The sequence below is a fragment of the Camelus dromedarius genome, chromosome 25, assembly GCF_036321535.1.
Source record: "Camelus dromedarius isolate mCamDro1 chromosome 25, mCamDro1.pat, whole genome shotgun sequence".
In the NCBI taxonomy this organism is placed as follows: domain Eukaryota; kingdom Metazoa; phylum Chordata; class Mammalia; order Artiodactyla; family Camelidae; genus Camelus; species Camelus dromedarius.
The window spans coordinates 6133883-6278061 of NC_087460.1; the positions used below are offsets into that span (position 1 = coordinate 6133883).

At 38.8% G+C, this 144179-nt stretch overlaps 4 protein-coding genes and 2 long non-coding RNA genes across 16 annotated transcripts; 3 read left to right on the forward strand and 3 right to left on the reverse strand.

The window, feature by feature from the left end:
- Window positions 1–3616: 3616 nt before the first annotated feature.
- On the forward strand, window positions 3617–8282 carry LOC135319308 (uncharacterized). Its single transcript, XR_010377791.1, has 3 exons — window positions 3617–3764; window positions 4269–4495; window positions 7939–8282. It is a non-coding gene; the product is annotated as an uncharacterized LOC135319308 (long non-coding RNA).
- Window positions 8283–9676: 1394 nt separating this feature from the next.
- Window positions 9677–34195, forward strand: LOC116150361 (C-type lectin domain family 2 member D11-like). Of its 4 annotated transcripts, XR_010377790.1 has the most exons (7): window positions 9678–9901; window positions 26547–26673; window positions 28780–28952; window positions 29531–29637; window positions 30609–30723; window positions 32883–33028; window positions 33328–34195. XR_010377790.1 is itself a non-coding variant. In XM_064479029.1 (6 exons), exons 3-5 carry the CDS (start codon window positions 28896–28898, stop codon window positions 30721–30723), a joined length of 279 nt encoding a protein of 92 aa, XP_064335099.1. In that variant the 5' UTR covers window positions 9677–9901; window positions 26547–26673; window positions 28780–28895; the 3' UTR covers window positions 32529–32876. The 4 variants fall into 4 exon arrangements, 3 of the variants coding, with proteins under 3 accessions (XP_064335099.1, XP_064335098.1, XP_064335097.1); XM_064479029.1 differs by lacking the exons at window positions 32883–33028; window positions 33328–34195 and adding an exon at window positions 32529–32876 and having other exon boundaries at window positions 9677–9901; XM_064479028.1 differs by lacking the exon at window positions 32883–33028 and having other exon boundaries at window positions 9679–9901.
- Window positions 34196–45835: 11640 nt separating this feature from the next.
- Window positions 45836–59720, forward strand: LOC105098160 (C-type lectin domain family 2 member D). Its single transcript, XM_010990793.3, has 5 exons — window positions 45836–45965; window positions 51090–51194; window positions 53181–53365; window positions 55835–55938; window positions 57972–59720. The coding sequence occupies exons 1-5, from the start codon at window positions 45893–45895 to the stop codon at window positions 58108–58110; spliced, it is 606 nt and encodes a 201-aa protein (XP_010989095.2). The 5' UTR covers window positions 45836–45892; the 3' UTR covers window positions 58111–59720.
- LOC135319309 (uncharacterized) lies at window positions 51653–61296 on the reverse strand. The gene is made up of 3 exons (XR_010377792.1): window positions 61082–61296; window positions 53446–53742; window positions 51653–52840 (listed from the first exon to the last, which is right to left on the reverse strand). It is a non-coding gene; the product is annotated as an uncharacterized LOC135319309 (long non-coding RNA).
- A 29415-nt stretch (window positions 61297–90711) lies between these two features.
- LOC105098233 (C-type lectin domain family 2 member F) lies at window positions 90712–104681 on the reverse strand. Of its 7 annotated transcripts, none has more exons than XM_064479031.1 (7): window positions 104438–104680; window positions 103178–103474; window positions 103013–103069; window positions 100660–100800; window positions 99314–99483; window positions 98038–98141; window positions 90712–91207 (listed from the first exon to the last, which is right to left on the reverse strand). In XM_064479031.1, the coding sequence occupies exons 2-7, from the start codon at window positions 103224–103226 to the stop codon at window positions 90886–90888; spliced, it is 843 nt and encodes a 280-aa protein (XP_064335101.1). In that variant the 5' UTR covers window positions 103227–103474; window positions 104438–104680; the 3' UTR covers window positions 90712–90885. The 7 variants fall into 7 exon arrangements, 6 of the variants coding, with proteins under 6 accessions (XP_064335101.1, XP_031299995.2, XP_031299993.2 ...); XR_010377793.1 differs by adding an exon at window positions 97284–97477 and having other exon boundaries at window positions 91070–91207; window positions 103013–103474; window positions 104438–104681; XM_031444135.2 differs by lacking the exon at window positions 103178–103474 and having other exon boundaries at window positions 90713–91207; window positions 104438–104679.
- Window positions 104682–127349: 22668 nt separating this feature from the next.
- CD69 (CD69 molecule) lies at window positions 127350–135322 on the reverse strand. Of its 2 annotated transcripts, none has more exons than XM_064479032.1 (5): window positions 135148–135322; window positions 131315–131437; window positions 130045–130172; window positions 129579–129682; window positions 127350–128489 (listed from the first exon to the last, which is right to left on the reverse strand). In XM_064479032.1, the coding sequence occupies exons 1-5, from the start codon at window positions 135209–135211 to the stop codon at window positions 128381–128383; spliced, it is 528 nt and encodes a 175-aa protein (XP_064335102.1). In that variant the 5' UTR covers window positions 135212–135322; the 3' UTR covers window positions 127350–128380. The 2 variants fall into 2 exon arrangements, with proteins under 2 accessions (XP_064335102.1, XP_010989094.1); XM_010990792.3 differs by having other exon boundaries at window positions 130045–130244; window positions 135148–135310.
- Between the last annotated feature and the right edge of the window lie 8857 nt (window positions 135323–144179).

A 144179-nucleotide genomic window follows, 5' to 3' on the forward strand; every position in this document is an offset into this window, starting at 1 on the left:
CAAACTACATTCTTACCAACAGTGTAGGAGGGTTCCCTTTTCTCTATACTCTCTCTAGCATTTATCGTTTGTGGACTTTTGAATGATCGTTATTTTGACTGGTGTGAGGTGAAATTGTAGTTTTAATTTGCATTTCTCTGATAATTAGTGATATTGAACGTTTTTTCATGTGCCTATTGGCCATTTGTATGTCTTCGCTGGAGAATTGCTTGTTTAAGTCTTCTACTCATTTTTTGATTGAGTTTTTTTTTTCTTATTAAGTTGTATGATCTGTTTATATATTCTGGAGATTAAGCCCTTGTCAGTCTGATCTCTTGCAAATGTTTTCTCCCATTCCATAGGTTGTCTGTTTTGCTTATGGTTTCCTTTGTTATGCAAAGGCTTATAAGTTTAATTAGGTCCAATTTGTTAATTTTTGCTTTTATTTTCATTGCTTGGGTAGATTGCCCTAGGAGAACATTGCTAAGATTTATGTCAAATGATATTTTACCTATGCTTTCTTCTAAGAGGTTTATAGTGTCTTGTCTTATGTTTAAGTCTTTAAGCCATTTTGAGTTTATTTTTGTGTGTGGTGTTAGGAGGCATTCTAACTTCACTGCTTTACATGCAGCTGTACAGTTATCCCAGCATCACTTGCTGAAGAGACTGTCTTCACTCCAATGTATGTTCTTGCCTCCTTTGTCAAAGATTAATTGACCAAAAGTTTGTGGGTTTATTTCTGGGCTCTCTATTCTGTTCGATTTGTCCATATGTCTGTTTTTGTACCAATACCATGCAGTTTTGATGACTGTAGCTCTGTAGTATTGTCTGAAGTCTGGGAGGGTTATCCCTCCAGCTTCATTCTTTTTCTTCAGTATTGCTTAGACAATTCGGGGTCTTTTCTGATTCCATATAAATTTTAGGATTATTTCCTTTTAATTTTCATTCTGTAATTAAGTTTTTAATGATCTATTCTGATACAGAATTGAGATTTTCAGATTATGTCTGTCCATTTACCACCTTACTTAAAGTTTTGTGTAATTTTGCCTTTTTGTTTCAGGTAGAAGAGCTTCTTTCAGCATTTCTTTCTCTCTTTTCTTTCTTTCTCCCTTTCTCTCTTTCTCCCTTCCTTCCTTTCTTTCTCAATCTCTCTCTCTTTTTCTTTCTTTCTTTTGTTGATTTATTTCATCTTTTTTTTTAAACTTTTTTTTTTGACTAATTTTTTTTTTTTTTTTTGATGGAGGTACTGGGGATTGAACCCAGTACATGCTAAGCACGTGCTCTACCACTGAGCTATACCCTCCTCCTAACATTTCTTGTAAGGCAGGTCTAGTGGTGATGAACTCCCTCAGCTTTTGTTTGTCTGAGGAAGCACTTCTTCATATCTGAATGATAACTTTGCTGGATAGGGCATTCTTGTATAATAGGTTTAATCTCTCATTATTTTGAGTATGTCATTTTACTCTCTCCTGGCCCATAGAGTTTCTGCTGAGAAATCTGCTGATAGCCTAATGGGGGTTCTTTTGTAGGCTGCCTTCCTTTTTTCCCTGGCTGCCTTCAAAATTCTTGCTTTGTCATTAACTTTTGACAGCTTTAATATAATGTGTCTTGGAGTTGATCTTTTTGTTGAGGGTTGTTCTCCTAGCTTCATGAACTTGTATATCCAGTTCCTTCCCCAGGTTTGTGAAGTTCTCAGCTATGATTTGTTTAAATACTCTCTCATCTCCCTCTAGGATACCATTGCACTAACGTCACTCTTACTAAAAGAGTCATATCTCGTAGAATTTCCTCTTTTCTATTTTTTTTTTTTTTTTAGTTTCAGTTCTCTCCTCTTCTACCTGTATCATTTTGAGATTTCCTTCTTGAAGCTCACTAATTCTTTCTTCTGTGTGATCTGCTTTATTTTTCATGCTTTCTAATGCCTTCTTTGTCTCATTTATTAAGTTCTTCAGTTTCAGAATTTGTTTAGTTTTTTTTTTTTTTTTTTAGAGTTTCAGTCCCTCTAGTAAAGTATTCCTTCTGTTCATTCTTAGTTTTATTCCTGCGCTCATTGAACTGCCTTCCTGAGTTTTCTTGGAGCTTGCCGAGTTTCTTTATGACAGCTATTTTGAAATTCTATTGTTTAGATTACAGTATTCCATGACTTTAAGTTTGGTTTCTGGAGAATTGTCATTTTCTTTTTATGGTACCGTGTTCCTGTGCTTTTTCTAGGTGTTTGATGTATTGTCCCGATCCAGCACGTTAGAAGTAGCAAAGACTTCTTTAAGTAAATCATCTTTTCTTTTTTTTTCCACTTGATTCTACTAATTCAACAGGTTGGTAATAAAGTCTTTCTTTCGTTTTTCGGTAGGTGGTGCAATAGCACAGGTTTTGGTTTTTATTACCTGGGGTGCCTCTGCTTATAGTTGAGATTCAGCACGCACTTTCCACCCTCTACCACCTCTGCCGAATGTGTCACCCAGTGCCCTCACTCTCACTGCTTGTTCCGCTGGGATCTCGGGGTCTCTGGTGAGTTTCTCCTTCTGGCGTTGCTGCTGTCATTGGCATCGTCCCCTAGGGCACCAGGATGGCAGGCACCTCTGTCATGCAGGGGACCTCCTGGGCTAAGCAATGTGGGGAGAAGGAGAGGCCTGAGTCATGGGTGCCTCTGCTGTGTTTCCATTTTCATTTTTTCAAGATACTTTCAATTTCCCCTTTGATTTCTCCTTTCACTCATTGGTTGGTTGGGGAGTATTGTTTAATTCCAAATGTTTGTAATTTTTCCAGCTTTCCTGATGTTGTTGATTCCTGTTTTAACACTATTGTGTTTGGAAATGCTACTTGGTACGATTTCAATCTTCTTAAATTTACTAAGACTTCTTTTGTGACCTATCATATGGTCTATCCTGAATAATGTTCCATGTGCATTTGAGAAGCATGTATATTGTGCTGCTGTTGGATGGAATACGCTATAACTGTCTGTTAGTCCATTTGGTCTAATGCACACATCAAGTTCAACGTTTTCTTGTTGATTTTCTGCCTGGATGATCTATCTTTTGCTGAAAATGGGGTATTGAAGTCCCCCATGATTACAGTATTGTTGTCTATTTCTCCCTTCAGAGATGGTGTTTCTCTCTACTGCTGTCTCCATTGCATTCATTGAATTCTTCAACTTCAGAATTTCCTGTGTGATTCTTTTTTATGGCTTCCATCTCTTTGTTAGATTTCTCATTTTGTTCATGTGTTGTTTTTCTGATTTCACTGAATTGTCTTTCTGTGTTTTCTTGTAGCTCATTGCATGTCTTCAAAACAGCTATTCTGAAATTTTTTGTCTGGTCAATAACAAATCTATGTGTCTTTGAACTTTGATTTTGGATGACTATTATAACCTTTTGCTGATGTCATGTGCCTTTGATTATTTATGTTCCTTGGAGTCTTGCATCAGTGTTTTCACACTCAAAGTAGCAGTCACCTCCCCCAATCTTCACAAGCTGCCTTCAGGTGAGAGAGACTTTAGGCAGGTCCTGCTTATATTCTGAGGCTTTCTCCAATCTTGTGTGGACACACTGGCTTCACATTTCTTGCTCCCTCTCCTGGCCAAATTCTGAAGCTTGCATATCTTCTCTCGACCTCACAACACGCCAGCCTGAAGGTTGGTAACCTCCTTTTTCTCCCCTAGAAGGTAGCGCTGTAGCTCAAGACTGTAGTTTCTCCCTTGTGCTCAGACCCTGGCTTGTCTTCTGTGCATCCTGTTTATCCAAGCTTGTTCTCACCCCCCCCCCCCAGGAGTGCACGCCAGGAACCAGGTACAGAGTTTGGGGGAAGTGTGAGTTTGGCACATGGGGCATTGGGGGCACCCACAGACAGTTGGGGGATCCTCAAATGAAGTTTTCCCAGAGGTCTTGCATAGGTCTCCTGCTTGAGTGTAGAACAGAGGCAACAGGCAGCCCTTTAATGCCCTCCGATATTCTTATCTGCCTCTTTCCCAGTCCCTTCCTTCCCCCTGAGTCATGGGATTCTTGCTGTAATACTCTGAGCGTGGAGGGAGAACAAGAGATTCCTTTAGAAACATCCCAGGCAGCTGGAGCATCCAGGCACTCCCTCACGGCTGTCCCTTTTCCCCTTGGAAGTGACCCCTAGCCTTTTTCTTCTCTAAGCTGTGTGGCCTTGGGAAGGAGTGATGCTCACAGACTTCATTTTTTGTTGTTGGTTTGAGCTCCTGTGGAATTCTAGAACTTCCCCTTTAGAAGCCTGAACTCCTGTTAAGGCTCTCTTGATCAGAGGTGTCTGCCCAAACCGTCATTTTTCAGAGGCTGGAGCCAGTTCACAGGCTCCTGCGGGTTCCACAGCTGTATTGGGGTATGTCTGCCTGTCACCCAATGCAGGGGTGAGTGAGACCCTTCCTGAGTGCCTTGGGGTACGGTGCTGGGTACCACAGCTTGCACAGAGGCTCTTCTATTCATGCCTAGATGCCAAACTTTAGAAGTTAAAGACGGGGGAGTATGACTGATGCCGTATGCCACCATAGCATCACCCTGTAAGTGTTATAATTTGAATTAATGTTCTTAATTTTATATTTGTTGGTCAATCGAAAGTCTATTCAATGAATTTCTACCTTTGCCAGAAGAAGAACTTAGCCACATTTATGTTTCTTACATTTGTATCTCTTTTGAGGGTAAGAACAATCACAATTGTGGTTCAGCCTCAGGTCTAGACTTCTTCACATGGAGTGTAAGATTGGTTATGTGCTACTTAGTTTAAACTTCAATATTGGATACAGCCCTGAGCTCTAGTGGAGAATCTATAGTTGAAGTAATTTCTTCATTTCTTTCTGAGATTCTTATTTTCAACTATCCATTCGTTGCCTGGGTTTCTTTGTTAATTCGTTTACTTTCAGAAAGAGTCTTTGTGGGTTGTATTCAGTAAGTTCCTTGTGTTAAGTTTCGATTTTATATTTGCATGAGAACAGGATGGGTGTAAGAGCTTGGCTCACCCCGTTTCCTCACACAGTGTAGACATTCTCTTATATTCAGCCATTCGTGTGGCTGTGGCAAAGTTTAAGGTGAGCATTGTAAGCAGCAGACATTTTCTTTATGCTGAAAAATAAGAAACATCGTCAGGATGTGCTTTACTTCTTTTTTTCTTTTCTTTTCTGTAACCGTCACATTAGTTGTCCTCTTATTTGAGTAAAGTTTTTTCCTATTAATGCTTAACTTTTTTGTAGTGTGTTCTAGTCTTCAAAACACTCCTTTTATGCACGTTAGCTCTCCTTACTCCATCTTTCCTAACAATCGCCTTTTCAAATGCTTTAACTTTGGCAGAGTCAATTTTACAACATGATACTTCTACAGTTTTCCTCTCTTGAAGAGTATCCAAGGGCATTCCTTTCTTTCTGATAAGGGTGTCAGGGGTGTTTTTCACCCTCCTTTCCTGTGCTGAGTGATGCCAGCCCATTTTTCCTCAATTCTGTCCTACCCTTCTAATTACACGTGTTCTAAGTGTTCTCTTTACAGTCTAAGTTGTCCACGACTTCTTAAAGTACGAAGAATATTTATATGAAATTATCTTATTTCTTCTGAAATGTTTATTCAAATGCAAATTCTGCATCTGCTTTGGGGTCTGTTTTACCCTAACTATGGTGAAGATGGCAGTAAAACAGTGTGTGGGGAGCATCTATGTACAGGCCCCCGGCAAGTTATTTCTGGAAATTCATTCTGTGTGGGGGTAGCTTTCCAAGCCAGTCATTTGCTCAAAGATAGTTTTGAAAGGGACGGGCGCATATAGTAACATGGATGAGCCAGGAATTTTCACTTTTACACCTGGCATAATATGAAACTGTCAAAGAATTTCAGGGAACAGGTAAACTATATACACACACATTAGGAGCAATGGAAGTGGGGTTTGGGTGGGAGTACAAGAGGAGGACTTGTGTAACTAAACACAATCCCAGTTTTCCAACAATTGATAAGAAGAAGTATCATTTGCTGATCTCTAATCTCTCATGCAGAACCTTTCAATGTCAGCTGAACACTTTAGTAGCAGCCGATTTTCAGAAAATACTTTTCTGCTGGTATTCAGTCTCTACCTTCAGATCCCCTAGTGAAATTTTAAACATATATTGTATCATTAATGAGAAAAGTGTTTTAAGCAGTAGTAATCACATTATTCTAATGTGGAAATTTTAGCAGTCTAACTCAGTATCATTTGCATTTAATCCTCTTCTAACAACACCCCACATTTTCTCTCTATTTTTTGACGCATGTTGGATGGCTGTATTGGCTTTACTACTCTTTAACAAATTATCTCCAGATGTAGCAGCTTAAAACAAGAATCATCTATTATATTGTGGTGTCTGTGGCTCAGGAATCGGGGTGCAACTCTGCTGGATACTCTGACCTGAGGTTTCTCAGTCAAGGTGCTGTCCAGGACTGCAGTCATTTTGAGGCTCAAATGGGGGAAAATCTGTTTCCAGCCTCACTCACACGGCTGTGAGTTGGCCTCAGGTTCTAGATGGTTACTCCAGATGGATTGACACGGGGACCTCTCCATAGAGTTCCAAGAAATAAAGAGTTAGAGAGTTTACACAAGACAGAATTCACAGTTTTTTGTAACCTAATCTCAAAAGTCACCTATATTCGTTTTACAAAAACTGAAGTGCAGTTGATTTACAGCATTAGTTTCATATGTACAGCAAAGCAATTCAGTTATACATACACATACAAATATAGTTATATATTTTCAGATTCTTTTCCATTATGTTATTACAAGAAATCATTTACAGTTCCCTGTGCTATACAGAAGGTCCTTGTTGTTTCTTTATTTGTATGTAGAGTCATGTGTATGTGTTGATTCCAAACTCCTGATTCACCCCTCTCCCGCTCTAGCGCCTGGGGCGACCTCAGGGTGTATATTCATGTTGCTGTATTATCGTCATTAGAAGTCAGTTACTAGGTCCAGTCCAGACTCCAGCAGAGGTGACTACACACAGACATAAAAGCATAAGGGTGGAGGGTCACTGGGGGTCCTTAGAGGGGGGTCCCTGACTTGCAATGATGCACATCTTCCCTCCACGCAAAGCACATTCACCCTCTCAAGGTTCCCAAGCATCTAAACCCGCTAAATCATCGGTTCTAAGTGCAGAATCTTATCGAATAAATGAGTTTCGTATGTGGCTGTTTCCTTGGATTTCGTTGTCTGAATACAGGTGCTGCAGGTACGTGGATCTGAGAAACTAAAGGGACAAGTTATTTCTTCCCCACACGCCCAGTGTGCAACGGTGGGCTGTGGATAAGCCTTACAGACGTTCTTGTTCAAAAAGGGACAAAACAGTAGGCGCAGAGAGGTGACTGGTCCATGACAGCTTTAATATTTGCTTATTTTCTTGCCTTGGACAACATGTATAATCTTTTCAAGCTTGTTTCTAGATCAGTACAATCTGGAGATAGTGGTGCTTTGTGAAGACTGAGGCAATCTGTGTAATGGGTTTGTTAGTGGGTAGCGAGACCCCTAAATTAGGAGACCCAACAAAGTGTGCGTCCTTGCCTGCCGGCTGGAAAGAATTCACAGCCGAGGCAGAGGGACAGAGTGAAAACTGTTCTTATTTTTCAAAGGTGGGAAAGAAAGGAAAGTGCTCGACAGGGAGAAGGACAGAAAGCTCTCAAGTGGGGAAAGGAAGTGCTCGAATGAGGAGCCACGATGGTCGGGCCACGTGGACTTTTATGAGAGGCTTCCACCATCATGCCCTCCTTCCAGGTGTGATGGAGCCAATCGGTCCTTGTTTGAGTTTTGCAGTCCTCGCGTGGGCTTTTCCCATTGCTGTCATGGCGAATCGTCTGCTGTCATGGCGTTGGCGGGTGTGTCCCTTAGCATCTAACGCATTACAGTGAGCGTGTAACGAGGCTGGAGACCTGCTGGAAGTCACATCCTCCGCCACCTTGGCCTCTGTTGGTTCTAACTCGTTCTTGTTTTTCCTCACTGCAGCTGCCTCCCGAGACTGAGATAAGCATAACTGGTTCCTATTTGAGGGAGCGGCAGGCGTGTGATCCTGGGGCAACAGCTTTGGTGCCGAAAAGGAAAGCTGCTTTTAACCAGAGTGCTTACAGTTTGGTGGACTCAGCGTCCCCTCCAAAAATCCATCTCCAAAGATTCTGTTCAGCCATGAAAGCTTTGAAGGAACGTGAAGGAATGATCCCAGTTAATCAGTGAGACAGGCGGTCAGAGGCGTTGCCGTCCCCCAGTGCCTGCAGGCTTGTCCTCAACTCCAGGAGGCTGCTCTTTTCTGACTCCTGGAGGCCTGGGAGACGCCGGCTGCTCTAAGAACAAGAGGCGGGGGGTGGGGGTGGGGGTGGGGGCGCTACAGGGCCCTGTTCCCTTTCAGATTTAAGAGGGCTTCTGGCTGGTGGAAGCCTCACTTCAAGGTAGACCCCGTACATGTTGCCTACACTCTCCGTGTTATAGTCACTATAAAAATAAACTATGAATAATGTGTACAATGAATATGTGTCAGTGAACTCAGGTTTGGCTTCTCCCCACTCAAAAGTCTATGATTTGAGAGGCAAGTGTCCGAAGAAAGAAAAGGTGCTTTAATCAGAAGAGGCTGCAACCTGGGGAGATGGAGAGCTCAGTGTCTCCTAAAGACAATCTCTAAAGATTCGGCTCAGCCCTGAAGGTTATAAAGGGAAATGGGGAAGTGAGCTCAGTTAATCACTGAGACGGGGAGTCACAGTCATCCCCACACCCTCTGCCTGCAGCTTGTCAGCTTTTTGTGAACTTTTCTTTGGATGCTATCTTGTTCACATGGTTTGTTTGCAAGATGACTGAAGGGGGAGCTAGGGAATAGAGCTGGTTGTTAACGTCTTATTCTCCATTTATACACTCTTATGATCAAAGGAACAAACCCAACAAGTTAGGCAACTGGGAAGACAAAAGAAGCCTCCCGCAGACAGCGCTTTCCTGCAAAGAGCTCTTTCCTGCCCACGCTGCTGACAGATACAGCATCTTTAGTCGTTCCAAAAGTCATTGAAAAATGTTAGTATTTGTTTTAAGTAATTTCTGAAGTAGGAAGAAAAATATTTATTGTGTACGTCAGACTTTTGACCTGAAAAGGATTCTTATTTTCAGTTTTGCACAGGAAACACTGCACTTTATCACTGATCTGCTCAGGCAGCGTCTGCACTTCGGTCTGTTTGATATGGAAGCAGGCAGCTCAGTGGATTTATTATCCTGGCCACTGAAACTCCTACCTTCTCCTCTGACCTGCTCCCTGGAGACACTGTCTCATTGTCAAAAAAGAAGCTGAGGAATATTAAAAACTTTAAGAGTTTATTTGAGGAAAAATTGATTTGAATTGGGCAGCATGCAATCTAGCAGACAGAAAGGGGCTCTGAGGGGCTGTGCAAAATGGAAAACTTTTAGGCAGAAAAGGAGTAGCATCAATGAAGTTGCACTGGGCAAAGTTACTTTCCTTTAAGGGATGGCGGGGGTCTATTGGGCCGATGATCCAACTAGTGCTTTCCAGGCAATTGAATTCCTGGTTGACTGGTTTAAAATTCCATTTCTGGGGACGCCAAAGCTATAATTAAATGAAGTCTCATTTTGGTGAAGTTGTCACAGATGACTTGGCACAAGCGACCCCACGTGGGGCCTGCTGTCCTGTGTTTCACACCGTGAGCACCGCTCCGTAAGCCCCTGTTCCCTCCCCTGCTGCTGAAGTGCATCGCCCTGTACTCGCCGACCAGAGTCACCAGGGGGGAGGGACCCAGAGCAGAGAAGCATCTCTTTCCAAAACGGATGTCACCTCCTGTGCCCCCTTCAGTCACTTTCTAAGCCACTCAGTGCTCCTTTCCCCTTCCCCAATGCCAGGCTCAGAAGGTGTGGAGTTTTAGGAAGACTGTTCCCTGGGGCTCTGAGGACATCTGAGAAGAGATTCTTGAATCTGTCCCAGGTGAGTGTTCTCCCTCCCTTCCTGTAACTGAGTTTGCACAGTTAGGGCAGGGGGTGGGGGCATCGGAAAACAACAGCTGCTTGCTTCTGGGTGTAGGTCCCCCCTTTATGCTGTGTGACACCCCAGCCTTCCCGAAGCAAACTGCCCGTGATCACCCTCACCACCTCCTGCTCAGGGAGGAGACGCTCCTAAGGACTTCAGGCACCTGCCCGCTTTGCTGACCCAGCAGTGAGTATTCTGACTGAACAGACGCCAGGGTCGAAAGCTGTCAGCTGTCCCATCACCGGCAGCACAGGCCTCACCTGGGAGGTTGTTAGAAATACAGAACCCCAGGTCCTCCCGCAGACCCAGTGAATTCAAATGTGCGTTTTACAAGATCCCCAAGTGGTTCCCAGGCAGGCATGTTAAAGCGTTTAAAACACTGCTGTAAATAACACAGCCAGAATCAGTTATTTTGAAGTTTTAATTCCAAAGTCCCCCTGGAGATGTGGTGTGTGTGGGTGTGGGAGCCCGCCAGCACCGTGGGAGGTGAACGCTGGGGCTGCTCTTCAAGGGTTTGCATTCGATGTTTGTCCGCACATTTGAGGGTATTTGCATGTAGAGAAATGGAACAGTGATTGCCAGGGTGAAACGTTAGCTCCCCAAGAAGACCCAAGTTGTTTATGGTTTTGTTTTTAATCTGAGTTACTTTACCAATAGTTCCTACTAGGGGGCACTGTAAGCTTTTTTCTATTTTTCTTTTTTCTGTCCTTAAAATTTAGGTATGGGGAAGTCAGAATGTTAAAGTCATCAGTAAATGTTTCATTCTACATTATTTTATTGGGTACATCACTACCTGCATTATCCAGGTACTGCATTTTTGAATTTATGGATGAGTAAAGGGCAAGACCGACCATTTGTTTCCTATCTCCAAAACTCAGGCTCCTATGGCACCCTCTCACATCACTTGTTGCTCTTAGAATACTGTAATAACAAGTCATATAGAGAAAGAACTAAAATAAAATTTTCCCCAAAGCTGGCCACAGTCCTGGGAAAGGCAGCTCTGATCCTGTTTAAGTAGTTTGTCTAAGTTCGAGTGGATGAAAGCAATGTTTATTGGGTTGCTTTGCTAAGAGTCTCTTAACAGCTTGCAACACAAAACGTGATCCATATTGCAAGCTTAAACCAAATATTCTGTTAGGCCTTCTGCTAGAAACCTGAAGGGTGACGGAATATCAGAGTGCCTCTGAACAAGACGGATGTATGTATGTGATGAACTGCACAGCCCTACGTTCCTTACCTCCTTTGTCTTAGTGCGTTTACTTTGGAAAACTTGCAATTGTAAATTCTCTCTCTCAGCCAGTTTGGTCTGTCAGTCTCAGCCCCTTGCCAGTTTTACAACCTAGAAATGTCTTTCCCAAAGGCCTGGGAGCCATGTCTTTGGAATATAATCATCAAGAAAGACTGTTTCCTTTTCCCCTCAGTCTCAGTGGGAAAGTAGGTGTCTGATCTCCATAAGTACCCATCATTACTGATTCACTTTGTTAAACCACGTCATCTTTTAAGATATATATGTATACATGCGTATATATCTGTTACGTAACTTATATGTATATATGGCTTTTGTACATTGTCTTTGTTTTACCCTGTAAAGTTGTAATTGCTTTATCAGCTGCTATAATCCAGATGGTGAGAATATTATTGTGACCTTTCATTAGGTACCTTCAAGAACAGGTTGTCATGAAGGTTGCTCATAAACATAATCTGTGCATGCTTCTCCTGACCTTCTCCTTTACATTCTCTCTCGTCAGGCACAGCTATGTGGCTCCTCTGTTTGCTGCTGTTTGTTTTGTTTCCCCCACAGGTGATTCTGATGTACAAAGCTGGGAATCACCTCTTTGTTTTTTGTTGTTTTTTTTTTTTGAAATCACTACTTCGTAATCTGGGCCCGTGTTGTAAAATAAACATCTTTAAAATTATATTTACTCTTCAGCAAGGAGTGATGGATGCATGAAAAGTCTCTTCCAAATGTTGTTGTGGGCAGATCCAACCAAAAATACAGCTTTCAGTCTCCATCAGTTTATTTTTTATGAGTTAGAGCTTTTGTTTTTTTCGTGTTGTCTCCAGTGGTTTCTAAGGTGCCTCTTTCAAACTTGTGTTTGAGGGATTCTGACAACAAATCATCTTTGATGAGGATCCTTACCTCATGTCACACATACAGAGCATCACTAGGGGGCGCTGTGAGTTTAGTGCTCTGTATGTTTAACATCTGTAACTTTCAGTTCTAGGTTAAGGATGAGTGTAGGTTCCTGTATCACTGAGTGAAAAGCAATTAACAGACTGACTAAGAGTCATCTGCTTTTGTAAATTAATAGACTTCATTTTAGGTTTGTGGGGAAACTGAGCAAAAAATACAGAGAGTTTCCATATACCTCACTTCCTCCTACACAGCTCTTACTTTTACCTTGCGTTAGTGTTCCATAGGTTACAGCTGATGAACAAATTCTGGCACATCATTATTAACTGAAGCCCTCAGTCTACATTAGGGCTTGCTCTTTGTGTTCTATATGCTGTGAATTTTGAAAAATGTATATGACATATATACATCATTCCAGTATCAGACAGAATAGTTTCACTGCCTTAAAAATCGCCTGGGCTCCACGTTTTCATCCTTTCCAATCACCCCCATCCCAGCCCCTCAACAGATCTTTTCATTGTCTCCATAGCTTTGCCTATTCCTGAATGTTAGATAGTTGGAATTTCATAGTGCATGTAAATTTTCAGATTGCTTCCTTCACTTAGCAACATGCATTAAAGGTTTTTCCTTTTCTTCTTGAGTTGACAGCTTTTTGCTTCAAGTCCCTGAAAACTACACCGTTGCTTGGAGGCTCCACAGCTCTGTTTATACGTTTATCTATTGATAGGCATCTGGGTTATTTCTAAAGTTGGGCAGTCATGAGTTTAGCTGGTATAAATACACTTGTGCAGGCTTTGCGTAAAGATCAGTTTTCAACTCATTTGTATAAATGCAAAGTAAGATTGTTGGATCATTTGATGAGTATATTAACTTCTTCAGACACAGCCAAAGTGTCTTCTAAAGAGTCACTTGCTTTTTATTCTTGCCAGGAGCTGGAACTTTTAAATCATTCCAGGGATTAAAATAGTCCACGAAAAAAAAATCATTGAGTAAAGACCATGTGATGGAGACCAGTAATGACACATTTAAAATCATTTAAAAATCAAAATGGAGTAACTATGGTTCAGGCCACCAAAACAGAGCTGGGTGGCCATGGTGGATGTGAATTCAGACACCTTGCATAAGTAAGAACTCGAATTTTCTGAAAAGAAACAAACTCAAGGACACCACCAATCATTTTCAAAACAGTATCTGCAAGCAGCTGCCTGCTGCAATTCAGTCTCAAAGCCACCGCCAACAAACCATTACTATGTAACCATCTTGATCCCCAATCAATCCTTGTATAAAGACACAGCACACCCTTACTCCCTGCCAGAGCTAATCGCCAGTCATAGTTCTCAACAACTTCTGTAAGCTTTTAGTTTTCTTTGCCTTTATAAATTTGCCCAGTTCTGTAGACCCTGGGAACACAATTCAAGCGCTTCCTAATCTGGGTCTCCTGAGAGCTGCAACCCTAATAAAGCACAGAGCAACACATTTTTTTTTGACTGGTTTCTCCCCAAGATGCCAGGGCCTCCAACACCTTCTACATGGGAGTTTGCAGAAGTTCAGGGGGTCAGTGGGAGATTCCTTAGGACCACCCCTGATCTGGGATTAAGGTACAGTAAAGAGTGTTTTGGACTGGGGGAAAAATGCACAACCTAAAAGTTGAGAATTATGTTTGATTCGCTGGATTTTCTGAGGATTTCAAGCTGAGGACACAGCCTCTCAGACAGCTGTGAGGGACAGCTCCTGAGAGGTAGAGGATCCAGGATATACAGGAGTTTTTGCAACCAGGCAATCAGAACATCAAAAGATTGTTCTTAATTAAAGAAAATCAGGGTGGGGAGAAGCAAGATGGCAGAGTAGAAGGACTCTTGTAGCTCACCGTCTCCCACAAATACACCAAAACTCACATCTATGGACCCACTCAGCCAACCAGAGCACCTGCCATACTCCGACAGAACATCACCCTGTTTGAAAGACAAAGACGCCAAAAACCTGGTAGGAAAAAAGGAAAAAAGAAAGAAGGAAAAGCAAAACAGTGTGGGACCGATCCCGTTGGGAGGGAGCGGCAAAGGAGGACTGGCGCTCGCTCGCTGGGTCTCCCCTCCCCAACGGAGAGGCCAGGAGGATGGAGGGGGAGCCTCCGAGGCTCAAACCTGCCCCCAGCAGCCCTTGACCGACAGAACTGAGTTAAACGGGCACAAAGGGTCCCCGCTCCACGCAGCCCGAGACGGGAGCCGGTGGCTGGGGCCGGGACAGGCGGCCCGAGCCAGGCGGAGGGCCGGGGGCAGCTGCACTGAGGTGGCCCCGGGGGACCGCAGGGGGCTGCGCGCCGTGGCTGGGAGGGGATACGGAGCAGAACAACCTCGGCCCCCCATAAATTCTGAAAAAAGCAGAGCAACACGGCTGGTGTGCCCTGGGGGAGGGGTGCCGTAGCCTCCGTCTCTTCAGCCCTGCGCCGCCATCACTGGCGCTTCTCGCGAGAAGAGAGGCCGGGCTTGGCCACAGCCGCCGTCCCCTCCTGTGCGAGCGCCCGGGCGGGGGCGGGGCCGGGCCCTGAACCCGCCCCCGGGGGCTCCCTGCGGCCTCCTAGGCAGGACTGAGACTTGTTTACAGCCCGAGGCAGATAGGATCTTTCTGCCCCCACACCTCAGAGAACTCGCGCCGCCAAGACAAACAAGGAGCTGAGATTTGGCACGGAGCAGGGGCGGGGCCGTTCCGCGGTCTTCCCCGAGCCCGCCTCCGGAGCTCCGATGTGAGGCGAGGCATGCAGCTGAGCAGAGCGACCGGCACGGGGAAAGGGCGGGTGGCAACCTGCTTTCCTGGCAGGAACGCAGCCCATGACCACGGCGCTGGGAGGGGGCGCGATCCGCACACCTTCCTCCCCTGAGCGCAGCATCTGACTGTGGCATTAGAGGGGGAGTGACCCGCCCGCCCACCGGATAAGAGCTCAGCACCTGACCCAGTGCTGGGAGGGGGCGCGATCTGCTAGCCGACAGGCACTGGGAGCAGCACAGAAGAGAGTGCCAACAGAGGGCCTCTGGAAACAGCAAGCTGAGTTCGTGAAACAGGGCAAAGATGCAAAGACTTCTTAATAGAACTATTAAGAGCACAGCGTCTCCAGGAGAACTAGATAACTGATACTCCTTAAGCCACAGTGCCAGAGAGATATGAGCAATATGAAGAAGCAGAGGAACCACTCCCAATTAAAATATCAAGAGAAATCCCCTGAAAGCAAGATCAAGGAAATAGAGATTGATGGCCTACTAGATCAAGATTACAAAAAAGGAGTGATCAAACTACTGAAGGAACTATAAGAAATAGTGTTTTGAGACATAAAATATGTCAAAAATGAAATAGAAGCTATAAAGAAGAACCAATTAGAAATAGTAAACTCATTTGCTGAACTGGGAGCTGACCTGAAGTCTGTACAAAGCAGCCTAGATAATACAGAGGAACGAATAAGTGACCTAGAAGACAGGACAACAGAAAGCACCCAATCAGAACAGCTGAGAGAAAAACAAATAAAAAAAAAATGAAAACAATATAAGGGACCTATGGGATAATATAAAGTGTACCAATCTATCCATAATAGGGGTTCCAGAAGGAGAAGAAAGAACAAAGGGATTGAAAAGGTATTTGAAGAAATCATGACTGATAACTTCCCAAACCTAAAGGAATCAGATATCCAAGTACAGGAGGCTCAGAGAGTCCCAAACAGGAAGAACCCAAACAGACCCACACCAAGACATGTAATAACAAGTTGGCCAGAATCAAGGATAAAGAAATGATCCTAAAGGCTGCAAGAGAAAAACAAAGAGTGAGTTACAAGGGAACCCCCATAAGGCTCTCAGTTGATTTATCTACACAAGCACTGCAGGCCAGAAGGGAGTGGCAAGATATATTCAAAGTCTGAATGAAAAAAAGATGCAGCCTAGGATACTCTATCCAGAAAGGCTATCCTTTAGAATAGAATGAGAGATAAAGAACTTCACAGACAAGCAAAAACTCAGAGTTTAGCAACACTAAACCCATGCTAAAAGAAATATTGACAGGTCTACTCTAAATAGAAAAGAAGCAGGATGCTACAAAAATGAGAAACTCATAACTGCAAAGGAGAGAACAACCATGAATTACAAAAAGAATAAACACAAAATTGTAAAAGAAGACATCTAAATCATTAAGAGTGGAAGAGTGAAACAAGGAAAGCCACTGTGGAAAACAGTATGGAGATTCCTCAAAAGACTAGGAATAGACTTACCATATGACCCAGGAATCCCACTCCTGGGCATAAATCCAGAAGGAACCCTACTTCAAAATGACACCTGCACCCCAATGTTGCACTATTTACAATAGCCAAGACATGGAAACAGGTTAAATGTCCATCAAGAGATGACTGAGTAAAGATGGGGTATATTTATATGATGGAATACTATTCAGCCATAAAAACTGACATCATAATGCCATTAGCAGCAACATGGATGTTCCTGGAGAATGTCATTCTAAGTGAAGTAAGCCAGGAAGAGAAAGAAAAATACTATATGACATTGCTCATATGAGGAATCTAAAAACAAAACAAAACAAAACAAAAAACATAAATACAAAACAGAAACAGACTAATAGACATAGAATACAAACTTGTGGCTGCCAAGGGGGCGGGGGGTGGGAAGGGACAGACTGGGATTTTAAACTGCAGAATAGATAAAAAAGATTATACTGTATAGCACAGGGAAATATAAACAACATCTTGTGGTACCTCACAGTGGAAAAAAAAGTCACAGTGAATATATATATGTTTATATATACCTGAAAAATTGTGCTCTGCACAAGAATTTGACACAACATTGTAAATTGACTATTACTCAATAAAAAATGTAAAAAAAAAAAAAGAAAGAAAACCAGTTATCTCAAATTAATGAATTTAGTGCTTTTCTATGGATGGGAAGATGCAAAAGTCTGCACTCCTTGAAATTCTTGCTTTGATGTGCACCTTAGCTCTCTAGGGCCAGTGTGCATTCTTCCCATCTTAAGTGTCCTTTGCAGAGGGCACCGTGGGGGAGGCAGCAGTGGCTGAGGCTTGATGCTTGCAACACCCTTTGTTTACTGACGCAGCAGGCAGTATTTTTCATTCACAAGATTCATTGGCAACTGGCCTGGGTCCCCCTGGTTCCCAAGAACACAAATGCCTCAAATTTCTTGGAGAGGCTTGTTTTTAAACTGGGTCTGGGTATCCTCAAGCTCGCTGTGGCAGAATAAGCTGTCTTCCAGCTGTCATGCAGGTTAGGTGTGCCACTGTTTTTATAACACATTGCTGTTATTACCTGCAATTTCAGAAACATGGACCTGGGGGAGGGTATAGCGCAAGTGGTAGGGCACGTGCTTCGCATGCATGAGGTCATTAGTTCCATCCCCAGGACCTCCTCTAAGAATAAATGAAGAAGTATACCTAATTACCTCCCGCACACTCAAAAAAAAAAAAAAAAAAAGCCATAAGAACAAGATTTAAAAAAAAAAAAATGCTAGAGACCAGAGTGAGATAAAGAGGGCTTTTTTGGGACTTTGTAATTAAGCCAGGAAGCACTTGAATTCAGACTTGCCAGACTACAAAAGGGAGGAAGTTTATAAAAGCAAAAACAGTGAGTTACAAAACTTGTTGATGAAGAATTATAATTGGAGCTGGGAAGAAGGGAAAATGATTGTAAAACAAGGATTGCATTTGAAATACTTGCATAAGGACAAGGAGGGACCTTGAGATGATTAACACTGCAGCTGGAGGCCTTTGCTATGTCTGCGTTGTCCTCTTTTTCCTTGGGCCTGGTATAAAATAAAGGAAGTTCAAGTTCTTGAATTCTGAAGCTGATATAGGAAAAAATAGGGAACAAGAGGATGGCTGTGTCCCACATCTGGGGTGAGTCACTGGGAGGTGCCCTACCAAGTGAGGGTCCTTGGCTTCACACCGGAAATAATTCAAGAGTGAGCGATACTGAGTAGAAATAGATTTATTCAGAGAGATGCACACTGCATGGACATACTGAGTGTAGGCCATCTCAGGAGGCCAGAGAGGCCATGAGGTTGGGGTGGGAGGCGGGGGGTAAAGTAAAAGTAGATACACACTCCATAGACAGGGTGCAGGCTCTCTCAAAAGGTGAGGGAGTGAGAGGCCAGAGGCAGAGTGTGGCTAGTTTCATGAGCTCTGTAGCTTCGTATGCTAACAAGTGGGAGGATTACTCCAACTGCTTTGGGGAAGGGGCTGAGTTTCCCAGGAATTGGTCCACTGCCTGCTTTTTGATCTTTTATGGGCAGCCTTGGAACTGTCATGGCGACCATGGAAGTGCCATTTAGCACGCTAACATCACAGACGTACAGTGGGGTCAAGGTCGACTGGGAGTCAAATCTCCCACCATCTTGGGTCTCAAGGTCTACTGGGAGTTGAATTCTCCACCATTTTGGTGTTAATTCTTGGGTCATTCCTTTAATGGCTGTGCCTTGCCCCTTCCTTCCCGTCTCTAAACCAGACCCTCAGCAGCCTCACAACTGCATCTTTGTAGGCTGCAGTGAGATTAATCTATTATAATTTCAATTTGCCATCATTCTGATCTATGTTCCAGTTTTTGTGATACTATATAATCATAACCTTTTAAAACATCAGTCTCTTGATTCAACCCAGAAACAGACACCCACTTTGGCTGGGCCATTCAGGAAAATCCATCCAGACCTCCCCCCAAGATGTCCCAGGTGTCTGCTCTACCCTCTTCATCAGAATTTGCAGGATTTATTTCTCAGCACCTACCACAAGGGTAAACACTCTGCAAATATTTAGTGATTGGATACGAAATGATTAGGAATACAAAAAACATGTAAAAATGTGGCTGCCACTCGAAGTACATATGTTATATAGCTGCTGCTAGAAGTAAGCCCCCAGTTTCATTGACAGCACAGGATACATTTTCTTCTCACTCATGCAGCTGTGGACGATAGGAGTTCTTGGTCAGGATGCAGCTTTCTTCCACGTGGAAACTCAGAGACCCATATCTCTTATCTTGGGGCTGTGCTGTCCCTAAGGTCTCCTTGCCATTGGCACCTAAATGAGAAAGGGGAGAGAAAGCTTTTGTGAACATACGTCCATTTCTGGAAGATCAGTGCCCAGTGACACTGTGACACACCTCACCTTGATCCACGCTCAGTTAGATTTATTTCTGTGCCCACACGTAGCTGAAAGGGTGGGTAGAAATGTATATTTATAATATATAAGAAAATCCTTAAAACTTAACAGCAAAAACACAAAGAACATAATTAGAAAATGGACAAAAGGCATAAAGACAGATTTCACTGATGACAATACACAGATTAACAGATAAGCACGTGAAAAGACGCTCAACATCTTTAGCCACTGGGACAGCGCTAATTAAAACCACAACGAGATATCACTACATGACTCTCAGTATAGCTAAAATAAAATAGAAGGACATCAAATGCTGGTGAAGATGTGGGGAGCCTGATTCACTCCTATATTGCTGATGGGAATTCTTGAATGGTACAGCCACTCTGGAAAGCAGTTTGGCAGGTTTTTTGGTTTGTTTTTTGTTTTTTTATGTAAGTGTGCAATTATTATACAACCCAGCAAGCAGAATTCTTGTTACCAAGGCCAAGCTCATACTGCTTGCCACATGATAGGCCAATAAATTGAGAGATGGAGCCTTGGGGCAAGGAATAACAACTGTATTCAGAAAGCCAGCAGACTAAGAAGATGGTGGACTCTTGTCCCAAAGAGCCATCTTGCCTGAGTTAGAGTTCAGGCTTCTTTTACACTAAAGAGGAAGGGGGTGTGACTGGCTGTTGCAGACTTCTTGGTGCTGGCCTGACAGTGATGGTGACATGATAATCCTCTGTTCTTGCAGCCGTCCATGTAGGTCTGGCCATGATGTTTCTATAAACCTCCAGCAGGACAAATGTTATTTTCCGTTCTGCAACTCTATTTCTATGTGAATGCAAAGTGTTATGGCTTTACAGGTCAAGCCTGGGAGGCACAGCCTCGAGCAAGGGCTATCATGCATATTTCAGGATATAGGTAACATCCTTTGATGAGACAAAGGCGCAGGGCCAGCTTGGCTAAGCACGAGCAAGAAAGCACAGAGATTGCAGCTAAAGGACTAGATCCAATGTGGAGTCAGTTTTGTTCTTCTTTGTTACATTCTGAGTATTTATCCCAGAGAAATGAAAACACATTTCACACAAATGCCTATACACAAATGTTTCTAGCTATTTTATGCATGACAGTACAAGAGTGGGAAAAACCCCAGATGTCCTTCAATAGAGGAACAGTTAAGCAAACTAGGGGCTAACCACACCATGGACTACTACTCAACAATTAAAAAAAACCAAAAAGCAAAAAAACCCAGTGAAATCTAAATACCCACAACAATTTGGTTGAATGGCCAGAGAATTATGCCAAGTAAAAAAAAAAAAGCTCATCACAATTTTGTATTCTCTCATCTCTCAGAGGTACTTTCTGCTGTTTGTTATTAGAATGATCAGCATTCCAAGAGTAAGCACAGCAAGAAAAAATGGACTTGAGAAATTTAAACTTTAGAATTTAGAAAAGGAAATGAGCACATGGGAAATGTTTTACAAACAAAGTATGTTTTCATTATTTTATAGCTAGTTTCTTCCACCTGTAGTTCATTTTACAAGCCACTGCCATCTAGGTCTCCCCAAAGCACCATTCTCATCACTGATGCCTCATTGCAGAACTACCTTCCATGGGTCCCCCATGGCTATAGCCATGGCCATTTACTGTCTCTGATCTACCTTTTCAACACCAAACACCACTGTTACAATTTTTTTAAAGTAGGGCTTGGTCCTGCACCCAGAGCGCCAGCACTGCGTGGCAGGGGCAGCTGCCCCCGCCTCCTTCACCCCGCCCCCTGCACAGACTCCATGCTTATCAATTTGTAAACTTCTCTTATTGATGCTTTCTATACCAGTGGTTCTCAATATGGGCTCCGTTTTGGACTCATTTGGGTGGGGGAGAACCTCTTAGAAAAGATGAGTGCTCAAATACCATCTCCAGAGATCCTCATATAGTTGAGCTATTGTGGTGCATTAGAATCATTTTTTAAAAACTCCCCTAGTGTTTCGAATTTGTAAGCACAGTATAAAATCCTGATTCTACCTTATTCCCTAGAGCTGAGATAACAAGTTCAACTTTGTCTAAATCAGCCTTTCCTCTAAGGTTCAGTGCAAGTGTCCTCAACCCCCATGGGGTCTTTTCCCAAGAAAAATACTCCCTGACTCCCATCTTGGGCCACAAGCTGTACAGTTGGTAAGTTAGTTACAGACCAACTTGATGTCACACTATTCTTATTGATTCTTGTAAATCCTCTTCTACTTTATTTATTCTCATTTTAGTCTAATTTCCATCCCCCAACAGGCACCTATTCTTGTGTGCACTTTTTTTAAATAAAAGATATTTTCACACAAATAAATTTAGTACACATTGTTATCTTAGCATAGTGAACAGTCATGTATAGCAAGATGATACTTGGTTACCACGCAGTGATCACCACTGCCCCAAACATGAAAGTGGAGCCAGCAGCACTCAGAGCCCCCTGTGCTCCTGCCAGTCACTGGTCCCTTCTCGCTGTCAAAAGCATCTTCTTTCTTAAGCTCACACAGTACTTTTTGCTTGTTTCTGAGCTTTATGTAAATTGAACAGTTCAAGATGTATTCTATGGTGTCAGTCTTCTTACATCAAACATTATGTTCTTGAGATTTACTCTGCTACACACCAGAAACTGACACAACATTGTAAATCAAATAGACTTCACATACATACATACATACATGCATGCATGCATTTCCCTGGGCCCTATCAACAGAGACTCAGATTCCATAAATCTGGAGAGGATCAAGGAATGTGTATTTATCAGCAAGCATCCTAAGTGACTTTGGACCATGACCGTGGACCACACTTGCAGAAAATGCTGCTACCTAGTAACACAGAAGGGCCACAAACTTAATATTTTACCTGCCAATGGAAACATTCTATCCGATAGTTTGAAAAATTCCAAAGGCAAAGGATGTATTTGAAAGTCAAAGTGGAATAATAATCATTTTATAATTATATGTTTTTTCATTTTTTCTTGTATATTTTTTTTTATTGAAGTATGGTCAGTTTACAATGTTAAGTGTCAATTTCTGGTGTACAGCACAATACTTCAGTCATACGTGAAGATACATATATGTGTTTTCACCTTCTTTTTCATCATAAGTTACTACAAGATATTGAATATAGTTCCCTGCGCTATAAAGTATGAACTTGTTGTTTACCTGTTCTATATATATTAGTTAGTATCTGCAAATATCTAACTCCCAGTCTATCTCCAGCCACCTCTCACCTCCCTTCCCAGTAACCACAAGTTTGTCCTCTGTGTCTGAGAGTCTGTTTCTGTTTTGCAATTAAGTTTGCCTTTTTTCCTCCATATTCCAAATATGAGTGATATCATGTGGTCTTTTTCTCTCTCTTTCTGGCTTATTTCACTTAGAATGACAATCTCCAGGTCCATCCATGTTGCTGCAAATGGCAATATTTCATTATCTTTTATGGCTGATTAGCATTCCATTGTATAAATATACCACAGTGTCTTTATCCAGTCATGTATATAATGACACAGTTCTAAACGCCTGTAACAGACGTAGAAGAGCACCAATAAATGGCAGTGAAGGGGGTGGGGAAGGAGACCCTGTGTCATGACACTGTGGAATCTGGAGACACCTCCTTAGAAGTTTGGAAGTTCACTGTAATGGCATCCATATAAAGTGGGTGAAATGCCAAGCCACGGTATACGTTAAAAGCAAAATAAGATCAAGTGTCTGCATAGTTGCTAAAGATTCCATGTAGTATCATGATGTCATGTCTGATTATGTGAACAGGCGCTCAGGGGTAGTTGCTAATTTTCTGTTAATGTCTTTTAGAGTTAGTGTTCTTCCTGCTGAAATAAATGTACATGAATAAGAATAAAATGGTAGAACTGATTTTTATTTAAGAAGTAGCATGAAATAATACTATTGTCTATGAGTCACTGCGATGTTTTTAAATATAAACTATTTGAAGTAGGAAAAAATGTTTGTTACAATATAGATTCCGTACAGTGACAACAAAAGGAATTTCATGTTTACAAATCGCCCCTCACTGTTCCTCATCCTCAGGAAGTTATTCCATTCCCATGTGATTAGGGAGGGATTTTCTGTTAACTTTCTGTTATCAAGGCTCACGGCTTAGCCAACAAATTCAAAGTGGACTGTTTTCATTTTCATTGCTGCCTTTGCAACCGGGGAGTGTTCGTGTTGAAGCAGAAACATGAGTGCTGTGGAAGCATCTTTGGAAACGTTATCGACAGACTCTACCTTCAGAAAAGGCTGGGAGAAGGGGAGGCTTGGTAATGTAAAACTGATAAACTTTGACAAAACAAAACGGGAGTCGGGGAGACAGGTGCTCTTCTCCCATGGATGCATGATGGAAACTGCATTTCAGGGGTGTTAGTACTTCACAGTTCGTCTCTGTGGAGGGTGAGAAGTTTGGAGGGACCGAGGTGGGTGGGAGTTGGGTGGGTGGGGGGAGAGGTGTGTAATTGTTCCATCAGTTATTTTATTACTGTGTGTGTTACTTAAAGATTTTGGAGGTAGGAGAAAGCCACGAAAAGTTACAAGAGTTTAAGAGAAAAATGTTCTCTGGATTTCCATTGGCAGCTTTCACCCGGCAAGGCACATTATGATCTTAAATAACAGATAGTTTATATCCCAGAATGATGGCAAATTCAGACACTACTAATTGTGTAATATGTATATGATTAAAACTTGCCCCTAAAAACTGGGATTTTGGGTGTATAGAGCTTTTGAAATTTAATTTACAAATAGATGTGGGTGTTTGGGGGTGGGAGCTGGAGCCTAAACCTACCCACCAGTGAATCCTTTAGCATTTTTAGTTTATAGCAAATTTGATGAGAAAGGGATGTCTATAGTTTGAATTATTTTTTAACTCAGTACAATGCATTTGAAAGTCATCCATATGGCATTGTGCATCAGTAGTGTGGATTTAGATAAGGGGAAAAGTTATTCATGTAAGGGCTACTGCAGGAGTCTGAAAAGGGCTCTCTTTTTTCATGCTTTGAATGTTGATTTTCTTAGGAGGTGCGTCTGCTTTTATACATGTAAGTAAAATAGGCGATAAAAATAAATACCTCAGAAAGGCTCTGAGAAAGGCTCTCACTCTATAAATAGGGCAAGAAGGGGGACGACATCTGAGAAGCAAGAAAGCGTGAGCCGCGGGGAGCAGGTGGCACTGCCGTGTGTGACACCCGTGTTCACATTCTGTTAACCGACAGATCTGCTTAGGGGAGCCACGCGCATCGCTGCATCGTACTGGGTTTTTTTAGTGCTTGTTTACATTTTCAGGCAGGCTAGAGGCTGGCTGGATGTGGAGGGAGGGAGAGCGTGACTAAAATATATCAAGCCAAAGCAAAATAAGAAACGAGCAACTGGGACCATAGGGTCACGTTTTCCCTTTTTCTTAGTACCTAGTGGTAGTTTACCCTTTTACTAGCTGGAGGATACTTGGCTTGTTTGCCAGGTTTTGGTGATAGTGAATGAAGTTGATGTAAATGCTCAGGTAGAGGCTTTTGTGCAAAAGGAAGTTTTCATTTCTCTTGCATGCGTGCCTGGGGATGGGATGGCTAGGCCTATGGTAAGTCTGTGTTTACCATACCTCACTGCCAAGCTGTTTCCAAAGTGGCTGTACTGTTGCATTTGCAACAACAATGCGTGAGAATTCAGTCTGTATCATTCCTGCGCCGTCACTTAGTCTTGTTAGTTTGCTTTGTTGTGTTTGCCACTCTAATGCGCTCACAGGGCAGCACATTGTATTTCAATTCGTGTCTCCCTGATGGCTGGTGATGGTGGTTTCTTGATTCTAGGAAGGCAGCAGGGCAGACGCAGGAGCTGGCGAGGGCCTCAAGGGCCAGCAGTGTCCTGGGTGAAAGGAGGCCTGGGTTCCCAGGAGCCTGGTGACCCGGGAGCCACCTGGGGCACTGGAGCTGGCAGACACTGGGGTGAGGGGGAGCCTGCAGGGAGTCCCACAGGGCTGCAGGGGTCAGCCTGGGGCTGGGGCTGGGGCAGGTGGGTCTGGGGTCGGTAGTGAACTCATGCTACTCTCCATTCCCCGGGGAAAGGGTCTTTCTTTGCGCTGGGCTGCCCAGGCTTGGGAGAAGGGTGTTGGGGGCCTGGGTTCCCAGGAGGCCACCAGGAGCCGGGTGTCCCAGGAGCCACCTGGAGCTGCTGGACTTGCCAGGTACAGGGGGAAGACAGAGGCCGGGCCCCTAGGAGCCTACAACAAGAGCTGCTTGGAAGCGGCCAGAGGCAACTTTCTGTGCCAGGACTCGCTGGAGGGGGCGGGGGCCGGGGTGAGGCCCGGGGGTGGGTGGGCCTGGATCCTTGGCTCTTGGGAGGGTATTTTCATGGGTAGATAATTTTCAAATTGATATTTCTACGGGGAGATGAGTAGATGTCACTTCTAGAAACACTTTTTTACCCCTTTTCCAACCTATATTCCTTCCATTTTTTTTTTCCCCTTGCCTTATTGTCCATGAAAGAACCTCTTGTAAAATGTTAAGTTGGATCTGTGAGCACAGACATCCTTGCCTGGATCCTGATCTTTGGAGGAAAATACGCCCTCTTTCACCCTTAAGTACCATGCTAGCTGTACTTTTCATGAAGATGAAGTTTATAAGGTTAAGGAAAGTCCTTCAATTGCTAATTTACCGGGGTTTGTTATCTTGGATGACTATTACATTTTTCACTTTTTTGTATTTTGTTGAGATGGTCACGTCCTTTCTCTTCTCTTATTCTTTTAATATGATGAATTATATTAACTCATTTTCTAAACCTCCCCCCAGTACTTCTAAACAAATCTGTTATTTATGGAGGTGAATCTGGATTGTTTGTATCCTCCTCCCTCTCGCCTCTCCTCCCCCTCCTCCTCCTCCATCCCCCTCCTTCTCTTTCTCCCTCTTCCTCTAACTCTTCTTCCTCTTCTCCTTCTTCTTTCTTCTTTCTTTCTTCTTTCTTCTTCCTGTTCTTCTGGGATTGAACCCAGGACCTTGTACATGCGAACATGCACTCTACCACTGAGCTATCCCCTCCCCCTGTATGTTTCTTTTTCATCCTCATTTCTGCTCTTTTTGTTTCTTGCTCTCTCATTAGCTCTTTTTCCAATAACTGAAAAATTCTCTAAGGGAAAAAATTCAGTTTCTCTTATCTCTGGCTCCCTTTGGGCCACGACAATCATTTATGAACCCTGATCCTTCATGAAAGGGGTTGGCGACAGGGGAGCTGAGGTACAGCTAACTGTGCGGGGTGATTCTGTGACAAATTTAAGTTTTTCTTCCTGATGCCTCCATAAAGTTGAGACTGTGACATTTGTATTCATAGGTAACAAGCTCCAAAGAAAATGCTCAGGAATTTTTTTCTCCCGTAACCCCTGCCAAAGTTTTTTGTTACGTGACCGCACTTACATCCTTACTTGCAAGCGTGCTTGTACCTTCCGTTCTTTGGGCAGGTAAGTTACTTGTCCTCCAAACTTTGCAATGCTCTTTTGCACACGTATATTGCCAGTAAATATTTATCGAGTTCCACTATGTGCCAGGCACTGTATAAAGTGCTTGAAGAATTTCAATGAACAAAACATGCAAAAAAAAAAAACCAAAAAAACCCAAAAAATAAACCCCTGCTCCCAGGGAACTTCTATTCTAGCAGAGAGACACAGACACTATGATAAATCAAATGGAAGTGGAAGAGATTGAGGTACCCGTGTAGTGGCCAGGGTGAGCCTCCTTGAGAAGATGACCTTTTAGCACACTTTTGAAGGAGATGAAGGAGCCATGTGGCTTTCTGGGGGAAGGCATTCAGGTGGAGGGAACAAGTAGAAAAAAAAGAGAAACCCCCTTGGGGTGTATGAGGAACAGTAAAGAGGCCTCTGTAGCTAAAGCAAGGGGAGAATGTGGAAGAGTAACAGGCTACGGGTCAGGGAAGCCGCAGCCTTAAGAGTCAGTTGTGGACTTTGGCTTTTATTTGGAGTGCGGTGGGGACGATCAGCAAGAGGAAGTCATGAGAGAGGAAATCCATGATGGGACTTTCATTGTAGAAGAATCATTTTGACTGCTGTATTGAGAATAGATTTTTGGAAAAATAGGGCAGAATCAGGAATTAAGATAATCTTGTAGAAATTCAGGCCAGAGATGAGGGTGGTTTGGGCCTGAGGGGAACGGTGGAAGTGGGAAAGGTTGGTAAGATTCTGGATATTTTGAAATTTGAGTCAACAGTAATTTCTATCAGATTGGATAAGGGAGGGAAAGGTAAGCTTATGAACCAAAAATGTGTTTTCTTCCCATAGCGTACACTCTGAAATCTTGCTGTTTTCAGAGCATCTAACGAGGGCCAAAATATTTTTATACCTATTCAACAGAAATACATAGAAAACAGAAAACTACAGGAAACCCTACATTGTATTTTTGGCACTGGAATCAATCTTTGAACTGTGTGATGTCTTGTCCACCAGGAGGCTTTATACCCCCTTAGAAACGTACCATATATAGAAATGTACAGACTACAATTTAGGGAAGGGAAGGAGTTTGCCTTTCTTTTGTCAAGAGGCAGAAGGGGTAATATCAAGGAGGAGGTGGGAAAGGGGGGTCTGTATGATGCCCGGAGAGAGTACTACAGAAGTTAAATGCTATAGAAACTGAGTTCCTTAAAGCCATCGTTGTCCGCGTTCCCCCAGGAAACTCATATGCACAGGTACGTGGCTTGAAGTCCAGTGGACCCGGGTAAGACTGTTACTGATGACTTAGGAAAGCAACCATCGAACGTGCATACTTCAGGACTGAACTCAGGGGTAAAAGATCACCGTATAAAGATAAAGATTTACTCACATACTAGTTTCTGGAGCACATTCTCTTCCAAGGCAAATCCTCAATATAATAAAATGATTTAGGAAAAGTGCACTAGCTTGCACTTGGCAAGTGATCATGGGCTCTCAATGTTGTATTCTCCCGGAAACCAGAAAAGGGACACTGATCTCAGAAGGCCTGCTGTTTTGGCAAGGAGTGAAATGCAGCCACGTTTCTCCCTACTGTGTTGCAGTCGGTGTTTTATAAACGGTTGACGCTGGCAGCGTTCCAAGAGGCGTTAGAAACGTTTGTCAGTAGCAGTCCCGCACGCCGCCAAGAGCGGGACAGCGCCCGGAGGATGCATTACAGAGCCAGGCACTTGGGGCTCTACTTCAGGATGCAGAATGAGATGATGGATGATGAAGGAAATTATGTAAAGAAATATGTATAAAAGAAAACTATTTATTGGGAGAAATCCATGCATTTCTAACAATCTGTCTACCTGTAGAAAGTAGCCCCTGTTCAGATTTTATGAAAAACAAATTGGTATTAGCAAAGGCCATAAAATTCCAAGAGTCCAGTTGGTATTTGGGCGTGTTTTTCTTTAAGCACCTCACTTTGGAATTTGGTTGTATATATACACATGCACATACACACATGTATATACATCTGTACACACGTGTAAAAAAATAAGACTGAACTCAGGATGGTAAGTGGGAAAATAGATAAAAGGGATGAGAAAGTGTATTTATTGTCATTCACTGTGTCTGTCCAAGTTTTAGGAAGAAACACAGAGTGCATTCCGTGTGTTATCTGCCCAGAATGATGGATTGGATTTGGGCGTAAGTGCTTTTATTTTTCTGAAGACTCAAGGAATTGGACATTCAGCCAGATGTTCTGTGCCTCGTTAGAAGCTGGTCTTGCTCAGTTTGAAACCAAGGAGGAGCTGGTAAGAAATATTTTAGGATCACGGTCTTTGGTGAATCCTTAGCCCCCCCGCGAAGGACCGGCTGCGTCAGGTTGCAGCTGGAAGAGGAGGAAGGAGCCCGGTCTGGGCAGACGTGGTGGCGGGGGCTGCATGATGGCGCCTAACATTTGTTGGGGGTGTATTCTCTGCCTGAAACTCTGTGAGACAAGTTGGATACATTCTTACTTGTCATCCTCACAGTTAACCTGTGAGACCAGACATTCTTCCCATTGTACCAAGAAACATGGTAATTGTGTAATTTATCACCCAAATTGGGACATTTGGGGGAGTGACAATATTAATATTAATATTATGTTGGAACCACAGACGTAAACTGGGACTTCCTGAGTCAAGTTGGGATGGATGGTCACTTTAAAGTAATTGAGGCTCAGAGATATTTGGGTGACGTAAGCTGAGAATTGAAGACTGGGCTGTCTCCGAAGGCGAAGCTTCTCAGTTATTACGAGGCTCCCACCCAAAGGGAGAAGGAGGCCAGAGGGAAGAGAGACTCAAGAGAAGTGTGAAAGAGACATGTTTTTACTTTCTGTGTCTTATAACAGAATTTCCTGAGAAGATACAAAGGCGCTCCTGACCACTGGATCGGCCTTAGCAGAGAATCACCACGTCACGTTTGGAAGTGTACAGACAGCAGTGCATATAACGCCCCGTACGTTTTTAGATTTCTTTTCCTTCCATGGAGTTGACGTGTGGTTTTGCATGTGAATTGTGTCCTGTGAAAATAAATTTAACATCATGGGAAGCTATTTCACGATGGGGTAAGAAATATAAATCCCTCACCTACTCTTCCATTTATTAGCTTTGCCTTTGAAAAAACTTGCCTTATTGTGACTTCAGCTGAAATCTTTCATGTGAAGATGACATTTGACATGATTCTGCCACTTTCGCCGGCTGACTTAAACTGCGCTGAGATTTTTATTAAGAATGTGGAGGGAGACGCTGGTGCACGACGGAGGTCCTGCAATCCCAGGAAGCCACTGAACACTCGCCACCCACAGGCTCTGGAGTCCACTCTCCCAGCTGCTGCGTCTCCCCGTTAGAGGAGGTGGTCAGGGAGCCAGTGGGAAACCCTCCTAAGGTTTTCTCACCGGAGGGAACTTGGTAACCGCTCCTTGGATTGTGAACATCTCAGTGGGAGTAATGTGCATGTAACCGTTGCATTGGAGCAGATAAAACGGAGGGGCTCCTTTGCTTCCTTCAATCAAAGCTCAACCCTCTAACGAATTGACTAGTAAGTAAACACTGTTGTTTCCACACGTGCATGAAGCAGGTGAGGAGACCCTGAGAATGAGCTTCACTGAAGGCCCCCGAAGGCCACAGCTCACTTGGCTACAACAGCAAGCACTCGTTAAACACCTGCCCGGTACCAGCTGGGTGTGTTATCGGTGATGCTAATCTCGCGATATTCAAGAGAATATAAAAGGAACGGAATACAGAAATGGTGTATATTTAAGAAGTAATGTGAATGACAGATTTTCACTTTTCTCTCGTTCACATTAAAAATACCTGGAGTAGGTATTTTTACCTAGGATAATAGAACATAGAAGGGGAATAAATGTAGGTGTCCCACCTGTGATTTTTTGTTATCATTGTTGTTAATATTTTTGTGTTTGGTTTTAGGTTTGCCATCACAGGGATTGGGGAATATGCCTATCTGAGTGACAACGGAATTAGCAGCGCCAGGACCTACACAGAAAGGAACTGGATTTGTAGCAAGACAATATTAAGTAGTTAGGTAAGTGGGGACACTGGGCAGATTTGTCGGGGATAGAGAGGATGGTCTGGAAGATGGTATCATCCCTCCTCCTGCGTAAAGGGACTTTGCTTCTTGTAAAGAATTCTCAGTATTTATGCTTTAAATTAGTGTGCTAAATAAATGTTGTATCTATGAACAAATACCCATCTTTATTTTACCCTTTATTGGATTTAAAGTCCTGCTTTTATTCCAATTAAATGACAAATAATTAATTATGTGAAGTCTTTAGGCATTCAATACCCAATCTTAGTACTGTTCATATATGATTGAGCTTTAGAAATAAAATGTTTTAAATTTTTATATCCTAGCTACACTGTACTGATGAGTCCCAAAAAGGATGAAATAGCAATTTAGAATATATACTTTCTCTTTAAAGATTACCACATGATATCATTTATATGTGGAATCTAAAAAAAAAAAAAAAAAAAAACTTATTTACAAAGCAGAAACAGACTCACAGACATAGAAAACAAACTTATGGCTACCAGGGGCCAAGGAGGTGAGAAGGGATAAATTGAGAGTTTGAGATTTGCAAATATTAACTACTATATATAAAATAAAATAAGAAATAGATATACAAGTTTCTTCTGTATAGCACCAGAAACTATATTCAATATCATGTCGTAACTTTTAATGACAAAGACTATGAGAACAAATATATGTATGCGTACGTATGACTGAAACATTATGCTGTGCACCAGAAACTGACACATTGTAAACTGGCTGTATTTCAAAAAAAAAGATAAAGTCGGGGGGAATACATCGTTTTTCTTTATGTACTTACATTTCTCCCATTTCACTGGTGTATTTGTCAATTTCCTCTTATAATTCTGCACAATTTTGTATATATTTATATATATTTTATATTTATGTTATATATATTAGAGACTATGTATTTGATACTTTTTGCCTTACACTGCATTTTATCTCACGGAGAATATGTCTAGTTCACTTCTGTGTCCTCAGAGATGAGCACAGTGTCTCAAATATATATGCCTTCATGACTACAAGATTCTATCTCATTTCTTAGTTTCTGCTGTCTTTCTCATAGAGGAAGCTAAATTTCCACAGAAATCTGGAAAGTAAAAAAAAGTTCATATTGATAAACTGAGTGTGACTAGCTCACAGATGATATCTGAGTCAGACTCCAATCCTTACTGACCTAATATTCTCTTATAAACTGGTTTCCAATCCATAAATCTAAAGCTTGGATTCCATTTCTTACCAGCTGTGACCTTGATAATTTACAAAGCCCCTCAAAGCGGAGTTTCTTCATGTGAAAGATTAATATAGTGGCTAGTTTTAAGATTCAAATGAGCTAAGAGATCAAAGTCTCTTCCCACTGTATCTGCCTCATAGTAAATATTTAAATAGTTGTTGTTCTTCCATTATTGCTCAACGGAAATAAAAGTAAAAATGGCCCCAATACTTATGCCACCCCTGTGGGAATGTCTAAGTGATGTTAAGTTGTTATTTTCCTCTGCCCCCAGCAGGAAGTCTGTCCACTGTATAAATCAGTTTCTAATGTTTCAGTGGAAATCATTACTGGTTGAATTAATCATTGAAAATTCATGTGGGAAACATTTCTTAATAGGAACAAGCCTCCAAAATACATGGCTTGCAACAGAAAGAGAAATCTGCATAATTTGGGACTTACTCATTCTTCCACTTTAAATTTGTTCTGACTCTTTCTTTACATTGTAATCAAAATGTTTGTTCTAATGCAAAATATGAATGGGTCACTCCTTTGAAAAATCTTTTAATGACTTCTCCTTTACTTTCAGTATACAACCCAAACTCCTCATGGTAATCAAGGTCATAAAATATAATTATATCAATGTTTTCTATCTTCTCCTCTTAGTCATTTTCTTTAAAATCTCTACCCCTGCCTCCAAATTGCCATTAAAAAGTGAAGAAAAGTGATCATATGCCGAGCAATTTTTCTGCTAGCGCACAGAACCCCAACTTGTGGGACTGTTCCAGAAGTTGCAACTTGTCAAACCAGGGCTTGTACAGAAAGTCCATGGTGTTCACAACCATTGGGAATAATCTTGCTGTTCCAGCAACGTGTAGAAGCAATCAGGGCACAGCTATTCGGGAGTAACTGGAATTATATCTAGCCACGTTGGCTGCTGCAGGGTCAAAGAGCTGAAGTCCCGCAGAGAGTGAAGACTGAGGTGCAGATCATCTTTGGTTGTGCCCAGTGAGCAGCGATCTGCAGCCATAAGGAAGTCCTTTGCTTGGCTCATCTCGAGTCTTAATTTAAACATCACCTTCCTTGGAGGTACTTTCCGATCTTTACATCAGGTTGTGTTTCCCCATTCCTGTGTTCTCATGGCGTTTATTTCCCCCATCTAAAACTCATTACATTCTGTTGCTCTTTCTTAATCAGTTTTCTCATTTCGCAATTTTTTAATGATGCTTCTCTAATGATTGAATTTAATTTTTCTTCATATACTCTTTGGGAATTTCAAAAATTTCTTAAGTGAGTATAATTTTATAATCAGGATGAAATAACACATTTAAAAATTGTGACTTTATGCATGGTTTCCCCTTATCTGATCTTTGCTTTCATGAAAACAGGAACCACCCATCAATACATAAATGTACACACGCTTGCTGACTGAGAATTACTCACAGTCTACCACCAGGCAGCCTTTCTTGGGATATGTGGTTCAGACCACCTCTCATGGAACAGGATGCTCATCACACCGTAAGCTGTGGTCATGATGAGGCAGGAAGCCCCATGAAAAGACCAGCAGGACCCCCAGGCAGGGCCACTACTCTCCTGCCAGCACCATCTGGTTCCTTGACCGGGAAGCTCTATCTCACTTTTTGCCTCTGGAACGGCTTACTTACCCCTAAAATTCTATTGGTTCCCTGAGCTCACTTCTGATTGGTTGTTTCCTTCACTCCCGATTGGTTATTACTCTCACTTCTGATTGGTCCATTTGTTGTACTTCATTTGCATGGAGCTCACGCCTGATTGGGTATTTCTCTCACTCCTGATTGGTCTATTTCTACAAAGCTTATTCCTAGTTGGTCAACTTGTTATACTTTATTTGCATATGATAAAGGCCTGTGTAAACCTACAGATGGGGTCCAGAGCTTGGAGTGTTAACTCCTGTGGGCCTGCTGGCATAATAAAGCCGAGTTCTCGAACTCTCTGAGTGTTGCTTGGTCTCTCGCTCAGATCCAGATTGCTGTCACAACAGAGCTGTAACACCGAGCTGTAACACATTTTTCTGCAACAATGAGAGCTGGGACAAACTGGGCGCCCACTCGAGGAGAGTGGCCGGAGGCACACAGTGGGTGCAGAAGTAGGATTTACCTGTGGGGAGAAACTACAGTGCTTTTCCTTCACCATGTTGTCTGTGCTTTGTGTACTCCCTAGCGGATGGTGGGGATGCTATTATTTTGTATTAAATAAAATACATTTTTGAGTGACATATTTTTCTGTTGTGTATTTTTTAAAATACCATATTTACCCTTAATAGTTTGTGGCCAGTTTACTTAAAAACATGTAGTCCTGCTATGTTACGGAGTGTACTTAATACTCTTCTGAGTTTCTTGGCTCTGAGTCAAGGAGAGTTTAGCAATGAAACACTCTCCTGAAAGTCATCTGGAAACACTTGAGATAAAGGGCACCCGTGTTAAACACAGCAATGATGCAAGTTATATTTAAACTCATTTGAGGTCATTGTTCATTAGGCTAATGTTCTGATTATGAAATAAATAAACTAGAAATATAATTCAATGTTTGTTCATTGGAAAGGATGTCCCATGTGTGTACAGCTGTTATTTTGCAATATGTGAAACAGATTTAGGGCTGGTGTTTAAATCTTTTCAGTGGGAATGCCCATGGAGGCTGTTTCATTTTGAAAATTGGATGCTCTTAATATTCCAGTCAGAATATTAGAATATTAGAATTGGACTTCTGGTGTTTCTCAGAATATAATGTAATAACCAGAGAGCGTATTGAGACCTCAAGAGCAGAGATGACCCAAGAACAGAAGGAAAGCAAGAAACAGAAAGACCCAGAGTAATAAAAATGGAAAAGAAGAGAAGCAAGGTCAAAAGTGAGTTTAGATTAGATTTACTGCAAGAGGAGTTCGATGGAAAATGTGGGTGGGACCATGACTTCCTGTAGGACAAGCTGGTGTAGACACATCTGTCCCTGATCTTTGTCTGGAAATAACTCAGGGAACTACCTGTGGAGAATGTTTTAAGATTTGGGACCCCAGGACTGGAGAACTAAAACTGTCAGAGAATTCTGTGTTCCCTTCCCATGACACCCAACAGAAGAAAGTTACTATGATTTGGCATTTCCTGATTCCCCAATCTAATGATAAAAGGCAACCCAGGTAGTCTCTTTCCTCTCCCTGATGGATAGCTTCCCACTGACAACTCCAGGGGAGTCCAGCAGAACCAGCAAAGGGGACCTAGTGGACCCAGTGACATGAGCAGCTAAGGAAAGCTCTCATTCTTCCAGATCTGAGACCCCCCTGTCCCACCCAGAGACACCATATGGCCAGGAACACCAGTAAAGGTGAATTCATCACCATCTATGAAGCTTCCTTCATCTCTGTGGGGTGGAATCTCACTTCCTCCAATGAGATAGGCCAGGCTGAGCAGCTTGGGAAAGTCCTTCTGCCCCATAAAGCAGCACCAGCAGAGACCAAGGGAGCCTTTGTGGCACCAGATCAACCAAGGAGATCAAAATAACACTGGAAAGTCTCTGAAAATTAGAATGTCATTGGAACCACTGATCACAACAGTACGTCAGAACATGCATGCTAAGTCTAAACAGGATGGCTGCCTGTTTAGACAGGCAGTCTAAAATAAAATAAAAATAAATAGTTCCCAAGTTTCCAAACATAATAGCCAAAGTTCTAGGATACAACAGAAAGTCACCTAAAGGAACCAGGGGAAAACTTGATTAAAAACTCTCAGAAAATTAGGAATAGGGGAAGCACTTCAACTCAATAAACATCATCTACCAAAAAAAAAAAAAAAATTACAGCTAACATCATATTTAATGATGAAAGACTAAATGATTTCTCCTTAATATCAGGAATAAAGTAATTATGTCCTCTCTCTCCATCAGTATTCAACATCAGAGTGAAAGTTCTAGGTGATACAATAAGATAAAAATAAAAATAAAAAAATAAAAATAATAAGACATACAGATTAGAAAGAAAACTGGCTCAATTTGCAGATCACAAGATTATCTATGTAGAAAACACCTCAAAATATAAAAAATAGCAAACCCTTAGAATTAAGTGGGTCCAGCAAGTTGCACGATACAAGTTTAACACACAAATATTAATCATTTATTATATACTAACAATTAACATGTGGAAACAAAAACACAGTAGCATCTATAATCATTCCAAAGAAAGTGAAATACTTATGTATAAAATTAAAACGTATTCTAGATAGGAATGCTGAAATTTTAAAGTGCTGATACAGAATGAGAGAAAAACTACATATAAATGGAGGCAAAGATTGTATTCATGGATTTGAAGACTTAACATACTAAAAATATCAGTTCTTCCCAAAGTGATCTATAGGTTCAGTGCAATTTCCATCAAAATCCAGCAGGATTTTCGTAGACATATAGACTATAGACAAACTTATTCCAAAATTCAAATGGAAGGCCCTAGGCCCTAGAATAACTAAAATAATCTTGAAAAAGGTGAATAAAGTGGAAGGAATTATTCTATATGATGTTAAGACTTACTCTATTGCTAAGGTCATTAAAGTAATATTGGCAGAGTGCTGGGCACATGGATTAACATAACAGAATAGCGAACCCATAAATAGACCCACACAAATATGGCCAACTGAATTTTCACAAGGGTACAAAAGCAATTCAGTAAATAAATGATGCTGGAGTACTTGGACATCCACTGGCAAAAATGAACTTCAACCTAATCTTACATCTGAAGCAAATATTAGCCCCAGAGGGACTCTAGGCTTAAATCTAAAACATAAAACTAGAAAATTTTGAGAAAAAAAAACAACAACGCAGGAGAAAAAATTTTGGATATAGAGCTAGGCAATAAATTCTTAGACCTGACACCAAAAGCATGATTTATAAAAGGAAAAAAATTAAAAAACTAGATCTCATCAAAATGAAAAACTTTTATTTTGTATAATACTTTGTAAGAGAATAAAAATAGAAGCCTGGGAGTGGGAGGAAAATCTGCACATCAGATGTCTGACAAAGGACTCACACCTAGAATACAGGGCTCTCAAAACTCAACAATAAAAAAGGTCCAATTGCAACAGAGATAACTTCAAAAAACATAGACAGGAAGCTACAGAGATTTTCCATATACTCCCTAACCAGACACATACATAGCCTCCTCCATTATCAGTAACACTGATCAGAATGGGACATCTTTCACCAGGGACGAACCTACATTGACACGTCATCATCACCCAAAGTCTATAGTTTACTTTACTGTTCATTTTTGGTGTTTTGTATTCCATGGGTTTGGACAAAAGTATATTGACATATGTGCATAATTACAATTTCACTGCCCTAAAATACTCTCTTCTGGGCCAATTTATCTCCCTCCATTCCCCCCACCCCCATAACCAGTTTTTTTTTTTTTTTTAATTGTCTCCATAGTTTTGCCTTTTTCAGGATATCATATAGTTGGAATTGTACAGCTTTTCAGATTGATTTCTTTCATTTAGTAACGAGTATTTAAGACCCATTAACTCAATGTCTTTTTATGAATTGACAGCTTTTTTAAAAAAACTGAAGTATAGTCATTTACAAAAATGTGTCAATTTCTGGTGTACAGCACAATATCCCAGTCATGTATATACATACATATATTTATTTTCATATTCGTTTTCATTAAAGGCTTTTACAAGGTACTGAATAGAGTCCCCCATGCTATACAGAAGAAATTTGTTAAATCTATTTTTATATATAGTGACTAACATTTGCAAATCTCACACTCCCAAATTTATCCCTTCCCACCCCTTTTCCCCCCATAACCATAAGACTGCTTGCTATATCTGCAAGTCTGTTTTGTAGATGAGTTCATTAGTATCTTCTTTTTCCTTTTTAAAAATTCCACATATGAGTGATATCATATGGTATTTTTCTTTCTCTTTCTGGCTTACTTCACTTAGCGTGATGGTCTCTAGGTCCATCCATGTTGCTGCAAATGACATTATTTTATTCTTTTTTATGGCTGAGTAGTATTCCATTGTATAGAAATACCACCACGTTTTTATCCGGCCATCTGTCAATGGACCTTTAGGTTGCTTCCATGTCTTGGCTATTGTAAATAGTGCTGCTATGAACATTGGTGTGCATGTATCTTTTTGAATTTTGTGTTTCTCCAGATATACACCCAAGAATGGGATTGCTGGATCATATGGTAACTCTATTTCTAGTTTTTTAAGGAATTTCCATACTATTTTCCATAGTGGCTGCACCAGTTTACATTCCCATCAACAGTATAGGAAGGTTCCCTTTTCTCCACACCCCCTCCAGCATTTGTTATTTATGGACATCTTAATGATGGCCATTCTGATTGATGTGAGGTGACACCTCATTGTACTTTTGATTCACATTTCTCCAGTAGTGATATTGAGCATCTTTACATATGCCTGTTGGCCATCTGTGTGTGTCTTCTTTGGGGAAATATCTATTTAGATCTTCTGCTCATTTTTTGATTGGGCTGTTTGTTCAAAATGGATCAAGCCAAAATCAAGGTATTGGAAGAGCCATGTGTCTTTTTTAGGCTCCAGCGCAGAATCTTTTTCCTCTCCTTTTAGGACGTCTAGCAGACCTTTGAATTCCTTGGCTGTAGCGTCCTGCTCCATCTGCAGAGCCAGCAGCGTAGCATCTTAAATCTCTCTCTGATGGTGACATTGCTTCCTTCCCCTAATAAGAAGCCATGGGATTCAATTGGTCCAACCCACATAATTCAGGATAATCTCCCCATCTCAAGATCCTTGATTAACCACATCTTCAAAGACTCATGTTTAAAAAATATAAGGTACATATCAACAGGTTTGGGGGGTTAGGACTTGGTTTCTTTAGGGGGTCTGGTGTTCTACCTACTGTGTGTATGTGAAGTCAAATAACCACCAGGCTGAAGAGTCATTATTTGTGTTGGACTTACTTGGCTCCAAAGGCTCTTTCTTTCCTGTCTCTCTCCTTGACTGCGTTCCTCTTTCACTGACTACATCTACCATCCATCCTGTTGTCAAAGGCAGAAAGGCCCGAGGGAAGCGGGGGCAGAAGTCACCTGGTAACTCACAGATGTGAGCTGATACATCCAATCACATATCAGTGATTGTAGTACTTTTATTTTAATCACTTGAGACAGACACTTCTTTAGAGCAGTAATGGGTAACTTGATGGGTAACTTGCAAGGTTTCTTTTTCTTTTATCATTGTTTTATTTTGAAATAATCATAGAGTCACAGGAAGTGTAAAAAGAAGTTCAAAGAGGTTCTATGTACTCTTCACTCAGTTTCTGTCAATGGTAATGTCTTAATAACTACAACAAAAGCAGGAAGTTGGTACAATCCACCAATCTTATGCAGATTTTGCCAGTTTTATATGCACTTGTGTGTGTCTAAAATTCTATGCAATTTTATCATGTGCAAATTTGTGTACCAGCTCCATAATCAAGATACAGACCTGCTGCATCACCACAAGCATCCCCCTTGCTTCCCTCTTACAGTTACATCCATCTCCTTCTCTCTCCACACCCTCTGACCCAGTTTCTAGCCCCTGGCAACGACTAATGTGTTCATCTCTGTAATTTTGTCATTTTGAGAATATTGTATAAGTGGAATCATAACGGTGGTGGTCTTTTGAGTTTAGCTTTTCTCACTCAGTATAATATCAGATGCTTCTATTTCAAGGTATATATGTTAGTGATTATGATTCTGTATTTGTCAGGGAATAAAATGGAGTAATGGGTAACTTGAAGGGGCTTTTTCTTCTGTCTTCACATCCAGTCAATTACTCATTTCTGTCTCCTAAATGTAGGTGCAATTAAAAAAACTTTGGTAGGGGAAAGAATAAAATTCTTTCCATAGTGAAATTAAAATGATTCTGTGTACTTTCCCCCTTCATACCACAACTCCCTAAGAACCATATAAAAACATGTCCTATGTCTCACATATGGTGTCAGCTATCAGATGGGGTTTTATAAGAAAATAGACAAGAGGCTATGGCTTAGGAGTTATGAACTCACATAGATGGATAAGGAGACCTTGTGTTAACTGGACGGTTATTTTCTCATCCTTCTTTCATAATTTGTACTCAAGCCATTTTAAATTTAAGAAGTTTTCCCAAATCTACTATGTATTATGTTCTCTTTGGGCATAAATTAATGCAGTTCCTTTCAACTAGAACACTTCTCTATGCACCTCAAATGCCTCACATTTAGCTAACACCTACTCAGTTCTTCAGTTTGCAAATTTAGTTAACATATCCTTGGAAAAATTTCCCTGGGATCAGGGTTCTCCTTAAGTGCTCTCATAATAACTTTTTCTGTTGCCTTTTGCAACTTGTCCCAATGAATCGTCTTAAATACTCACTCAGCTTTCCAGTTCCCCCTTTAAGTTCCTGAAAGGAAAAGATTGTATCTTTTCATTACTGTATGCTTAGAATTCACCTGGCATGGTGAGCTAAACGTGTGAAGCTTCAAAAACATGCTCTAAATGGTAATCGAGTAATCATATAATTCTGACTCCAGCCACAAAATGTTCAGTTTCGTTTTGTTAGAAAGAGGAGCAGTTACAGGAAACAGGCCGATTTGGCTCAGCGGTTACGGGAAATCACGTGGTTTAATAAGGAACTTCACCTGGTGTAAGGGAAAACAGAGAAAAAAAAAAAAAAAAACCAACAACACACAGTGTGAGAGTTGTATAAGTTTTATCTGGGGCAAAATGGAGACTGTAGCCTGGGAGACAGCATCTCAGAAAGCTCTGAGAAACTGCTCCAAAGAGGTGGAGAAAACCCAGTATTATATATGATTTCAGTGAAGGGGAGGGTCGTGCAGTCAAGCACACACACAGGCAGAGGCTGCTACTGGTCATGAGGAGCGGATGTCGCCGTTAATGGTTTTAGTGCTTTTCTAGATATGAGGAGATGCAAGCATTTGGGCTCATAAAAATCTTCTGAAAATATCTGACTGTATGAAGCCCTGTTCTGCCAGTTTTTCCAAAGCATGGACTGATCATTCCTGATCTCCGCCCTGAGCTCCTTTCAGGGAGGGTTGGAGGTCAGTGGCTGCCGCTCATGATTTAATACCAGCAGAGGTGGATGGCAAGTGCCAATGTGATCATGTCCTTGTAGAGGCAGGTGGCAAGGCTAGTTTTCAGTTAGCAGTTTTTAGTAGAAACTGAGAAATTTTATATTAATAGACGGTGTGACTAATGCAGAAGTGCCACATGAGTCAACACTTGACCGTTATTTACTGACCTTCATTTCAAACTAATTTCCAAATCAAATCATTTAATCATGAACTCTGCCCCTAATTGTGAACTTAGACAAAGTTACTTGAACTCTCACTCAAGGAACTCTTCTTAAAATCAAAGTAATAATATTTGGACCCATTAAATGAGACCATATCTTTCAATCTTTGCCCAAAGTTTCGGGATCACAGGAAGTGATAATAAACTGCAGCTTTAGGTCATCATGCCGTGAGAATAGCGGTAAAAGTAACGTTATTAGTTCTGTCACCTATATGGGAATTCCGAGAAAATGTGAAATTTATCAAGGTTTATTTCTTTTCCTCTTTGATAACAAAATAAAGAAATGATGGAAAAAGGATAAACCTGAAAGTTCCTCTGTACTTCTGTCTATAATACAAGTTGAGAGACACCAAACTATTACTGAGAATTTAGAGGAGCCAGATTTAAAAAAACATCTTTTAAGGAATTGGAACACTTCCAAGGAAAGATTCAGAGACGTGAGTAAACATTTTGTGAGAGATTCTTCTCCTAGAGGCCCCTTGGTGATGGGTGACATGCTCTGGGCTAGCAGGCAGTCTCCTAGGAGAGATAAAAAATCTTTGTCAATGTCCTTGAAGAGCCAAAATTCCAAAGAGAAGAGAAAGCCAGAGAAGTGAGATGAATCTTTTCCCCTCAAGCCATTTGCAGATTCTTCAACTTCACAGGGAGAGACTAGGAAGACAAATGTGAAAAGCAGAGTGGATTTTTGACAGTCATCTGATGTTGAGGAGAAAAAAACTCAATCTCCAACAAGGAGAAGGAGCTTTAGTAATAATCTGAGCTCGCAGATGGAATTTCTAGAAGGCTTAACCATAGGTACCAAAACAAACAAGAAATGGTGGAATGGTAGAGAAAGGGTTGAGAGAATCTTGCAGAAACTGCAATGTAGATTTAAATCCACTCAGTCCTTGGTGGATTAAGGCAATAGCTACCCAATCTAATGCTGACCAGAGGATAATGTGATCATGTGAATACTCCTGGAGGAAGCTTTCATATTATATATAGATCTAGATCTAGATCTAGATACAGATGTATTTACACCGACAAAATTCAAGCAAAAATTCTCTTATTGTGTCAAGAGGTAAAACAAACAAATGTATAAGCAAATAAGAAGCGGACACATAGATGACTCAGAAATTGGAATGATCAAACCCAAACTTTAAAATACCTATGATTATGATTAACACATTCCAGACAATAGTCGATGAAAATGACATGTTTTACCAGAGAAGTGGATTCTCTAAATACAAATCCAGTGGAAATTTTATAACCCCAAACTGCAGCAAGAATTAAATAAGTTAGCATGAAGACATTTATGTAGAGCGTAAAAGAATTTATCAGCCCCAATCCTGGAAACATTAAAAGGAATTCCTCAAGCAGGAGAAAAATGATTTCAGATAGAAACATGGAAATGTGGCCAAGAGCCAAAGAACCATGGAAAGGGGAATATAAATTAATATTGATTACACAAAACAATAATAAAAATACCTTGAGAAGTGTAAAAAGTAAAACTAGAATTGAGTGCATGACAACAATAAAAAGTTGGGAAAGAAGTCATTTGAGTTAAAGCATTGAGTTCAAGCAGTTCTTGGAAGTGGTAAAGTCCTAAAATATATGAGACAGCATAAAGTGAAGGATACTCTTTTATCTTAGAGGAAACACAAAAACAATGGGTACAATAATGGTTGACTAGTTGTCAGAGAAAACAGCTAACCAATGATGAGTGAATACACATTCTTTTCTAGGGAATTTGAAATACTTAGAAAAATTTGTTACATGCAGGCTATTGTTAGGGCCCATGGTAGACTGTCCCTGAATGTGCCTCAATGGCATACGAACTATTTTGAACGAAAGTCACTTTAGAAATGGCGGACGCAGGATGGACATTTTGACCCTCCCACCTGTCTCCCTGAACGCAGAGTATAAGTCTCTCATAGGAAGAACACTGTTTGCTTCTGGGGGTGGAAGGACGCTCTTATCACCAGAGACAGGGAATTTGGGGCTGAGAAACCTGCATAAACAAACCCTGTTACTTGTTTGATTGACTACTCCAAGCCCAAACTCAGTTTAGATTCTTCACTAATTAAGCACCCAAAGCGTAAATTTCTTTGCCCTGTCAATTTCTCACAAATTTATTGTTTGTTTTCCTAAACAGGATAAAAGCTGCCTGTTTTGAACACTTATTAGGTCTCATTTCTATGAGACCTCCATGCTCATGAATGAAAAATTGCCTCTTCTGTCTTGAAATAGAAACACACATAAAACAAGGCTACCTGTTGATTGGTTGATGTAAATGCTTTGCCTAGAGGATCATAGGAACTTCAGCTTTTATTTCTCCAGGAGAAATGGGGTCAACAGTCACTGATTCAGTTTATGGAAACTTTATGGAACCTAACGACCACAAACAATGACAATCAACCAGAAATCAAAACGTGCACGATTTAATTAATATTATACTCGTAGAGAATTTTTTAACCTTAAATGCATGTATTGGTAAAGGAGAAAGAAAATAATGAATGAGCAAATTGTCTGTCTCAAAAAGTGAGATTAAAAAAACAGCATATTGGACCCCCAAAGGTAGAAAGAGGAAAGGTTAAAGGTCAGAAATGCAGACAATAGAAAAGGGCATGCAGTGGAGAGAACCAGCCAAACTAAAGACTGGTTCTTTGAAAACATTAAGGAAATGGAAAACACTGATAAATCTACTAAAGTGAAACATAAGCAAACCCTATCAGTCAGAAGCTCCCTTCCCAGATACATACCCAACAAGAAGATGTATGAATGTCCACCCAAAGGCCTTGTACTGAATGTTCATAGCTGCTTTTTCATAATGGCCAGAAAAACAGAGGCGTGGATTTTAATTTGGATTAGAGTTGTTGTTGTTTCCACTTGCATAATATTCTCTTCCTCTGACAGACTCTTTATCCCTTTTAATAAGTCCTTATTTTCTTTGTTCAAATGAACAAGCATCAATCTGTCTTACAACAAAAGTACAAATTTATTGAAGTATAGTCAGTTTACAATGTTGTGTCAGTTTCTTGTGTACAGCACAGTGCTTCCGTCATACACGAACATACATATATTTGTTTTCATATTCTTTTCACCATAAGCTACTACAAGATATTGAATATAGTTCCCTGTGCTATACAGTAGAAACTTATGTGTTTTATATATAGTAGTTAGTATCTGCAAATCTCGAACTGCCAACTTATCCTTTCCCACCTTCCATAACCATAAGATTGTTTACTATGTCTGTGAGTCTGTTTCTGATTTGTAATTAAGTTTATTTGGCTTTTTTTTTAGACTCCACATATGAGTGATAATCTTATGGTATTTTTCTCTCTCTTTCTGGCTTACTTCACTTAGAATGACATTCTCCAGGGCCATCTGTGTTGCTGCAAGTGGCATTGTTTATTCTTTTTTATGACTGAGTAGTATTCCATTGTATACATATACCACTGCTTCTTTATCCAGTCATCTGTTGATGGACATTTAAGTTGTTTCAATGTCTTGGCCATTGTAAATAGTGCTGCTATGAACATTGGGGTGCAGGTATCTTTTTGAATTAAAGTTCCCTCTGGATATATGCCCAGGAGTGGGATTGCTGGATCATATGGTAAGTCCATTTTAGGTTTTTTGAGGAATCTCCATACTGTTTTCCACAATGGCTGCACCAGTTTACATTCCCACCAAAAGTGTAGGAGTTTCCCTTTCCTCTATCCTCTCTCCAGCATTTATCATTTGTGGACTTTTGAATGATGGCTATTCTGACCGGTGTGAGGTGATACCTCACTGTAGTTTTGATTTGCATTTCTCTGATAATTAGTGATGTTGATCATTTTTTCATGTGCCTATTGGCCATTTGTGTGTCTTCATTGGAAAATTAATTGCTTCTTTGGTTCTTCTGCCCATTTTTTGATTGGGTTGTTTGTTTTTTCTTATTAAGTTATAGGAGCTGTTTATATATTCTGGAAATTAAGCCCTTGTCATTCTCATCTTTTGCAAATATTTTCTCCCATTCCATAGGTTGTTTTGTTTTGCTTATGGTTTCCTTTGTTATGCAAAAGCTTATACGTTTAATTAGGTCCCATTTGTTTGTTTTTGCTTTTATTTCTATTGCCTGGGTAGACTGCCCTAGGAGAACACTGCTGAGATTTATGTCTGATAATGCTTTGCCTATGTTTTCTTCTAAGAGGTTTATAGTTTCTTGTCTTATCTTTAAGTCTTTAAACCATTTTGAGTTTATTTTTGTGTATGGTGTGAGGGGGTGTTCTAACTTCACTGCTTTACATGCAGCTGTACAGTTATCCCAACACTGAAGAAGAGACTGTCTTTACTCCATTATATATTCTTGCATCTTTTGTCAAAGATTAATTGACCAAAAGTTTGTGTGTTTGTTTCTGGGCTCTCTATTCTTATCTATTGATCCATAGATCTGTTTTTGTACCTTCACTACCTGTTAAAGAGATCACGGAAAAACTCAGTGTATTCTGTTATGACGTGTTTCACTGATCTATCTTTACACCACTCATATTTTGCCTAGCTTAACCATTTCATTTCCTTAATGCTAATTTCAAACGGTTTCTACTTTACATGCTTCTTGAAGCTCAAACGGTTGACTGCAATTTTAGCTTACTCTTAAAATGGAAGACAAAATGCATAGTGCTGATAACATAGAGAAAGACTTTGTTCCAACTGAATTGATTAAAAATTCAGGTAAGAGGCTGGGCTGCATGGAGTGAGTGTGGTAATCAGGGTGGGAAGGTAGTGATACTGATGGACTCTAGTTTTTACAACGAAAATGGTTAACTGGTACAGAGCTTCCAAGGATGAGAGACGAGGTGCTGGAGGTCACATACTGCTTTATAATTTGTGTGACCATTAGCAGATATTGAAGTCCTTGCACTAACAGGTACAAAGAGGGGATTATTAAGAGAAAGATGTGAGAGGACAGAGTTGAGCTAAATTTATGACTGAGAATGAAATGATTAATTTCACTGAGAAGAGTACCAACTGTGGAGTGTTACACAGACGTAACGTATTATTATTATTCAATAAGGTAGAAAACCTATCATGGGAGATCATAGGAGAGAAAACATTAAAAAGTAAGTAAAAGATATTTACAAATCAAAAAGCTGAGCAAGAGGGCAGGGATAGCTCAAGTGGAAGAGCATGTACTTAGCATCCATGAGGTCCTGGGTTCAATCCAGGTAATTTTTATTAGTTGGGGAAAATTGAGGTACCATAATTTAGGATAGAAAAGGTATTTTTGTCCTTGATAAAAGTAGTAATCAACTTAGAGAGAAGGCAATTGAGATGAGAAAAAGATGATTTCTAATTCTTGTTAAATTATTTCATTTATTTCTTCATTCATTTGGTACTTTGAGTATTTTTATAACAGCTGCTTTAAAATATTTGCCAGATAATTGCAGCCTCTGCATTACTTCAGCATGGGTTCTGTTGACTGCCTTTCCCCATGCAAGTGAAAACTTTCATGGCTGTTTATATGCTGAATAATTTTGGATTATATTCTGGACATTTTGAATAAGTTTTTTTTATGAGACTCTTGGACTGTGTCTATATTTTTAGAGCACGTTAAGTAGCATTGGTTTTAGCAGGAAATCACTCTACCTATGTTTAGGCCTTCTGTGGTCTCTGGTCCCAACGTCAGTTCAGTTTTCAGAGCCTTTGGAGTGTTACTCAGATATTTCTTGTAAGTGCTTCACCCAGTGGCCGATCTGGGATTGTGGCAATGTTCTATTATAAATAACTTAGGTCTTAATGTCTTCAGTGCTTTAATTTGAGTCAAGGGTACACATGCACAGCTTGTGTGTGTATGTGGAGGGTAGAGGTGAGGCCAGGAGTTAACAAATAAGGTTCAGAGGTCTCTACAGAGTTCCTCCATCTTTGTCATCGGTTCCCAGAAGCTTTTTTCTTTCCATCCTTCAGCCAGAAATTTGTGACTGTAGCTACCCTGCTAGAACATGCACTTCTACAATTGTGGCTGCATCTGTAAGCCCACATAGCAGGAGGAAAGAGAAAGGAGGCGGAAGAAAGCAAAGCACTTGGCTCCACCTTCTTGGAACCACAGTTCCACCAAGTGAAGAGGGTGGCTCACCTCCCTCCGGGATTCGGGCACGAGGTGTCGTGATTGTCACTGCTGCTGCTGTCTTGAGATTGCCCCAGGTTTGAGGCACACAAGAATGGAGAACAAAGCGAGAAAAAAATGAGGTAATTTCATACTGTCTGGGTTAGGAGCTCACTTCCCTACTCAAGGCGGAGCCGGACTGCTTCTCCGGAGGCTCTCTCGGTCTGTGCCCTGATGGGCGCTCCATCCCTGGCTTCTGGGTGTGTTACACTCAGGGCACGGCCACTGGGGAGACGGAGGAGGGCTTGTTCAACACGGACTTGGTGGCTCAAATTCTGGTGTTTTTCATAGAATTACTGCTGCTATATAGTTTTTAGAGTCCTCAAGTAGCTGCTCTGTGCTTTCTGTCAAGGCTTTATAGTTACATTCAGTAGGAGAGACAGTCTGTGTTGTGCTAACTCCACTTACATGGAACCAGAATCACCCATTTGTCCGGTGTTTATCGAATCCTTTCTATTTCATAGACACTGATCTAGATGCTGGAGGTACAACGAAATGGCAAGCAAATCGACCAAGTTCTGTCCTTGATAGCACTTACAATAAAATGACAAAAAGTTTTTATTAATCAACTTTCCTTTTTTATTTTGTTTTTAAAAATTTTATTGTTTGTTTTTCTGGGGGGCAGGGGGAGTATTTAGGCTTATTTATTTATTTATTTAATGGAGGTACTGGGGATTGAACCCAGGACCTCATGCATGCTAGGCACACGTGCTACCACTGAGCTATATATCTTCCCCCTTTCTTTTCTGTATTAACCCAGCCTATTTTGCCTTTGGTCCATGCTTTTTCAGATAACCCCACCTCCCATTTGAGATCTCTTGACTGGCCTATCCTCTTGCCCTCAGAAATGTTCATAGATGCCTAGAATTTATGGTTTAGGCTTAACCTGAGACCTCTGTCCTGTCCTGTCCTGTCCTGTGGGTATATGAATTTAGCACCAGGGCATAAAAGAGAAAACTGTCTTCTAAAGGACTTTAGATATCTGGTCTACCATAAAAGGGGCTTAAAAGTCATTGCTCCCATCTATAGAACAAGAAAAAACTGAAAAAAAAAACAACATCTCTTCTTATATCGACCAGACAACTGAGGTGATATGGAAAATCACTGCCCCAGAACTGAAGAGGTACACTACTGGATACAGGCACCACACCTGACTGGAGCAGGAACCCAGGGAAAGGAAACTCCACAGGATATAGTACCCAGTTTCTTTGACCAGTATATCTTCTGTGGCTTTGTGTTCTGACACCAATTGGGTATCCTGTAATTCAATTCAGTTCTGACTGTAACTAATTGTAGTTTGCATCAGATCCCACAAGTTAAAGAAAGCAGTAATTAGATAAAACTATTTTATCTAACAACAGTAGAATATACATTTGTCTCAAGGTCCCATTAAGCATCCACCAAGTTAGACCACATTCTGAGCCTTAAAACATAGCTTAAAAATTAAAAGAAGAAAAATCATACAATATATGCTCTCGGGCCATAATGGAATTAAAATAGAAAACTGACATCCATAAAGAAAATTTTAAAAATCTAAAAACACAATGCCAGTTATATTAGCATGAAACAAAAATTTGAATAAATATAACCATATATATATATATATAATATTTGTATAAAGAAAACTATAAAACTTTGATGAAAGAAATTAGTAAAAATATAAATGGAGGTATATTCCATGTACTTGGAAAGAAAGACTCAATAATGTCACAATGTCAGTTCTCCCCAACTTAATCTAGTCATTCAATTCAAAGTCCCACCAAGGTATTTTATTGGTATCTACAAACTTATTCTAAAGTTTACACAGAAAGATGAAAAGTCCAGAATAGCCAATACAGTTTTGAAGAACAAAGTTGGAGGGCTGACACTACCTAACTTCAAGAGTTACTATAAAGCTACAGCAATTAAGACTGTGTGGTATTGGTGAAAAAGTAGACAAACAGGCCAATGGAAGAGAAAAGAGACCCCAGAAACAGACTCACCACTCATCAACTGATTTTGACAGAGGAGCAAAGGCAATGGAGAAATGACAGTCTTTACAACACATGGTGGTGAAACAACTGGACAGCCATATGCAAAAAAAAAAAAAAAAAAAAGGATCTAGACCCAGGCGTTACACCTTTCCCAAAAGTTAAAATGGGTCAAAGACCTAAATGTGAACTGGAAAGCTGTAAAACTTCTAGAAGATAACACAGAAATTTTAGGTGACCTTGGGTTCAGTAAGGAGTTTTTAAATACAATGCTAAAAGCATGATCCATGAAAGAAAAAAAAATAAAGTTAGGGTCATCAAAATAAAAAACTTCTGCTCTATAAAAAATACCATTAAGTGAACGAGAAGACTGGAGAAAATCTTTGCAAAACATATATCTGATAAAGGATTGATACTCAAAATATATAAGGAATTCTTAAACTCAACAGTAAGAAAACAAAAATCCCAGTTAAAAAGTGGGCAAAAGCTCTAAACTGACACCTCACTAAAAAAAAGATACACAGAGTGCAAATAATCATATTCTGCTTGGTAGAACAACATCAGGGGGCTGAAAGTCAAAACAACAATGTGACCACCACGTGCCCATTAGGATGGCTGAAGTCCTAAACGCCAGTCCTGGTGATGCTGCGGAGCAACAGGCGTTCTCATTCACTGCTGCCGCACTGCAAAATAGCACAGCCACTTTGGAAGACAGTTTGTCAGCGTTTTGCAGAACCGAACATACTCCTACCCTATGACCAAGAAATTGCACTCTTTGGTATTTACCCAAATGAACTGAAAACCTACATCCGCACAAAAATCTGAACAAGAGTGTATATAGCCACTTTATTCATAATTGCAAAACTTGGAAACAATCAAGGAGTCCTTTGGGGGAGGATATAGCTCAAGCGTGAGAGTGCATGCCTAGCACGCACAAGGTCTTGGGTTCAATCCCCAGCACCTCCTCTAAAAATGAATAAGTAAATAAACAAACCTAATTACCACCACCCCACCCAAAAAGGAGAGAAAAATTGAAAAAAAAAAAAAGAAGTCCTTCAATAGGTGAATTCATCAACTATTACATCCATACTCTGGAGTATTATTAAGTGATAAAAAGAAATGAGCTATCAAGACACAGAAAGAGATGAAGGAACCGTAAATGCTATTGATACGGGAAAGGCGGCTATCTAAAGGCACGTGCTATAACTCTACTTCTATGATATTCTGGAAAAGGCAAGGGAGATGGTAAAAAGATTAGCGGTTGCCAGGGTTTTGGGGTTGGGTGAGAGCAAGAAAAATGAATGGGTGGGGCACAGTGGATTTGGGGAGCGGTGGAAACCTTCTGTATGACACTAACGGTGGGTACATTTCCTTATTCATTTGTCAAAACCCATAATGTACAACCCAAAGAGTGAACTCTAATGCAAACTATAAACTTATAATTAATAATAATGTACTGATAATTCTCTCATCAATCGTGACAAATGTACCAAGCTAGTTCAAGACACAGCAAGGCTAATTCATAGTTTGTGTGTTTAATTTTAACTTCTATGAACAATACAACTTTAAAGACTGAATTGTAAATTCGTAAAGTGACAGGTCACTAGATCTCTCTGGTGAAAAGAGGAGAAATTAAACGGAAGTAACATTTTGATGAGGAATGCATCTAGTAGTCTGATGTCTGTATTTAATGTAAAAAATAATTTTTGATGATTTTTCCAGTTTATTGTCCTTCCAAAAGGCATCCTGGTGAACCTATCCTGAAACTACATGTGGTTCTTATCCTATGTCTGACATTCACGGTGTGTGTACTGGTTACTTTTTTCGGTAAGTGAATTGCAATCTTTGTTCACCTAGAGAATTCCATTTACTAAAAGAAGACATGATAATTTTCTTGTCTTTTATAGCTCCTAATAGTTTTTTTTTAATTTCACCAAGTGAATTAAATTCCAATAACCTTATAAGAGGGTTTTAAGTTTTAACTGGGTAAGATAGAAGTCACATTGCCACAAATTTAATGGAATGACCAGAATCTACAGAAAGCAGAACCCAATTGACAGTCAGATTATGCTTTAATTTACGTTGTTACCAGGCCTTTTATCATGTGGTTTTACTATATATATTTTTTCTCAGAAACTACGTTTTCAATTAAAATCACTTCAGTGTCATTGGGCCTAGGATTCTGGTAGAAGATATATTGAAATAGTCCAGTAACAGCCTATGTGTACAGTTTGTAAAATTGTGTTTATGGTTGACTTTTGGGCAAGGATTCAGTGTGTATTTTTTAAACAACATATTAGTTAGGGTATAGGCTAATGACATTGAAAAGAAGAGAGGGCCAAAAAACATTGAGGTCCCAGGTCAGTCTTCTTGATAAGTTTTGGTGTGATCAGAATAATACAGAAACCTATAACTCTGAGCAATTTAAAATAAAATTTACGATTTAATTCAAAGACAGGTAATAACTTATTGAAGTATATGCTCATGTCCTCTTATATTTTTATGTCCTTTGTCATCCTTACCACTTGTTCATCTTTTATTAAATTGCTCTCAGGTCACCAAGTTGCCAGTCAAATTACAAGTGAGAGTGTAACGTTTAAGAGCACAGATCTGAGTGCAGATTCTGGATTCCGATGTCTCGAAATTGAATTTCAGCTCTTTTACTTGTGATGCTCTGTAACCTTGGACAGCTCTAATAACTACTCTGTGCTTCAGTTTACTCGTTGGTGTTGTAATGATAAAACTTGTATATGACTGAACTTGGACAATGGACTTAAGACAGAAGTAATAATTAACCCTTCATGGTCATCCTCATGGTCACCTACCAAGATTTCTTAGATATTTGCTCAAGATCACCTCTGGACAGAAATGTGGAGCAGAGTGATTACTCACCACTTTCTCTAACAAAACTTGAATTTTGTAAAACAAATACAAAGAAGAAAGATTTGCTTGAACTTTGGTCAATAGGTTTGTTGTCCAGTATGTGTAGCAGTCTCTATTCTGTCATAGCTGGAGACAAAGATTTGCTTTTATTTCCACAACACACATGCTGCATGAATCAGAGCAGATGCGATAGCACTTTTAGTATTTCACAAAACTGGTGGAAAATGCATTAGAAAGCATTTGTGTTACCAAACTCACCTTGGGTCTGCTCACTTGAAGAACAGCAAAGCCAAGCTACTGACACCTGGTTGTGGTGAAGGAAGTGCAGTGTTTACTGCAGGACACCAATCAGGGAGCAATGAGCAGCTAATGCTCAAAAGATTCAAACTCCCCAGCAGCTTTCAGGGAAGGGTTTTTAAAGACAGAGTGAGGGAAAGGGTTGTGGAGTGCGTGATCAGCACGTGCACAGCTCTCTGATTGGCTGGAAGTGAGGTCACAGGGTGATGTTTCAGGAATTTCAATCATTAACCTTCTAGTTCTCCGCGGTCTGGGATTTAAGTGCTTGGTTTCATCATACGGGAGTCTGATTTCTGAAAAAACAATTTAGGAATGTGAATCATTGATTGCTACCTGTGTGCTTCAGGGGAAAATAAACACACAGTGACTGCTGTCTGAGTGATCATTGTTTAAATTGTTGCCAGTTCTCCTGCCTGATTGCTATTCTTTGTCTGTGTGTGTTCTGACTTCTCTGATAATTAACTGGTGAGTAAGACTTCTTGAAATTCAGGGAAGATTCAGGAAATAGAAGTTTTTCTTTAAGCAAGAGGTGGGGAACATGAAAGGGCCTGTTCTCTAGAAAGCCCATCTGGGGATTGCTCTGCTTGGAAAACTATGTAGGAAAATATAAACTTCAGTTGTTTTTCATTTCAGTAACTAGAGCTATCTTCCACCAAAACCCATCAGAATGTCTTGTACCTGCATGCCCAGAATACTGGATTGGTTTCCAAAGAAAGTGTTTCTACTTTTCTGATGACACCAAGAACTGGACATTCAGCCAGAGATTTTGTAACTCACAAGGTGCTGACCTTGTTCAGGTTGAAACTCTCCAGGAACTGGTAAGCAAATACTTCTGGCTAGAATAAAAATTTTTGACCCCATTAAGACACTATGATATTCTTTGTGTTTTTATACTTACGTAGATACTTAATTTTCAGCATAAGAAGAGAGGAATCCAGCAGGTCCTTCATTCTGATGTGTGCCGTCTATAATTCCCCTAACATTCACAGCAGGAAGATAGTCAGAGAGCAAGCCAGTGCCTTCTTTGACTTATTGAAGCAGGAAAAATGGATGTGGGGCGTGAGGGGGGCCTTTCCCAGGCTTCATTTGAGCCCCTGGGATGTGCCCCACCAAGTATGGGTCCTTGGCTTTGCGCAAGAAAGTATTCAAGAGCGAGCCACAGTTGAGTAAAGGTAAATTTCTTCAGAGAGATACACTGAAAGGCAAGAGAAAGGCCATGAAGTGTGAGGGTTGGGTGCTCAGATTAAAAGTAGGTACATTCCCCATAGACAGAGTATGAGCCGTCTCCGAATTGGGGGGGGGTGGTGCGGGGGCAGTGTTGACAGTTTTTATGGGCTCAGGGGCTTCATATGCTAGTAAGTGGAAGGACCAGTCTGACTAGTCTGGGGAAGGGGCTGGGATTCCCAGGAAGTTGGCCATTTCCCACTCTGACCTTTTGTGGCCAGCCTTGGGACTGCCCTGGTGCCTGTGGGCACGTTATTCACCATGTTAATATATTACAGTGAGCATATAATGAAGCTCAAGACCTGCTAGAAGTTAAATCTCACACCATCTTGAGCCTCAAGGCCTCCTAGGAGTTGAATCTTTTACCATTTTGATGTTAATTGCTGTAGCATTCCTTGAATGGCTGTACCCTGCCCCCTTCCTGTCTCATTATGAGCAAGAGTTGTGCAAATAGGGGTTTCAAAATTAGAGGTGGAAACAATTTTAAATTTCTGTGAAGTTAATAACACTGCTTCAAAATAAGTCAAGGAGAAGTGATGTTGGGGAAGACGGCAGAGTGGGAAGCCCCTGGAATTTGTGCCTCCACCTAAATAACTATTGAATTGACAGAAACTCTCCAAAATAACTAATTTGAAACTGTGGAGTCTAGTTGAACACTTGCTGAAGAGGTTGGTAAACTTCAGTTTATCTAGTGAAGTTCAGCCTTCCTGCTCAGTAGTGGCCACCATTCTTCACACCCCATTATAGCAGGGAGCTAGGGGACTGCTGTCCTTGGTCCTGGTGCAGCTTGCTGGAGCCGGGGTTGGCAATGAGGACCTCCAGATACTGGGGTTATGTACTGTCATTTCTGAGATCTGCTTTTCATTGCTAAGGGGCAGGCACAAAGGAGTTGGTTAAAACTCCACCAACTGAAGTGGTTTCCAAGGGTCATAAAGAAATAGCGTTTGATTTTTCCCCTTTGAGGACCAAACATTTAAGAAAATATTTGGCAGATAACTTGTGGATCATAGAGAGATAACAGAACAGAGATTTTAGTGACCACATGCAAAAGGGAATACGTTTTCTGCAAAAAACAGTTCTGAAACATCACAAAGAGATGGCTCCAAGCTTCAATGATCAAAAATTCAAGAATCCCTGAAGAACAGGAGAATAAGATTCAGTTATCACAAAATACCCATAATTTCTAACTGTCAACAATAAATTACAAAACATATAAAGGAATAGACTATTCATAGGAAAAAAAATACCTGACAGAAATCATCCCTAAGGGAACTTAGACGTTGGAAATTTTAGTCAAATATGTTAAATCTGCTGTTTAAAATATGTTCAGTGAGCTGAAGGAAACCACAGGCAAGAAATGAAAAGAAATCAGGAAAATGATATAAATAAAATGAGAATATCAATAAAAAGGTAGAAAGGAACCAAACAAATTCTGGAGCTGAAAAGGACAAAAAAAATGAAAACCTTACTAACAGGTTCAACAGTAGAGTTAATCTCATGTTACCCTAAGCTCTTGTATTTTATGTAGTATGAAAATAGAGTTTCCAAAAAATGATCTGCTCATCAAAACGGTGCATCTCAGTTGTGTTAAGTATATAATGACTTGCTGTGTTAGCAGGATAAACCCAAGGTTTGTTTTTAAAACAAACATGTTTTTAAAACATCAAGAAGGTTGAAACCATGCCAAGTTCCTGTTGCAGTCACAATGGAATGAGGCTAGAAATCAATAACAGAAGGAAAACAGAAAAATTCACAGCCATGTGGAAACTAAAGAACTCACTCATAATATCCAATGATGAAAAAAGAAATCACAGGGGAATTAGAAAATACATTGACACAAAGTAAATGAGAACACAAAACACCCAAACTGAAGGTGTACAACGGATGCAGTACTGACAGAAATAGATAGCTTAAATGTATTCTCTGTGTATTATTATGCAATATCAGATTAACAAGAAGAAAATTAAAAGAACAGTTAAAAATCCAGCGTAAATGCAGCATTTCTTCTGGGAGAGGCTGGGTAATGCCAGGTTAATGAATATCATCTCTGTGTTTTCTGGAAGGATTTCCTCTTAAGGTATAAAGGCCCTTACGACCACTGGATTGGGCTGAGCAGAGAAGAAGGACAGCTGTGGAAATGGATAAATGGCACTGAATGGAACAGTTCGTAAGTTCTGAAAACTATGGCAGCAATGTTTGTGTTTGAATTTACTTTGCCTGAAAATGAGAGTGTTCTTCAGTTGTTTGCTCTAAAGATTCTTATTTTAAGACTAGTCATAAAGGAAGTGCCAGTTGGTGTGTTGCAAGGGCTTTGCAAGCTCTTTGAAGCAACCCAAAGCCTATCGCAGGTGGCGTGGTACAAGGACTACAGATCTGATGCCAATCTTGCCTACGCCATTTACCAACTTTTTCAGTTTGAGCAAACCATGCAACAGCTTACTTACCTCTGTCACAAAATCGATTGTACTTGCCCTGTTGATCTTACGGTTGACATGAGGATCAGAGTTTTGAGGTGTATGACTGTGATGTGCTGAACTTTGAAATGTTGCGTAAATGCAAGATAAGTTGCTAAATTAAACTACCATTGCATCAGTCTTTGGCCCTTTACGGGGGATGATGAGAGATGGTAATAATACCTGATATTTATAAAATTATAGCTATAAGGTATAGGACAGGCAAAGTTTGGCGTTGTCAAATTTAATCTCAATTGTATATGTATAAGATCTTCCTATTACTGAAAACAGTTTGGATAATGCTGGGAGACTTGGATTCAGATATTTTCACTAAATGCTTTCTTGTCTGAGGAGATGAGGGGATTTTGAAAAGCTGCTTTATGATGATAAAATAGTCAACACTGAAAACATTTAGTGACAAGGGCCCTGGACTGGACATTAGTAGGTCTGAAAGCTAGTTCTTACTCATTAACTCTTTGACCTTGGACAGATAGTAAGTTATAGGAATTAGAATGTGTATTTATCCACTGTGGTATCTGCAGTGCCTAATTTTGGATGCTTGATAAATATTAGAATTAACCTTTCTTTCTTTACAATTCTGATGTATTTACTCTGTCTAAAAGTGTTTTAAGGATCAAATACATTGTTAACTATCCAGTTATTGAAAACTGATGATCACTATAGAAACGAAAAATATTATATTTATTAAGACCTAGCATGTCTCAACAATTAGCAAATCCCATCAGAGTACTGAAATTTCAACTAGCAAAGTGGAGAAAGTTACAGTCTAAATGCTGACCCAAATGTCTGTGTCAGGCCATGAAACTCAGCTTAACTGCATCATATTTTTAGTACTAGAACAACCAGGGAAGTATGAAGACTGTCGTGAAATCTGGGGCTTAGAAAAAGCTGCTGAGGTCTCCAGCTATTTAAGGAAGTGGAATATTGCTGAAACTGCTGAGAAAAGACTATGGGTCTGACCTTTCCCACGAGCCAACTGGAGCTTTGGATGTAGTAAAGAACACTGCGCTTCAAAATTTGTAAATACTGACAGGCATATGCAGAATAGATAAACAAGGTCATACTGTAGAGCACAGGGAAATGTATACAAGATCTGGTGGTAGCTCACAGCGAAAAAAAAATGTGACAATGAATATGTGTATGTTCGTGTATAACTGAAAAATTGTGCTCTGCACTGGAAATTGACACAACATTGTAAAATGACTATAACTCAATAAAAAATGTTAAAAAAAAGAAAAAGAACACTAAGCTTATAGATGGAAGATAGATTTGCTTCATTGACTCTCTAGTTGATTTATTGTAGCTGCAGCTAATCAAAGCCCATTGACTAGTTAGTGATCAACACATAAGCCAGGAGAAAATCTGGCCCTAAGAATGAAAAGAAGGTACTTGCAACATAGCAGCATTTCTTCACTTTTCTCTTTCTCAGAGTGAGTAAGGTGGAAATAGCTTAGGCCCTAGTTTTTCATGGATTTAGGTATAAATCCTAGTTTTATTTGTTACAGGACCTTGGGAAGTTCAAAGGTTTTTGTTGTTTTTGTTTATAGAAAGAGATAATAATAATAAATATCTTACTGGGTAATTTTTAATATTGAAGAGATGGTATGTGTGATGTGTCTTCTATTTAGAAGCTGAGTTAATGTTGTTTATTTTTCCATCTTTATTCTCTCTGCTTTTGAAGGATTGTCCAGTGACCAACTGATTGATTCTGCTTCTTCCATTGCAGTTTTCCTATTAAAGGAGGAGGCGAATGTGCCTATTTGAATGACAAAGGGGCCAGCAGCGCCAGGCACTACTCGGAGAGGAAGTGGATTTGTTCAAAGCCAGACATGTACATCCAGATGAGGAGACAAAGCCCTAAATGACCTTCAGATGTATATTTGTAGGTGCTTAATAAATTAGTCTCTATACAGATAAACAAACTGAAGATGATGCTTTTGGTAATGGGGTGAAGCCAAGACACTGCTTAGGGTCACCTTTTAAATCTTTCTCTAATGTAATTACTTTGCTTGAAATTCAGTGCTTTCATTTTCTTCAGTTTTCCAGTAGTAGAATCCTGTCTGTTTAAAGTCTGTTCTTGTGGTTACTGTTTTCACTGACTAACTTGGTTCTCACCTATTGGCACACAAGGTTAAAAAGATGGGTGTGTGGTAAGGTCTACTGAGCTCCCTTCTCCTTGAGCCATCTGTGTGGACTTCCTGAAGTCTGTTGCTATGCAAGGCCTCAGCTGAGGCTTCCTTCTCCTTCCGTTGCTTCTCCATCCAGAGAAAGTGCTGTGATTCACTGCAGTGAATTTGGCTTATGTTCCCCAGTATGTGCTGAACTGGGGAGATCCATAAGTGTGGGAGAGGGTTACTTTTTGTGTCAACCAGGCTGGGCCAAATATATCTGAGTCAAATATATTTGGTCAAATACTCTTCCTGATAATTTTGTAAGGATGTTTTTTAGATGAGATTTAAATTCAGTGGACTTTGAGTAAAGCAGATTGCCTTCCCTAATGTGGGTGGGCCTCATCCAATCAGTTGAAGGCTTTAATAAAACAAAGACTGACTTCTTCCAAATAAGAAGGAATCCTGGCAGCAGACAGCCTTCAAACTTGAACTAAAATGTTAACTCTTCCTTGAGTCTTCAGCCTGACAACCTTTGGACTTTGACTCTTCCCTGAGTTTTCAGTCTGCTGGCCTTCCTTGCAGATTTTGGATTTAACAGCCTCCATAATCACATGAGCCAATTCTTCAAAGTAAATCTCTCTCTCTTTCTCTCAATGTGTTTCTATTTAGCTCTTTTCCTTTGGAGAACCCTGACTGACATAGAGAATTAACTTCCTCCAGAGCAAACTTTGACTAAAGAGGACAGGATACAGGGAGAAAATACGATGCATTCCCTAGCTCCTCTGCCTCCTTGGCTGGACAATTTGGAAGCACAGGTGTTTGACAGAGGCTCTCTGAAGGCATCTGGCATAACCTGGCATGAACGATCTGCCCAGCTTTTTCTAAAGACATAATTTTAGACATCTTTTAAAATTTATCTACTTATTTGTAAAATTTATTCATTTTCATTAAAGATTTAAAATTACAAAAACCATGATCTTCAATAAGAATGCTGCTACATAAAAAGTGATATGGCCATATAGTGAAATAATACACAGTAATAAACTAAAGCTATAATACTGTCATGAAAGGAGCGATGAGACATTGAGAAACTTGCTGGATCATACAGTAGTTCTATTTTAAATTCTTTGAGGAACTTCCATACTGTTTTCCATAGAAGCTGTACCAGTTTACATTTTTACCAACAGTGGACAAGGGTTCCTTTCTCTACACATTCTTGCCAACACCTGTCTCTTATCTTTTTGATGGCAGCCAGTCTAACAGGTATGAGATTTTAATTTTTTTCTCTGATGATTGTAGAGCATCTTTTCATGTACCTGTTGGCCATCTGTGTACCTTCTTTAATAAAAAGCCTATTAAATTTCTCTGCTCATGTTTTAATAATTGTTTGTTTCTTTAAATCAGAGCGGTGGGATTTTTTTTTAACAGGAAATATGTGATTATTAAGAAAATCCAACTCATTAAACATATTTTAAACTCATGAAACAGGTTTGTTTTGATACATACTCAGATATTGGTATTTTCACAACACTTTCATTTTTCTGTTTTTGTTTTGTTTTGTTTTGCATCAACATCTGGTCATAAGAAAAGGGCTCACTTTTAAAATATTTTTTCAGTAGGATCACTTATATCAAACATGATCAAAGCTGTTTAATTTTTCTCTAAGCCCAGTGTCATAGAGCTCCTCTACACATTCACTTTATAGAAATATGGTTTTTCCTCAAGATCTGATATTTCATACTAGTAAGTCAACATTGTATTATTTTAACAAATCTCTATGTTTAGCTCTATTTGTTTGTAGAAAACTAATAGGAGAAGCACAATCATTTTGGGCTTCAGATCTTAGCCTCCTGCCAAAGAAATTTTGGAATCTGTGCTATGAGGTCAGTTATATAGCTTATGGGCACAGATTTAGTTTCCACTTTCTACTTGAATATTTTCTACTCAACTAAAGTGAACAGCGAGTGGCTGCCTCCAGTTCTCCCCAGTATGTCTCAGGTTAGAGGAAACACCTATTTTTACCAGTGATGTGATGGAGTGTCAGTGCTTAAAGGAGCCAAAGAAATATCTACACTAGTTAGTCTTTCACAGTTTTTCGTCAAATGGTAGAGATTTGCCATTTGGGACTGGATGGGAACCTCAACGCCTAAATGAAGCATCAGCATAACTGCTGGCCCGGAGCGGAGCCTGCTCCGTGGCCAAGACTCAGGCCATTCTGAAATTGCCTCACCAGGAAGCCATCGCATCCCAGGAAACGACCAAATGTATAAGAGAGACCAATGACAGAGAAGATAGTCTGCAGTCTCCAACAACACAGAGATTTGTGCCTAAGGAAACAGAGCTAACAGAATGATTTGTAAAAATGCATAAATAAATTAAAGAAAAATGACCTTGATTCCGCTCCTCCCCCAAGATAACTTTTAAAGGGATTATACTTACTATTCCTACGGAGATAAAGGAGTAGGTATAAAACAGGCAAAAATCAGTATAAAAAAGAAAAAGAACCTGATTATAATCTTGAAAACAAAACAAAACAAATTATTGTTGAAACATACTCAATAGAAAGGCTAAACAGGAGAATGGACCTAGCTGAAAACAAAAAGCAAAGTGGTGAGGTAGCAGATTGTACTGAAATTGTCACAGAACAGAATGGAAAGACAGAGCGTTGAAAAATATGGAAAAATTAAGAGACATGGGTGATTGATGGAGAAACTCAAATATTCACCTGCTAGGAGTGTTGAGGGGCCCTGGGTGTACGTAATACCATCACCAGGCTTGGACCACGGTTCTCTGGCCAGTGTTGAGGACACCATATTGCAAGTGTTGCAGAAAATTGTGTTACAGCTCGGTGTTACAGCTCAGTTGTGGCAGCAACATGGATCTGTGCGAGAGATCAAGCAGCACTTGGAGAGTTGGAGAACTCAGGTTTATTACACCAGTGGGCCCACAGGAGTTAACACTCCAAGCTCTCGACCCGGTCTGTAAGTTTACACAGGCTTTTATAGGCTGCCAGTTTACACTTTGCAACATCATATGCAAATAAAATAGAACAGAAGTTGACCAACTAGGAACAAGCTTTGTAGAAATAGGCCAATCAGGAGAGAGAGAAATAACCAATCAGAGTGAAGGAAATAACCAATCAGGAGTGAGGGAAATTACCAATCAGGAGTGAGCTCGGGGAACCAATAGAATTTTAGGGGTATGTGAGCAGTTTCAGGCAAAAAGTGAGAGAGCCTCTGCGCCAGGGAATCAGATGGTGCTGGCAGGAGAGCAGTGCCCCTCCCTGGGGGTCCCGCTGGTCTTTTTATGGGGCTTCCCGCCTCACAAGCACAGGGGATATATGTGTTCTGATTCTGAGGAGACTGGGAACAGAAGAAAAAGAGGTAAAAGTGCATACTGTGGTTGATCTTGGTTACTGCTGTGAAAACTACTATTACGTGCAAACTGAAACATGGTGAAATAAGAACTTCTGTTCACAGTGGGGATCTCAGTGTACAAACTGGATAGAATACTGTGTAGAACAGAATGCAAAATATCAGTTTCATCCTATGGAATGCGGGTGGCCAAAAAAAGATATAGCTCCCAGTTTTACCAGTTTCAGAACAGGTACAGTTTTATTTTTTATGGCAAAGAAAAGAAATGAGAAACTAACAAAAATCTTCAGCAAGCCTTGACGAACTTAAAAGGCTGCTTTCACTACTCAGAAAGCCCTCCTCCACCTCCTCCACACCCTGAACCGCCTCTCCAGTTTACCTCTTCAGGTTAACTCCTACTTCACTCAAAGGCACCTCAGGCTTTACGTCCTCAGTTAAACTTGTGCTGATCCTCCAGGTCAGCCCTTTGCGTGGAGGGACCTTTCTGTTTTGTGCCCCAGGAGCCAAAAATACTTAACAAGCATGCCCTTGCTCAGTGACTGACTTAAAATATCCTTCTCACCGTGGCTTATTATTTGCTTTTGTTGTTGTTGTCACAGAAAGGAATAACAGAAAAATATAATTGCAAAGAAAACCCCTTTTGCCATGTGTTAAATAAAGACTCTGGACATCATGTAGTCAAGTCCTCCCCATCTAGAACCCTAGATAATGACCACAGCAGCGTGTTTTTTCTTTACAGCTCGTTCTGCTTTTCAGCCATGTTTCATTTGTCTTTGAAAACCATTGGTATGTTTCTTGGGAAGGCTTCATCTCTGATGGACAAAGTTGAGCTCTAGTGACTTCTGGTGGCAAAATCCAAATGATAAGGAGAAGACTGTCAGCAGGGTGTGCCTTGAGAAAAATTGGGAAGAATAAATGTTTTTATGTTGTCTGTCAACACTGTTTGTTCTGCGTTCTGCTTCCCAGTTTCTAGAGCCCACTTTGCAAATCTTAACGCTCCAGTCCTGCTTTTGTCGTTCTCCACCCTCCCACTTCTCTCCACAATGTTGTGTTGCATCAGATTTTTCTTCATCTTCAACCATTCCATCCAAACTTTCTTGTCCCTTTACCTAAGCACTTGGCAAGAATGAAACAGTCTATGGTTTCAAGTTAGCTGATTTAACTCCCAAAGAAATTAAAACAATAAGTTAAAGAGCAGCGTCAGGAACTAAAATCAAGGATTCCTTTGGGTTAAACAGCTCCCATCACAGCTGCACTGTGAGAATGACAATGATCAGCTACTTTGGTGCTCCTTTCACAGCAACACCTTCAAAAGAGACATCGATAATCCCCTCTTCTCTTATTCTCCGCTCATTTTCTCTTGAACCCACGTGGATGTCTGCTTTAGTTTGCTTGTTTAAGTTTTTGGTTTTTTTCCCTATCACTTCACCAAAACCGCTCCTGTCAGGGTCACCAGTGACCTCCTTTCAGTGGAAACCTAGAGTCAGTGTCTCCCTCCCCCACCCTCGAACCCTCCCTCTGGCCGGATGCCTCTCTGGCTGGGATGCAGCCAGCCTCGCCCCCGCTTCCGGGCGATGCCCTGGAAGAGGCGCAGCAGGTCCTGAGTTCTGGGTAGGCAAATGGTGCAGGGTGTGGGGGAAAGCCCTGTTGTGCCTTGGAAGGGCATGGTGACCTTAGGCGCTGGACTGAACTATGGAGAAGTTGCTACTTCTTCCCAGGAAGCGTGAGTGGGAGGACAGAGAGCAGGTGCAGACACCTACAGGGCAGGGCTATTGGGTACCACAAACACAGGTTGTCCTCACTTGCCCTTGCAGTCCCACCCCCTGCCCGCAGCTGTCACCGCAGAGAAGACGCGAACCAGTGCCCCACTTCCTCCAGCTGAGACCATAAATAGAAGTTTCTTCTGCTGACAGATCTGGGAAATTTCCTTTCATCGTGGAACAAAAGGCAAACGTGGTTAAGATATCGCCCTCTGCAGGAAATTCATCTACTACTCTTCCAGGTAGCACACGGCTTGTTGATGCTCCTGTGTGCACAGTGTCATTACAGCCTCCAAGCCGCAGGGCTGATCTGCTGCAGGTTGTAAATAATCTCATTATTTAGCTCTAAGCCAAATAGTCTGATTGGAATGTTGGATGTGGAGAGGGTCATTTTAAAGGGAACGATTTTGGATGAAAAAAGAGCCCTACGACCTGTAACGGGAGAACGCCCTAGGGCATGATCAGTTTTAGAAAGCTCACAAGATGTCTGCATCTGGGTGGGTTGGGTTGGCTCTGTCTCAGCCCAGAAGGGGCAGATAAGGTACTTTTATGAAAAGTCTCCCTATCCCCAAAGGGGTGCTTTATCTTATGCGTGCAAAGGACATCACATGACTAGAGGGGGGGGTCTTGTCTCAGCCCCTCTGAGTTCATAGGGGTTGATCTTGGAGTTACATTCACTTCCATTGAGGCGGGAAGCCCCATAAAAAAGACCGGCAGGACCCCCAAGCAGGGCCACTACTCTCCTGCCAGCACCGTCTGGTTCCCTGGCCCAAAGGCTCTATCTCACCTTTTGCCTCTGAAATGTCTTAATTACCCCTAAAATTCTATCGGTTCCTTGAGCTCACTTCTGATTGGTTATTTCCTTCACTCCTGATTGGCCCAGTTCCGTAACTTCTGATTGGTTTTTTTGTAGTAATTCATTTGCATGGAGCTCACTCCTGATTGGTTATTTCTCTCCCTCCTGATTGGTCTATTTCTACAAAGCTTGTTCCTGGTTGGTGAACTTTTGTTATATTTTATTTGCATATGATGTTGCAAAGTGTAAACTAACAGCCTATAAAAGCCTGTGTAAACGTGCAGATGGGGTCCAGAGCTTGGAGTATTAACTTCTCTGTACCTGTGGGCCTTATAAACCTGAGTTCTCCAAATCTAGGAGTGCGGCTTAGTCTCTCGCCTGGATCCAGGTTGCTGTCACGACTGAGCTGCAACACTGAGCTGTAACGCTGACCTGGAACACATTTTTCCACAACACCATTGCATCTGGCAAGAGGGCTTCAAACCATGAGCCCCATGGAGCTCACTCGAGTTGGGCACACCTGCATCAGCAGTCCCTCAGGAGGCCAGAGGGAGGGGCTGATCACCAGAGCTCAGCCTGTGAAGGTGGGGAGGCTCCTCGGACTTTGTTCAGAAGGGAAGTTGCTTTGCCAGGGGCACCAGCATAGCGGTGGTGGGGGTCCGGGTGGGGGCGCTCTTCCACTTTAGTGGTTTGTGCTTGCAGTGTGGGAGCCAGGCTGCCTGGTAAGAATTCTTGACTCTGATTATTACTCCTGCGACCCTGAGCAGGCTACTCAAATTCTCTGCACTCCAATTTTATCTTTCGTAAAATGGGCGTAAAAAAAAAGAAAAGGTGTGGCTGTCCACCTGCAGCCCGCTCTGTTTCACTCTGACGCTTGTCTGAAGGGCCTGCATGTGGGCTTTTGTTTTTAATTGTTCTTTTGTTTTTGTGGAATGTTACAAAGAATGGGCATTTAAAGGCTCCGTATTAATAAGTGGTCCTGGTGAGGGTCTACCTCAGTGGTAGAGCGTGTGATTAGCTTGTGTGAGGTCCTGGGTTCAATCCCCAGTATCTCTGTTATAAAAATAAATAAACTTAATTACCTGCCCCCCCCAAATTAAATTAATAAGTGTTCCTATTAACTTAGAATGATTTTTTATTTTAACCACGCATCCCACTCTGTTAGTTACACCCAACTCATGTCAACCCTGTGTGAGCAAAGGCAGGAAGGAAGCTTAGCTTTTAATACAGCCCTGCTCTAATCTTGGCTGCACAGGAGAAAAAAAACAAACAGTATCAAGGCCACACCCCCAGCCCAGTTAAATCAGGCCCTTCAGGTGTGGGACAAAACTATAGGCACCAGTGCATTTTCTAGCCCCGCCTCAGCTGATTCCAGCATGTGGCCAAGGCTGACACATGAAAAAAAAAAAAAAAAAAAAAAAAAAAAAAAAAAAAAAAAAAAAAAAAAGAGAGAGAGAGAAAACAAACAAAAAAACAATAAAAAGGAAGTGTCTGCAACTTGGTAGGGTCAGAGTTTGTGACTTCAAGGACGAAGGACCACCTCAGAGCCCCACAGAAAGGGACTGTACGGGGCACTTCAAACTCCTCACACTCCCATCCAAAAAATAGATTCGTGGGGACAGGCTTCTGGTGGCCTTGCCTGGACACTGGTCAGACCTTTCCAGCGTGTTGATCAAGATTTCCAGAACTCTTTGTAGTTGAGAAACAGACAGCTTTGTGAGACTGCTGACCCCAAGTCCAGTAGAATGAGGCTGTGTGAACTGATAGGGACTATTTTACTGTGGTCGTTTGGAATTCTGTCAACATTGTTTTAATGCTTGATTTTCCGTATCTATCAGGGAACATTTTTTTTTTTAAAGCTGTCTGTAACTCAACAATCGAATAGGTCCTTTGGTAAACTGAAGTGAAACATTTAAAAATGGCATCTGATTTTTGCTGTCTGCCTTTCCTCATCCCCAATTCTGAAATGTACTGTCTTCAGTTTTCATGGAAATACAGTCATTGCAAAGTTTCAAAGAAAAGAAGAGAAAACTCGGAAGACAATGGCGAGGGTTAGTGGGTGGGTCACTTCGGCACTTTGTCCCTGTCATTTGCAGCACGTGTGAGACTGACCAGCACACCCTGCTTTTGAGGGGTTATCAGACTCAGGAGCCTCTCTACCCAACAAAGTCCCTTCCTGACCAAAAGAATGGGATGACGTAGGTACCAGCAAAGAGTCCTGCCAAACATCACAGAACCCAGGCACCATGAAAGAGAAAGAAAATAAAGGGTTTTTCAGCCTTTTCCAAAGCAGCAAGAAAAAAGCAGGAGGAAATCGCAGGTGCCCTTTTAATGCTTTAGTAAGTAAGCCTTGCCCTGACTTTTATGAGGTTCAAAATCAATTCCAGATCATGTAATTTGAACCCTTACCGTAGGCTCCACCTACGAAGACATGACATCCCTTGCTTCAGTGTGAGAGTCCCAGAGTGCCCCATGGGACTCGCCCAAAACCCAAGGGAAACCGGCTGTTTGTGGAGTGAATTCCGTGAGTGTTGATGAAACAGATTAGATCTCTGTAGAGCGGGTACTGTGAGAACAGGCTCCCTGCAGCTGAGAACCACTTCCTTAGAGAACTTGGCTTTGAGAAGAACAAAGCAAAAAGCACCCTCTTCATCCTCTGAAATACTCCTCACATGGAAAGAGCCACGTGAATGCTCTGTAGCCCCTAGAAGCTGTAAGCTGTTGATGCAGATGGCACTCAGAAGCAGACTCTGCTGAAAAGTTACCCAACCCAGATGCCTGCCTTGGCTCTGGGCTACCCAATCATAAAGCAGTGCCCTGTACCAAGCTGACAGGTACAACTTGCATCTCTGATTGCCCAGAAATGACTGATGCAATTGTAGTATCACTGAAATCTGGAATAAACTCTTAATCCAGGCTTGAAGAGATAGGTAAAAATGGGCTGGGTGCAAAGCTTAAAAATGAGGCTGCAAATATTTCTCTGGAGTCACAAGACATTCCTTTTGTTGCCGGAGCCTGCTGGCAAAACAAACAGGTCTGAAGACGTGGTCGCCACAACTAGGAAAAAAGAACAGACACACACACAAAGAATGGGATCGAGAGGGATGGGTTTTGCAGCCTGCCGAGGCAGAGACCTGACACCGCCGCTGTGGTTTATTCAGCAATTCTTTTTATAATGCTTAAGGAGAAAAAACATTGCATACCAAGGAGGATTACATAGTGTGCCTCAAGATCTTTTACAATGCTGTTTTGGACATATTTATTGTAGTCATAAAGTTAAGATGTCAAGCTTTCCTTATCTTGTTTTCCTTGGGCAAGGAGCAAAGTCCAGATCCTCTTCCAGGACAAACACCTGTTAATCTACAATCTTTAAGGTGGGGTGGCGGGACAGGGAATCTTTGCAGAGCAACTTTCCCAGGGCTATGTCTTGCAAACAGGATTGTTAACTCCTGAGTGCTGGACCCTCAGTCTTTGAGGCAGCTCCCCGCATTTTGTAACTACTGATGTCAGATATGTGTCCCAAATGATCTTGAGTCTGCCCTTGGCAATGACACTGGAGAGTCCTTATAAAACTCCATGGGAAAAAGCCTGAGAAGCTAAAAACGCAGATGGAGAAGCCCGGGTGAAGACACACCATACAGACCATGACAAGATGGCGGTTAGCTGCGGAAGAAAATTGAAGTGTTTGGGCCCAAACCAAGAAAATGATCAAATGAAATGTTTGTTTCCAATAAACACAGTAGATACTACGACAAATGGAGTGAGGAGAACGGTAATCAGTGTAGGGGATGTTGGCTGAAATGACGACACGGTCATGAGGTTGACAGACTATCAAACTATCAGGCATGTAAAACTACTTCAATTGTAACAAGGAAAAATACTCCCGCCACTTCATTAGTTTTGGATCAAAAATAGAGTCAACTCGGTGTAGACAGGTAACAGGGTAAGATGCACAGTGCCGTGATGATCTTTTGACTCCTTTAGATGGAACTGATAAAAATTGAACTGCTTCTTAGACAAAGAATCATCCATTTTATAGATAAGACTATAAACCCACGTCAAAACATGCAAATGAAATTACCAGAGAGCATAGGTCCGGAATTGGAAAGGCTACTCGCCGACACCAAAACCTCGCCTGGAAGTGGTGCGTCGGGCGCAGAGCGCAGGGAGCGTGACTGGTGGTACAGGGGCCAGTCCTCTCACATCGACCCCCATCGCTTCTCTGCTTCTTGGCTAAGATCAAGTGAAATCACGTTGCAGGGCTATTAGAGATATTTGTACGAAAATCCATTTGTGGCAACGTTGGAAGATATAAACACTATTTCAGAGTTAAAACTTAGATTAGAGGTTTCAAATCCCCAAGACGTATCAAATTCCTTTTTTCTTGCAGGAGCAGGAAACAGAAGTACCTCTGCAGCTGCCCGAGGTTAGGCTCCACCTAATCCTACTGAAAATGAGCAGCAAAATAGAGAAGTAGAAAGGAAGGTGTCGTTTCCCCCAGAGCAAACTCTTTCTCTCTTATACTAAGCAACTGACTCTTCTCCCAAGCCTCAGATTGAAAAACAAGGGGAAAAAAACCCTAACAATGACATCAGTTACAAACGTGTGGACATTTATGCTCCTCCAATAACTCTGAAGACAGTTCTTTTTGACAGTCAGTTAGTAGCACTAAATCGGACGACTGAAAAGTTTCAGTTCCGCGAAAACGTGCTCGAGTTCTGCTTTAATTTTCACCCTAAAAGTTTTAGTCACAATCTTCTCATAAAGAACGCGCTATCCCTCATGAGTCACCATCCCTCATGAGTGAAGGTCCTGCCAACAAACACAGAGGAAGGGAAGACTGGTTTTGTACATAAGCTAGTGGACATCCTACAACCCAAAGAAAAGAACATTGCTTGCAATCAACTGAAATCTCAGTGACTGTGTCCAACTGCCTCCTCATTATTCACTCTTAAGAGACAAACTTCTTTAGCATCACAAAATCTGACCCAGAGCAGATCCAGATGTGTTTTGATTGCAGTTCATTCTGGAGAAATCCACTCTGTCAAATCAGAAAAAGTTACTTTCCTTTAAATACAATATCTGTGAATGAATGATTAAGACACATGCCTCCTGGAGTACAGGAGAGGTGTTAAATGTTGCACCTCTTCACAAGCCAACTTCAAACCACTGCTGGAGAACACTGCCAAAGTGTATTCCCAAATATACATACACATGAGATGACATGTGTGTGACCATATGTACATACATACATACATATATACTATGTGCATATATATACACATATAGCCTTAATATTTAATATATAAGCATTTGTGCTTGTGATTTTAGTGTGTTTTAATGCCAAAAGAATTACCAGTATTTATAATTCTGTGCTTTAGCCCTTTATTTGCCATAAAAAGTAAATATCCTTTAGAACTATAAGAAAAGGTATAAATGACTTTCTTTGTTCAAAAAATGACAAAGAACCACTTTCTGCTGACTTGACTTGCTGGTTTTGTTGATTGACTTCCATACTCTACAATGGTGACCTTGACAAAAAGAATAAATTAGGCGCATGTTTGCATGGCGTATTAATAACTAAGTGAACATACATCTGATATTTGCTACCTCAGAGCTACTTTTTAACTAGAAATACGTTATGTTAAATATTTATGAGTAATGCTATGCTGAAAGAAGGATCTGGAACACATTTTCAATGATGAATTGTTGGTATATAAGACTCTTGTATTTTTTATGAATTTACAATGTCATTGTCATCTTAATAGAAAGCTCATATTATTTTAATGTTTTGTTAACATCTGACACTTGGTTTTTATATGTTTATTTTGTGTGTGTGTGTATGTGTGTGTGTGTGTGTTCTCTTTTTTCTGTTTTGGTGGTACAGGGTGGGGGAAGTAATTAGCTTTATTTATTTATTTACTGATGGATTGAACCCAGGACCTCCTTCCTGCTAGGCATGCACTCTACCACTAGAGCTAAACTCTTCCCTCCTTGTTTTTTTGTTTTTGTTTTTTTAATCTTTAGAACTTAAGTTTCACAAGGAGAATTTCAAGGAAACACCTTCTGTACATAATTATAATGTTGTTTCACAGATACTTCGCATTCCATGTGCCCGATGCCTTAAAGAACGTTCTATGAAAATGTTGCTATATTGTGACAGTTATTCTCAGGCTGGTATGTGGAATGGTGTAAGGGTTAGTATATGCCCATTTGAAACAATGTAAAGACTATTGGGAGTTTCAGAAATTATGGTTTTAATTCTAGTACAAATCATTGTGTAGGTTTCGGTGAACATCAGTGAAGAGTTCTGGCAAAAATCGCAAACCTAGTCATCGTGAGGATAAAGAAAGGAAGAAAACAAAACGTTATATATTAATTTGCAATGTTAGCATCTGACCCTACATAATAATTTTATTTTATCATTTTATTAGAATTAAAAGCATGATTTCTGGAACATTTATATACACATTTTTGAAACTAGAACTGTTCAGAGAAACGAAGGCTACCTTGCCAGCAGATACCTATGTTGGGGTCTATTCCTAGGCCCCTAAGGATGGAAACGGCGACTTACACCCACTGCCTGTAGCTGGTGCGGTAGTTCTTTGTCTTCACTAGCACTACTGGGAATTTCACTGCTCAGGTTCATCGTCTCTTTGGAAAATGTGTTGGTTATTTACTGGCTTAGTAAAAGTAAATTAAGAAAAAAAAATGAATTTATCACTTCTCTGTTCTCATCTTATCCAACCATCTGCAGCATTTGACCAGCTGCATTACTATCTCTTGAAATTCTTTCTTTGAAACACCAGTATGTTTTCCTGTATTCTTTTATCATTGGCTCTCATTTCCTCGTATCTCCTTTGTGTGACTTTTTTAAATTACAAAAATTACCTTTTAAATTTTTTCTTTGATTTTAATTTCTCAAAACTTTTTATTTTGAAATAATTCACATACAATTTAAGAAAAAACACAGAGAGAGTCCATAAACCCTTCATTCAGTCTCCCCTGACGGTATGACGTTTTGCATAATTGTAACATCGTACCATAGCCAGGAAACTGACGTTGTAACAATCCACTGACTTTATTCAGATCTCACCAGTTTTACATGAATGTGTGTGTGTATGTGTGTGTGTGTGTGTGTGTGAGAGAGAGAGAGAGAGAGAGAGAGAGAGAGAGAGAGAGAGAGAGAGAGAGAGTTTAGTTCTATGCAATTTTATAACGTGTAGATTTGTGTGACCAACACCCCTATCAAGACACAGAGCTGTTCCATCAGGAGGATTCCGTGCGCTGCTCTTTTAACCAGAGCCTTTTACATGCCTGTGTTTTTCGCTTAAGTCATTGATCCATTTTGAATTGACTTTTGCTTAAGTGAGAATTTTTTTGGCTGGCTTGTTTGGGTTTTCTTTGTTTGTTTGTTTTGGCTTAGGGCTATTCAAATGTTTCACCACCATTTGTTGAGAAAGAAGTCTATTACTCTCCCATTGAATTGCTTTTGCCGCTTTGTGACAATTCGCTTGGTCGTATTTGAGTGGGTCTATTCGTGGGTTTTCAATTCTGCTCTATTGACCAGTCCCCCCTCCACCAGTATCCCATTGTCTTGAACAGGGAGCTGGATACTAAGCCTTTCCAGCTGGTAGAGTGATTCCTCTCTGTTTATTCTTCTTTTTCAAAATTGTTTTAGCTGTTCTAGTTCATGTGCCTTTCCGCATAAATTTTAGAATAAGTTTGTCTGTGTCTATAAAATAGAAAACAAATAGAAAATACAACCTGTTTGCGAAACGACTTGAACTTGGCTACTTCTTAAAAAAGATAAACATTGAGTCAAGTGAGAGAAATCAGTGGCAAAAGACTACATAGTATATGATTTTATTTACATGGAATGTCCAGAATAAGCAAATCTATAGAGACAGTAAGTAGATAAGTGGTTGCCTAAGGTTTGGTGCCGAGAGGGTGGGAGGTACGAGGGGGAGAGAGTGACTGCTTAATGAGGGCAAGTTTTCATGTAATTGATGTATTAATTCTTTGTAATAGTCCTGGAAATATTTTGATATTTATTGTTTTATTTTAAAATCTAATTTTTTTTATCTATAGAGTTAAATATACTGAGTTTAAATGAGTCATTTTTCCATTATACATCTTTCAGTATGTTTTTAGCTATACGCTAAAGGACAGTATCGATATTCATAGACTATTCCGTTTTGATTTGTACCCACATACAGATATCATTCGTTCAGAATTTATTTTGATGTATAGTAAAAAATAAAATATTTTTTCACAAAATTTTCACCCATTTGACTAACGACATCGAGTAATGTATTTATCTTCCATTGATTTATTTTGCCATCTTAAAATAGATTTACTTCTTTCGCATGGAATTATATATTTATAGATCATCTATGTTGCTTCATTTCTCTCATGTCAGATGCACGTTAGAAAACTTGTTTAAATTTTGAAACATGCTAATACCTGATGAAAGTATTCAACTGTTATCCATTTCAGACTGATCTTTGAAATGCTTGATGTTTACCCTTTTTATCTCAACTATTCTGAACGCGTCTTGTTCAATATATTTTCAAATTTGGATTTCACTGAAAGAAATATTTTCAGAGTAATATATTTCTTCTCTTTCTTCTCACCAGATTGCCATGTGCACAGAAAAGTGTGTTTGTTCATAAAAATGCATATTTTTTTTCTATTTCCTCATTCTTGAGTGGAGCTATATCCTGCTATGTAAAAGAGAGCGCTCAGTTTTTGGACGTTTCATTAAAGAGTTGGTAACTTTCAGCGTACTTCTCTCCAGCGTAAGACTGGAGAGCACTTTGGTCATGTGGTGACACTTAAATTTCGTACTCGACGGCATTACAGAGCGTGGCTGCTTTTCTCCGTGGGTGAATCTAAGTGGCCTCTTGAGACCAGTAGAAGGTGCAAAGCACATGCTTTCAGTTCAGAGAAGGAAGGAGGAAGGACAGACAAGTCCAAGCCTCGTGTGACTACTGCTGGAAGGACTCTGAATGCTGGCGCTTCAAACCAAACTTCATGCAGAGTGGCTTTTTGCTAAAATCTGCATTCCAGCTCTCTCGCGGAGGCATGAAATATTTTCTTCCCTCAGTTGTGGGAGTTCAATGACTTGTTTGCTCCATCTGTAGAATTGTGGTGCAGCCACTGTGCAAAAGTCAAAGGAATCCTCATTTCAAGCAGGGGCTCCTCCCTGGCCTCCTGCACTGTCCTGAGGTCATTTCTCACCTGGGCTGTTTCTCCTTCAGTTCTCCATGCCAGTTTGACAGACTGTCATTAGCCGCACTCAAAAGCTACTTTGTAGTCACTTCCCAGATCTCTGTCTGTCGCGGCGCAGGTGGTAGCGCTTCTGCCGGCCATTAAGGAACTTGATTAATCCCATCCCATTGGTTGCTTACCTGTAGAAACTGATTCCATATTGTGACACATATTCAACTTAAAATTTAATTTATGGTACCATATGTGTTGCAGGGCATTTAAGGAGCGATTGGAAGAGTAGACACATCATTCTTCACCAGAAGCCTCTGCCATTTATAGACACGTGCTGCTGTTTACTTTAAAGGTATCTACTTGACCTCAGTAATGGATCAAAACTTGAGCACACTTATGGCACTGCTCATCTATATTGAGATTCTCTTTAAACACTGACATCTTATTCAGTCTTGCTTCACTTGGATCTTAACATCTGCACCTCTTACAGATCCAATTATTGAAAAGAGCTATTGTTTCCAACTGCTGTAAAATGCATTGCGCTATCTATGGTTTATTGTCTGAAAACAAATGAGCTGGACTTACTTTTGTTTAACATCTAGAGGAAAACTATTGTCTTTATTCTAGACCAACACTGTCAAATCAGCTTTGTGCAGTGGTGGAATTAGTCTATATCAGTGCACCCAGAACAGTGACCATTAGTCTCATGTGGATGTTGAGTACTTGGAATGTGGCTAGATTTTAAAATTTTATTTAACTTATAATGATTTAAATTTAAATACTCAAATATGATTAATGGCTACAATATTGGACAGGAGCTCTGAAGGTATGGTTTGGATTTAGACATTAAGGCACTTGAGAAGAATTTTTTTTACCATCAGTTTTTCACCACCACCCTCAAGAGTGGAGTGGCAAAATCAACACATGTTCCAAAACAAACTCTCGGTTACTTCAGACAGTTATAGATCATAGGCATTAATCAGATATTTGTTTACTTGTTATGTTTACACAAATGAGTATCTGAACGAGGTGTTACCTAAGGGTTGATTTCAAAAGATCTGATGCTTCTGGTCAGTCAGAAGATACTGTGTTGGAGAAGCATTAATCAGGCAGTGAAAGAATAGAACCTTGACAAAAATTCTAATTAGGGAAAAACTATACTACGTAGTGTAGTTCATGGTTACAAGAATGGGCTTCGGTGATGAACAAATGCGTGTGAGCTTTGACTTGGCCATGGTTAGCCATACAATATTGGCAAGTTACATAGACTCTCTGAGAGTCATTCATTTCACTACTAAGGTAGGAATAATAATAGTTTCATAACTTTTAGGATACATAGTACAATGCCTCAGAAAACACAAACACTATACATGTTAGCCTTTCATATAATTAATCCCTCCTTGCATGTCTAAAGCGTATAATTATACAAATTCAGAAATACATGAATATTTTTTAAAAAGTAAAAAGATTACTTTGATGATGGATAAGTAAATAGATCTTCAATCTTCCCAAGTCCTCAATAAAGGAAAATTACATGATTTCACTTACAGATGCCTGTGAATGTAGGTTCATACCACTAGGGGGCGGTATAATACATTAGTTTAAACAGAACTTTGGTGCAGGAACAGATTTGGGTACAAATCTCTGCTACGTTATTCTGATTCTGTGACTTTAAACAAATTATGTAACCTAAGTCAACTATAGTGGAAATAATGAAGTCACTTTTGACTTTATCACATTAAAACATCTACAACTTTAACATATTATACAAAAAGCCCCCATTCTCCAAACTTTCATTCACAGAATGGCTGTAGTTACGAGGTTGTGTAAGAAAGCAATAAATGTTAACAGCGATAGAAGAAAAATTATTCACTGATAACTGTCACAAAATCGGCAGCCGCTAACCCTCTTCCCACCGGCATTCGCCTCTATCTCTGTCATGACATCTATTTTGTCGTTACATGTAGCTATTCAGATCATCACTTTTAATTACTGCAACAGTAATTAAAATAATTCTTTTGATGGACAATTCAGGTGTTTTTTGTTCGTTGAGGCTTTAAAGGAAAACAGCTACAATGAATATTCTTTATATGTGTCCTGGTAAACATAATCACAATTCCATCACTAATTTTTCTAGGAAAAAGTCTTAGATTTTTTTGTTCTTTGGGAATATGTTTCTATTACTTTACTAGATAACACTTAAGGTGTTTTCCAAAATGGTTGCACATCTCCACCCACAATAGGTCATTGTTGCTGTTGCTTCACAATCTCTGTGATATTTGGTTGTGTTAGATGGGCTACATTTTGCCAATCTGAAAGCTATATAATGCTATGTCAAGCTTCCTAAATTTTACATTTTTTTCCTGATTATAAGCAAGAATCACCATCTTTTTTCATGTGTACTAGTTATTTAAATATCCATTGTTGTGAAAGTCTTTTCAAGTGTTTTGCCCAGTTTTTGCTTGTGAGTGTTCTTTATCCTATGTTTTCTTGGTGTTTTATTTTAATATATTTGGATGCTAGTCCATTGTCCACTGTGTATTGCAGGTATCTTTTCTGATTTTTGTATCTATATTCACCAGGGATATTGGTCTGTAATTTTCTTTTCTTCTATTGTCTTTTTTTGGCTTTGGTATCAGAGTAATTCTGGCCTCATAAAATAAATTTGGGTGGGTTCCTTCCTCTTAAATTTTTGGGAAATTCTTCAGAAGAATTGTCATTGATTCTTTTTTAAATATTCAGGAAAGTGAAATTGGTAAATACTGATTTTATTCTGTAAAAGTGGGATGGAACTTGGGATATTGTGATTTGGGTGCTTAAAGAAACAGGACTTGGTGTATGACCCAGCTTGTCAAGTTGTAGATATTTAGAGGAATAAAACTAACAAGATAGTTACCTTCACTTAACTTTTCTTAAGAGCTATCAGTTTCATTTTTTGTCAAATTATATCCATTAGAAAAAGAGTCAGTAATAGAGTAATTTTGTATGCTAGAAAGAGTGCTGGAGGCAGTGTTTTAGTTTCTTCTTTATTACAATTGTCTGGGTGAGCAGTTAACATCAGAAGATATTATTTTTTCTTTTTCAAAACTGAACTGTTCGTTTCGACCAATGCCTCCCAGTTACAATGTGTGTCAAGACGATCTGGAGAGCTTTTGTTTAAAATATACATTCCCATGTACCACCCCAAATCTATTGGATTATAATTTTGGGGGTTGGGAACCAGGAATCTGAACTTTTTAAAGGCTGTGATGACAAATTTGGAACAAGGCTTCTATCTATGGTTGATTTCAGCTCCAAAGTTATGAATTTGGTTCATTTAATTATCTCCTTACACTCGCAAAGTCTATGATGCACAGCCATGTACTTCAGTAGGTGCAGAAACACTTTTTACAACACTGTTTAATAAAAAAAAATAAACAAAAAAACCCTCCCAAAATGTATATTGCCATATGTCACTTTTTAAAATATCCCAGGGTCAACAGCTCAGATTTTTCTGTTAACAGATTATTGCCAGAGGAATTATGAGGCACAATTCTAAAAATGGTTTAGCTCTATTAGCTCACAGTGTATTTTCAGTTGTATTATGTTTTCAACAGCAAACACATACACAGATACACACACACACACACAAAACCAAATGGCGAGTTGAGTGACCCAATCCTGTATTGCTTGTGGCTGAGCTCTGCTTTCCTCTGAGGATCAGGGATGAATAACATTCGGTTACATGTGAACAGGAGATGCTGTCTTTCCTTTGCACAGAAATAGAAAGGACTGGTCCTCTGACTAGGGCTTCCTTTCTCTGAGTCCCAGAAATCAACACTTTAATTTGGAATCGGTATTGTTTCAAATGACCACATCATTATCTTTAATAAGACCATTCAGGAAATGTGATCATGACCAGGGACCACAACTTAGATTATTTGCACTTGCTCCCTCGGGGAAAAAAGAAAGTAAATCAATAGTTCAGATTCTCATTTCTCACGAGACTTACAGATCCATACAATTTTTTTCTTCAAATTATGAGACATTGCTTGAATGTGTCAAAAACAGGAATCTGAATGAGCATTTTAAGTAATAAAAGGTGCATATGTTTCTGTCTTATCCTATAGATTCTCTCACTGTAGACCAATAATTAAAAGCAGTCATTCTTTCTATGTGTGTGTTGTCAGTTTGTATTCATTATAGAAAAATAGGTAGAACATATTTTTAATAATTTTATGAGAGGGAAAGCATTTAAATTATTCCAGCTGAATAGTTTGTAAGGACTAAAACAATTTTAACATATAAGCAGAAACAAACTCTCCCATTATCCGATTAAAATTTTTAAAAAGTTGAAATAAAATGAATAAATGAATGAAACATAACGTCCATGTTGAAAAAATAGTACGATGAAGTTTCCAGTTCTCAAATTACAAAACGTCATAGAGAGGAGCAACTGAAGGCGTAACTTCTCTGGATGTTCTGGTCACTAACACACATTCAGTGATTCTTTTGATACATTCCCATTGGCTCACTGCATCTTTAATTGATCTAGGCTCTTATTACTTCTTCTACATAAACGACCAGTAAAGAATTTTGATTTCAGCTTCAGGCAAAAAAAGTTCCTCTAAAGACTTGGGTTATATATTCTCATACTCTGTATGAGTCGCATTTTTTAGTCTGAAGAGCAACAGATTATTTTCTCCAGTATTTGTTTTCTCCTCTTCTGCGTGTTGGTTTTTCTCATCGCAGATACAGATGTTATCTCTCACAATACTATGACTTCAGAAGGCATAGCAGCGCTATATGCAATAGCTAAGACATGGAAGCAACCTGAATGTCCATCGACAGGTGCCTGGATAAAGCGGTTGTGGTGTATTTATACAATGGAATGCTACAGAAGACTGTACATGAATGTTTATAATAACTGCCCAAAGCTGGAAGCAGCTAAGATGCCCTCAGGAGGAGAATGGATAAGCAAACTGTGGTACGTTCATGTGCTGGGAACAGCAACAACAAGGAATGGGCTCTCCAGCCACAAAAATATATAGATAAATCTCTGTATTTCATATTGCAAGGAGTCAGTTTGAAAAGGCCCTATTCTATATAATTTCATTTATATGATGTCTGGATAAGGCAAAGCTGTAGAGAAGGTAAATATTATCAGAGTTTGGGAGAGGGATAGGGTTGGAAAGTGAAACACAGGGGCTTCTTTTAGGGCAATGAACCTATGATGTGCCGTTGATTTATGCACTCACAATGAAAAGGTAAGACAAGACTTACATATGTATATAAGAAAATACCTGTATTTGCACAGGAAAGAAATCTCAACATTAACCCTTCATTGTGCATGATGGATTTTGGATGCAAATACAAATACAATTTGACTGCTCCTACAAAATGAGCAAGTAAAGAATGCTTGTTTCACTTTTCACAATCACTGTGGCTATATGTGTGTGTGTATGTATATATATATAAAGTCTTTGGGTCTGACATGTGATTATATGAGTATGGTTAACCCGTAAGTGTGCACCATATTGTTTGGGCTTCCACTTGTGCCTTTAGAAGATGTAAATGAAAGTTGTGAGTACATTGTGGAGCATGCAGAAGAGAATTTAGACAATCTAATGGATTATGCTGAGAGACTGTATGTCCATGGATGGCATGGCGGGGGCAAAAGAAGATCAAAAGCTCCAAGATTTCCACCAGGAATTTAGAGTGTTTATATGTCAGTATTAAATGGTGATCATAGGATGAACAACTCAGCGGAAGGCTGGCAAAATTCAAGAGCTGATGGTAGTGCATTATTCTTCAATTTGGAGATTCACTGAAGTGTTAAAAGATCAACAGCAAAGCAATGGACAAGTTATCACCCAAGCTCTTAGTGGTCACATTCAAATACGGCCACCACAGTTATGAAGATAATGACAAAATCAAATTTATATATACAAAGTTATTAACAGATAGAGCAAATAGACAACCAACAATTGAGAAAAATTGCTCATGGATTTAGGAGTAACCCTGCCAAACTTCATTCGAGAAGGAGAAAGGATAAATGTGAAATCCAAATTTTGTCATGAATTATAATAATAAAAACACAAATAAAATTTTAACAAAGTTAATATTCATATTATTTGCTGAATCATGTCCCAAATGTCTCAATGGATGCTTTGGATAGATCAGATGTTTTGTAAGGAGTAAAATACTCTCCCACATTGATACGGGACAGCATCTCTGAAACTACTAAATATATATATTGGAATTGAACAATTTAGTAAATGAATGGTGATGGTGGTAGCCATGTTTCCCACTATTGGAGTGGGAGATTATAACAATGCAAATGAGGAGATTAGCCTGGCCCCTGGTGTAATGAATTAGAGGTGGAGACATCAGTTTAAACTCATGGAGCCAACTCAAAGAGTTCCCAATGGTCAAAGCTGGAACAATGTGAACAAAAAAGTAGTATTCGATTATAACTCAAAATGTAAAATAAATGTGCATGATTTTTACTGAAAGAAATGATTGAATAAGTAAGTAAATGAGACACTAAACAAGTATCCTCTGCAGAACATTTGCAAATAATTTATGTAGATGCTCCGTTCTGAAAGAGGTGGGGTGTAAGTGTGGACTGCACACACTGACTTCTTTCCAAAGGGTACAGCATGGAAATGAGGAACAAAGAGTAACTCTGCAGTAGATAAAACTGCCAAACACTGTTGCAGTCAAGTGCAGTCATGCTGATAGTACGGACCCTTAGTAAAGTGTGCTAAGAATGGTAATTTATCTCTGTGGTCTTCCTCCAAAAACCTATAACCCAAATATAATGATGAGAAAAAAACATCAGACTATCTCTGTTTGGAGACATTTTACACAATATCTGAGCAACATTCCTTAGAACTGTTAAAAATAATCAAAAATAAGGAAGGAGTGAGAAACTGTCACTCCCAAGGAGACGTGAGGACTGAATGCATTGTGACATCCTGAATGGGACCCTTGATTAGAAAAAGGTGTTAGGTAAATACTAAGAAAAAGGTATTAGGGAAAAATTGAATAAATATAGACTTTAATTAATAATAGCATATCAACATTAATTCATTAAGTTTCAAAAAATGTACCATATTAATGTAGTATGTTAATAATAGGGGAAGTTGGGTGTTGGGTATATGGCAACTCTGTCTGTATTACCTTCACAATTTTTCTATAAATCTAAAATATCCTGAAAGAAAACACTCATTCAAACAATGAAGTTCCCCCAACTTAAACCATATCCTTTGTGGTTTTTTAGCTCTAAGCTTTGTTTCGGTGCCACAGTCTGTAGACACTGACTGCTTTTGATCAGGTGATGTCTGTCTCTCCATCTCATTCAAACATGGATTATTCTATTTATAGAAAGCTTGGACAGAGTCAAAACACAGAGAGAGCAATGGTGAAGAAGCCAAGGAAACACCCCTACCACTGCCAACGCAAGTGGGCATGCACAGGTAGGAATCGATACAGCGAGAATTTTCTGTGGGTCTCGTAATCTTAGGCTTTTAATGGGAAGTTTTAAGAACTTGAACTAGAATTTACTGCTCAGAAAATTCATCAACTTATTCTGAAATAATAGGCTTACGCAGATGTCTCCCCATCGGCTGGGCAGTTTTCTCTCTGCAACGCTTACATCCAGCCCAATTCCTGGCATGTGATTATACGTTTATAAACATTGTTCAGTTGAGTATATAATTAATCAGATTTGACTTGATCTGGGTTAAAAATTATGAAAGTGTTATAATGATTCCTTAATCGAAGCAAAGTTTATAATCATAAAGATTGGCACCTGAGTTTTGTTTCACGAGTTGACATAGATATAAACTTTTATTTCAAACAACATTTAGGAAAATGGATGGCTGCAGTACTCAATCTTGCTTATGTTTCTACATGAGGCACTCATTTTTACTGTCATTCAATTATTTTGGTATTTTGGTACTTATATTTTTCCTTCCTGGGCCTCAGTCACACTGAATATTATCTGTTTAATTCAGTCAAGATGTACATAAAGATAAATGACAGGTTTTAGTGGACATGTTTTAATTAATGTGATTATTATATGAATTATAGTTTTGGAACAGAAGTGTTAAGAGGAGTATTTAATAAATAGCAAATAAAGCATATTGACTCCTAATTTAGAATCAACACATCCAGTTTTTTACAGATAATTAAACATGTGTTCATGGTAAGGCAATTTGTTTAGTTTTTTGTGGCAATATGAATTTTTTTAATTTATCTTTTTATTGAAGTGTAGTTGACTTACCATGTCAGTTCCAGTTAGTTTCTCAACTATATAGAAAATATAATTACATATATTTTCAAATTCTTCTCTGCTATATCTTGTTATAAGAAACTGAATATAGTTCCCCGTGCTATACACTAGGCCCTTGTTGTTTATCTATTTTATATACAGTAGGTGTGTCTGTTCATCCTAAACTCCTAAATTGTCCCTCCCCTCCTTTCTCTGTGGCGAGGAAATTTAAACAGAGATTGTAGATTTTTTTCCCTCACCTTAAGATAATGCATACCCTCCAAATATGACATTTGTATGACACATTTTCAAGTTCATTTTAAATGTTTAAATATTTCAGAAACAAAAATTAATTCTTACAGATTACCCTGAATGTCCAAAATGGCATCAGACTGCTCTGAGACTGACTAGCATCGCCCTGATTTTGCTTGTTGTCGCAGTGTTAGGACTAACCACTTGGGGTGAGTAAATTGAAGCTGTATGTTCAACTGTCGAGACCAACATATTTCCTTTGGAGTTTTAAAAATTTCTCTAACTTTTTCAGAATCATTGTTCACATTTACCTGATATTCTCTTTCATCATTTTAAAAAATTATGTTGGTATTAGACACAGTTGATGATTTTATTAATAATTTGTAGTTTTTCCCTATACAGAAGACATAAAAATCTTGTTCATTTATAAAGTCTGTTCTGCTCATAATTGTAATTAATTGCTAAACGGTGTGGGTTTAGTAGTCACAATTCCATGAACTGGAGTTTTATCTTTTGGAGAAAGCATTTAGTTTTGTGAAAGTTGATTTGGTCATTTAAATAAAACTTTTACACTTTACATGTGACTTGATATGTTGAAGTTTTGACAACATTTATCAGTTGCTTGAAATTTGCAGGGTAAGTAAAATTTAAGATTTATTCCTAAAAATGAGATCTACCTCAGTAAGAGCTGTAATTCTATCTGCTACTGTTTCTATTTGTTGTGACCTACACATGTTAGGAGTTGTGATAAACATTTTATGAACATTATCTTTTAGCCTTACAAGAAGTTTAAATTCATTAAATATTTCCCCTTTTTATGTATGAAGAAACTGTGGAACAGAGAGGCTGCATTACTAGTTGAAGATCACACAGAATTCTAACCTATTATACTAAACAGATGCAAATTTAAATATATTTTAAATTTATTTAGGCAATTTGTTTTTATTAATTCTACGTACTTTTTCCCTAAGTGGACATCCAAATCTCTAAGCTTATCACCATCCTTTGTCAAATTAAAAGGTGAAAATGTTATAAACAGACCTCCTGTCAACCAGTAGTCTGTGCATTCACTTGTTTTAATGGAGAATTAAAAGGCACAGGTTTATATTTGTAGAAATCTAATTAGTGTTACTACTTTTCTTCATTTCTTAGTAAGTCATCTAAGCACATATTCCTGCAGCGAGATGTTTGGTAGTGAGAATGGAACCAAGGAGTGCAATTGTATGAATTTCTCTCCCAGGAAACAGCAGGACAATACAAACTTCACAAGTGAGTGGTTTTATTTCACTATGTTGTAGGGGAGGACAACGCCGATTAACAGGAGAAAAGGGTTTATTTGTATGCATATGAGAGCTAACAAAAGAAGCAGCTGACTCTAAGTGGTTAAAGGTAAAGGCTTGGGCACCTACTTAGCAGGGAGGGAGGAGAAATGACTTTGATGGAACAGACACACTTGTCTTTCTACACAAGTGGGTTTTTCAAGAGTACAAACGGGAAGTAAGAACTGGCGACAGCGTCTGTTTAAGCGGATGTGAGTAGTTTCTCCCTCTTCTTCATGGCCAAAAAGTTCCCCGAGAGAAGGAACTTCGGGTAGGTTTCCTCTCAGTCTTTCTCCTGGGAGTAAGCTACCCTAAAAGGGGGATTTATGGCAGCCTTCTCTCTCAGAAGTGTCTGCTTCTAGTCAGATAAGGGAAGGCTTCCTCCTGTATCTGCTGCATCTCAAGTGTCTTCAGCTTAAAATGACCCTTATATCAAAATGGAATATGTTGGCCTGGCGAACTCAGATCCCTTTCAGTGGTTTGAAGTCATTTTCTTATTTCAGTTCTTTGCCTCCAAGTCTGGCTCCTGCTAATTTGTTCAGGCTCACCGTTTGGATTATACGTGCTCGCCTTACTGCTGCTAAAACTCTTCTCAGTACCGCTGTCTCCAACAGCCACCTTGCTTCTACTTCCAGTGTTGTAATTTCCTTGCTAGGTAACACACATATTGTTGTCCAACCTGAGTTTGTGTGTCCGAAAGCACAGTGAGGCCAAAGATACTGAAACATTAGAGTTTTGAGCAGAGAAGTTTTTATTGCAAGGGCCCCTGAACTCCTGGATGGTTTTGAGGAAGAGTTTTCATAGGCACAATTTGCGGGGAGGTCTGCAGGGTGTGTGACCTTCCTCTGATTGGTTGGTGATGAGGTAACAGAGCGTCGCTCCAGGAATGTCAATCATCAGCCTTCTGGATCCTACCAGTCAGGGGTCCACATGCTTGTGCTCAGCCTGAAGTTACCATCCCCTGCCTGGCTGGGGACCTTAGTTCCTCTGGAAGAACTCAGAGGTATATTGCTATGTACATCCCTTGAGGAGGAACAAAGACCCCGATTTATTGCTGCACTATTGTTTCTTGACTGCTTCTCCTCTGTTTCTGCCTTCCCTCCTCCCGCCCCATTAGTAATTGTTTGACTCTGCCCTTTGGAACTCAGGGAAGGTCTAAGAGACTGAAGCCTACAAATGAGAAACGGGGGATATGGAAAGGCTTTTGTACCTGGGAGGGGCCCCCGGGTCCTGTTCGGTTTCAACTCCCCCTTTCCTCCTTTCCTTTGATGTTCTTCAATCTTAGGGGAACAGGTATTGGATGAGGAAGGGAATAAGGTTTTGGATAGAATGGTTAGTCGTAAATTCTGCAGAGAAGCTCGGTGTCAGGGGATCTTGGTTTCAACATCACTCTCTCTTCCCATTTTTCAACATTTTAATGTATTTATTTGATTTATATACTTAGAGGCATAGACAAAATACCTGGCTTAATGATAAGACATGTTGAGACAGCAAAAAATTTAAGAAAAAGTCCCTGCCAGCCAGATGTGTGAGATATAGTCAAATACCACTTCCACATGAGGTTTAAACTGATAAAACTCTTTCCTGACAGAGGTCCAGAGTAGCTGCTTGCACTAAGCATGCAAATATTGAAAGGTAAGGTGAGCACAGGACGTGGTGTGGTTGAGAATGGTATGATCACAGTCAAGGAGCAAAGGGCTCACTCCCTGACACGTATAGAAGCTAATATTATGACACTGGCTTCTGAGAAAAGAAAAAGATGTACTGCGAGGCCCACTAGCAAGGAGACAGGAGGCTTGAACCTGCATCCCTGGTCTGGGTTTCGGTCAAGCTTCTGTGAGTTACAGGAGGGAGGTTGGTGTGCTGTTTCTGGTAAGATATGGTTAAGGGGTAAAAAAAATGCGCAAAAGATCAGCTCTGAATCACCCTGGACAATAGACCTTTCGCTTCTGAAAGCCCGCAAGCCTTCAGGTTCCAGTTGTCTGCCAGTCCTTTAACGCCACTGGGGGAGACACTTTGGTTCCTAGTGTTGCTTGAGATCAGAATTTTCTCTTCTGCATGTGCTTTGGCTGCAGGACTTGTGGTTTTGTTCTGTTTTCTCTGGAGAACAACTTAGTATCTTGTTAGAAACAAGATGGGGCCAGTTTGGGGCTGGTTCTGTGGTTACATTACTTGATGACAATAGAGTCATGTTCCTGGAATATCAATTTTATCTCATGGAAGTTAATTGAGATAGTATAGTAAGGATTAGAGTGTAGCATTTGTGTGAGAACCTAAGATGAAGTCAGCTTTTCAGGAAATTGTGCCTGGGCCCTTAAGGAACAAGTTCATTGTCCTTCACTGTTGGAGATGATTTGGTGGAAAATGGTGAGGTGCATTAGTCTGCAATAGTTTTATTGATATGATTGCCTTTTACTCTATTACCCAAGGACGTTATACCAGCGTTATATTCCTCTGTTTATCCATGCAGCTGACTCTTCTATACTCTGCTGATTGCTGTTTTTATAATTATTATTTGTTATAATATGTGATTAGGGTGCTTTAGATCATTCTTTAAAAATTATAATCTCAAAAGATTGAATTGTAAGGTATTTGGAGATCAGTATGTCTCACTATGAAGGGAATTAGTGACATAATTTTATCTGGATCTTTATTCAACCTCCATGCAGCCAATGGGATGTTTCTAACATGCAGATCAGCAGCCAGGCACTCCTGAGCTTAAAACTCTGCAGTGACTTTCTGTAGTCCTTAGAGTGAATTCTAAGTGCGTTAACGTAGTCTGCAAGTCCCTCTGAGTCTTCACTTCCTGTAAGAGCAATTATCCATCTCTTTTGAATATTTCTCTCCATTGCAACTTCCTACCTTCTCATCCTTTCAAAGACACATACACACATATGTAGTTCAGACTATACATGCTAATATAATATGATAAAATACACATAGTTGATTTTAGTTGTATTTCTTATGTAGTAGGGGAAATTAAATGCAAAATCACATACGTTAGATCTTTGAATTTTTTATCCTGTAAACTGCCTCTTCATCATCCTTGCTCTTTTGTAAAGAAAAAAAAATGATGTGCTTATTTTTTTCTTATTTATGTGTTTATTGCAAAAGAAGAAAATGAACCTTCCTCACCAGTTACAACTATTTTCCAAGTCAAAAAAAAATCTACCTAAAACTATAAACTTTCGCACAGTTTAAGTACCATGAATTATACTAAAATATATTTATTGTCTTGATGTTAAGTTTGGGTTAATAATTCGTTCAAGTTAAATACTGATGGCCATACCAGAGTCAAATACAATATGAAAATATAGCTAATGTGTATGCTTGTGATGGTACTTTTCCCTTGAGATTTAGTCTTTATAATGTCATGTCTCTTTTATTGGTCATCTCAGTTATTCCCTATTATGACCATTTCTCTCTCCCTCCCCAAGCATGCATGCTTCTGGGCTTCTCCGGACCACCGGAGGCCTTCCTCCCGTGGGGGTCCCAGCACGACAGCACTCATGAATTATTTGTTGACTTTCCATCATTTTATCTTTGGCGTGTCAGTAACAGTCACTCTCTCTACAAATAACTGTGATTTTCAATGGATGAATTGCCTTCCATGTTACTACACTGACAGAGCTTGGCTTTCTTCATTGTTGAGGTCTGCGACTTTCAGGCAAATAAGAAGAGTGAAGTGAATCATTCGTGCTTTATTTTAGAGGCCAAATTCTACCCTAGCGAAGGTCATAGCAAGGGAACCCTCTGAATAAGCAGAAGAGCTTGAAGTCATTTATTTCTGTCAATAGTTTATGACACTGAATTTCAGCAAAACTAAAGTTTGTCTGCAGCTTTGATCTGAGGTATATTGTTGGGTAATTTTCCTGGCCAATGCAGTTAAAATCTAATTGATTAATATATTATTTCAAAGCCCACTTTGATGTTGTGACTTCTAAAGAAAATGCTCTGGAGAGAGGGTTGTGAAAAATCAGGGTGCTCTGCTGATTCAAAACAGAAACGTAGTATGTAATGTTTCCCCCCAATAATGTGACTCCTTATGCCCTCTCTCCAGCACTCCCACAGGTTCTAGTGGTTATAACTCACATTTGTGTAGAGTATTCTACAGTTCATATTTTCATGTTTGTTTCATTTACTATAAGCATATCAGATAAGTTTTCACACAGATTTGTGGATATTAAAAATATTATGCAGTATTTAAAATATACAGAAATTTAAATAGAATACAGTCAATACTTATGTACCTACTACTTAGCTTAAAATATAAAAGTTATTAGTACAGTTGAGATGTGTGTGCACCCATTTCTGAATATAGGTTGATTTTACTAACTTTCTCAGGTTTTTCCATTTCTTAGAGGTAAGTCTGGTGGTCATAGAGGTACTGGGATCACGGTAAACATTTATTTTACAAAGTCACTGATAAAATGTGTTATGAAACATATTCTTCTGCATCCAAAGGGACTCCGAAAAGAACTTTTTTTTCAAAACAGTTTTCTCTCCTGCCTTTTAGGCATTTGGCATTTAGACTCTCTGTTTAAGTTTTCCTATGCCCTACTGCATATGACCTGGAGTGAGTTACTTAAACTTTACTTTAGTTTCCTACTGTATACTTCACTAGCCTTAGCTTTAATACCTTTACTTACAAAATGAGGAACGTGAAGTTAATAATTTTATGTATTTCATAACTTTCTTATATTTCATATATTCAAGTGTGCTAAGAATTCAGGAAATTATTTGGCCTGTAGTAATTAACCAATAATAACTATGACTATTTCTGGCATTTATCGCTTCTAAAGACTATTTATCAGTGGAAGAGGAGTTCATTTCTTAAAAGTGAGCCAAAAACCTTTATTTTTAAAGAACTAGTTTGCAAAGTTAGTGCCAAAATGGTTTTTGATACTCAAACCTTGTTCTCAATCCTATTCCTTCTATTTTTCTATTTCAGCAAACCCTAGCCTAAACTTATGCCTTAATGACTGGGTGCAGAAAGAAGAGAAATGCTATAACTTTTTCAGAACCTTTAAACCATGGATTGATAGCCAAAAAGCCTGTTCAATAACGAAGTCACATCTCTTGATAATCCAAGACAAGGCTGAACTGGTAAGAGCTGATTTGCTATGAAAAAAGCCCCTTTAAAGCTAAGAGAAATAAGTATATTTTATAATGAAAGAATTATAGGACAAATAATGACTGCCACTTACCAAATTCCTACCATATGCCAGGCACTGTGGTAGGCATGTTACAAAGGTTATATAACTTAGTGCTCACAATGACCTTATGAGCTAGGCAGTATTTCCCTAAGAGGAATCTGCAGAACTTGACAGGTTGCATAAACTTGCCTATTTCACTGGGATATTGATGCCACCCTTTCACATTGCCTCTGGCAGAGGAAGATAGGAGCTCTTTGAGGTGCTCACCGAAAGCGTTATCAATACCTTGCACTATGCCTAGTGTCTGGGGTTCGTTAGTTTCATTACTTAGTTTCACCATAAGCATCCATCTTACTCAAGACTGCACGCTGGTGGACATCAGCCATCAGAGATAGTTGTTGCTCCTTTAGGCAGACTTATTAATTCCTAGTTTTTGCTTCATCTTCTCTTTGCAACCCTTTCATCAGTTGCAATTGATACCATTGTCCTCCTGAACTCCATTAAGTAGCACACATTTTCACATAATGTACGCATGTACGCAAGAGTGTTTTGAAAACCTTCCCTTATCAATTTCCTTCTCCACACACACACATATATAGGAAACCTCGTCAGCCTTCTTAATACTTTACTAAATAGAAAGATAAATATCAAAAACTTTCAAGTCCTGATAAAAGTCAGAAGAAGCTATTTCAATAGGTGTAACAATTTCCTCTGGACCTCCTTTCACAGGATTTCGTGCAGAGCAATATACAAGATGGAATTTACTTTTGGATCGGATTGAACATTACATATCCACAAAAGGCGTGGACCTGGCTGGATGGTACCTCATTAAACCTACAGTTGTAAGTGTTGGCATTTGGGTACCGATCCTTACGGGGGCTGCCTGAACCTCCAGGTAGCCAGTTGGTTCCCACAGATTGAAGACTTTAATCTTTGTTAGTGTGCAAACGGGCAGGAAATTTGCCTTAGTGAAGCAAAAGCTCTTAAGCTAATGTATTTTCATATTTGGACTTTCTTTTAATTTACAGATAATGCTATAAATGGAAATAATGCTATAAATGGAAAATCATGGTCAATGTAGAAGTCTCTAAATTTAAATTCTTACAAAGTGTTTCTTAAAGATTTACAGAATAATCTTTATTTTGATTAGTATTATTTTTGGTACTAGTATCATTATTTTGAATAATGACTTCAATTATTGGGAAATATTAAGAAAATCACCCTACAAATGAATGAGTGAATATGAATGAATGAATATTCTTACCCAGAGACTGTTTACAGTCTCTCCTGTTAAAATTTATGTTCTGTACCCACGCATGTCATAATCTTTGTGTACCACACACACTAAATTTATTTAAAATTTTTACCTTTGATTATGTCTAGTAGAAATCTATTCCCGTATTTTTAAAGTGATGTTCCGTCAACCCACATTCAGACTTGCTTAGAATGATTAATTTGCTAATCTGGTTCTTTGAGTATTTTCTGATTTTTAAGATTTCTTGTGGCTTATTTGTTGAAGACAGGAAAAAAAAAAACAGAATTTAGGGGCAATTTCCTTCTGTGTTAAGGGTGAGGGGGTTGGGTACATCCTTATTTACACATGAGCACAGAAATACTCTAGTTGGGGTGTCCATGTGAGTTTAAAAATTTTGAAGGGAGTTGATCTTCTCCCCTACTCCTCTCTCTAACTCCTCCCCCTCCTCCTCATCCAGTCTGGGGTTGCTGTTGCGTCTTTAGCAGGTGGAGTCTAGATGTGCCAAAGAGTGTTCTTCTTTCTCAGCACATTTTGTAAGAACGAGGAATATCATCAGAGACAAACAGTGAGAAGAGGTTTTTAGAAGATCTTCGTCTGTTCAGGCTGCTATAACAAAATCCCACAGACTAAGTACCTTATACACAACAGGGACGTATTTCTGACAGTTCTGGAGGGTGGGGTTCCCAGAGCAAGGCGGGAGAATGACTGTGTTTTGGTGAGGGCTCCTGGTCTGTAGCCGGAGCCTTCTCGCCATGTCCCCATATGGTGGAAGGGGCCAGGGAGCTCTCTAGAGACCCTTTTATAAGGAACTAATCCCATTCACGAAGGTTCCACCTTCATAATTTAAGCACCTCTCAAAGGCCCTAATTCCTCACACTGTCACTTCAAGGAGTTAGGATTTTAACCTAGGAAGTGTGGGGGCGGGGCACACCCGCAGACAGCTGCAGTCCCTAAGACCTTTCCTTTTCATACGATCACATGGATTTCCTACATTTCACCAGTGTTTCTTACATTTTTATTTTCATTTTATTTACATGTAGGATTTCTATTTACAAATGACTGTTTTTTGGTTAAGAAACTATTTGGAGGAATTCCTTCATGAAAGAAATTGTTTTGAATGTACGTTCCCTGTCTATTACAGTGTCTTAGATTCCAGCTTGGAGAGTACATTCTCCTGAGAGAAAAAACACAGGCACCACACAGTTGTGCTTTTGTGTGCTTTTGGCTCAAGGGAAGACAGATAGCTGGGAAAGAGTCCAGCTTCCATGGGCGTCGCTAACGTTGTTTTTCCTCGATAGATTTGAAGTCCAGGGAGAGGTTGAAGGTAACGCCTGTGCTGTGATAACCAAGAAGGGTGTTTTTGCTGGAAAGTGTCTCCTTCAGAGTTACTGGCTTTGTCAAAATGTGATCTCTTCATCCACAGATGATGACTTCTGAATTGATCACAGGTATCCTGCCTATAAAAAAAAGTGCAAGTTTAAAAAATTTATATATTTTTGTAGAAACACTTTGTTTTTACAACAAATATTATAGTGATAATGATTGATGGTAAGAGTGTAGATTTGTGTCACAATCCACCAGGGCTGTCAGCCTTAACTGATTCTTTGTTTCTACCTAGAACTGTATTTCCCTAGTCATCCTCCATGCATGATAGTGGCTATTTCAGACAAAGTATCCTTTAGTCTCCTCAATAATTCTCTTTCTATACCTCTCATTCACATTAGGGGAAGAGCATTTAATTTTTTTTTAAAAGAAGCCATCAGATGATATATTCTTGAACTTTTTACCACTGAGTCTACACCTGTATCTGTATCTTATTTATTAGTTTGTCCTCTCCTCCTATTTCCAAAAAAAGAGCTATCTTTCTTTCTGTCTAAATCAAATATCCAAGTCCTCCGAGTTTCTAGTCATGATTGCATCCATTTTAGTTTTTTCAAGGAGACCCATTTCTCACCATTTCCTCTGTCTTCTTATGCTTCCTTTTCTATCAATAATTAAACGTGAGAGCAACAAGAAAAATTTTCACTAACCACATGTGGCTTTTAGTTCCTGCCCAATTTTTCTCACCCCTTTGGAGTCAAATTTCCTAAAACTTTTTAGGCTTGCTTTTTCCTCTTTCTGCCTCCCACTCCAAGTTCTTCTGAAATCTGTTTCTGCTTTTCCTAGGCTTCCTTTTAACTCTCAATAACTTTGCTCTTTGTCGAGCGATCCTTTCTTCTTGAGATGTTCTCTGACCTTAGCGTCGACGACACGATGCTCTCTTGAATTTCTCTCTACCTCTCCATCCATCCCTCCTCAGTCTTTGCTGCAGGTCTCTTTCCTTTTCTGATCTCTTAAATATTAATGTTCCTCAGAGTTTTAGTGGGTCCTCTATCATATGCAATCATTGGCTGTAAGTTACTCTGTAACTTCAATTGCTATCCGTTTATTGTTGACTCCCAAACCCATATTTCTAGGGTTTCATGACATCTTCCATCTTTTCACCCTCAATATTCAAACATCTACTTAAGTCCTGTCAGTTTTATCATGTAATTACTTCTGGAGTCCATTTACACATCTTCCTGCACACCCAGTCATCTTGGGTTACTGCATGCATTTTTTTTTTTTTTTTTTTTTTTTTGTCTGTGAAAGTCCATTCTCCATACTATGATTCTCTAAACTTCACACTCGGCCACATCACTCACTACTTAATTCCCTTCCGTGGTATTTCATTGCTTAAACCTTTTACTGTCTCCGACCAAATGCTGTGTGTCTCAGCTCCTCTTCATTCCTCCCCGACTTCCACCCTTGTAGTGACGCAAACACACTAAACTTTGTTCAGTTCCCCACATGCGTCATGATGGCTCGTCTCTGATCTAATCATACATTTGTCTCAGCTTAACAAGCATTGTTCTTTTTCTTACTCACTTATTTAACTCTTGCTTTTTTTTTTTCAGGTGGCCAAATTAAATGTCATCTGGAGGAAAATACTTCCTTGACTGTTCTCCACTCCAGACTAAATTATAAGGATTTAATATATATTTTCATAGCTCCCTGTGCTGATCTAGTTGTAACATTTAGTTTCTTTTTTTCTCCTGAACCATTGCTTAATTGCTTGTGTCTCTAAATGCACTATAAGCTCTGTAAGGTCAATAATCCTTGTCACTGTGTGAACTAGGTGACTGATACAGAATGGATGATAAATAAGTACTTTTTATGTTGTTGAGTATGTATTTGTAACACATTCTGACTTTCCCAGCAAGACTTTTACTACTAGTCTTCCGTAGTCTAGATAATCATAACCTTCATACAGAGAAATAAAATCATTGTTTTTCTTTTTTCAAAATAAGTGTCAGTGTATATGGGCCAATAAATGAAATTTTCTAGGGTGTGTGTTGCTTGTTTGTGTTTTTAACCAAGAACCTACATTGAGACTTGGAGCAGAGAGTCTCTCCAGTGATGTTTGTTGATTGACTATAAGTTCACCAATGGAACTACTTTAAGGTCTTAGATACACTAACAGTAAAACTTCAAGATCATACAAGAATTTTAAAAAATACTTGTTTCAAATTCATATGTATGAACAGAAGCAATTACAATTTATAAGGAATGAAATATAAAACTTTTGACTCAAAAAATTAAGTACAAAGAACACAAAATCATGTTTACCTAGTATAATGAATGCAAAAATACATACTATTTTATTAGTAGGAACATTTGAGAAATGTGGAAAAATCATAGAAGTTACATTTGAGAAATGTGGAAAAAATTGTAGAAATTATTGAAGGGAAGCAGAGAAAAAATGATGAAGGATTAAGAGATCTGAGGAAAACTGTTATGATTTTAATTAGTCATGTCTAAAAATCCTCATTAAAAACAAAGCTTGTCTTATTATTTCCATATATACATCCATATATGTATATTTTTGAGGGACTAGATTGCCTGAATCACAACATCTAAAGTCATTTTTAGATCACGCATTCCTCCGAATTAATGTTTTAAATTATATAGTGATCCTACCTGGGAGGGGAGTATATGAAATAATATGTAAATTAGAAGAGTCTCAGTGGAAAAATCTTTAGGAATAAACTGGACAATTATAATTTATGGCATTTTAAAAGCTTTTATCTTTAAGCTTTTAGACTTCTTTTGGAATGTACGTGTGTTTATGCTTTTTGTGTATGTTCACAGTTGGGGAAAATTATTGCTTCACCAGGGAAGGCTTTTAATGAGGCCACTTTCTACTTCCCACTTGGACCCCCATTAGAACTGACTGTGACATCTGCCTCCAGTCCCCCAGAAGGGAAAAACAGCTTAGGTTTGCTCCTGAAATCCTTTTTAATATGTCATTCCTGCTCCCCTTGCTCCCTGGCCCTTCTTTGAATTAACCGTTTTCCACCTCATTTGATGCATTAGCTCTACCAACCAAAAAAGATCTAACACTGGGGAGCCTAGAAGTGTGAAAATAAAGAAGAGGACCAGTTGCATCTTCACACCGGCCACTCCCTCTTGTTCCTCTTTGGCGTTAGGTCCACACAGGAAGGTGGGCCTTACTGAGTCTGCCCTGCACAGACAGGATTGCTTTCCGATTCTCCAAGCGGTCAGTTCAGCAGAGTGACATGTCTGAACACCCCTGGCTAAGGAGGAGGAACTCTCCACTCTACTTTTCTTCTTCATTTTTCTGGGGGCTTCCTTTCTGTCCATATCATTACTTTTCCACTGATTTTTTTTTTAATTCTTAGAAATCTTTTGACTATTTCTCAGAAGACAAAGACAAATACATTTGGATTATTTTAATAGATGAAATGCACATCAAATGGTACGGCAACTCAAGGGTGGGAAGTTTGAGATAAATGTTGATTTAGAACTAGCCAAAAGCAGAACTCCAAGAAGATAAAAAGAATCAATAAATTCTTAATAGGAAATCATGCATAGGTATTAAATTATTACTCTAGGAACATATGTCCACAGATACCATATATCAATTGAGTTCGCATTCCCATTTCCAAGCGAGCCTCTCTTAAGTCAAATGAAGTATTGTATTCACTCTCACACAGTGAGGAGATTATATTCCTGAATATATATTTTTCCTCATTTACATTAAGTTGTTTTGAACAGCTGGCTTTCCTACTAAGCATTTAAAATTTAGCATGTTAATTTTATACTTTATTCAAACTTACTAGTGTATATCTATATATGCATACATATACAGGTTTATTTATATTTAAGTGCATATATATTATACTTAAAAATATAGCAAAAATTATAATCAAGTATAAAAAAGGCTTAACTCTTAGAAGTTGTCTTTCCATAGTTTTAGAAATTTAATTTCCAACTTCAGGCATAATTATCCATTATCGCCCCCTAATGGTGATATGAGAATATTTCTGATTTTATCTAAAAAACACCACGATTCTCAATTTGTTTTTAAAGTAGTAACTCTATTTTAATGCTAATTCAAAAAATATTAAGAAGACATTTAAAAAAATCTATGTCATTAAGTAATGAAAGAATTAGATACCATAAAAGCCATGAGTCATACAAAGAGATTCTTGACATTGCTGCTCTATTATTAAAGGCTAATACAATGATCATGTAATTTTTAGAACTATAACTGGAAACATTAGTATATTTTTCTACTTAATTCTGGACATTATTCAGTACTAGAAGGTTTGAAAATCCAATACTTCAGAATATTGCGACATATGCTGGAGAATAAGCATCACTGTCATTTAATGCTTCTTAAATACACATGAGCTGATTATTTGTCTGAAGAACGCTAAGCATGCGCTCTACTGGTTGAGCTGTACCTTTCCCCCTTTCGTCACCATGCACTTTTTCTCCCTTTGTCATGTAAGCTTACAGCTTAGATCTCTGCAGCTCTGTCTGCATCCACGTCCTATATCCAGCCCACACTTGCTCCGGAGTCCCTGAACAGTACATCCTACAACCTCCTAAACATTCCCCCCGAGTTACCTATTGACTCCTAAAACTCAGTAATTCCAAAATATCCTTTTCTGTCTATATCAGCTAATAGCACCACTGTTCCTCTGATTGACTTGGAGAGAAACGTGGGATTCATTTTTCACATCTATTCTTCATCGCTATTGTCCTATATTTTCTGAGACACTTTCTTCCCTGTGCTGCCACTGAACTTTTTTACACATCATGTGCATTTGCTTTTATATGTCTTACACTGTTTGGTAATTAAATGTTAGAAGGTTCGTCTATCTAGTTTCCGATTTTCTAGCCTGTAGATTAAATGCTCAATTCCTTGCCACCATTTATTACAGTCTAATTTTCAATAAAAATAGCTTTATATACTCCTGATACAGGACAACAGTGGAGTAATAATACAAGTTGTTACAATTAAGACCTTAAGAACAAAGTCCTGAGTTTTCTACAGAACCATGTAATGGTTGATTTTAACTAGGAAAGAAATTTTCTCTTTTAGTCTTTTACTGTCTTGGCACTTACTTGCCTGTAGACAGTTATCTCCCTTATTCATGTTGAGATTAAAATAATCAAATAAACATTTATAAAGAACAGGGAGGGAAAAAGTGAAAATGAGGGTAAAGAGAGAGGTTAAAAGATGGAAAATGGTATCGTCTACAAGAAAACATAAAAGAATGAAATTCTACTAAGTTATTTTCCTAAATTCTTACTAGCCCTACTCTCCAATACGTATTCGTTTAATAGAACTATTTAAATTTCTAATAGCGAGTATACACTAAGCACCCATAGGATGCAGATCACAGACTTCACAATTATGTTAAGAAAAATTATGTTTTACAAAGGGATATTGTTAACCTCGAGTAAACATGAAGATAATATCCTCTGAAAAGTATATATTCTGACACAGAACCTAAATTGTTGTTTTTCTCAAATAGAAAGAAGTTTGAGCAGCAAAGTTCAAACCACTCCCTCCCCGATTTGTTCCCCAAATTTGCACTATTCCTGGTGTCCTTCAGGTGGTAGGTCCTTGCATCCATAAATAGAACTCTGCTAGTTCAGGCTGTTTACCCATCACCTGACACCCATCCTATGATGGTCTGAACGTGAACTCATTTTATTATTGTTTCATTTTTTCTTTTTTTTTTGCTAAGGTTGGTGTGTGAAAGAGATTGATTTAACGAGTAAATCAACACACTTACGCACTATTCTTGTTATACTATGTTACACTACATTCATGAGTGAATCTCATAATTCAAATAATGCAAATATTGCAAAACTGAAAGAAAAGACAACAACTAGCATTGATAATAAAATTAATGAGACTGTAAAAATGCCAGCGTTCTTACTTAGAAAAGCAAGTAGTTTTAAATGACATCAGTCTGAAGTCATATGATTATATATCTTGAAATGTCTAACTTTTTCATTCATATTTTAATGTATTACGTATCAGAAATTTTATTCTATAATAGATTTGGAAACCTTTAAATATGTTGTGGCATATATTTCTTGAATGCCAAGAATCTAATAGGTTTATGAAAATGGACTTACAGATTTGAAATGAAACATTAGTGAATAGTTCTAAGTATGAATTTCATGTACCTGTATATTAATATATTTCAAAAGGAATAAAAACTTCATTTTATGTGAAATATCTTAGATCTACGATGTCTTAGCTTCTTGGTATACATGTGTCTGGTCTGCTGCAAATCCATTTTCTAACCAAATGAGTACTGGCACTGCTAATCCCAATTTGGTGTAGATAAGCACATTCTCCAATTCCAATTATTTTCAACCTGAAACAAAACACAGAAGGAAAAAAGGAAGAAGGGGGGGGCACAGAATGAATGGATACTGATGGGAATGGCTAGAGAAAAAATTTCCTCTGCTGTGAGATTTTACTCTAACCCAACACCACATTGTTCGAACATAAAGCAAACTGAATTCGTATGCTTTGTTGCCCTAAAAAGGTAGATTTATAAACTCAAAACAACAATACCCTATATGATGGAGAAGGGCAGATTATTGTAAGATAATCTAATTATTCAACATCTTTGAACGCCGATTTTTTTCATCTGTAAAATAGAGGTAAATATATGCACCCCTCACAGCTGCTGTGGAGGTTAGATGATAGATGATATAATCATGTTGAAGCATCATCTTTGGAAGATGACAGATATTAAATCATTTGTATTACAACTTGCAGTATGACTTTTTCTCTGAGCTCATTTTATTCTCCACCACAAAGGAAGTTTCCAGGAGAACGGTGAATGTGGATTATAACTCAGATCTCTCCATGGTGGGAAAGGCTCTGAGCCCCAGCTTCAGGTGTGTAAATTATATACCCAGGACTTACCAACCACTGTATATGGTCCCATCTATCCACTGCCAAGTCTGCCCTGGTTTTCGCCTCAGTCCAATCCAATACTGAGAATGGTCAGAATATCGCTTCAGGAAATTCTTTAATATAGAATATTTACAGAATGAATAGCAAAGCCCTCATTCTCTTTGATTTTTTTTTTCGGTCTACTTCAATATATTTTTTATTAAAGTACAGACTTTCAGACTTGGAAAGGATCTTAAAGGTGACTTTATCTGGTTCATGGTAAGGTCAGGGGTTGTGTTACTTCGGTAACAACTTCTGTAGTAAATTGCATTGGTTAGCTTCCTCTCTTTTCTGTTTTCTAAAAAAGTTTTTGTAAAGCAGAAGGTTTTTTTTTTTTGTTTTTTTTTTTGTTTTTTTTCTGTGAAAGCTCGATTAAACTTGCCAGTAAATCTTTCTAGGTTTGGTGCCTTTTAGGATGGGAGAATCTCTCTTCTGCCCATTCCTGGTAGAGTACGTTTTCTATAAATGATAAATATACCCTTATGCTCCTTAGTCTTAGCCTTTCTGTCTCTTACCATCTCTGACATTCTACGTCTCGATTATTTCTGTTTTGGGCAATTTGTATTGTACACATTTAAGGTTTTCTATTTACTCTTTTCTGTGCCCCAGAGCTCCCAGATCGTCTTGGCTATAATGACTCATTTATTAATTCTTCCCCGTATCTCTGACAAACAGTCTGCTATGACTCTCTGTTTATTATTTCTTTCACGTAGTCTCACAAAAGGCAACTTTCATTTAGCATGAACTTAGTAGATTAACAACTGTTAATCATGACTGGGGGCTTTGTTAGAACTTCTCAATTCTGAACTGTGATTTTGGACTTTCCCTGGGGTTGGGAGCCGTAACTTCTCTTGAAAATGTAGAGCTGGGTGATTATGTGGCTGAACTTCTTTGAAGAACAGTTGGGGTCTTTCTGGTGGGCAGCAGTATTTAAATAGCTTTATGTAGGGCTTAGGGAAAAGGCCTAGTGTATGCCTTGTTTTTAAATACACCTATCCCCAGTTGAAAAGTCAAGTAGGGGAAGTCATCTCCTGAACGTTGCCTAATAACTCGTACCATGATTTGATCTGACCTGACCTGTGACATGAATGTGATCTGACCTGATGTGAGCTCTTTCTACGGTTTAAGCTGACATGGAAAGTAGGGCCTCCTCTGCTTAGTGAGAGGGTCTTCTCTGGACCATTTCTACTCTCCCATCAGCTATAACCTCTGTAAACATAACCACAGTTCCAAAGCATTGCCTCACCAGCTCTTCGGTGGTGTTGAACACAGCGAGGTTTGCAGCGTGAGCGGCACAGAAGTTCTGACTTGCTGCCCAGGTGGTTGTATTTTCAGAAAAATAGAAGTACTTTCCTAGGTAGCCAATCCAGCCATCCAAGCATGACACGTGTTCCATGGAAGATTTGTGCTTTTCAACTGAAAACGATCGAATAATAGATTAATTCCCTGGGGGGTGGCAATCCCTTAACTTAAAACAATTATCCCCATGAATACAATTCACCAGGTTAGCCCTTCAACCCAAAGGGTTTGGACCCTCATTTTCATGGTGTTGACTATCATGTATGTACTGATATTATTAAGTTGATATAGACAGTATAATCACAGATATAATGTATTCATGTATCTCCTAATGCATAGTTCATAGAATAAGCTTGATTAATATGTCTACACCATACAAATTCATTTATATGTATATGTACATTTATGTATATGTGTCTATATAATATGTAGGCACATTAATTTCTATAAATTACTTTATACATGTACATATTTTATACACATTTATAAAACATTGATGTATAAATCATACAATATTTATACATGCGCATCTATACACATATATACTTATATATATTTTCAAACATCTTATTAAAATAATTTGAGCTATCTGTAGAAGGTATGTCCATAGTTTACTATCATGAAGGAGAGGTGTACAAGGCTGTTTTTAGAACCTAAAGGTAATCTAGTGTAAAAAAGTTGGTTATTAAGACAGGAACACTTTTTTCTTGTCTAATTCTCTATGACTCATCCCTACCCTTGTGAATTATGAGGACAGCTTGGAAATTTGACCTCATCATTGCAAGTCACACAATCAGAGAGAAATCAAATGTTTTGCACCTTGAACTCAATTTTCAAAGTAGTCAGTCCACTGCTAGACGCTGTTCCACACCCTGCCTGCCGCCAGTCCACAGCGAGATAGAACCTCATAGTACGTTGTTAACTAACTATGTCACCCAATATACTGTCTGGTTCTTTTGTTTTTTTGTTTTTTTTTTCCATAATAAGACCCTTTGGATGAAAAAAGCAGTGTGGTGATTTACATTTTACCACAAGTTCCTTACCTCGTAAGGACTATAAGCGACACTGGCTTAAAAGGAATTTCATATACATTAAGTTATTTTTTTTCTTCATAGTATTTAGGAATGCTATAATCTTCACGTTATAGAAGAAGAATCATATGCTCATGTCATGTACAAAGATGTCTGAAATTATCCTTAATCTTGAGCTGAAGTATGAAACATACATGTATGACCAAATATTTTAGAGGAGGGTTAACATGAACATATTTGGGAAATGGACAACTCAACTCACCTGCTAAAACTGTGGCCAGTGTAATTATCAGGATCACCAGGAAAATGATGATAGCGATGATTTTAGAGACACAAGGTTTCTTTTTATTCCCTTTTGGGGGTTCGTGTGACTCTATGGTAAGGTTGGAAGAGATAACATCTCCTATAGAAAAATTAAATCAGCTCTTCATTACTAATAAGTGAGCTTAGAGTGTTATAAGATTCAAGATCAATATATAGAAACCAATCATATTTCTATATACTCGCATTTATCAATAGGAAATTAAAATATAACATATCATTTATAGTAGCATAAAATATTAAATACTTGTGGATAAATCTGAAAAAAGATATATAAAACTTGTACACTAAAAACTACAAAACATTGCTGAAACTGAAGACATAAATAAATGGAGAGATACTGTTCCCAGGAGTCAGAAGACAAAACACTGTTATGATGTCTGTTCTACCCAGATTCATCACAATCCCAAACAAAATTCTCAGCAGACTTTTTTTGGTAGAAATTGGCAAGCTGTTTCTAAAATTCATACTAAAATGCAAAGGAATTAGAATAGCCAGTTTCAAAAAAGAACTAAGTTTGTGGACAAACATTACTGGGTTTAAAGATTTATTATAAAGCCACAGTTGTCACTGTAGCATGGTATTGGTATGAAAAATAGACAAATAGTCTGGAAATAGACCCAACATATGTGGAGACCAGAGAGGAGCCAAAAAGAATAATCATTTTGATAAACAGTACTGGAAGAATTGGAATCCATGTACAAAAAAAGATTTTGATACACACCACATTCCATATATAAAAATTAATTCAAAAAGGATCATAGAAATAAATGTAATACCTGAAACTATAACATTTTTAGAAGAAAACATAGGAAAAATTCTTTGTTATTTTGGATTAGAGAAAGATTTCTTCAATCCAGCCCCAAAAACATGGTCTATTAAAAGTAATAAATTGGACTTGTAAAAATTAATAACTTAGGCTCTTCAAAAGACAGTTTTAACAAAATGAAAAGACAAGCCAGAGCCTGGAGAAATATTTGCAAGTCTGATGTCTGATAAAAGTCTTGTGTCCAGAATACATAAAGAACGCTCAATACTTCATAAGAAAACAAACAACACGACAAAAAACGTGAACAACAGGGTGTAACAGGCACTTCATGAAATAAGGTATATAGAAGGCAAATTTGACATCAAAAGAGGCTCGTCATCAATAATTATAAAGCAAATGCAAATTAAAACCAGATTTAGAAGCTACTACCTACCTATTAGAATTAGTAAAATTAGAACGTCTGACCATACTAAGTGTTGGTGAGAATATGGAAGACCTGGGAGTCTCATCCATTGTTAGTGGAAACATAAAGGGCACAACCATTATGGGAGGCAGTGCAGACATTTCTTAAAAAGTTAAATATACACCTACTATATGATTTGCCCATTCTATTCATAGGTATTTCCCTCAAAGAAATGGAAGAGTGTGTCCATACCAAGGCTGGTGCACATTTTTATAGAGGCTTATTTTGTAATAATCCCAAACTAGAAACAATTCAAATATTCATTAACAGCTGAATAAATAAATAGACTATGGTATATCTATATGAGGGACTAGCAGTCAGCAATAAAAATGAAATGACCTATTGATACTTACAACAACAGGAAAGAATTTTAAAATAATTATGCTAAATAAAAAAGGCCAAAGAGAAATGATTATATAGTGCATGATTCCATCGATATAAAATTCCAGAAAATGCAAGTCTGTCTATAGTGACTGGAAGCTGACCTGTGGTTGAATCAAGGAGGGCATGCTAAAAGTAGCAATAGAAAAATGCTATAATGAGGTATTAGAAAACACTTGGAATTGATGGATATGTTCATCATCTTGAATGTCTTTGTGGTTTCATGGGTGTACATCATGCATGCCAAAATTTATCAAGTTGCATACTTTAAATATGTGTATTTTATTTTTTTTAAAAATTGGGGGGAGGAATAATTAGATTTATTTATTTATTACTGTTTTAAAAATGGAAGTACTGGGGATTGAACCCAGGACCTCATGCTTGCTAAGCATGCACTCTATCACTGAGCTATACCCTCCTCCCTAAATGTATGTCAATTTTATCTAAATAAAGCTATTAAAATAGTCCAAAAATCAGGCAGCTTTTATTCACACAGTATGGATTTATTTATACTGTTTTTAAGCTCCCCCGGATACATAGCTGGAAGTCATTTGACATGGATAAGAAAAAAGATGAAGAATGTGAGGCACTGACTCTCAAAACCGAGAGCAAGGACTCACCAAATGTAAGTCTGTTTACTACACACAGAGCACCCAGCGCCCTCAGACCCGTGCTTCTTACCTGAAGACTGGGAATCTCCTGCATTCATCAGCCTTCTCTGATTATCCATGTCTCCTTCTAAGTAAAAAAAACACGAACTGGAGTGAAGACACGGGATTCTAGGTCCCTGCCCACTACCTGGATTTACTTCGGCAAAGGAAGGAAGACAGCCCGCAGCGCAAGTACCACGTCTGGGCGACCTGCAGTGAGAACGGCGCGCTAGTCCGCAGACCATGAAGGCTCTGACCGCTCAGAGGTCTGACCGCTCACATAGCGCCTTCCTTTTTGGCGCATTGCTTCCAAAACTCATTCTCTCTCACTGCACTTTGTGGAGCTTCTGCAGGTGGTGGTGGGTGACTGACATGATTCTTCTGACGGTTGCATTTGGTAGAAAGGAAGTGAGGTTCAGTGGTTTGTGAAGCCAACAGATTGAGTCTTCAGATCATCACCGTGACCTACCAAAACTCCTAGTTAATTTGACCACTGCAGATCCAACAGAAAAGATCTGGGGGTTAAAGAGCAACTTAGACTTCAGGGAAAGAACATGATTTTGCTTTAGTAGTAGCAGTAGTAGCAGTAATAACAGTAACAATAACAATAGCAGAAAGAATCATATCTAATATTTATTGTGTTTCCTTGATGGTAAGCCTAGTTCTAAGTGCTTAACTTTTATGATTTAATTTAAATTCACCATAACGTGATCAAATAGGGGCTTATTTTTATCACTGACTTATAGAGGAGGCAACGACTTCAAGTAGCAGAGAGGTTACAAAGCTTTCTTGGAGTAACACAGCTATACGTGGCAGAGGTCAGCTCTGGGCATTCAACCGCTCTGCTCTCCCCTCTGGCCTCCCACTAGTCAGGAGGGCTGCCACAAGCCTTCTCAAAGGCAGAACTTTTACTCCAGATATAGGAAGCAGACCTCAAGTTCAGCAACAAATATAACAAAAGTATTGTGCTATTAGCATCGTGCTAAGATGATTGTAACTGCCTAAGGTTACCCGGCATATGTGAGGATGAACACGTGGCAGCCTGTATTCCAAAGGCATCTCCTTGAGAGGCAGACGAAAAGCAACGGGTTAACATTTTTTAAAGGTGGACTATAAGGTATAGAGTTTTCTCTAATTTTGTATGTTGAGCTTTTGACTGTATGAATATTGTTTTGCAGCTTCCAAACAATTATTTCAGGAGCCAAACAATCTGTGTGTGTGTGTGTGTGTGTGTGTGTGTGTGTGTGTGTGTGTACATCTACACACATTAGAGACAGAGAGAGATTAGGGGAAACTATGGCTAGATTATTCTGTTCAAGACTACCTATAGCATAAACCATCCCCAAAGCTTATATGCTATCTTAAAGCCATCACTTTTGCTTGTGCACCATTTAGCTATGGCCACCTTAATGCTCTCTCTACTACAAACTGTACCCCAAACCCTGGCTCCACTTACCAGTCTGTGCTGTATCAGCCAAGCACTGTCTGATAGCAGCTGGCAACTCCGTGGCTCTGCGTCAGGCTGCCAGCCTCCTGCTTGTCTCCGTTACCTCTGTGTCCTCGGGTCCAGACTGATCAGGGAACTGCTACTCTAGAGCCTCTTCTCCGGGAGACGTCAGAGTCACCAGAGAGTCAGCCTGACCACTCAGTTCACTGCCATTTCCCCATTGGCTGGAGCTCCCTGCTGGCTGAGTCAAGGGAAGTACCCTGGACTTCCAGAAACCAGAAAGCTGCACCGCAGAAGCTGCAAGAAGAACTAAGCTGGGGCCAGTAATTCACAGATCGCAGTTTGCTAGAGCACTTCTTGATTTCTCCTGCTCGAATCTGCTCAGTCTGCCAGTGGTCTGTTTTTGTTTTTGTTTTTTAAATCAGTCTCTTAAAACTTTTTCCCTTTGGTTTTTAAATTAAGAAGTTTACCTAAGAGAGCCGCTTTCAGCCTCTTTGCATCCCTTATGGGCAATAGTTGCGGACAATTATGTATGTGAAGTAAGGTTCATCTTTTTTCAAAATGATGTCCATATCAACTTTTCACCTTTGTTCCATGCATTATCCATTTCCTTTTCCCTTCACCACTTCATGCTGGTCCTGTCATGTTTTTCAAAAAGAAGTGTTGCAGAGTACAGTCACCCACCTTTGCGAGGATAAAGATATGTAAGAACACAAAGATTTGACTTGCAAGTAGTCAGAGCCATGGTTTTAGAGATGAGAGGCCCTGTTTCAACCGCCATATTTTACAGGTAGGGAAAATTGATCAAGCATAAATGAGTTAATTATTCAAGGCTACTCAGTTGACTAATACAGGACTCTGATTCCCTGCTTACCAGTTTACTAGTTTTTCTCAACATCTAAGTCCAACTTAGTCGGTAAATTTGATTGAGATTTGACAGCCTGTTCCCAATTCTCATAAAACATTCAAACCAGAAAACAGGGACTCATATCCAACTTGTGGAATCCTTTTACCCACAAATAAGATTGGTCACAATTATGCATCAGTCTCTCTAATTTGTTTTCTTCTCTCCCTCCTCAATTTTTCTAAATATTTGAGTCCCTTATTACCCCTCAGCCAGACATGCGTGATGGCCTCTTAACCAATCGCTTTTCCTCCAGTCCAATCTCTTCCCTTTCTTTCAATCCGAACTTCCTGTTACTCTCACATCTGGTGTTTTTCTAGAACACATCTCTATTCATAAGCCTCGTTGCTGAATTTTTTCTTCTGTTATCTCCAAGATAAAAATTAAACTCCATAGAATGACTTTAGAAATTCAAATGTCAACGTACAGTATCCAGTTCCTCTCTCTCTCTTCTTTTCATACTGAACTTTGCCTTATTTTTCAAATACTCTTGTTCTCTGTCTCCTCTGCCTGAGGACAGGCCGTGACCTCCACCTGATGTGGCCTCTTCTTCTTGTCTCCCCAGCTCAACAAACTTACAACCCAACAAACAAAAACCCACAACCTTCTCTTTTAAGCCTTTTGGGAGGGTTAGTTTCTTTCCCCATCAATCTCAGACTACAATTTTGGGTCCACAAACTGTATTATAGAACTTACCATATTAAATTACATCTCTTTGTTCACGTTTGTCTCCTCTAAGGGACTACGAGATCCAAGATGGAAGGAAATCAATCCATTCACCTCTGTATCACCACATAGTAACTGACCTGAATCAAAGTGCTAAAGCCAGTGTCTGATGAATGAATGAAAGAATGTCCCAGATCCTTTTTGCACAGTCTTTGGTTCAGCATAGTTGAAGAAGTCTAGTCTTTCTAATAACAAATCTCTTTTAATTAAAAAAATGAATGTTTGTTCTTCTCTATCCTGTTGGTCTCTGGTTTTGTTTCCTGGCCACTTTCCCTGGCCCAGGCTAAGTTATTGACAATATTTCCACTGGAGCCAAAAAACTATGACTCTCCATAAAACAACCTAGATCAGACTAACACTATGTTTCTTTTCTCCACCTGCCCTTAGTTTCTCACATGGGTACCTGGATCTTTCGTTAATCTATTGCTTGCTGGCATCTACAAAATTTTATCTCCTTGGAAAAGCCAAAAAATTATCTTTTGTTAAATAAAGAATGACCACAAACACTTATTGGCCGATCACAATCTTTTTTTTAATTGAAAAATATTTTTATTGAAGCACAGTCAGTTTACAATGTTGTGCCAATTTCTGGTGTACAGCACAATGCTTCAGTCACATAGAAACATAACATATATTCATTTTCATATTCCTTTTCACCATAAGTTACTACAAGATAGTGAATAGTTTCCTGTGCTACACAGTATAAACTTGTTGTTTATCTATTTTATATATAGTAGTTAGTATCTGCAAATCTTGATTAATTCACTGACTCATCCCACAACATCCATCTGGTCATATGCATTTTGATATTACCCTTTGTTTTGTTACTTTGAAACTGTTTGCCAAATGGTCTCTAGACTCACTCATTCAACTTGAGTATTATTCCAACAGAAAATTTAGGAGCAAACTAAGAGAATTTTTTCTTCCAAGTCCATTCCTTGCCTTGGGGGCTCATATACTCAAAGAAATTCTTTCTGCAGTTTTTTCCAATGCTTTTAAAACTACTTCCAGGTCAGTGATACCTTTATAGGTGTTCAACACTTACCAGAGAAGTTTCAGAGCGTGGACCCTACAAAAGCAAGATAAGTAACCATGTCAGCTCTTGTTTCATTGTCAGGGCTCCGTGTCCTCTGGAGGACCTATCCTGGAGCAACAATGAAAAATGATTCGTATTTACAGCCATATGAGCAAATGAGAGGAGTTGAGGCCATAACTAGTAGCCAAGGACCTCAGAGCCTGAAAAAAAAAAAAAAAAAAACTAACCATGGATTGACGTCTATGAAAAACAAACACGTAATTACCTAATGAAAAAAGCTCAGGGCGTGGGTGAGAAGTGGGGGGTCCATAGGAGCGACAGTATAAACCTTAAATTTCTTCCATCCCACTGGGGACGTCATTCTCTTCCTTTTAATTTATTCACATTCGAATCTGCTTTTAAAATACTGACCCCTTCTCAGAGTGTTGATAGAATTTATTTGGAATGCCTCAGACATTTATTATTAGTTATGATTTTATATGACTAGTCCCCTTTCTTTTACTAAGTCAATATTGTTTGAAATAATCAACATGCAAAATCTTCCATTGTAAAGAATTTTGGTACATTTGGACAGGGCAGACCAGTGTTCCTCAAGTTCTTGTCCATTGCTGACAGCATCTACCTTCCTCTTAATGTTAACTGCAGAGAGTACCAGTTACTGCAAATGAGGAACATGTCACAAAATGTTGGTCGGGGTAGTTTTGCCACTTCAACTGCATCACTTTTCGTATTTTCAGGATAGACAATGGTTTCTGCTCCCTATGCCCCATCATTGCTATTTGAGATTTCTTCTTTTTCATGGGGGACGACAGAGCCAGTGCAAATTATTTTAATACATCTAATTCCTGAGATTAATTTCTTAATTCTCCATGGAAATTCAATCCCTTAGTATTGAATAGAGAAACTCTAGTCAAGACCAGAACATTTCTTGAGACCAAACAACTTAATCCTGAAGGAGGTACTATGATTCCTTTTTTTTAAAGGAATACATTACCAAATAAATTCTTGAATTTCAAAGGATTCATGAACCATATACAAAAATCTGTGTATGTGTGTGTGTGTGTGTGTGATTTTTTAATTTTTCTGGGTCATCCCGTTCACCAGACCCTCAGAGGGCTTCATTCACAAAAGAGAGCTCTCTCAGTTGTTGGTAGCCTTAGGACCTGGATTTATCTCATCAGCTGTTCCTTTATGCCTTTCTTTTAAAATTTCTCTGTTTCTCTGTTTACCCTGTTTCATATCACACCAAAGCCCTCTTCTTCACTTTTTTTTTTTTTTTTTGGTTCCCCCTGTGACACATCATGTCAAACATTTACACTGGGACACAGATAACTGTAGGATAACTTCCAGGCATCTGGTCTGGATGACCAGAGAAATAGTGTGGCAGATATTTATTTGTCATTATTTCGGATGTGCAGTGACGGAGTCCCTTTCCTTTGCTTAGACAGCTCTTCACCACAGGAGTCCAGATGGCAGGAAGCCCTTCTCTCAGTCTAGAAGCCTCTCTCATCCTCCCAGCTGCCCTTGGAACTGAGAAGGCTGACGGGCAGGTGGGCTAAGCCCAGTAGGAGGCACTCAACTCCAGTCCTGAGTAGGGAGCTCTATGCACACACGCAGCGGGAGTGAGGTCAGGCTGTGATAACGTTAGCAATGTTTAGATCCCAGTGTATTGGTGGAACTGAAAATATTTTCCACCGATACCAGCAGTTTCTGTTTCCTGCAGAAAGAGAAATACAGAAGGAACACATTTAGGTGAATAATATTAGTTCCTTTTTCTGTCCTACTGTCTAGTAGGCATTTGTAAACAAGCTTCTAGATTTTAAGGAAGTAATATTTAAGCTAAAGATTGGAAATTGTCAGTATGTATACATCAAAAGATGCTTTGGATATGGAAGAAACTATATACAAATAGTGAGTGGAATAAGAATATATGTGAAGTAAAGATAAAATTTTTACATGGTAGTGTTATATTATTCATGCTATTTTATAATTTTTTCATTCAAAAAGTATTTTAGTTTTTAAAGAAAATTCTTTTTGAAAAAAATTTTTTAATTCTTTCCCTAATATGTTGCAAAGACTTATTCTTTGTACCCTTTCTTCTTATTTTTACTGCTTTAGTAGGTGATGTGACTTCTTTTCCCATGTGAAACCTGGGTCCCAGACTAAAGCTACCCTCCACTCAATACCATTCAATTCAACCTGTTTTGTACCAGTTCAGTTTCTACCTATAAATGAACTGAGCAAATTGCTAAGACGAGCACACATTTATCCTTACACTTGTATTTGTAGGTGTGGATTTTTTCAAAGCAACTGCACAGAGTGAAAGTTTAATCCTCACTCATGTAATTCAATAAACTATTTTGCAGTGTAATAAATATATTTTCATTTTGATAGAATGACTTGTAATTTTGTTTCTATAACAAAATATATTTATTTCTTTACTTATTTAGCTAGAATTAAGTATTTTGTGCTTAAGAATTTTTCTGAACAACTTTTGCATGTAAGAATTGACATATATGTAAATGCCTCATATGCAATTTTGTTAAGGTGTTATCTACTGCGCTGCATTTTAAATCTCATATGTAGAAATAAAGTAATTTATCTTTTTAGTTTAGCCCCACATTTATCGTCATGAATACTAATTACTTTCCTTTACTCAGCATTCACTCAGATACTTAATGCGTAGGGCTATTTACTAATTCATTAAATGGCACTAGATTGCTTGACATATTTGAAAGCAGACAAAGCTTAGTTTAATTTTGATTTTGACCGTGTTTATTTTATCATTATGAAATGTAGTGGGAGGTTTGGTTAGTGCAGATGCTGAGCATTCCTTACTTCACAACATGGACTTTTGGAGAATCAAGAATCCAGTCTTCTGTTTCTATAATTGAAGATGGACAGACGGAACATATGAATCCTGCATCACTGAAAGACAGGGAGGGTGCTGTCTGTACAAGGGAGTCTGTGCCAGCTGGCCTCATCCCACCAGGCAATTTACACTGATGGCGAGGAAGGTCTGGACATGCGGATTCTGCACGAGAAAGTAACCAGCTCTTTTGTCCTTCTTGCTGTTTTCATCACCTGGAGCTTCTTCATATCCTGACTCTAAGCTAATGCTATGATAGGTGAAGGTCTTTTTCTTTTCCAGAAGCTGTTTCCACCAATATCTTAGGGCTGCCAAATTCAGGCACTAATATGCATTTTGGAGACACAGGATACGATTAACTTTCCACCAAATTGGGTCCTTCATTTAGGGTTGCAGTTTTCCTTTGCTACCTGGCTTCTATTTTTCCTGGAGCGAGCAGGTGCTTCTGCCACCTATTCGTGGAGCACAATTTCTTACCTTCTCTGGAACAACTGCTCTTCTAACCCAGACCTGGACAAAGACCACAACCTCTTCCTTGTGGATTAATTAAAATAACAATAACAACAACAACAACAACAAAAATAATAATGTCTTTTTTAATTAACGGAAAATGAGTGCCTCGCTAAGGTGTAGGTTTATATCGAGGGGATGTGCTAAATAATGTTAGAAATTGAAAATGGTCCAGATGATGATGCACCTCGAGTAAGAGTAGAAGATTCTTGCATCTGTGCTTTCTTTTCATCTTCCTCTTCTCAAAAACAGGAAGTAAATTTGAGGTCAAAAGTGTGGTATGTAACCCAAAGCCTTAAAAATTTTGTCCAAGTTTTTGAAAAATACATTTAGCACGTTTCTTTCTCATTAGGAACTTTCCTCCAAATCCCACATCCTGCTTTCAGCTGCTTCCTGTCACTGCGGATGAGAAAGAGGAATTGTTACTCTTTGCTACACAGTAATTTTTCATGCACAGTATTCGAAGCCATTTCTCTCACTTCTCTCTGTACCACGTACCTATTTCTCTTTCTTGTTTTTTCACAGGCATTTTTCACAGCTATTCTGGAAATAGCTTCCAGAATTTTAATTTTCCTCTGGCAAAAATTCTCTCCCGAACCTAATCTGGACCCCCTGGGACTGTCATGTCTTGGGTCCCCTTCCTGCCACATTGACTAAGGGATATGCACATAAACTGAACTGACCAATTAGAGTTTTTCATCTCCTCAACACAAAAATTATTTCATAAATAGGCATCCTAAACTAAGTCTTTCTTAAGTATCTTACCTGATGTTTAACATATGAACACTGGCATAGGTCCTAGACATGCCTTAAAAACATGAAATAAAATGAACCAAAACCCACATTTATATCTACCAAAATTTATTTTAAAAGTGTTTTAGTTGATTTGCAAAAATATATACTCTTGGAGAAATATTCATTATCAGAATCAACGAATTCGAGGCTGTAAAGTTAAGCAAACTTGCTATTATTTATATATTTATTTTTATTTTTATATTTAGCTAACTTGTGATTATTAAATATTGAATAAACTTTGAGCTTTCAGGTAGCTAGTACTGAGAGAAAAGCGTGATTATTATTTTTAAATTTTTTTATTGAGTTATAGTCATTTTACAATGTGTGTCGCATTCCAGTGTAGAGCACAATTTTTCAGTTATACGTGAACATACATATATTCATTGTCACATTTTTTTCACTGTGAGCTACCACCAGATCTTGTATATATTTCCCTGTGCTATACAGTATAATCCTGTTTATCTATTCTACATATGCCTGTCAGTATCTACCAATTTTGAACTCCTAGTCTGTCCCTTCCCACCCTGCTCCCCAAAGCGTGATTATTTACATAGTCCTCACTATTGAAAACACCAAATATATCCATTCCTTAGGGGCTGTGAAATTTATTTTTCTAATATTCAAAAGTGTGCTTCTTACATGGAATATTCTGTATTGAGATATGTTAGACCACAGACAAACTTTTATTTAATTGTCACACAATCATCAAAATGCAGGTGTTTCCTCTAAAACTAAAAGAATTGTTAGTGACTCATGTTGTTAAAGTTTGTGGGTTAAGATGTGTGTGTGATGCACATGGTACAATGCTGGTCCAAGGCAGACTGCACACCAAGGACGGTCAGGGTATTTGGTTCACAGTTATGGGATTTTTATCACCCCGTAGGCTTAAGTAGACAACAGCAATATTGATTTTGAATGTCCGTCCAATTTCATCATTGTCCCCCAAACTCTTATCTTCACTTAACAAACGTTGCCATCTGGCCCTTGGGTTACAATATAACTCCATAGATAAGGATGGACTCAAACCAGATTATCTGAGTTTAAATTTCAGCTCTGCTGCTTACTAGATGTGAGATCTTGTAAAATTTACTCAAATTCTTCAGAATGTTTTCATCTTTAAAATGAGAATAAAAATGGAACCCCCCCCTCTTGGTAGTTTTTTGATGAGGTTCAAATATTTAATACTTTTAAAACTCTTAGAACTATGCTAAACAAACAGTAAGTGCCATTTAAGTGGTAATTTTAAAGTATTTGAGTTTGGGACCTGAGAGAGTGAGTTGTTTAAAGCAAATATAGGATAATTTTGTGCTATTATCTTCTATTTGTTCAACTTATAGTCATAATACTGTTCACTTCAACTTTTCCAAGCATCCTGGTGAAATGAACTTCTAATTCGTAACTCTGAGGCCAATTCTTTTTCATAAAAGTATTCAGTTCCAGTAGCCATGCTGATCCTATAGTGCCCTGATCTTTTTCCTTCAGGCAGTGGGCATAGCTCTGATTCAGTCCTGGTTCTCTTCCCACTTTTCTTGTTGTAACATCCTAATTCTCAAAAATTTTGTGTCACTTTTGTATTTCACTTTTGTATTTAGAGTCAGGTAGTATGATTCATCTCTGGCTAATGGAAACTGAGAAATGTCATGTCAGACTAGCTTATTTAACTATCTGATTGGGCTGTACAAGGAATTAGGAGTATTGTGGAGATGAAGAAATGATGATCTAACTAGTGACAAATGAGTTCCATGTCTTCTTGAGAGTTCCGTACCTTCTTAGCACTTCCGTAATTTGAGAACCCAGAATCACCTCTCTCCAAACTTCAGTAAATCTTTAGTTTGAATTTTGAAACTATTGTAAACTGGCATCAAACTTACTAAGGGATTGATGTGTGTGGATGTCTAAATGATTATGTACAACTGATAATCACCAAATGCTTCTGATGTGTACCAAATTCAAAAAAAAGAATTTACAAAAAACTGTATGGAAACAAAATGGATAACCTAGAGGAGATGGACAAGTTTCTGGAAACATGCAGTCCACCAAGACTGAATCAAGAAGAAACTGACCAATTGAATAAACTGATCACTAGAAAATGAAATTGAATTAGCAATTAGAAAAACCTCCCTACAAATAAAAGTCCAGGACTGGATGGCTTCATGGGAATTCTACCAAACATACAAAGAAGAATTCATATCAGTCCTCAAACTTTTCCAGAAGACTGAAAAGGAGGGAATACTCCCAAACTCATTCTATGAAGCCACCATCACCCTGATACCAAAACCAGGCAAAGACACTACCAAAAAAGAGAATTACAGGCCAATATCACTGATGAACATAGATGCAAAAATCCTTACCAAAATATTAGCAAGTAGAATCCAACAGCACATAAAAAAGATTATACATCATGATCAAGTAGGGTTCATCCCAGGGACACAAGGTGGTTCAACATATGCAAATCAATCAATTTAATACACCACATCAACAAGAGAAAGGACAAAAACCACATGATGATCTCAATCGATGCAGAAAGAGCATTTGATAAAATTCAACACCCATTTATGATAAAAACTCTCACCAAAGTGGGTATAGAGGGAACATATCTCAACATAATAAAAGCTATATATGACAAACCTACAGCCAGCATAGTACTCAATGGTGAAAAACTCAAAAGCTTCTCACTAAAATCTGGGACAAGACAAGGATGCCCACTATCACCACTCCTATTCAACATAGTCTTGGAAGCCCTAGCCACAGTAGTCAGGCAAGAGAGAGAAATAAAAGGGATCTAAATTGGAAAAGAAGAGGTAAAAGTGTCACTATATGCCAATGACATGTTACTATATGTAGAAAACCCTGAAAGGTTCACACAAAAACTACTAGAAATAATCGAAGAATTCAGCAAGGTAGCGGGTTACAAGATTAATGTACAAAAATCAGTTGCATTTCTTTACACTAACGATGAATCAACAGGAAAAGAAAGTAAAGAAACAATCCCCTTTAAAATAGCACCCAAAGTAATAAAATACCTAGGAATAAATCTAACCAAGGAGGTGAAAGAATTATACACAGAAAACTATAAAGCATTGATGAAGGAAATTAAAAAAGACTTTAAAAAAATGGAAAGATATCCCATGCTCTTGGATTAGAAGAATCAATATTATTAAAATGGTCACACTGCCCAAGGCAATCTACAGATTTAATGCAATCCCTATCAAATTACCCAGGACATATTTCACAGAACTAGAACAAATCATAAAATTTATATGGAACCATCAATGACCTAGAATTGTCAAAGCATTACTGAAGAAAAAGAAAGAGGCTGGAGGAATAACTCTCTCAGACTTCAGACAATACTAGAGCTACAGTAATCAAAACAGCATGGTATTGGTACAAAAACAGGCATATTGACCAATGGAATAGAATAGAGAGCCCAGAAATGAACCCACAAACTTTTGGTCAACTAAACTTCGACAAAGGAGGCAAGAATATACAATGGAATAAAGACAGTCTCTTCAGCAAATGGTATTGGGAAAACTGGACAGCAGCATGTAAATCAATGAAGCTAGAACACTCCCTTACACCATACACAAAAATAAACTCAAAATGGATCAAAGACTTAAACGTAAGACAAGATACAATAAACCTTCTAGAAGAAAATACAGGCAAAACATTATCTGGCATACATCTCAAAAATGTTCTCCTAGGGCAGTCTACCCAAGCAATAGAAATAAAAGCAAGAATAAACAAATGGGACCTAATGAAACTTACAAGCTTCTGCACAGCAAAGGAAACCAAAAGTAAAACAAAAAGACAACCTACAGAATGCGAGAAAATTTTTGCAAACAATGAAACCGACAAAGGCTTGATCTCTAGAATATATAAGCAGCTCATATGACTTAATAAGAAAAAACCAAACAGCCCAATCCAAAAATGGGCAGAAGACCTAAACAAGCAATTCTCCAAGGAAAAATACTAATGATCAATAGGCACATGAAAAAATGCTCAATATCACTAATTATTAGAGAAATGCAAGTCAAAATTACAATGAGGTATCACCTCACACCAGTCAGAATGGCCATCATTCAAAAGTCCACAAATGACAAATGCTGGAGACGCTGTGTTGAAAAGGGAACCCTCCTACACTGCTGGTGGGAATGTAGTTTGGTGCAGCCACTGCGGAAAACAGTATGGAGATTCCTCAAAAGACTAGGAACAGACTTACCGTATGACCCATATATGCCTGCTCCTGGGCATGTATCCAGAAGGAACCCTACTTCAGGATGACACCTGCACCCCAATGTTCATAGCAGCACTATTTACAATAGCCAAGACATGGAGACAGCCTAAATGTCCATCAACAGATGACTGGATAAAGAAGATGTGGTATATTTATACTATGGAATACTATTCAGCCATTAAAAACGACAACATAATGCCATTTGAAGCAACATGGATGTTCCTGGAGAATGTCATTCTAAGTGAAGTAAGCCAGAAAGAGAAAGAAAAATACCATATGAGATCGCTCATATGTAGACTCTAAAAACAAACAAACAAACAAAGCATAAATACAAAACAGGAACAGACTCATAGACATAGAATACAAACTTGTGGTTGCCAAGGGGGCGGGAGATGGAAAGAGATAGACTGGAATTTCAAAATGTAGAATAGATAAACAAGATTATACTGTATAGCACAGGGAAATATATGCAAGATCTTAAGGTAGCTCAAAAGAAAAAAAGTGACAATGAATATATATATGTTCATGTATAACTGAAAAATTGTGCTCTACACTGGAATGTGGCACAACATTGTAAAATGACTATAACTCAATAACAAAAGTTTAAAAAAAATTTTTTAATTTAAAAAAACAGAAAAAAAAGAAAAAGAATTTACTAGTAATCCAGCTGAATGAAAATTTCTTCAGAGCCACAAATTTTGTTATTTTTATATTTTTTCCACTAGATATTTCATATATGTTCACTCAATAGTTTTCTAACAAAAAAATCACATTGCTACTGAGCAGTTATAGCTCATGGGGTTCTGTAAAAGCCAGATCCCTTCCATACTTTTATTTTATTCCTCTACCCTTTCAACAAACAAACATTCAGTAAATACAGTACTTGAGATTAGATTAATAAAATTTGATTTAGCAGATCCTATTCTAATGGTAATCTTAAGACCTTTTTTTAATCTGACAGACTCAGGAGTCAGTCTATAAAGTCAAATCTATTTTTTTTCAAATCTCTTTTCATTTATATTAGAAAACATGAAACTGATAATTAATAAACTCATTTTTTGTTTTAATTTCAGCTCTGTTTATGGTACAAAAGATTAGTAACAAACAATATGTCCAAAAATAAACAAATGGTGATGTAAAGTGTTGATCGTCACTCAGATTAATGTAATATGCCTCCACGATGGCAGACACTAACATTGTAAATACAATATAGCACGTACAGCGACATGGAATAGGTCTATGATACATCGTGCAGTAAAGGACAGGAGAACACAGACTCGTGTTGAAACACTTGTTCCTCCGCTGCACTGTCTGGGCTTCACTGTGAATCCTCAGATACTCCAGTTTTCACAGTTTCCTGATACAGGTTTTGTTTCACCAAGACCTGTGGACAGCGGGGTTGCGGGGACCTGTAAACCTCCTCTCTGTCCCCCTCCCACCTCCGGTCTCGAAAACGTCCAGATATTTCCCTCCTGTTATTTTTGGGAATTCCCGGAGACCACAATGCGTCAGCAAGCTCTGAAAACAACTTGGCTCACGCTTTCACCCTCTAGTCTCCACATCGGTTTGCTTCTCCCGATGTCAGGGTTTTCTTAAATTAAATCTCTCTTACTCCCTAAGCTTCTTGTATGGTATCTACTAATTGCATTTATTTTTCTTTTTCCTTCCTCATCAGTAAGCTATAGTGGGTAAGTCAGTTACTGATTGTTTTAATTTTCTTTTCTTTGTTTTAAATTGAGGTGTACTGACATACACCATTATATTAGTTTTAAGTGTACCAACATAATGATTTGTCATTCGTATATTCTGTGAAATAATCACCACAGTAAGTGTAGTTAACATCTGTCATCACACGGTTACAAAATATTTTGTCTTGTGATGAGAAATTTTAAGATCTCCTCTCTTAGCAACTTTCAAATATACAATATAGTGTTTTTAACTGTAGTTGCTATGCTGTACATTACATCCACCAGATTTATTTATTTTATAACTGGAAGCTTGTACCTCTGATTTCTTTTACTCATTTTGCCCACCTTCCACCACCTGTTCCCTGGCTTCTGGTTGGTAACCATCAATGTGATCTCTGTATCCAGGAGTTTGTTTATTTTTAATTTTCCACATATAAGTGAGATCATATTTGACTTTATTTGTCTGATTTATTTTATGTAGCATAATGCTCTCAAGGTCCATGCATGTTGTGGCAAATAACAAAATTTCATTCTTTTTTATGGCTGAATTATATTCTATTATATATATATAGTATATATATATATACTATATATATATATCACATTTTCTTTATCTATTCATCCATCAATGGACACTTAGGTTGCTTCCATATCTTGACTATTGTAAATAATACTGCAGTGCATATGGGGGTGCATATATCTTTTGAGGTTAGTGTTTTCATTTTCTTTGGATAAATACTCAGGAGTGGAATTGCTGTATCATATCGTAGCTCTATTTTTAACTTTTTGAGGAACTTCTCTCCTGTTTTCCATAATGGCTGCAATAATTTACATTCCCATCACTAATGCACAAGGGGTGATTTTTCTCCACATCCTTTCCTACACTTGTTACTTCTTATCTTTTTGATAATAGCCTTTCTAACAGGTGTGAGGTGTTAGTGATACTCATTCTTCCAATCCATGAGCCTCGATTATCTTTCCATTTATTTGTGTTTTTAAATTTCTTTCATCAATGTCTTGTAATTTTCAGTGTACAGGTCTTTCAGCTCCTTGGTTAAATTTATTCCTAGGTATTTTATTCTTTGTGATGCAACTGTAAATGCAATTGTTTTCTTAACTTCTCTTTCTAATAGGTTATTATTAGTGTATAGAAATGCAACAGATTTCTGTATATTGATTTTGTATCCTGCCACTTTACTAAATTCATGTATCAGTCTTAACAGTTTTTTGGTGGAGTCTTCAGGGTTTTCTGTATATATCATATCATCTAACAATAAAGAGAATTTTACCTCTTCTTTTTCCAAATCGGATGCCTTTTATTTCTTTTTCTCATCTAATTTATCAGTTATTAATATTTGTGTCTGCTCTCAACATCTTAGAAAATTACAGAGAAATGGAAAAAGTTTTCAAATGATGCCTAAGAATGTCTTTGTTTAATGGCTCCATCTGCTGGAGAGAATCTGAACTGCTTGTTGTTAACAGACACAACTTATGCAGGGACAAGCCAGGCAAGTCCCTAGAAATACCTGGAATTTTCCCAGGAGTGAAATTTCTTGAAACCATGGTTAGCTGCCCCATTGAGGGGCTGGAGAGAAGGTTGTTCCTGCTTCCCAACTTTGCAGACGTCTTCTGAGATCTTGAAAACTAGAATGGGGACATATGGGAAGATTCCAATCAAACCAGGGTTATGGAATTCTAAATTCTATTGAGTCCTTTCTGCCATTAGAAGTAGCCCTCTGCCCCTGTGTGAGGAGGTTAACTTTGTTTTGCCTGAAGAATCTGTCATGACCTCCCTTACGTACAAGAGTTCTAGGGTGAGCGAACAGAAATCTAACTTGAGTCACCAAAACTTTGTCTCATCAGTCAATTCCTAGACAGGAGCCAGTTTACAGAGCCACAATGTCTTTAATTAAAGGTGGAGTAAGGACCCTGCTAACGTGATCAACATTTTATAGTTAATCTTTCCCCCACCTTTCCCCAAAGAAATCTATGACCATTTACCTGAGTGACTATGCATTGGGAAAAGAAAAAGAATCAGACTTTGGGGAGGTTCCTGGGCTCTGGCTGTGGACTGACATTAATTTCAGGAGACTCACAGCATCACCGTATTACACTAGTCAGAGTGGGTCAGAGAAGGAGGTCAGCTGATCAATGACATTTCAGCTTTCTTAGTCTTTGTTTTCCTTGTTTTGAAATATACCTTGACAATCTTGTTTTATTTGTAGTGTTTTTCCACTTACTTTCAAAATAATTGTATATTTGAGTGTAAATCTCTTAGCAATCGCTTTCTAGAAAATGAGTACTGAGAAGTAAAAGGGAGTTTTTGTTAAAAAAAAAATAGAAAGTGCATGAGAAAAAGAAAAGAATCCTGCTTAGTGGAAGTCACCAAAATACATTGTTTTATATAATAATGACTCTCTTGTACGAAATTGGGTTATGTTAGCGAGGCTTCCCACATACTCTCCAAAACGTGGTGGATTTGTGGGGTCAGACTGAGGTGGGGACTTGGCAGAGGTGAATTTCTCTTTAGGATGAATAAGAAGAATAAAAAATGTGAGTAGCAGGATGGGGACCTGAGGGGGGGGACCAGAAAAGAGGAAACTGCATGGATGGAGACGAGAGAGTTGGGATCATCAAGGACAGAGTCCAAAAGAGATTTTTTGGGGAAAATTACTCAGAGGTGATTTTTAATTTGTAGAGTGTGATGTGCATTTCTTTCTCTCTCTGTTACTCTTACAGTATCAATTTTTGCTAATACTCGTGAAAGACGTCAACTAGGTAAGGGAAGTCTAGGCTCATTCCCTAGCAGGAGTTAATTCTGTTTTGGTCCTGTAGCCTTCCCATTTTTCTACACCAATTATGCAAACACAGAGAGACAACCGTGATGGAAACTCTCAGAAAATTAAGATATCATTCTTCTCACAGGATAGATGGCACAGGGCAGGGGTCATATGGATAGAAGCTCTCAGACCATCTGGGTAAGTATGGTTTAGGGCTCCAGAATAAGATTCCAAAGACTAATCTCTCAAGAATCTTTCCCAAAGACTAATTCTACTTAGCTCCACATAAGATGCTTCTGATCTTGAACGCTTGTAATAGAGTCTCTTGGTTTCCAAGCTTGGGGAGCTTACCATAAAAAAAACGGAGATGGCACAGGACTGGCTTTCTCTTCTGAAAAAGTGATGAGTTTACTTTCTTTCTTCCCTGTATCCTTCTTCCTCACATGATGTATGAGGTTCCAGACCCCCAGTACAGCTCAGGTTGACATTAAGTAGGAGAAACCGTACGGAAGCAATGTGAAGAGAGCCTTAGGGCGAGGTGAGGGTAGAAGGGGTCTGGTGAAGTCAGGTGCGTGGGGAAATATGAACCCTGCTCAGACGGCCAGGTCCTCCTGTTCCTGTTCTGCTTCTGGCTGGAGCTTGCATCTTCTGTCTCATGCAGCCACCTGAGAAAGCTCTATATTTAGGGCAGAAATATAGAGAATGCTTGGGAAGTAACTTGATAAAGAAGAGAGGAAAGAGAATTTCAGGTCTAGGGTACACCTTCTGCTAAGGCTATGTGGTGAAATAATGATATGAGTTCCAAAAATGAATTTGTTGCAGTCCCGAGAGTTTGGGTAAGTTTGGTGTAGGAAGGGCCTGAGTAAGTAAGGGAGGGTTAGACTCATAGGGATTTCTAAGCCACGTTATGGAGTTTGGTATAATTATAAAGAAAACATTGAGGTATTTTTAAATAGGAAGGTTGGATTGTCATTCTATATTTTTAATATATCACTCAGGATTCATGAGGGCGGATGATCGAAATGGATTAAGAGTGGAACAAAAAGATCTTGTTATTATGGTTATTTAATGTTTTAGTACTTTTGTATTAAGATCATGAAAGTGGTGATGGAGAGAAGAGGACAGATTTGAGAGAAGTTTTGTAAAAAATAAATAAACCTTGGCAGTGTGAGATAGAGAGTGATAGGATAACAGCTGGTTTATAGATTGTGTGGCTGTCTTGTATTGTGTGGCTGTCTTGTGTGGCTGTCTTGTATTGTGTGACTGCCTTGTATTGTGTGACTGCCTTGTATTGTGTGACTGTCTTATATTGTGTGACTGCCTTGTATTGTATGGCTGTCTTGTATTGTGTGGCTGTCTTGTATTGTGTGGCTGTCTTGTATTGTGTGGCTGTCTTATATTGTGTGACTGCCTTGTATTGTGTGACTGCCTTGTATTGTGTGACTGTCTTGTATTGCGTGACTGTCTTGTATTGCATGACTGTCTTGTATCGTGTGACTGTCTTGTATTGTGTGACTGTCTTGCATGGCATATCTCTTACTGAGACATGGCGTACTGGAAGACGGTTCCTTTTATGATGAAATGTAATGAATTATTTTTCTATGTTGAGTTTGAAGTATCTTTGAGATTTTAGATTTGATGTTAAGGAGGCAATAAGGCATACAGGTCTGGTGATCAGGGAACGATCTGGACTAGAGATAAAACTTTGCTATGCATTGCTTTGTATGTGGTAGTTGAAACTGTGAGACTGTAAGAGATAAGCTAAGGATAGTGTAGAAGGAAGATGTAGAAAAGATAAAGACTGAAGTTCCAAACACACTGGCAAAATGAGACAATGCTGGAATAACTGCATTGATAATTCAGATGTAAAAACCTATTCATCAAATCTATTCATTTTCTAAAATGTTTAATTTTTGTCTATCCCCCTTCCCACACTTCTGAGAAATAGTACTATCCCCACATGAATCGTAAATTGACACACACACTCACACACGTGCACACAGCCGTCCAGGATGACACATTCGACCCTCTGAACTTTCCTATGATCTGAACCCAAACTTCCTGGGTTTCAATCAGGGACATAGAGACCCATCTTCTGCAGAGTGGGTTAAGGCTGACAAATCCACTGACTGTTGTTCTCACAAGTGCATTCAACTATCTCAATATAAGACACCAGGGCGCATCTCATACTTCAGGTCTGTAGTTTATTTTCTTCTGTTGAAAACCTATAGAAAGAAACCTTTACATCAGCCATGAAAATATCCATCTGTCCAGAGACTAAAAGGGACCTCAGAAAATATTGTCCAAATTGTACTGAAAATATACCATTAACACAATTTCAGCAACACGCAGCAACGCGGTGGGCAAAGCGGTTCTTCTGGCCTTCAGTTTTATTTCTCAAAACCGCTCTCCAGAGAACTTAAGAGCTAGTTAGAGCTAAAATAGTACCTTTGATTTCTTATCATTTAAAAATTGATCATTGTAAGAAACTGAGCAGAAATTTATATTTTGTCAACTAAACTCATGCACTCATAAGAGATTTTACACTTGCTAATTTACCTTGTAAGTAGCATACATGGGGTCCTGGGTTCAATCCCCAGTACTTCCATTAAAAAAAAAACAAAACAACGGAGACATTTCCTTAGTTATCAGAACAGAAATTGGTTCAAAATAGATCTTCTGAATTTTAGTGGCACCTTCTGTCAGATGACAATCTGTTGTTAAAAACACAGTATCCTTCCAATTTCTGATCCTGTGTCTGCAGTCTAACTTTTCTATCTGGAAACTTTAAGAATCTTTGATTTACCCCTTGAATTCTGAAACTTCACCGTGAGGGGTCTTGAGGGTCTAGTCTCACCCTTTCTGTCAGTCATTTAATGGAACATTTTAAACAAGCAGGGAATTCATATTCTTAGCTTTTGAGAAAAACTTCTCAAATTTCTTCCATCAGTTTCTTCCAGTTTTTATTCCACTGCCTTTTTCTGGCGTTCCTGTTAGTGAGATCCTGCTACTCCCGGGTCAATATTCTAACATCATGATATGTTTTCCTAGTTTTTAAGTCTTTTTCTTTTTAGATTCTACTAGGATGAGACTTCCTCAGGTTTTTCCTACACTTGTATAGAAGTTTCTCTTAAAGTATTTCTTATAACTTTCATTTCCAAGGGTTCTTTCTTGTTCCTTAGATGTTCTTTCTCAGTTTACTCTGTTTGAGATGCAGTTTTTTCTTTACTCCCCCCACGCTGAGATTATTAATTATAAGAACAATTTGAATTTTTCCTATCCTTTGCTATCAGTTTCGGTCTGAATTTCATCTGATAGGTGCTTGTTTTGGTCTCTACTTTTTTGGAGGCTTTCCTAAATATCTAGTGATCCTTGAGTGCTCGTTAATATGTGGGAACAACATGCTAAATAAACAGTGGGGAGTTCTGTTTCTGGAATCAGTGGACACCATTGCAGATATTCAGGGAGAGACTGCTTATTTTTTCTTATTCTTAATATTTGTAGGTCTTTTTTATGGACAGTTTTTTCAAAAGAACAATTCTCCATTATGCTAAATAAAATAAATCCGAGAGAGAAAGACAAATACTGTACGATCTCATTTATCTGTGGAATTAAAAAAAAAAAAAACCCAAAACACAAAAAATGAACATATGGATGAAGAGAATAGACTGGTGGTTGCCGGAGGCAGGGGGTAGCGCTGAAGGGGGTCAAAGGTACAAACTTCCAGTTATAAAATAAATAAATCATGGGATTGTAACGTACAATATGGGGACTGTTGTTAATAATACCATATTGTATATGGGAAAGTTATTAAGAGATCTTAAAAGTTCTCATTACAAGAAAAAAAATTGTAACTGTGTGTAGTGATGGATGTTAACTAGACATACTGTGGTGGTTATTTCACAATATATACAAATTATGGTGTACACGTGAAGCTACTGTATATCTCAATTAAATAAATCAAAATAATAATTTTCCAGTTTCCTGCCTCGTTGTCTTAAGCCTGGCTGTTAAGGATCTTGAAGCTGACTAGGATATATGTCCCAGAGTCTCTTCAAACATTATTCAGAATTTCAGTTAATTCTTCTGTTTTTAATGAAGTACTTCCTCCCTTAGCCTTTTGTAAAGACTCCCAACCTGAATTCAGATTCCTTTTGCTTAAGTCATGCCTGGCAGTAAACTTCCATCCCCTGCAGGGACAGAGGGTTGCAGTTTGGTTGTTCAAGGTGGAGAGGATTCCCAGACGCCACCCTGCTCCCTCTATGTATGTTCGTCTAGTCCTCCTGTTTTCCCCCGCTTTTCACTTCTACCATATTTATCTTCTATTGCTGAACATCAAATTACCATAAACGTAGTGATTTTAAAACAAGGTGCATTTATTATCTCACTTTCTGGATACCAGGAGTCTGGGCAGGGCTTAGGTGTGTCCCTTGCTTCAGTCTCTCACAAGGCTGCCATCCGGGTGTTGGTTGTGACTGTGGTCTCATCTGGGGCTCAGCTGGGAAGGGATCTGCTCCCAAGCTCGTGTGACGGTTGGCAGCAATGAGTTCCTTGCAGGCTGTCAAACTGAGGGCTACAGTTTCTTGCAGCAAAGGCTTTCTCAACATGGAATCTTATTTTCTGGGAGACAGTAAAAGAGAGAGTCTCCTCCAGCAGGACGAATATCACAGTCTTATGTACATATGTGCACTCGTGTCCACCCCATTATGTTTGCTGTATTCTGTGGGGTGGAAGCATGTCATGGGTTCCACCCACACCCAAGGAGAGGGAAGCACACAAGGGTATGAACACCAGAAAAGGACTGTGGGGGTCACCATAAGCCAACTTCAAGTGTGCACTGTCTCTCTAATTCCTTAGCTTCCAGGATTCTATGCCCTAAGTTACTGACATATTCTAAAATATATGGACATTTCTCTTATGTTTATTTTCTCCCCTCAAAACTTATACCATTAAACAATCTTTTAAATTAATGTTTTAACGGAGTTTCAAAGGAAGCAGAAAAAAATACACCTGTTCAATATTACAAGTTCACTTGAAAGTTCTCCACTAAATTTTTAAGAATATTAATTACACCTCAATAAAGCTGGAAAAAAACCCAAAACAGAACAAAAATACATATTAAGGATTACTATCTGGGGTGCAAAGCATTTCCTTGGTCTGGGCTAAGGGGCAGAAACTAGATGTAATGTCTGTATAATGAAACACAGAAACAAAATTATGTTACCCATAAACTTTAAACTGCGTTTAAAAAAAAAAAGAAAACAAACTACGATTGTTCCCAGGTTAAATATACCTTCTAGACCCAGAAACGAAACAAGACTGCAATGATTTTGTGCAGACACTAGATGGCACTGTAGCCTGTGGATGCCCACACGTTTGGTGACCATGGTTTAATTTAGCGCAGGGAAGATTCTTGAAGCAAACTCATATGTAATTGTGTTACAGAGCAAGGACTCATGTGCTCACAGTGCAGAGAGCCAAACTCTGACAGCAAGTGTTTGCAGGAAAGCAAAGGTCTATTTGCAGGGCACCAGGCAAGGAAAACAGGGCAGCGTCAGCCCAAGAGACCTGAACTCCGATGCTTTCAGGCGAGGGGTTTTGAAGTCAGCGTTAGGGCAGCGGGTCGTAGGCGGCGTGATGGGTTCGTGGGCCATCTTCTGATTGGTTGGTGGTGAGGTAACTTACAGGGTGATATTTCCGGAATCACAACCTTCTGGATCCATCCACTCTGGGGTCTACAAGCTTGTGGTCAGCATGCAGTCACCATTCTCCACCTGCGGGGAGTGGCATCAGATTATCTCTATCCCCTCAGGAGGACCTAGGAGTCCTCTGACTCTCGTGCCCTAATCATTAGCTGCTTGAGCCTGCTCTTGACCTCTGGGTAGACCAAGGACACTAAAGCCTTTTTCTACAAACAAGAAACTGGGGACACGGAGGGGCTGTTGTACGTGGGAAGACCCTACAGGGCCCTACTTGGTTTCAGTCTCCCCTTTTCTTTGATTCTCTTCAATCCTGAGGCAAACAGGGGCAGGATAAGAAAGGGAATAAAGTTTTGGAGTGAAAAGTTAATTGTAAACAAGACAGGGGAACTCAGTTTGAAGGGGACTGGATTTCATCACTAGAAAGTAGAATTGTAACTTAAATAATGAAATTATTTCCTTAATGATACTATATTTAGGCTTGTTTGAAATAAATATTTCCTTATTAAGAGTAAAATAACTATTCATAATTTCAAAATTATAGAGAAGCATAGAGAGGAAACATAATTATTATCTATACTCTTATTACTCAGGGGAAACCACTGTGCTTACCTTAATAGTTTTTATCTCTTTTAGAATTTAGAAACATGAAATTTACATATTTAATATTTAAGACGCTTAGGAATAATACTTTGTGTAGTTTCTCATATATGTAAACATTCTTCTTCATTATTATTTTTCAGTGACAACGTATTATTTCATCATGTAGTACAACTTATTTAACTTAATTCTTAGTTTTGAACCATTAAGTGGCTTCTGATTTATCACTACTAAAAATACCCTTTGGGTAAACATTTTTGTGGTTACGTCTTAAACATCCAAGATTATTTCTTTAATGCTCTCCCTCCACAAAAAAATGTTCACATCAAAGGAAAGATATGAATCTTTTCAAAGTTTTTGATATTTTCAAACTGTTTTCCAAAGGTTGAACTAAACCTACTTACATGATCACCAACAGTCTTTCTGGGCATAGATCCTCCAACATTTTCTCTAGAATTTTATTAGCATGTTAATCTTAGTTATGATAGATTTTCATGTGTGAAAACCTAGTCAAAATTTTGAAAATTGAGGGCAAACTCTCCCTTTCCAGAGGAAGAAATTGAAATTATACTGGAAAAGTCAAATAAAACAGATAACTGATAGTTTAATGTTTGAATACAGGGCCAAATAAAGTAGGCTGTCTGCGATATCTTCGTAGCACCTACATATTCTCTGTTATCTTCTTTTAAAATTATCTTCTTTTGAGAGAGAGGACCAGCTTATAAATAAATCCTTGCAAAGTGAATTTAGGTGTCTCCTAATTTCTCTGTATTCCTTCAGGGTGACAAGCAATTTAAAAAAGGAAGAAAATAATAGAGTCAAAAAGTTTCAAATGACATATAAAGTCCTCTCAAGTCAGTTAAAATATTTACTGAGCAAGTGCTGTATGCAGAAAAATGGAAAGAGCGCTTTGAAAACACACATCTGAAAACAACTTAAAAGGTCCAAACCTTGTTATAATGTTCAAGTTTTACTACAGACACAGTTTTTTAAAAAAAGTTACAACCTTCTGTTTCCTGCATCTCAGTATGAGCTATAATTTTTAGTGTATTTAAAGGAATGAACACTTCTTAGAAACCCTTTTGTTGATTCTACTTTTATTTTAACATACATAAAAACAGCTTATAATTTGCACTGAATACAAAAGACAAACAAATAAACGCACTTTATTGCACTTAGAAAATACTTCAAATGAAGTATTGCACGTGGTGGAATTGACCAGGAAAGGCACACACTGATGATCGGAGAGGACGAATATTATCCCAGGTTTGAACAATACAGACTTTTCCCTGATTAGGGTTTACCGCACCACATATTGCACATTTTCCAACACGCTTTATCTGCTTTACAAATATTCCTCATATTCTTTGCTTTTGTCTTTATCTCTGTAAAACACTGTGTATAAGGCAATGCATTGTGTACCGTTGAAAAAGACAAGTCTACGTTGAAGAAGTAAAAAAAAAAAAAAAAAAACCATAAATACACGATCATCCCATTCTTTTGGGGTGAGAAGTGACAAAATAACTTGACAAACTTCTTAACAAAGAGAGAAATATTACAAAGCTTAGTTTCATAAGCATTCGCCCACTTATAAATGTTCTCTAAATTAAAAAAAATACGTTTAGACTAAACATCTGTGTTGCCAGTTAGACCTTCTCTGTTTACATCAGTTTTGAGTACCACCTGCTACCTCCTTCATACAGTGCACGTGAATGAAGGGTGCTCACTGTTCGTAGTCATTCAACAATAAATAATAACTCTAAAACCTAGTTATTTTATTACTTCTGAATTAGAAAATATATAAAGTGCATTCCAAAGCTTGGAAGTGGTTTTTCTCGTTCTTGGACAAAATTATCAGTCACCCCGTGACATTGTCAGCTGATGGCAGGAGGATTCCACGATGCGGGTACTACTGGAGTTTTGCCTCCCTTTTTCCCCACATTCTTGTTTGGAAGAAGGTTTCCAAAATAACACAAAGTTGTTTCTTTTTTTTCTTTTTTTTTTTTTCACAAAGTCTTTCTGGAAAACATCTCATCGTAGAGCAGCATTCACTGACACAAGTTTCCTTGAGTTCCTCGCTGGCATCGTCTACAAGCAAATGCGAGCCCTCTTCATTTGGCGGGCTTGCTGCAAATCCAGTGTAGATTCTTCTTGCACGCGGTGCTGCCGACCTCTGTGCTGTTCAGAAATGCACAGTCCTCCGAGCCCGTCAGGTTGAACCTGTCAAACAGTATGGAAACTAGAATGATTTTCAGTTCGTTTCCGTTCAGTTATACAAGAATAAACTTTGTGGTGGTGGTGGGGGTGGCTTCTGCTTTTTTTTTTCTCAGTCAGAATGCATGAGGCAAGCGTACCAGTTAAATGATCATAGACAGTCTGTAGAGACAGCAGACAAGGACTGAAACAGTAGCACATAGGGAACAGATAGAAAGTTAGGAGTTAAGAGCTCCATTCATTTGGGTGATGCGTCACTGGAGGATTCACTCTTGGTTATTTCTGATTTTCCAAAACTTTCGAGAAACAATTTCCAGAAGGTATACACGTTCAACAATCACGCATACTAGTGCCTCCAATTTTAGGGGGTTAATAACCCCTGAAGCCCATCTGTGGGTGAGGTACCATTGGACACATATTAAGAATTCTTTTTCTAAAGATTTAAACTAATTGTCTGTATCACTGATTATCATAAAACATTTTGATAGCTAGAAATTTATTCAAGTTTGAGTTTTCAGGTGACAAACATTAACACTAAATTTAAATTCTTCCAAGTCTATAATGTAGTTTAATCATATGTAATAAAAATAAACTCAGTATCTTTAATTCTGGGGTAAATTTTCTCTCAGCTCCACAGAAGCTTCTAATTAGGTATTGAAAATATTGTTCTTTATCCCTGTGGAGATGAGAACTGGGAAAGAGGAAAAAGGGCTTAACCACCCCAAACTAGCTTATCAATGAAATATGCATATGATATTGGAAATGTTGGATTTTTTCACATAATCATAATTATTCCTGGAACATTTCTAACTGAGTGTTATTACTCACACTAGAATTTGCTGAGATCAGATTACTAGGATTTACTGTATGAATTCCAAGTAGATAAAAAGAAAAAAAACAAGACAATATTAAAGCCTTTCTTTAAAGAATTCCATGGAGCATAATATACAAGGGAGATTTTATAAATTCTGCTTTTTAAAGAGCACAACCTTCGTAGAGAACTGTGCTTTGAAAGGAAAAAAAAAGAAAAAAAAGGAAAGTGGTTCCCCTAAACTGCCAGCCTGGAGAGGATAAAAAGATTATCTTGAAACTCACCAGTTGTTAAATTCTTTGCCGTTTGACCATTTCCATGTCTGGCCAGCTTCATTTTTCAGCCCAATCCAGTGTTCTGCTCTACCCACGTGTTGTTTCAAAAAGATCTTGAAGAAAGCACAGAGGAAGTCTACGTTACATCACCGCTCCTCGTGAGTATGTAAAAAATCCTGTTTCTCAAAAGCTGCAATCGAGGCATGAGCACTAAGCCCATCATTTGTCAGTTCTCTGTAGGTTAGCTCATTGGGATTTCTCGCCTTTGAAGCGAAACAGTCAAATCACATTTAAAGACTAAGGTGAAGTCTCATTTTGACCTCTGACTGATCATGTGGCTTTCTGTGACTAAACTTTTCTATGTGGGAGACAGGTACAATGTCTTCACTTAGAAGGAAACAGAAGGAAGCCACAGATTAGCCAGATAAAATAGAAGAGCAGTATCTTATGGAATTGTTTTTGAATACTATCTTACCATGTCCTCTTCAGAGTCAATGAGAGCAAGTGTAGCACTGTGTTTGGAGCAGAATTCTTGGGCCAAGGTCCAGTTCCTTGTTTTCTTGGAAATAAGATAGTATTTCCTCTGGTACTGGATCCAGTCATCTGAGCATGAGGAAACATGGCTGTTTGATGGCACTGGGGACATATATTGGCCTGGACAATTGTACTGGCCCACTGTGAACAGGAAAACGGTTTGTTTTAGTAACACAAGAAACCGAATACCCAACGTGTATGAAACCAGTTCAGGGATGCTCTGCTGTGCTAGGTGATACAGTAAAGGATAAAAGGAAAGAAGACGAATTCTTTTTTCATTTTTAATTGAAGTATAGCTGAGTTACACTGTTATGTGTATTTCAGGTGTACAGCATAGTGGTTCAAAATTCATACAGGTTATAGTCTATTTAAAATTATTATGAAAAAGGAGGTGAATTCTGGGAAGAGTAAGAAGAGGGTAGTTTCTCACCTTATCTGATCTCTCATTGTGCCTAATCATCATTGTACAGGGTATGAGAAATAAGAGAGAGTCACTGTGATCAGAGAGTGGTTGGAAAATTGAAAAATCTTGAAAACAGTCTTTAGGCTAGAAAGGGCAAAGTACATTGTAAATTCCAAGTACAGTTTTGCATCTGAATGCAGAGGTGGGAGACTTTGAAGATGTGGTAGATATAACCCTTTTCTGGGAGGTGGAGGTGAGACTACTTTGAAGAGAAGTAATTCAGAAGACAGAACAATCTGTGGCTTGGGGATGTTCCTACAATTGTATAAATTCATGTTTGTACAAGACACAGATGTATCTTGGCATAGCTGTATGTTTCAAATACCATATTGCAACTGACTGTCTGGGAGCTTCTAGACATATTCTTAATTATCCATACCTACTCTTCTGTGCTTTTTGAGATAAGAGACTGGCCAATTCCTGACTAATCTATGGCTTTGGTGTTATTTTTCTATCCGCCCACATTTTGTCCGTGTAAATGTTCATTTATTTAGAATCTAAATCAGCCCTTTTTGTTTTAGATTTAAACATCTGCTCAAATGTAATTTTCTCCCAGAGTAATGTATAAATTGTAGACATTTTAAATCCTTATAAAGAAGCTCTAGAAAACTCAAATAAAGTATTGCATTAATTATCCAAAGAATGTGGAATCACATTTAGTATGGACGAGGAAAGTGGCCATGTACAATATGTGAGATGATCCTATATTAATCAGAGTTTGTGATGAATTCACAAAGTGCAGACCTACCTGATAAAGCAACAAGAGCTATGACTAAAACGGTGATGAAGACCACGTTCAGGACGGCACACGGGATAGGGACGTGAATGGACCCTTCGTGATGAGTTGCAAAATGAGGCCTGGGGGCATCACCTGAAGAGAGAAAGTGGATGATAAGTTCAGACAGGCTATAGAGGGAAGGTAGAGACATTTGGTTTTCCTTTGAGGCATTTAAAATTAAAAAAAAAAAAAAAAAGCTATGTGTCTCCCCATCTTCTTATACAAAAGTTATGTTAATTTCCCTCAAATTTTGAGTGAATTTGGATAATTTGGCTAGAAATGAAGTAATCCAGTCATAATAATAAGATTGTAAGATAGTTCCCCAATATATGTACTTAGTAGCTATGAAAATTCTAAACATGTCATAATTTTATTGTTTTAATCATAATAAGAACATTGAGAAAATATCTGATTACTCTAGATGACATATAAAAAGAACATCTTAAGTATAGTCTCTTCTCTGTAGTTGCTGTTTAAGGCAGGTGGTATAAATGGGTATAGATATGGGTAATGTAGTGAAAAATGTTGAATGGTTATAAAAACATACACAATTGGCATGACTAAAAATAAAAAGATAGATTGATAGTACTTATTCTTGAAGTTAGTGCGGATGTGAAGCAATTGAAATTTCCATATGTTACTGAATGGGAGAGTAAAATGGAAAAAAATATTTGGAAAACTGTTTTGTACAGAATTAGACATTGCACCTACTCTCTGACCCAGCAATTCTGCTCCTGTGTATTTTCTCAATAAAATAAAAATATGTCTTCAAATTGTTTTATACAAGAATGTTTATAGAAGCTTTATTCTTAATAGCCAAATTCTAGAAATAACCCAAATGTTCATCAACAGGAAAATGGATAAACAAATTATGGTATATCCATACAAGGAAATTCTACTCAGCAATTTAAAAAATGGAAAAACTGATACATGCAACAAAACGCATGAATCTCAAAAAAAAAAAAGTTGAGTGAAAAATATCCAGCCATAATTATGTACTGTATTTTCATTTATATGACAGTCAAGAATAGCTGAATTAAGCTATGATGACAGAAATCAGAAACTTGATTGCTATTTTGTGCTTTTATTAGTTTTATCTGAAAACTAATTTAGTTGGAAAGGAACACAGGGAAACTTTCTAGAGTGACAGAAAGTGTCAAATATTGATTGGAGTTGTAGTTATAACTCATTAAACTGTACACTTAAGATCTGTGCATTCATTGTATGTAAACTAGACCTTAATAAAAAAAAAATCTGTAAGTGAAAAGTAAAATGTTTGAATTTTCCAAGAGAAGTTAAAATAATAGAGGAAATATAACAGTAAATTATAGACCAAATATTGGGTGGAAATCAGTTTCTTAGTTTACCCTTTGTATAATCCTAAAACAAAGTAAAACTTTTATTTCACCAGTAAGAAATATTTTTGTGGAAGGATTTAGAATATGAATATGAAGTGAATGATGCTTCTTAGTTACCAAAACAACAATAACAACAATGCTAGAATACAAATGAATAATTGAGAGAAGAGAGAGCGAGATTTTGTGACTCAGAGTTTGGATTTGAATCTTGCTAGGATGAACCATCAGAATTTTAAAAATTTGGCCTCACAAGAAATATACAGTTCTCTAGTCTGTTCTCAAAAACTGAAATGTAAAATGGTTACTTGAATGGTATGAAAACTTACCACAAAAATAGTCTCCATATGCAAAAGTATCCTGTTTTTCAGTGTGGATGACTTTCGTAATTTAAAAGGTGGTCTATATAGGACATGACTTGAAATTCATGTATTTTTTTTTCCCTTATAACATTGCTCTAAAGTTGAACTAGGCAAAGAGATGTTGCTCTCTTTCGTAGTAATTTATATGTACTGGATGTCAACATCAACTTTTGCTTCTTCTAAGGATTGCCTTTCCCAGCATAGATCTTCTGGGGAAGATTCAGATTTTGCAAGAGAAGACTAGACTTCACTCCTATCTAGCTCTATGTCTGTCAGCTTCTTAAAGTGAACCTTCCCTTTTTCTACCGGCATACAGCTGTCACCGGAAGCAGCCCTGGGTAGCGAGGGCAGCAAGTTCAGAACTCTCTGTCTAGTTTCACTTCTCACCACGTGAGACCCAATCATGCCGCTTAAATTCAATGCAGCAACAGCTCTGGCTCCTTTGGAAGAACCAGTGCATCCAAGTAACTCATGGACTCCAGAGCCCAGCTCAGACTATTGGCTCATCCAGTGGGTAAGCTGTGGAGCTGATTCTCACACTGTAGTTTGTACCCATTAGTGAGGGCTATTGTTACTCGCAGTTTGATTTATCACCCAGGTGACAAAACACTCCCTTAAGAGCATGCTTCCATTCTGATCACCAGCCCTGTCCACTAATGGAGAAAAGAATAGAAATCCACTAACATGTGTTGAATGACCCAAGGGTGAAGCTCAATGTTTGTTCATCCTAATGGGGCCAGTGCAAGAGTGGCATAGATTAAACCTTCATAAATTAAATATCCAACAGATTTGGGATGATCTCAGGGAAAGTTAAGAATTTCTAAATTAGCTCCTTCTTTCCACTGTGCTAGGTTTTGAGCAGGCTTATTACTGTATAATTTTTTCTTTTGAGCATCTCAGCTGAGCCATAAAGTTATGGTTATCTGGTTACCAAAAATTTTGTATGGCTTGCACTTGTTAACCACACTTGATTTTGTGTTTTTAAGTAAAAGATGAGTTCATCAGCATTAACTGATGATTTTCTAAAGCAAACCACTCTCGTAGACACGTACTCAGAAAACAGTCCCTTCCTCTAGATTGTTCTGGCTCTGCTGTTCACAACACATTCCTTTGTTACCGGATAGTTTTGCTTACAAGTGAACTCTAATTTGGACATGCTAGTGTTTGGGGAACCTCCTTCATTAGAAAAGAAGAGAGAGATCAATGAAAAAAGTCATGAACACCTCACAGAAACATGTTATCGGAAAACAACGGGAAAATTCTGGTAGCAGGAAATAGAACGGTCTATGGACAGAATAGACAAATAGAAAAGAGGAAAAGGTAGAAAGCAGAGATGGTCATATTTCCATGAAAAATAAAATTAAGGAAGAAAATTGCCTGGTTCATGTAGAATTTGAAGCCAGTTATTAGAAGGGTAAAAAAGAAGAAGGAAATGGAGGAAATGAGTCCCATAAAGAGTATAGAAGAAGCAGATTGCAGTTCCAAGAATTTTTTCATGACAGTGTCCTAATAAATTATCATCAGACACTGTTAATAGTCAGATGCCTATGTGGCTATTCTGTCAAAGATTGGCAACCTTTGTTTCCAGCACCTGGAGGATGCTGTCATGAGAACGCGGGACAAGGCACACCAGAAGCACACAAAGGGTACAAGGTAAAGGCAATCAAGAATGCAATTGTTTATGTGGAAAATGGAATTTTCCAGAAAGAGAGGCAGTGCTTCCTAGAGGATGTCTAGATGGATACAGAAAAATGATGGACATGCCCCAGGTTAGGGCAGGGAGTTTCCTAGTTAAATCAGAAACATTGAGAGGATATAAACTAAAACAGAGAAACAAATCTTTAAAAGTCTTCAGATATTCACCCTGTGGTTTCCGCTCAAGTCTCAGGTATTCCATCTCCTCGTAGGTAAAGAAATATTTACCTTTTCCCATTTTTCTCCTTTACCCCGACTAAAATAGAATGTAACCAAGATCTTCAAAAACCAAGCTTCATTTCTCCCCTAACTACTGTCATACATCATAGATAGAGAGTCAGCTATTTAGATGTAGGTATTACCAGCATATAAAGAATGAGACCTGACTTACTTTGTCGTTCTTTATCCAGATGCAAGGAGCTGGTCTCCGTTATGGAACAGTCTTCAGAAGTCATCTTTATCCTTGTCTCAGTCGACCCCTTGGTTACTTCCAGGTCAAGCCAATCTGCAGTGAAGGTCTTTGCCGGAGCACTTGCTTGGTCTCTGAGTCTTTGGGGTGTCTCAGCATTTATATTCAGTTACGTTGTCTCCGCCCCCTTCCTCTCGCCTCCTAGTCACTCAGCTACTCCAGTTCTCTTTAATTTATGCTCCAGTGGTCCAGGCAGTTTACAGTGTGTTGTTGTGATGAGCTACGGGTTTCCCCTGCTGTCTGAAATGTGCTTTCTCACAACTGTAGGTGCAGCCTGGAGAGGCAGGTGGGGTTTTCCCGGAATCTGAGATATCCTTTCTTAAATTTGTAGAAAACAAATAGTTTAGGAAACAGAATATCTAAGTAAAGAATTAAAAGTTAGGGATTCCTATTTTTGAGATGGAAACAATTTGGGGAGTAATAGTACCCTGGAATCTCATTCATTCATGTACTCATACATCTGACAAATGACGTTTATTGAACATCTACTATGAACTTGATACTGTCTGGGGTTAGATTTATTGTTGAAGAAGAAATCTAAGGGCTCTACTCTCATGAATTGCTCTCCAGGCTGGAAAAGTTTTACTTAGCAAGCTACAAATCGGCTTTCAGAAATATGTCATTCACTTCTTCCCTGGGGACTAGTCTTTTTTTTAAGGTATCATTTAGTAAGTAGTTGCTTTACCGCAGGAAATAGAAACCTTGTGGCTGGAACTTCCTTTTTATGCTTGAAAACTGTTTATCTTAAATTATCTGTTTCATTTATCTCCTGCTAATATTCTTGTCATACTTTACTGTCATTTAGACTGCCTTTTTCCCCCTCAGTAATATTGTATTCTTCTATTTTTCTCCTATCTGCTAGATTATTCTTTTCAAATATCTCTGACACTTTCAACATTTGGATATGATTACTATAAAAATATATATCGTTCCAGTATCAGTGTCATACAGATACGTTATTACGGTCAACACAAAATGAATGCAGAATGTCTGTGTATTGTAATTTAAGGAGGAGGGGATCAAAATACCACTCCGGTTAATAATCTTAGTGCCCTAGATTTTATCATTAATATCACTTTAGAGTGCAGATATCCTGTCTTCAGAATGAAGTCTTTGTGAAAATATTATGGTTAAGTGGGTGGGAAATTATCGTCTACTATAGGCCAGTTAGACCATCATATTTATTTGTTTACCTAAGATAAGAAGAGATACATGTTGGTCCTAACCCTGTCTCTGCTTCCACTCTGTTTTTCAGTCAATTCCTGGTATGTGTTCCCACATAGCTGCTACGGGGGTTGTTTTATAATTAAATGATACCATTTTGGTGAGACGTCCCATTCTTCCATTCACCTACTCTAAAAGTCTTCTAATCAAAACTGCCTTACAATCCAAAGACCTTCTCACATGTTTGAGAAGGCTTTATCCGCGAGCAGACCCCTGGGTACCTCTCCTGCCATTTCCCCTATGGCAGCCACTGCCCTCCCCAACAGCAGCTTCTTTGCTGTTTCACAAAAACGCCAAGCAGACTCGCGCTGCAGGCTCATGCATTTTCTCTAAAAGTTTCTTACTCCATCTACCTGCGTATCTTGCTCTCCCTTTAAATCAATTCACTTGCTGTTCAGCTGTCATCTACCCAGCGAGGTCTCCTCTTGCCTTCTATAAATAAGATAGAACCTCACTCTCTATGCCTCCACATGCCTTACCTTTCTCTACATCACTTGTCAAGCAAGATCTGATATTACATTACTGTTGATCATCTGCTTTCCGTGCTGGATCGTAAGCTCTTTGGGGTCAAGGACTTCTTCCGACTTGTCTCTGTGTCTCGAACATCTGACATAGTAACTGGAACCTAGTATGTACCGGGTACATACTTGTTGAATGAGCAATTACATAAATATGAGTTAAAGGGTATGTACAAAAAACATAGACGTTCCAGAATATAGAGTGCTACTCAGGGAGGTGAGCGGGATTGTAGGGTTGAGAAACACAGGACTTTAGACTGCCTCTGGGCAGCAAGTGCACATTGGATACTGCTGATGAATGACGAAGGGGGAGTTAAGTTTGGTACTTAAGGGAATCACTGCTGTTTTTGTCAATTTCTTTGGGTTAAAGCAACTTAGAACTTTTAAATGTTTATCTTCCTGGAATTGGGAATCTGGGTTAATGCCCACATTCTGACACTAATTACACACACCATGTTGTGAAGAATGCACAAGATAATGTCACCATTCTAAATCTGGACGAATGAACTCTTCCAAGTCTGCAGGGAATAGAGAAAGAAAATATCCTTACACACACTGGTAATTTTTACCTGTTAATCACACACTGATAACGCTATGTGTCTTTTCCACAGCAAAGTGGGGCTTTTCAACAGCTTATTGGAATAACACAGAAATCATTGTCCACTTATACCATTTTCCAATGTATGTTTGCCCCTCTGATGATTCCCATATAAGTGAGAAACTATTTTCTTAGCTGGACACCAACTACTTTTGAAGTTTGAATATTTCAGAACAGTTAGGCAGGTTAACGATATGAAAATAGTGTAGGTTTTACAGACATAATGTTCCCTCTTACTCCTCATGGGCCATCTGCGCTGACCTTCACTCTGATCCTTGAAAGACCTAAACTTGTTTTCATTTTATCAAATGTGCTCTTGCTCTTGTTCCCTCTGTTCTCAGATTCTTCAGGGCTAACTTTCTTCTCATTTCCATTCACCTTTCATGTCACCAGCTCAATAAAACCTTCTGTGACTACCTACACAAACTACCTCCCATAGTTTCAATTTATTACCTCAGTCTTTTAGTTTATAGATCATTCATCATCTGGGACTTTGCAGTTCATTTTTATACAAAATACATGGTTATGAAATTATTATTTATTTCCCTTACTGGGAAGTAAGGTCTTTAAGAGCAGGGACATGGCCATCTTATCAACAGTGTATCTCTAGTACCTATGGCAGGGCTTAGAACACAGAAGGAGTTCAATGAATATTTGCTGGATGGAAATGATGTATGTGAGCATTTGTTACCTGTGCAGCTTTGGGAAAGCTGACGCCACTGAACTTTGGCTTTGTTAGATATGAAATGGAAACGTTAGCATCCAACTTCTAACTTTCTTTTCCATAAAGAAAACATCAAAAATGAGAAAATTAGTTTTCTACCACAGTGTTTGTGTATATTAGGCATTTAATGATCTATAAAGGAAGAACAGTTTGATTCGGGTCATGAGAAAGAAAGGTTCCTCATTTGGTATAAGATGTTAGGAGATAATAACAAGTGAATGGATATTATGTAGATATATTTATAGATGTCTAAGTATATAAACATGCGTATATATTACGTATATTATACGTATATACACATGACATTGGATACAGAAAAATGATGTCTAGATGTTTTACGAAAATAAAAAATAAACATTATAACATTGATCAAAATCTATTACCTTTGTACCAGATTTTTCTCTACTTGTCTTTATGGGAGCAGCCAAAGTGTTTTGCTGAAATCAGCACTTGGCACTGCAAAAACCAGCCAGATTAGCCAGCACTGCTGCTATCAGTGGGCCCTTGAGGTGTCCAGTGACCCTCACGCTATTCAAGTCCTCCTCAACAGCTTGAACTTTATTGCAAAATTAATTATTTCCTTATTAATCCTCCCTCCCCTGCTACAGTCACTTTTTTTTTTTCAACGTAAGAAATCTGCCTTAGATTTGAGAAAGCAGTCAACTTAATTCCTGCAGAGGCATGAACAGTGAATAGGGGTTGCCCAGCCCAGTCCTGGTTGATTCCTCTTGTCCCAGTGTAATTAAAAGCATGCCATTTCACTGGCAAGGGCGTCTTCCTATGTACAATGAATTATATGTTTGTATTAATAATCAGTATTTCTTAAATCCAAGGAGGTTATTTCACACGTGAAATTACACTAAATAGGACAAAGCCAAGTGCAGAGGGTCAGGTGGCAGCATGGGAGAGGTTTTGGGGTCAAAAGGGTTTTTCGGTTGCTCCTCATTCATCTAAATATGGAAGCCAACTTCCTGTGTGGTCAGCTCCGATGAATTCAATTCTCTAAAGCAAAGAAACACATAAAGAAAACTAAAGCAGCACAGCTTGTGCCAATAAACTCTTCCCAATCTCCTTATATATAACTTTCAACTTTTTCAGAGATATTATTTGCTGTTTTATTTCATAAATAATAAATGAAAACATTAAGGGCTATCCGCGGGGCTAAGACTATCATTAACACTTCACAGTTCACTTGAGAAAAGGGAGGCTTAGAGAAATCAGTGCCTGGACGAAGTTGGTAGAAGCCACTCGAACTCACCGCAGCTCTGCCTCTTGTTTGACCTTATATGAAGAATCCGGGCGAAGGTTCCGGAAAGGAAATGAAGTAATGTGAGCTGCATGCAAAGTGATACAGAGAAGACAGGATATACAGTCCTTATCAGGCAGCAGCTCTGCAGGATGCGCGGGGGACCGCAAGCTTCAAACCTGAGACGGTTTCCGGACACAACCTGTTCATCTTTTTCTTTTTCTTTTTTTTTTTTAATTTTTTTTTTCTTTTTCTTTTTTTCCTTTCAAGGGGTGAATTAGGCTTCTGAACAGCTTTTAGTCTTTTGGGGAATTTGTGTAATGTCTCACTTATCGAGTTAATACATATTATGCAAATTGGTAAAATTATTTTTAAATCACAGATGTGTGTGTTCGCTCCGATTGGTTACGGTAAAGGGCTGGTCGAGGTAACCCTGAGTAAGTCAGTGGGGAATTTCCAGCTCTAAGCACTTTCCAACCTTCTCTTCTCTCTGAATTGATTCTTTGAACTTTCTAATTTTCCTCTTTGGTGGAACATCTCCTCAAACGCAGAAGTGAGTTGGTTTGGAAAGTCTGAGCTGGTGTGTTTCTTCTTCCTGACTTGAGGAAGTGAAGGTAAAATACCGTGTTTATGGATAGACTTAGAGTCTAAAAAAATCTATTTTTGAAAGAAAAAGATGTAAAAGAACTATGCCCGAGATGAGCTGTGGTGCTTAATCACATCTCAGTACTTTATGTAAGTTAATTTGAGGCTTCTTACATGTAGAACATTTTTAGGAGGATATTTTCAAAAACAATAGTGTTGAAATGACAAAAGAAACATAGACATTTTAGATAGGTGAGGGCCTGTGTCACTAAGTGATTAAAAGAATATATCCTTTAATAAAAAAGAATATAAAAACAAATATATGCATGGATAGGCATGACTGGGACATGGTGCTGTACACGAGAAACTGACACATTGTCACTGACTACACTTCAATTAAAAAAATATATATATCTATATGTGTTTGAATCTTGATAGATTCACAATGGCTTTGAACAAAACTGCTTATCCCACCTCCCGTGGAGCTACCTGCATGACTTATACAGGGAGAGGAAAATCTCCAAGTAGAAGATATTCCAGGATTATTACCGTTCCTCTGCCCAATTTGAAGTTCAAATGTATTGAAACATTTCCGACGGATTGGATTGGCCTTTACTGAAGCAAGAAGTCAGGAAAGAAAAATGGAGCTTGTAAAAGAGAATTTGTTAGAAATTGGGAGAGGCCAAGGTAGACATGAAAAGTCATAATAGTGCATTATAAAGAATTTTAAGCTATCATACTTGACAGTTTAAGTTATTAAGTAAAGTTTTTCTGATTTGCTAGACTTCCCTTTTCCAGTTTTGTTTTTTGTTTTTGTTTTTTGGTGGAGCAGGGTTTAGTGGTGTGGACATTTTACTGTTTGCTCTGGTTGGCATTTCTGTGTTGCTGGCTTCTTCACCTCCGTGTCTGGGATAAACGAGACAAAAAGAAAACCCAGGGAACTGACCATTGTACCATCCTTCTAGTTCTTGAGTCCTCCAGTCAGCCTTATTCCCACAATCTTCCATTCTTTTTATGGTTGTTTTATATGTAATACCCAGGGGTTTTTTGGACTTGATGAGAAGCACAGGGAAAATACTTCATCATCTCACAGGTAGGTTCCTAAATTTTTGGTGCATAAGAAACTCCAACAAATCTATAAACTGTTAGATAAACTACTAGAATTTTCAAGACCATTTAGGCAATTTTCTTGATGATAGATGGAAATATATCTAAATACTTGAATTTATATAAACTAATATAAAAAGTTATGAAATAAACAAATTTTTAAGAGACAATTTCAACTGTATCAAAAAGTCAAATATTGAGGAATATGTCTAGCAAAAGACATGTAACAAAACTATGAAATATTGGCACAGATAATAAATATAGCATGTTTAAGGATTAGAGAGCTTAATATTGTAAGCTTGCCCATTCTTCTCAAATTGATTTCTAAGTTCACTGCAATCCTCAAAATCCCTCAAAAATCTTAACAAACTGATTTTTAAATGAAAGTTGGCAAACGGGTACTAAGTTTACCTGATTCTTCAAATGTCTGCAAGTGATCAAGGGCTCTTCACAAAGAGCAGGACTGGAAGACCTGCTCTGCCAGCCATCAATAGTTGTAGACCTGCAGTTTAGACAGTGTGATGTCATGGTACAGATAGAAGAGTTGGTATATGGAGCAGGTAGAGATACTCACACGGAAAGACTATTTTATGCACAAGTGATGTGGCAAGGCATTGACTAGGTGATGCTCTTTCCAACAAATGTGCTGGGACATTGGATGTCCATTTGAGAAAAAAAAAATACTAACTTGGTCCCTGTGACATCATACACAAATAGATTCTTCATGGACTGCAGACCTACATGCGAAAAGCAAACTGACAACGATTTGGTATTATTATAATGTTTATCCAGACTAACTTTGTGTTTATGATAAAAAAAAAGATGTTATATTTCAAAATGGTATTTTTTACAGCAACATAAGTTAAAAGTCCCTTGCTTTGGGAAAAATCAGCCTCTCCCTTTTTTCCTACCATATTTTCCTGTACAGAAGCACACAATTACACGCATTTAATGTCATTTTGAAAGTGAATATACGGTGAAGAATAGCTCAGTGGTAGAGTGCATGCTTAGCATGCACAAGGTCCTGGGTTCAATCCCCAGGACCGCCATAAAAGAAAAAAAAAAAAAAAAAGAAAGTGAATGTATCTGGTATCTATAATTCATGGAGACAATGTTCCTCACTGTATTCAATATTGGACTTTATTTGGCTGTTTTTAAAAAGCCACCTCAAAACTAATTATCCTTTATTGCCAAGCCCATAATTTTTGTTTCTTGTCCACTGAAGTTGCAACTTAACTACTAATTTTATTTTCTTTTTCCATCTCATATTGTTCTGCATAACACATCTGTATTCCCCATTCCTGTGAATGGTTTATCTTCCTAATTCTTTTGCATAATATCTTTCCTTTTAAATGTCTTAACAATATCGATACATTGCTAGAGAAATACTTCAGTTACATGACATAAATCTATATTTAAGAATAAGTTTTATGGTAAGGAAGAAATTGTAAGGTGACAAAGAACAGTGATAGGGAAAGAATGAGAAATATTTTAAAAAACACAAGCTGCTTTTAACTGTTCGCATGTAATTCAGTAATTACCGAATTAATTTATTCAGCCAGCTCTATTTGTGTTGTGAACACTGCACCGAAACAAACACAACAGATTTTTTTACCTCAATTAAATAAATAAATTTACTCATGAGAAGGATATTTTAGCAATATGGCATTTGAACCCACATTTTCAACGGTTGTGTCGCATACCGCTTTTGTCTGTGGCACTGCGACTGTTGCTCCGTTTCCACACCGCAAGATTACTGCCCTCACGTCTGGCAACGAGGAATTTATTATGCAATCAAATTATTTAAGGACTATAAATACAAGCTTTATAGCTGCTTTTTAAGCCAAGCTTTTTTAAGATCAAGGATTATATTAAAAACTCTAATAAGTTGGTGATCTATGAAAAACGAGTGCTCATCAAAAGATTGATGACAAATACAATGGACTAGTTGGACTAGAAGTGAACTCTGCTTACGAGGAGATTTTAATGACCAACTCAAAATGGCTAATCATTTCTGTTGCTGTGTTAAGACAAATATAACAAAGACTGTTAAATGGAAAAGGCAACACAAAGGTGGGTTCCAATGCAGGTAAAATCTCTTTTTCATGGACTGTAGTTTCAAGATTGGAGCAACAACAACAAAAGAAAACCTCCGTGACAAATATGTAGGATGGTTGGGCAAGCTTAAGAAAAAGGCACATTTGCTTCTGTAGGTAAAATAATTGTCCAGGACTGAGAGAACAAAGATAGCAGAAGTAGTACTCTATAAAACTGGGCTTCATAGCTATGTCTTTTGTCCGTGCAAACCTACGGCAGTAGGAAACTCATTATGGGAAAGAGAGCTGCATTGAATTCTCCACTTTCTATGGAGAGCAATGCTTCCATTGTCTGAAACACTAATGTGCCACTTGTTAATCAATAAATCAATCCTAGAACAAGTACATTTTATTTTTATTTTTTACAGGGTCCCAAGTTCCATCGTGGATGTACTGTAAGGGACACAGACATTTGTAACCTAGCGATAGTCCTCTAAGACCTGACAACATAACCAGGAGAAATAAGCCCACAAATTTAAATACGATGGAATTAAAATAGCAGGTAGGGCAGTGATAGAAATATGTCATAATGGTATTTGCTAAATAAATGGTTTAGTTTAATGAGGCTATTGGAAAAAATAAACCATTTCAGGCTACAGATGTAGGGGATATTTCTTAGAGGAATAGGATGAAGTGGGCAGAAACTGAAGGTAGAAAGAAGTTAGTAAGTTATATCATTACATTATCCTATATGTGAGATGATTAATAGGATGTAAGGAAGAGTATGTATGTGAGAAAACACTGAAAAGAGCTGGTAAGAAGATCTTGATAACTTAGAAAATGTAAACTGTGATGGAGAGGAAATAAAGATGACTGAACTAACGAAAAGATGAAAAGATGGTACCATTTATGTAGC

Coding starts and splice junctions, on each gene's coding strand:
- LOC105098160 (XM_010990793.3), top strand. CDS start 45,893: ATGGAAGACAAAATGCATAGTGCTGATAACATAGAGAAAGACTTTGTT. Junction 51,195..53,180: donor TGTACTGGTTACTTTTTTCG/GTAAGTGAATTG, acceptor TTTTCATTTCAG/TAACTAGAGCTATCTTCCAC. Junction 55,939..57,971: donor GGCACTGAATGGAACAGTTC/GTAAGTTCTGAA, acceptor CTTCCATTGCAG/TTTTCCTATTAAAGGAGGAG.
- LOC105098233 (XM_031444133.2), bottom strand. CDS start 103,226: ATGGTCTGCGGACTAGCGCGCCGTTCTCACTGCAGGTCGCCCAGACGT. Junction 100,801..103,012: donor AGGAGATTCCCAGTCTTCAG/GTAAGAAGCACG, acceptor ATTTTTCTATAG/GAGATGTTATCTCTTCCAAC. Junction 91,208..98,037: donor GGGACCATATACAGTGGTTG/GTAAGTCCTGGG, acceptor TTTTTTTTATAG/GCAGGATACCTGTGATCAAT.
- LOC116150361 (XM_064479029.1), top strand. CDS start 28,896: ATGTTCTGTGCCTCGTTAGAAGCTGGTCTTGCTCAGTTTGAAACCAAG. Junction 28,953..29,530: donor TTGAAACCAAGGAGGAGCTG/GTAAGAAATATT, acceptor GTCTTATAACAG/AATTTCCTGAGAAGATACAA. Junction 29,638..30,608: donor AGCAGTGCATATAACGCCCC/GTACGTTTTTAG, acceptor GTTTGGTTTTAG/GTTTGCCATCACAGGGATTG.
- CD69 (XM_010990792.3), bottom strand. CDS start 135,211: ATGACTTCTGAAGACTGTTCCATAACGGAGACCAGCTCCTTGCATCTG. Junction 131,438..135,147: donor TCTGGATAAAGAACGACAAA/GTAAGTCAGGTC, acceptor TTCTCTCTTCAG/GTGATGCCCCCAGGCCTCAT. Junction 129,683..130,044: donor TTGACTCTGAAGAGGACATG/GTAAGATAGTAT, acceptor GCTTTCTTCAAG/ATCTTTTTGAAACAACACGT.